The sequence below is a fragment of the Microchirus variegatus genome (assembly GCF_963457635.1).
Source record: "Microchirus variegatus genome assembly, chromosome: 3".
In the NCBI taxonomy this organism is placed as follows: Eukaryota; Metazoa; Chordata; class Actinopteri; order Pleuronectiformes; family Soleidae; genus Microchirus; species Microchirus variegatus.
Window position 1 is genome coordinate 25,521,890 of NC_139804.1, and position 144,179 is coordinate 25,666,068.

The 144,179-nt window shown below is 40.1% G+C and overlaps 2 protein-coding genes across 2 annotated transcripts; both read right to left on the reverse strand.

Annotated features, from left to right (window-relative positions):
• Positions 1-34,917: 34,917 nt before the first annotated feature.
• si (sucrase-isomaltase) lies at positions 34,918-94,111 on the reverse strand. Its single transcript, XM_083887236.1, has 44 exons — positions 94,012-94,111; positions 93,615-93,766; positions 90,951-91,122; positions 90,231-90,330; positions 89,006-89,118; positions 88,780-88,905; positions 86,509-86,640; positions 85,639-85,758; positions 83,222-83,335; positions 82,712-82,796; positions 81,603-81,720; positions 79,395-79,566; positions 78,383-78,499; positions 76,236-76,390; positions 72,913-72,997; positions 66,058-66,114; positions 63,888-64,012; positions 63,680-63,768; positions 63,322-63,371; positions 62,375-62,548; positions 60,459-60,608; positions 60,158-60,364; positions 59,813-59,967; positions 59,299-59,467; positions 56,938-57,034; positions 55,933-56,045; positions 55,514-55,639; positions 54,133-54,261; positions 53,284-53,397; positions 53,110-53,172; positions 52,833-52,949; positions 52,646-52,736; positions 52,410-52,548; positions 51,625-51,758; positions 51,404-51,438; positions 50,721-50,837; positions 45,809-45,957; positions 44,901-44,985; positions 44,699-44,755; positions 44,032-44,156; positions 43,002-43,090; positions 41,633-41,682; positions 38,126-38,296; positions 34,918-35,621 (listed from the first exon to the last, which is right to left on the reverse strand). Exons 1-44 carry the CDS (start codon positions 94,096-94,098, stop codon positions 35,547-35,549), a joined length of 5,100 nt encoding a protein of 1,699 aa, XP_083743362.1. The 5' UTR covers positions 94,099-94,111; the 3' UTR covers positions 34,918-35,546.
• A 28,433-nt stretch (positions 94,112-122,544) lies between these two features.
• On the reverse strand, positions 122,545-125,310 carry slitrk3a (SLIT and NTRK-like family, member 3a; the record flags this gene model as incomplete). The annotated part of the gene is made up of 1 exon (XM_083887186.1): positions 122,545-125,310. Exon 1 carries the CDS (start codon positions 125,254-125,256, stop codon positions 122,545-122,547), a length of 2,712 nt encoding a protein of 903 aa, XP_083743312.1. The 5' UTR covers positions 125,257-125,310.
• Between the last annotated feature and the right edge of the window lie 18,869 nt (positions 125,311-144,179).

Sequence of the window (144,179 nt, forward strand, 5' to 3'; positions counted from 1 at the left end):
GAAATATACAGTATGCACACTACACAGACACACACATCCCAAAAACACACACATACACACCACCTGTCCTTGTGTTTGGGGAACTGTTTAAGCAAGTTGAGCAACAAGCTGCCTCACTCATCTCCAGCGTAAACAAGAGCAGTTGCTGACGGTTACAGGTCTGTTGGCATAGAGCTCTGTAGGCTTTGTGTGTGATCAGTTGTTGCATGTGTGTGTATACCTGTATTTATTGCCTCTTTAGGACCTTGTTGTGGCCTCGAAAACCTGGTCCCAATGAGACAGAAGCTGATTTTTGAAGTTCAGGTTCAGGTTAGGGTTCGGCATTACCTGGATATGGTTAAGGTTAGGGATAACGCTTTGTTTAGGCTGTTCAGATGAATGGACGTCTGTGTGTGTGTGTATGTGTGTGTGTGTGTGTGTGTGTGTGTCAGGGCAGACAATAAGGGCTGGAGAAAGAAGGAGCCACTCATGACAGGTGGCTAATGAGACCAAGGCTTTGCATACATGCCCGCAAGCACGCGCACGCACACACACACACACACACACACACACACACACACACACACAAAGATATATCTAGCACCTATGAGTGAGAAATATCTGGGTTTCTGTTATATATCAAATATGGATTTGCAAAGTCTTCACACAGACATTTCATCCACAGACACACAAATCAATCCCTCTTATTCATACAGAAATCAATCCTCTGGGTCAGTTACTTTCTATTTCTCCCTTTTCCTTTCTCTGATACTCTTACTTGTAAAGAAACTGAAAAACAATTGCACGTACAGTACATGCTCAAGTCCCAAAAAGAATGGTACGATAAGCCATGAAGCCAAACCAGAGCCAAGCATTAACAGACAGGTTTCCCAAACAAACGTGTATGCTGCTGGTAAGCATTTACACATTGATTAGTTTATTTTTTTACACCTATTGATTCAACTCTGATCCTCAAATGTGATTTATTTAACATTGAGCAACAACTCCTGTGTGTGCAAATGAGGATGATGAAGAAGCAAACTTAAACCCAATGGATTGTAATCCATAGTATATTGTCTTATTGATGTTTTATCATATCTCTCTGACACAAGTCGACAGTGATTGAGTATAATAGAAAATAGGCCACGCATCAGAATTGGTTTATTGCGCCTCTAAATACACGCATTCTTCGAGGCAAAATACCAAATCCAACAGATCAAATTCAAGTATACCACATTTCAGACACACAACATGAAGTGGTGAAGAAGCACTCACTGACTAAACAAAGAAGATGAATATAGAGGAGAGAGCAATGGACTTGCAGAAGTATTCTTCACATTGATCACTGTGCCTGAGGCAACACGCTCTCTGATTCCAGTCCCACTTTAATTCCCCTGTATCCCTTTAGTCATCTTCCTTCATTTAGTATTGTCTACTTATTCGTTTATCTACAACCTAACCTCCTATTCATCTACAATGTAAAACACATCCCCACCCACCAGAGAGAGAAGGAGAGAGAGAGAGAGATTACATCCAAATCCCTATTAGAGGGGCGTATGCATTAGTTTTACCTAAATAAATGAGAGGGGAATGATGGGAGGTTAAAGTGATTGACGCTTTAAGTGTCACATTTATTGGCATAATGATCGTAGAACCACCGCAGCAAACAATTTACGGTCATATTGACCTCTGCTGTGCTAAGGGTGAGGATGTAAAGTCTTTCCTCAATATGAAACATGTCTCGAAGATGACAAGCTTCACTGTTAAGCGAGCATGTATGCTATCCACGCCAAGACATTAAGGTCATTTTGAAGAAAGTCCAATAACCTATGTTTTAGCCTCAGAAAATGCATGTAACTTGTTTGAAAGTCACGCTAAATATCATTGTGCAGATGCTGCCAGTCAATGTATGAGATTTTCTCTGCGTAGAGCAGCTCAGGTCATATTTGTCTATCAAAGCCCAACCGTGCCTGATAGTGTGCTTAGCACACAACCATGCTCGCACACATGCACACATACAAACATCTACCGAGCCATCTACAAGCATGGACTTCATGTCAGAAACTGACCCGAGCAATTTGAGTAAGCACTGCTTAAGTTCATGTTGTTCTGGCCCTGGAGTTTTTTATTCCTCTCCACTGTTGCCAAGTGTTTGCTCATTGAGATCCTATGTGGTCGGCAAAGTGGGCAGTTGCCTGTGGCCCTGAGCTCAGTGGGAGCCCCAGGAGTGGCTGATTACAATAGCCCACATAATTATAATGTTCAAAAGTGTATGAACTTGTATTATTTTGTCATAATTTCAAAACAAGATATGTGGTGTATTATTATTTTTTTTGGTTCATTCTCAGATTAGTGGTAACAACAAGAAGCCTCTAGTTTGGAGGGCGGATTGTTCTGGTTTTATATCGGACTAATCCCCATTTCTTGGGGCCCTCAAAGACTCGTTGGATGCCTCTTGCCATGAAATGCAATTGTTACCATTGTTACCTCTTTCTTTTCCTGTTTACAGATATTACTTGAATATAACTTGACCAGAATATACGTCAAAAATCTATCTTGGAAAGCGATGTGGGAGAGACAATTCTAATCTTCAGCCATCTTTTAGTTTAACTACTCACTCCCTAGATGCCAAAGTGCCAGGCATATGGACCTAATACTAATATCTCGAGGCTTAAAACTATATATATCAGACCTGGCATGCTGCTCGACAGAATCTGCGAGGATGCCTCACTGTTCAGCTGTCAGGCATTGTCTCAGTTCTCCTTGGATCTGAGCTGTCGACAATAAAACTTCAACTTGGCTCCCTCACTGACTCCAGAGGTTCCATCATAGGTCATCTCACCTGATAATCGACAATCTCTGTAACAATCTTCACACAAAGCAAAGCAAAGACCTTCAGGGATGAGGGGATGAAGGAAGTAGGGAGGTTTTTAAAAGGGACGGGAGAAAGCAGGGGCAGGAAAGTAGGTCTGGAACAAATTTTCTTAACATGGTAATTTTTTTTAACAGCAACCACTATCATTTTATAAGCCAATCGCTTTATCCTGGGGCTGCCAATCCCAGCCGACAAAAGCAGGGTACACCGTGGATACACTCACACCTACAGTCAATAGCTGTATTTAGATGAGTCGCAATTGTAATATATCTAAAATGTCATCTGTATACATCTGTATATCTGTATCTAGATATCTGTAACTTATTTACAAGTCAACTTTAAGAGTTCAGTTCAATTAAGGCAGGCATTCAACATACAGTATGTACATCAGTTATGATGTGTAATTCCAAGTCAGCCTAGGTGCACGAGTCATTTGTCAAATTGTAATGGTAGGTATGATAAAATCAATATGCTAATAAGAAGTACATGGAAAGGTATATCAGCACCATTAAAAAAAAAAATCCTTTTGTTTGGGTCACTTTCTACAGTGTGATAAGTGTTTGTGAGATTGCAGTCGTGCTGTGTTCTAAATACGTATAGTGTTTAGTATATTATTACTTAATCCACACACGGGGATCATAACAAAAAAACATCTCTGCTCAAATGCAGCACACTTATTTAAAACGGCATTGTTGAATCATTTGAGATATGATATTACTTAAAGGGGGAATTATTATTCAATTGAATATTATATTTTCTCTTGTTTACTCTTAGAGCAGATGCCTCAACATACTGTAACAGAACAAACCACAGGATACTTGATCATTTATTGCACTGTATTCTCACTTCTTTTCTTTTTTTTGATGGTTTGACATTGACAAAACCTGTCCCTGTCACATCAATATAACACCCTATGATGTGCATGTACATTGCATGGCCAGCAAAACAAACCCAGTAGCACATAAATATATGTATTGGATTCTGATTTAACAAGGGCAGCCACAAGGTTTTCACCTATGAATGTGGTATCAACAACACCCACACAGACAGGCATCATAATAAATCTCCATTTAAGGTCGTAAACACACATGCACGCATACCGATATTTTCAGAACTGGCTTTTAAAGTGACCACCATGGCCAGAACTCTTAAGTATCCATCACACACACGCACACACACATGCACATATGTGGCTCCCCAACCAGCACTGACCCCGACTAAACGGCTACACACCGAGTCTGCTATTAACAGACCACAGACCAGTGGCTTTGTTCTGTGCTACTGCTTTAATCTTTAATGTGTTCTGGTTGCAAGTGGCTGCTGATGTTTGGACCTTTAGATTGCCTCAGACTCCACTGTTGTCACACTACAGAGGTCAGCCCAATACCTTAACTCTCCAGGGCAGAAAGAACACAAACCATGTCAGGCCAATTACACACATTGACACACATACACATAGACACTGATATACACACACATGGACACAGGCACAATACATAGACGCTCCCAGAGTTGCACTTACCCAGAAATACCCTCTCTCTCTCTCTCCCAGTGACAAACACACACACACACATGCACATCGTTTTCCCTCACACATATTCTCCATTCAGTTTAGTGTCTCTAATGTACTCTCTTTTCACTTCACATCAATTAGCAATGCTTTGTGCAAGTGTTTACCCTGACCTTTCATGGTGGAATTGAACGTTGGGAAGAAAACTCTGTGTGGCACGTCAGTGTGCCCCGTCTTACAGCTTTAGTGTGGCATAATGTGACATTTTTAAGTTTCCAGCTATAGCTTCGTGTTCTTAAACAAAATACCAACCAATATTGAGGCTTGGTATCTTTATGTTATATATCATACACATAGGCCACTCAGATGTATCTACAGAATGCAATAAAATGCAGTCACGACAGCTTTCTGCAGTTTGTGGAGATTGCTGGTAAAGGGTCCATCACTGTTTGGCCTGTCTTTATATACTAACCACTCTACAGTTAAGTTATTTATACATCAAACAACAATATTTTCCATTATTCAGCATTGCCACCTAATTTTACTAAAGAAAACTGCTTAAAGAATGGGTTGTGTAAACTCTGTGTAGGACTGTGCTGCACTGTGGAGCCAAGAATAGAACTTTTCGCAGACTTTGCGGAGCTCCGCAAGACAACAATTCCAGGAATTTAGCGCATTGTCACGTCCCAATGAGTGCGGGAGTCAACATCGTGTATTTTATCTCCTGTACTTAGACTGAGTAGGACCACAAAAATTAGTGAGTCATCTTTTTTTCACACTTTGGCAACTGGTAGGACCTCCAGACTCCCAAATATAAGGGTTAAAATAATTAAAAAGTTGATTTTGCATAATATAAGACCTTTAAGGACAAAATTCACATCTATACTTTATTTTATGTGTACTGAATGTCTAGCAACTTTTACTCCACTACATTTCCTAAATAAGTTGTGTACTTTTACTCCACTACATTTCCTCTAACTTCCGTCGTTACTCCCAAATACATTCAGAAGGAGAAGAGTTGGTAATGGTCTGTATTTATATAAAGCTTTTCTAGTCTTGATGAGCTTTACACTATAGTTTTGCCATTCATCCATTCATCTTGGGGTTAAGTGTCTTGCTCAAGGACAGACTAGCAGGGCCAGGAATTCAACTCACAACCTTCCAGTTGAAAGACTATGTACCCTAATCTCTACTCCTCACATTTTTAATACTTTTAAAACATAAGAATATTTTATATCCAAAATTTACTTTTGATACTTAGGTATGTGTCATGGACTTCAAGACTTTTACTGAAGCAATATAATAAAAAGTGACTTCAACATCTCACAAAATCATTTTCTGGTAAGACACTTGTACTTTTACTTAAGTATCCCTTTCATGTAAATTATACAAGACTGCTTGATCGCCATTTCAAGTTCACGCGCATTAAAATGTGGTGTGCAACAGTCTGTCAAAGACACGGCAATGAGCAGCATTCAAGTAAAACAAACATCCGAACTCTCGGTGCATTCATTATCACACTCATAAAAGCTGCAGTCAGATTATGATCAAAGGTGTTGCTCAGAGAGCAGTAGCTCAAGTGGTGTGTCTATGCACCACCAAGTTACCGTACAAACACCTGGGTTCAGCAGACAGAACGAATACATTTCACACAGCAAAAAGACCATTAAAGGGCTCATCTACATCCCACATCCCATAACATAGTGTGATTCTGTATCGGTGCTCATCTGCTAAGACAGCATCTCTTATCAGGTCTCTTATCCTATCATCTGTTAGATCACAGGGGGGGCAATTATGGAGAGACACAAAACAAGTGATAGAAGGATAGAAAAGACAACCCAATTAACCAAAACATCCCCAACCTAATTAATAGTAATTCCACCTATCAGGGTAACTAATGGCTAAATAGCCGCTTAATATAATGAAGATTTGCCTACAGGTCTTTACACTTTTCAAGTTGTTGGACAATCCTAAGCAATGCGCCTAGTAATTGAACAAATTAATACTTGCAACTACACTCCTGCACAACTGCCACTCCTATGAATAATTCAGATGCAACATGGAAGGCGCGTAAAGACCATTTCAATACCCATTTTCCAGAAATACTGAGATTCTTTTTGTGGCCAAAGTCATTTAAACCAATATGAATTTATTTTATGTAACGATCATCTGTTAAAGGGAAACTACTTACACATTTTCTCTGGGCCATTCAGTAAGCGGAAGCAGCCTCGCAAACACAACATTGCTCATTATTGGAAAATGTCTGAAGAATATGTAAAATAAATACATAAAACATTCAACACACTCAACAAGCATCCAATCAATTCTTTATTTGTAATGTCTCCTACAAAAAATGGCACACAATATCTGCAACATCATAATCAATGTCTTGATATTTCAGTTTCACATATTCTCAGTTCTCCTAACCACTGATTTCAAAGTGAATTATTTTGAATGCGTTCAACTCAGCATTAACCCATGGCCTTTAACCTACAGTTTAGAACTGATTGCTGCAGTTGTACAGTGTCTTCAAAATATCTTTACGGTTTCAAAGAAGTCCTTGAACACACAAGTGCAAATATTACTGTTAATATAAAGGTGTGCCTTATTTGAAAATAAGTTATTTGACAAAGCATGTTAATTTATTGTCGGGATCTATTCTCAACAATGTCTTATCATTGCAGATGATATATCACCCTAATTATCTTTCAAATATTGCAGTTGGCATTGCAGTCCCAGTTGTTATGTGTCCAACCCGATCATGTGTATAAGAAATTGTGGAGTAACGAAGACCCCGTTCCAATACCTCCCCAAACCCTAAATGTTTGCCCTAACCCTAAATTCTGTGCGTTCTCATGTAGAGGGGAGCAAGGGGAGTACGATTTTTCCCGATAATCAACCCTCAAAATGTAGTGAGCTCTGATGCGGGCTTAAAACGAAGTGGAAAATGAAATTGCCCATGATGCTTTGCAAAATGTGTTGGGTTTTTTTTCAACAAAGATGGCGGAGGAACAATTTCGTTGTGAGTATATTTTTGCAAATAAGCATGTTACAGTGTCGAAATGTGTTGGAATATGTTGGTTTGATAGACATCCAGTGGACGGTTGAGCTCTCAACACTAATGTCAGAAAATGTATGATAGCAGCTAGCTAACTAGCTAGCTTGCGGCTATTTGCAGAGTGCTTCGAGAGAGTAGTAGCACGCTCCACCGGTGGAATTGTTAACATGTGACGGAGGTTAGCACATTCACTACGCTAATTTGCATATAGTGGTGTCCCAATTCCATAGGGAAGCCCCGGTTGAGGGCACGCCGAACCAAGTGGAAATTTTAAGGGGGGGGGGGAAATGGGACGGGGCCTAAGCCACTAAAGCAAATATTAATCAGCATGTAAGGAGTAGCCATACTCACGAGACACTGAAAACTTAACTACATAAGAACATGTTGCTGTAAATGTCTCGGCATCCCTGTGCTATGTCAACAGAAATATATAAGGAGAAAAAAAAATGAAGTTGAGGAGTGCTGCAGAAGCCAGTGTAATCCTGAAAACACACTGACAACACAGTCCGGAGAACAAGATCACAACAGCTTAGTTTATTTGTAGCCCTTTTCCTCTGATTTCATGCCCTGTCAACTTCTAGCGGGGTTGCCCAAAGACATAACAAAATCTGTATTTTGTTTACACTTGGCCTATTTCCTACTTAGTGGCACAGAGCCAGTTTACATAAACCCTGAACATGAGGGTGTTTTACCTGCAATGTATCTCACATCTTTGCCAAATTACATGTTGTAATATATTACCACACTTAGACACATCCCATTGGCCCATACTAACGGTATACTGAAGGACACAGAGAACAAACCCTGACTTGGTTTGCAAAATCAGCAGACAGCCTTTTGATCTTAAAACCCTCTTTATCATTTTGTTTAAGGGTGACTTTGGCATTAAAACTTCAACTGATTTGTGCCAAAAGCCCCTTTATTCAACAGATGCCTGTTAAAATCTGCAGTAGCAGTTACACAGGAGTCATACGAAGCAATGGTTAAAATTAATTATTAGACCTAACTGGTCTAGGATTAAATGTCCTAACTGATTTAAAAAAGGCTGTGGCAGCAGATCGCTCCAAACAAACGGAACTGACACACAGAGAATGCAAATCGACTTAACAGTCAAATTCAGCTGACGCATCGTCAATACATTAACATTCTCCAAATGTATGTTACTTGGCACAGGCTTAATATCTGTCTCCCTTGATTTTCCCTTGATCTGCTGCTCGGTTATTCATTATATCAAACGTCTGCTCTGTATGTATGCAGCAAGTATATCATGGTGTTCTTTGGTTCCTTTGTTTATTGCACAGAAGAGGGAGTAAAAGGTAAGAAAAAGTTAAGTAAGTGTTAAGAATTTTTTTTCTTTAATTGTTCAAAATGTATGTGAGGTTTTTGTTGCACATCAGCTGTAAGTGATGTGTGAAGACGTTTTTCCCAGGACTAAAATGAATTCAAAACTTCTTCATAAACACTCATTTTCAACATTTTGCTAGTTCCAGGCTAGACACTCATTGACCCCCAGGTCATTTGAGTTTGACACCCCTGAATTGTAGACGAATGCAGCGTGCAGAAGAAGTTTAACACTTTAATAGTTAATTTCAGCTGTGTAAAAATAAAGCCATAATTCACCTGAAGCACAGAACTGTGTGTACATCCTGAAGCTAACAGGGAAGGCAGACACACAACAGCTGCATCCACATTAAGTTTCAGAGGTTGATATTACTGCTAGAAAAATTCTGCACATTCAGAATTTTTTTTTTACAGGATAAATGCTTATTCCACTGAAAAGTGAAAGTAATACGGGATCATCTCGACACTTGTCATGTGAAGGCACTACCAATTTCCTCGTATTTTTCCGAGAACAGTTGTTCCACACTGGAGCTTTAAAGAGCTGCATATCGAAAGATGTCATGTAGAATCCTAATAAAATTAGTAACAATCTGACTGTTACCCGAGAGTTAACATACTCTATTATTTCTATTTTTTGTCTTAGCAGTAGATACTGACTATCCTGTTACGTGAGAATTATCTGAAAACACTGGCTCATGTCGTCACAATATGGATTTTCAAACTCAAGGTTGTGACTTCATTAATTGAGGTGACATTAATAAAGAGCGGAGGTTTTCTCTCCTCCACAAAACTTTATTCTATACTCCAGAAGAAATCACCTCGACGAGGAATTTCCATCTGTTTGATGTGCAAGCTTCTCGCCGTCTTATTGTAACTCATTTCCATATAAGTGAGTGAGAGGGACTCCTTTCAGTCTACCTATATGTACTATGTGAGCAACTCCTGAGGGAAAGCAAGGTGCTTCAACCACCTTGCGCTTTCTAAGTTAAAAATAGTGCTCTTCAGGAAACGAAAAAGGTTATCCAATTAAAAGTAATGAGAAGAAAGTAATGCCTGGAGAGGAGGAGTGGATGCACTGTTTTTTCCCCCAAGAAAATAAATAAATAAATAAATAATGACAGGAAGTAGCCCATGGCATCCATTATTGAATTATTCAGCGTGCTGTCCCCTTAATCTACATCCCCCCCGGTGCTCCCCCCCAGCTCGCTTTTATCATATCTTAGCATAAAAATTGACACTTCAAAGATTCTTAACTTAACTAATTTCAAGAAAGGTGTGGTAATATACACAGGAATTAAGCAGCGACTGCCAGACTCTCCTGGAGAAACTGTATTGAAAAAAGCTTCCGTTTGCAGATGGAGAATGAAACAAATCCAACCACATTTTTTACGTTTTTAATTTGCAAACATACACGGTTACATCTATAATGCAATCCAAATATTAAGTTGTGGTCCCTTGATATAAGCAATGTGGTGCTAAACTGAAATTATACAAAATCTATATGACGAATGTTTTGCTGACATCCATAACAACTGCAGGGCCTGGGTTACACTAATAAATACCAATTAATGTGTAGTCAAATCTGCAAACTAGACTGTTGCTTGCAAGCTCTCTCCCCCTGGCATTATTCCTGACGTTAGCATTGGAAACCATATCGTTTTCAAGAGGAAAGGAAATTATGATGAATGGCAAATTGTCTGTACTTCTATTGCACTTTTCTAATTTTGATTATCACTCAAAGTGCTTTACATTGCTACTTTGCCATTCACCCATTCACATTCAGTGTTAGTTTTTTTCTCACACATACATCAAACCCACTCAGACACTGCAGGGACAGCTTGCTAACAGCTAATATATATCATAAACTTTCAGTCAGTCCCTTTCAAAATGCCAAAGATCACACAATTTGTCAAACATTAAAGGGGACATATTATGCAAAATCAACTTTTTCATCATTAAAATCCTTATATTTGGGACTCTGGAAACGTCTGCAAAGTGTGAAAAAAGATGACTCACACATGTTTTTGTGGTCCTCCTCGGTCTAAGTACAGGAGATGAAACACAATGTTGACTTCCGCACTCACTGGGACGTCACAATGCGCTAAATTCCTGGAATTGTTGTGGAGCTCCGTTTTGTCCGTAAAACACGTGGGAGTGCTGGTGAGGGCAATGGTATCCGAAAACCACAAAGTCCGCAAACGGTTCTATTCTTGGCTCCACAGTGCAGCACAGAGTCCTACACAAACTTCCAGCCTCAGATGATTTATCTGTCCAGTGGATACACGTTATATATGACGGCAATGTGCCTGCTAGAGCCTGCAAATGATCACTTTTCCAAATGCTAACTGCTGTTAGCTCCCAGTAACCTCTGTGGCTGATGTCATTTCCTGTCCCTTAAGTTTCATTTACTTTTTTTAAGGTGGACCTAAAGAGGTACTACTAAACAGAGCGTTCTGAACAGGGGCTGTTTTGGCAGAGTGATTGAACTGCTGTGGTGCTTCATCCTTATGGTATTTTGACCAAAGCATGTCACAGACATGTTCATTAAGACACCAGGGAACTAGTTTACCTTGGAGAAATAGGGTATAATATGACCCCTTTAAATCATAATTTTGTTTCCTTGAGGTATACAACAAAAAATAGATGTGACTTTGAGACTTTTGCACTGTACCTCTACAACTACAGAAACTACATACTGTGGATACAACATTTGCAGCCAAAACATGTGATGGTAGCTTGCCCTGGTAGCAACATTTGGAGCCAGATACTGCGCAGATTGTTAAGTAGAGCAGAGATATCTCACTTTGACCGATACATGCACTCCCATCTGCAAACATAGAGGAGGCGGGGTTTATGACCTACACTGCAGCCAACAACCAAGGGCTGATTGCTCTGTTTTTGCTTCACATTTGGGGAGCTGCCCTGTCTCCCATTGTTGTATGCAGTCTATGCTCAGAGCAATTTCATTGGTGATCTTTTTTTTTTTTTTTTACATTTGCTGAGACACAGTCTCTGGTGCTCTGGTTCATTTGAAGAACTTCATCCACTGAATGTTGTGCAGTTTGTGTCTGGACCACCACAGGGCAGTGATATTATATTGCACTGTAATTGACAGGCCTTCGCAACCATTTGCACTTGTTTTCAGTTTTCATATTTAACATTGTCTATACGGCAGTGCGTTTGCTGTTTTATTCTGCTATAGCCTCTGAAATCTGACGTACAGGTCAAAGAAAACGACAGAAAACAATATGACGGCTCTGAGATAGGCACACAGAGTTAATCAAAACAGTGATTATATGGTCTGTATATATGTATTAAAGATCTGTGAGGTAAATCACTACTGTGCAGCTGCCAGAGACGGATACAGATGGAGTCCATGTGATTCCAAAAAAACTTAAAAATCCACAGAAAAGAGAGGTTTTGAAATGAATTAGATTGATCAGCCACAAGCAGCTGAAAAACCAGGACACACCAGGAATGACACTTAGCTGCAATGTGAAAATATATTTGCTGAGAGGAGGAGGGGAAGTGAATTGTTGGATGTCTTGCTGCCAAAAGTGGAGCAGAGTTGTTGCCTCCTACATTCTCTGTTTTCACCTCTGTCACCCTCTTTTACTTCCTCTAATAGTCTTGCTTTCTCCTCTGTGCCCTTATTTCTCCCATTTATCTTGTTTCTTTACACACCATTTTTTAACTCTGCAATCCCACCTTTTCTCTTATCTGCCAAATATCTCCCATGCCTCTTCGACTTTCCGTTCAATCTTTGTTTCCATCCTCTTTGCTTTCTCTGTTTTTGGCTTTCTGTTTTTCACCAACTTTGTCTCTGCTGCCCTCAAACTCTTTTTCAACTGCCTTACTTTGAGTTTACTGTCGACCAAGTCCATGCAGATTATTTTGCTCTCCACTTCCTGTAGCCTGTTGTGTTTAGATGAGCATCTTTAATTTCTTTTACTGTCCTGACCATTTTGTTATTTCTATACGATAGAATATGAAATAAACCGAGTCCCTTTATTGTATCCTGATTTCTTTTTTTCCATACAAGGCACATGCATCTCAGCTAAACAGATCATCACACCTCCTTTCTCACCAAAAAACAGTAAAAGGTTATAGTTTGCTCCACATAGACCTTTTTTGTGTTTTGATCACTGTGTGAAGAGTTGTGGCAGTCTGACTTTAGTTTTGACCAAAATCCTCACACACACACAAACAGGTCTCCTTGCCACTTCTGTACCATGGCCTCGGTGATGCAGCCAATGCCAGGAGAGGGGCTTAACTCTCAGAACCTTGGACAGCACTCACACAAAAGCTTAGAGGGTACGTCCATGCCTGTGAATGTGTATGTGTGAGAGAAAGAGAGAGAGCATTTTGACTTCCAGCTGCTGTGACTGTACTAGAAGCAAAGCTGGATTTAACAGTCAATGCTGTGATTACATTGTCCGTCTATAAAGCTGCTCCTACCTGACGTGAAATGGATGGGCTCATTTTAAGTTCAGTGTTTTGTTTTCACAAAATGAAATCCCACATTTCACATAGTTACAGTTTGAATTGTCTAAATGATCCAGTAGTGGTGGCGTTTGCCTTCACAAATGAGGGGATTCACACAAAGGCAAGATGAGTGCATGCATGTAAAAGAGTACAACTTCATTGACACCAACTTGTTAATTGTAAAGCAGTTTTGCAGCAAACTCAGCCTATGGGCCATACCTTAGATCTGGTGCAAAGCGGTGCAAACTGCTATCTGTTGCTGTCTCTCTATATGTCACCAATATAATGTTTGCAGACACGTTTATTATACACCCATACTTTCCACAGTCTGGCTATTATCTTTAATGGATCTTTAAATGGAGTGAGGCACAGTACTTTGCCACACTGAAAGGGGCACATGCAAGCCCAACTGGTGCTCGGTGCTGTTGTTCTTGGAGGGTGCAGAGCAAATGTGTTCTCTTTGCTCTCTTTCACAAGGCTATAAATGCAACATTTGGTCTAAAAATGAGGTGTGGTGAGGTACAAGGTTCGCAGATTGCTATCTTGAGGCAGCAGAAAGCTACTGCGCCGTTGACCAACAAAAACCTAATCTAAAGTTAATGCTGTAGTATTTTTATGTGCATTGAAGTGACAAGTTTACACTCCACTTGTACCTCCTCCTCTTCCTCATCAGTAAAATTTTCTTTATCCTGTAGCCTAATGGAGTTACTGATGTGACAGAGGGTCAGTAGATGTTGGAGGCAGAGGATCCACCAGCCAAGGACCACATACTCATAGTGCAGGGGTTTGCTGGCTGCTGGAACTGTACTGCACTTCTTTCTTTTCCTCCTCTCGATGAATAAACTGTTACCTCTGATTCTAAATACACAAACAAAATGACTCACACATGAGCGCTGACACTGTGTCGCCTTAAATGTAAAACAACAGTTATTTGTATCGCAGCTGCACGTCATGTGAGACTGTGTTCTCTTGTCTCTTATCAACCCCTGGCTTTTGTTCTTAAAGGGGAAATATTATGCAAAATCAACTTTTTAATCATTTAAATCCTTATATTTGGGACTCTGGAGGTCCTATCAGTCAGCAAAGTGTGAAACAAGATGACTCACTCATGTTTTTGTGGTCCTCCTCAGTCTAAGTACAGGAGATTAAACACCATGTTGACTTCCGCACTCACTGGGACGTCACAATGTGCTAAATACCTGGATTAGTTGTCTGTAAAACATGAGTGCTGATGAGGGCAACAGTATCCGAAAACCGGAAGTCTGCAAAGGTTCAATTCTTGGCTCCATGGTACATCACAAACTTCCAGCCTCAGAGGATTTATCTGTCAAGTGGATACATGTTTATATGACAGCAATGTGCCTGCTAGAGCCTGCAAATGATCACTTTTCCAAATGCTAACTGCTGTTAGCTCCCAGTAGCCTCTGTGGCTGATGTCATTTCCTGTCCCTTAAGTTTTGTTTTACTTTTTTTTAAGGTGGAACTTTAAGGTGGACCTAAAGAGATACTACTAAACAGAGCGTTCTGAACAGGGCTGTTTTGGCAGGGTGATTGAACTGCTGTGGTGCTTCATCCTTATGGTATTTTGACCAAAGCATGTCACAGACATGTTCATTAGGACAACAGGGAACTAGGTTAACTTAGGGTATAATGAAAATTATATTATTTTGCAATAATCTATCTCCTCAGCAGAGAATCGTTCACAGGTTACCTGCATTTACCATTTAAATAGCAATGTGTAATTCAGACACTAAATACAAGCCCTTGGCTCCTTCTGCCTCACTTTGCGCTCAGATTTTGCGACATGTAAATAGCAAATTTGGAGTTGGACATGCTCCGCTCACTTTAGACCATGCACTTTAGATTGTCTAAATAGGGCCCTGAGTAATTTGTAAGCACTCAACTGGCACAACAACTGGAGCAGAGAAAATGCAAAAGGACATTTTTATTGTAAAAAATGTCATTTTCAGTTTATTGTGGGGTTTTTTTTGTTTAGTTTTTTTTTAAGTTTTTTTTTTTAACTAACGGGGGAGGACTGATGACCTGTCCAGGGTTTACCCTGCTTTTTCGCCCCTAAATCAGCTGGGATTGGCACCAGTGCCCCCCCCCCCCCACGACCCTAATGTGGAAGATAAAGTGATAGAAGATGAATGAACGAGCAAGTGAACAGGGGATGAGGAAGCAGTCACAGTGAGCTGATGAAGATTCTCGGTTGGCACGTCGCAAACATTCAACTCCTTAACAAAGAGGACTGAGTCGCGCTACAAGCGACTCACGCTGTGCGCAGCTGTGTGAGATCAGAGTGTGGTTGCAATTATTTCTTCTTCTACTTCTCTATTAACAAGGTGAGCTCGGATGTACTGTGAACATACTGCTGGTTACAACCGGTTCGCTGTTCTTTTTTCTGACTCAAACCGCGTCTGTTGCTGTGTTCAATCACACACGCTGTTAGAATATAACCGCGGGGGCGAGCCATTTAACTATGACTGAAAGCTTGGATTATATCTTTAATGTTGTTTCCGTCTACAATCACCATTTGCTGATAAAAAAAAACAAAACATATGAGCACAACAAGGTCAGTCAGTTAATTGACGCAGATAGATTAATTCAGCCAAAACTATCCACCCAGTATATGCAAATTAACATTTTATTAATGCATGCACAGTGTACAGTGATATTTACTAACATGCACATTAGCTGGCACGTTATAAAAAGGAACATGGCGTGAATAATGTTAATTAAAAAATGATTATAAGATGATTTCTTAAAGTGCATCCACATGATCTAGTTCTCATTCTGTGTTGTATTATTTCCTTCCAGTGCAGCATTTGGTTCTGTCTAAAAATCTAAAACTAACTATCACGTTGCATTAGCGTTAATGCACAACCCTTTGCCACTAGTTTCTATCTATCTATCTATCTATCTATCTATCTATCTATCTATCTATCTATCTATCTATCTATCTATCTATCTATCTATCTATCTATCTATCTATCTATCTATCTATCTATCTATCTATCTATCTATCTATCTATCTATCTATCTATCTATCTATCTATCTATCTCCAACCACACAGGGTCTCTCTGATATAGTGAATATTATTTTTACTTGGAGCATAAGGAGAAATCAAAAGAGAGCAAGTCAAACGTATCATTTAATGGCCTTTTAATTTGAAAATAATTAGTCAAGACCTGTAACAATAAACCCACACATTTCTTATTGACATTGCTTTGCTTTAATGTTTACAGTTTTTTCTCAGTCGCTTTGGTGCTTTTCTCAGATCAGAATGAACGTTCTCAACATCCACAACATTTAGTCATTTGTGCACATCATAGTAACGATTTCTCCTTCCTCTGAACAAATTGCAATTGCTTTCGGACATTTGGGTATTAGTTGCTTTCATACAATTCTCTGCTGTTTTATAACATTATCATTTGTTTCCGTCATGTCAGTCAAAATGAACTATACTTATGGATGCTGAATAGTCGTTCTCAATAAAAATAATAGTCTTCATTTCATTGCTTGAGTCATTACATACACAATTGTTGAACTAGTTATCAAATTCTGTCAAGCAAATTTCATACCTTTCTTTATCATTTTTTTTCCTGGAAATGTCTCCTAAATTGAACAATTGCTCTCAGGTCAACTTCAGATTGTATTAGTATTAGAAGTATTAGTTGTAACCAATGACAAGCCACTTGTTCACAGTCACTCAGGGATGAATCCCATGAACCCTCACTTGGCAAGCATGAACCGAGCAGGACATAATGTGTACCATTTCTACAATTCTGTGACACAGAAAAATGGTAGGTCAGCGTCGTTGAAGAGGGGTGAGGATGCGGGGAGGAAGGGTCAGGGGACAAAACAGGGGAACAGAGAGACGAGACAAAATACATAGGCAGATTCCTAATGAAATTAGGGCTACAGTTGTGGACCAATCAATCATTCAAACATTTCGTAGGGAGAACAGGTATGTATGGTATTGGACAGTAATCCAACATCTCAAAATATCTCACTTACTCCCCCAACTACAGCAATGTGTAACTTCACTGCCGTTTTAAAGGGCTCTACAGGTAGTGTATAGTGCTGTCTTGAGCATTTTCAGGTAGTGTCACCGAGTTCTGGTGTTTTTTTTGCATTGGAAAACACTGAGAGAATAAACTGTCATAATGAAAACATGACAAAGCCATTTGACTATCTTGTTCATAAACGATGGTGTCAAGACTTCTCATTTTGATGACACTGGCAGTTTCATTGACATGAATAAAAACATGAATGCGCAAGTGACATGCTTTTGATGTGAGAAAAGTACCAAAGCGACTGAGAAAAACTGTAATGTGGGGTGTTAATTCTTGTCCATATACTGTATATCATATCAGTGCACCTTGTGGTATTTCTTTTTTTTTAATCCAACACACTTAATTACTCTCTATTTAACATTGTAAACTTATTGTCACGTAATCTGTCTCTCGTTGCCATCCTCTCTCTTTCTCTCTCTGCCTAACTGTCTCCAGCATTATGCTAACACATTTTAAGGCAGACTCCTGTTGTGCAGAGTAATCCTTCAGCAGATCTGCACTACTCTAATGCATCTCTGGTGCCCGTGGTACCTCCCAGACCGATCAATCTCTGGGATGACATCAGGCCCAAGGTTAAACCGGGATGTCACACACGCTCAACACAGTCTACATTTACATGCAGGAGCATGACGTTGTTTTTCTGTGACAATCATCTGCAGCAAACAAGCTGTGCGACTTGTATCACCCATGGAGTTCAAAAACATATTAAACCTGATCGATGCACATGAAGATAATGTGTTTAATTGTACTACCAGTGACACGCGCACACAAAACATACAAACGCTGCCATATGCCATTTGCCGAACAAGCCATGCATGAAATGAAATACACGTGCATTAGCTTGCAGCTGTTCATGAACATAAAAGCATTTCATCTGTCATAAAGTGAAACTCTTAACAAACAAAGAAAAATATAGTCCCTTGTTCAAGGTCAGCAACCAAACAAAAATAAAAGTCAACTTGCCAAATGTGTGACCTCTTGGACAACTTTCACAAAGTTGGTGCTGTAAATCCACTGCAAGAACTTCGACTATACTGTCCCGTGATGTCGCGGCTGCATTCAGGAGAGATTTGGCCGTCATCCCCCATCTAGTTACCACGGTCTCTACGTTGATCTACTCTGAGACAGAGAAGGTTTATGTGTTGAGAAAGTTCTCAGACTGCCTGTTGGAAGGAACAGAGTTAAAGGACAGCAGTTCCTACACAGCAGACTTGGCCCATCCCATTTACCTCAGGAAAAAAAACCCAATCACCACTCATCAACTGGTCAAACAATTACCTTTAGGATGATCATGTTAGATAATGGACTGTAACGACTTTATACGTGTTAAATATCCACCAGCAAAGTGTATGTGAAAGTGGTAGAGAGAAAGTATTATGTAAACTTACCTGAAGCTTCCTATTTTGCTTCCCCATCTGGGTAAAAGTAGCCTATTCACACCAGCATGTCTGTCGTCAGCGTCCGCTTTGCTGTCAGCTGTTTATATTTTAAGGCATCTCCACTGCGGACACCTCGTTTTTCTTCTCCTCTGGTTGAGACATTTTGAGAGGCGTCTTGCGGCTTGTTAGGTTTGATGTTATTCTTGAGTTGCTCTCTGCTCACTTTGGTCGCATCCCGTGTGTTCAAGTACCAGCTCGGTTATTGGATGGAACGCAGTTTGCAGCCTGCAAATGAGAACGTATTCTGCGAATTATACCATCGTTATCAGTGAAGCCAGTGTTTCAGTTTGACATTTTCAGATTCCTCTATCTCTGATGACACATCATAGTCATTTTAGGTCTGAATATAATACATTTCTTACATAAAGCACCTGTAACATATAACATATGAAATGTGCATAGTGCTACTAAGTGTGTGTGATTCACCTCCCTTTGTATCCAATGTGAAAACTGCAATCAAAGCTAAGCAGGTGTCATTCCGGCTACAGACAAATGGGAGACCTCATGCTGAAACTAGAATCCTGTTCTCTCATCAGCTTCTCTCTCGGATCTCTTTCTATTTTTCCATCTCTCCATTTTTATCCTTGCTACCTTCAAATTGGCTGTGCCTTTATACTGTGCAATTATGTATGCATTGAAACACCTAAAAAAAACTTTATATTGTGTGATTTTTTTATTTATTTTTTTTAAACCAGAACTCTTGAAGTACTGGGGCATTTCTGTGTGCTTTACGTGCATGAGTCATTGTAACATTGTTACTTTTTAGTATTGCAACATGAGAAGAGGACATGTATCACCCCTCAGTGGATTAGTAAGCAATAATGTTTTGCAAGTGTTGGGATATAGTGTAAGTTGTTTCACACCAAAATATTTTACTTTACCTGAAGATAGGCATCAACAAAGCTGGTTTAATAGCCATTATCTTATAATATATTTACATCTGCGCCACTAAATGTTAATTCAATACTATTCAGTGTATTAGAAAATTGGGATAATGTACACTAATGAACATTAACATGTAAATATGTCAGACTGTGGCTATAGTCTTTGTTCCAGGTTGATGTGACATGATTAACAACTAAAGAGACATAACAATAATAAGTGCCTGTGATATACTGTACAGTAAACTGCCACTGAGAATTAAATATTTCCCTGTATAATGCGGTGTAGATTTAATATTTTATTATTGCTAATTGTCCTTTCATATTGCACGTCGTCCATTTACTTTGCGCATGTTTAATTTCACTGTAAACGCCAAGCCTTCTTCATCCCAAAATACTAACTGTGTGACAACTGTGTGTCTGTTTGGTGGACTTATCAGAGCTGACTAAAAACAGCTGCCTGTTGTAGCGGAAAACATGAATGATAAACGCAGTATTGAGCCATTAAACCAAAACATTGAGCTGAATAATGGTAAAGAGAGTGTGGTCATCATATTTCATTTACCCCAGGTTCCAATTGTTTCAATAAATATACTAGTACAAAGAAGTGCGGCAAAAGTAGAAATAGATCTTAATTTTGCATTGGTATTTAGAGTATTTCTGAATGACGTAATGTAGCTTTTATTTCTTTATTTTTTTCTTCTTGTCATTCACTTTGTTGTTAGCTTGCATTTTCTCATGATACATCTACCTCCCCTACTGTTTCTTTCACCACATCTAGTTTGTCTTTTGTATTTCTCTCTACTTATCATTTTTCTTTTGTTGATCTCTCTCTCTCGCTCACTCCTACGGAGCACAATGTCTCCTCTCTCCCTGATGAGGCCAGCCCCTCCATGGTGATGAGACAGACAGAGGGTGATTAAAGTGGAGTCTCATCTGGTGGGAAAACTGACCTCAATCAGAACTATTCTACCAAGATGGGGTCCCCCCCTTTCTGATTCCCTCCATCCATCCCTCCTGCTCAGTGTATCCCTGACTCTCAGTCACCATCCTTTATTCTCTCTGACCCACTGAGTCACCATGTCAGTGCTCCTCATCTCTCATTTTCCCTTCCCTGCTTTCTACGTCATTTCTCATCTTCCTCTATCCACTTTTACTGATCACACTCAGTTTGTCATCACTGACTGTATTGTTCTGTGATGCTAATCTGTCTCTCTCTCTTTTGAGAAACTCCCGAGTCTGCTATCATCAGCTGTGGGCAAAAAAAACTGTAATTTTATAGAAAAGGCTGCAGTTCAGCGTTCTGGATTGTCCTGAATGTGTTTGAAGTTTTAAGTATATAACACAAAGGCTCACAACAGATCATGTTATGTTCTGATTATATCATTGCTAAGTGGCGTTGTTCAGCCTGACATGGAGTTGAAGTGTCATGACATGCTCGGTAAAGAAAACATATTAAATTGAATGATGTTATTAGCATTTGTTTGACATTTTCATAAAGCATTGGTTTGCAAAGAAATATTATGTCCTGTCTTGGGGACTTAACTCAGGCTGCTGCTGCCCTGCTCTGCCTCAGCGAACAGCACTGCCTTGGTTCAGCACCACGGACAACACCAAGCCACTGGTACACACTTGGGTGGCTTGGTGCTGTCTGTGGTGCTGAAATGTAAAAGTATCTTTCCTCTCTGACTTTTCTGTTATCTGCAGTAACTAAAACATCCTAAAACATCCTACATATTATTTATTTATTTTAGCACAATGGTCAAACCACATATCTATGTATCATTAATGACCTGAGGAACAAAAATTAATTGTCATGTAACGAGTCAGGCTTGGGTGCTCTGTGCAAGCACTACAACTCCCGCAGTTAATACACAGAAATATTAGGAGACACTGGTGCACAGAGGAATAAGAACAGCAACATGAGAAAGTTGAGGTTTTTTTGGACTAATGAGGAGACCAATTGTGTGCTCTGTCATCTTAAACAATTTGGACATTATTATGTTAATGTATGATAGGAAGACTTGGAGCTGCGTGTTGAACTACAAACCACCAAATACTAAAAAGCTGAGCTTAAGTGGACACCTAAGCTCCTCTAACATGTCGACTCCCCACAGTGCTTGTACACTGAGACAAGGACAATAGTCAAACTATACATTGTTTAGTTGTATTTGAGCTACATGTGTTGATTGACTTAACTGTGCATGGACAAAGACTGACTGTTTTTTTTGGATGTGATTTTGATCTATCTTGAAAAAAGATGTGGGTGAGTGAGTTATTGTGTAAAACACAAAATAAACAGACATTATTTCACTGCCCTTTCTGTTTATATAATCACTTATATTCATTGACCTTCTCTCTTTCTGCTGTCTGTATTTTATGAGACCATCGCTACAGAGAGCATCTTTCATAAATGCTCTCTTGAATTCAGATGAAGTTAATTTGGTTGCAAAATGATTACAGAGAATCGAAGGGTCTCAAGTTTGACCCATTTGTGGTGATCATGCATGCCGGGTGAGTTGTGGTATAATAAATACTATTTGTAGTATTGAATTACATCGCCACCACAGGCATTTGACTAGCTCTGCTGAACCGGAAGTGATGCAATCACACTGGCCCCATTTCCAGTGATATTTAAATCCGTTTCTGCATGAACGCTCCGGCCAATTGGCAAATCACTCTTCCTTCTCATGTGCCCGTCTTGATTTGATTTGTATGGAATGTTTGTGTAAATGTGTGGGTGTGCTGTTTGATGTGATTTGTGAAGATGCGTGCGTGTGGTTATCCTTTGGTGCTAATCTGCCCTTTGCCAGAAAGACTTGTTATTGCTTTCTGAAGCCCCCCTCCCCCCCACCCCCCTCCCCCCCACCCCCCCCCCTCCACTGATTCATAATTCGCTCTGCAGTTTTACCCTCATTTACTGTAAGATCTTCCAGGAAAGATCATGTGGTCCATTCGATTCCACCTGAAGCATACAGTGACACTTTGAGTTGAACTGGTTTACAAAATAAGTTCAAAGCAAACAAAAAACATGTCCAACAATGAGTTACAAGCTGAGCACTGTGTGTAAATTGGCTGCCACAGCATGGTTTTTTTTTCTTTTAAACCCTTAAAAGCTAAAAAAGATGATCTAATACTTGATGTGCAGATTTTTCTCAACATAATAAAAATAATAATAATACTGCTGTGATCACAAGACGTTTTTCTTTTTTCCTTGACTGGTTTTTTGTGACTCATTTGAGGAAAGGTTTAGAATGATGACAAGGGTGATTATGGTGATGATTTTGATTGTCACAGTAATGATTGCCATGCCACCTGAAGGGATAGCATGGGTGCTGACAGATGTGTTTTAACGGCATTCATTAATCATAATCATTCACTTTTAAATAAAAACGGCTCTCCGGTGCAGATTAATGTTCCTTTTTTTTTGCTCGTGACCTTTGCAAGTGATCTAAAGGATAACACACCTTTGCAACTCCCTTTAATGTTATAGGTCTCCTCAGACAGTTCACTGTCATGCTTTTAATTAATGTGATAGACTGTACATTTATTTTTCTTGGTTCTTTTTTTTAATATCACTTGATTCCATCCTGCACGTGGTCAATTTGGTGCCTGCTTGTTCATGTCAATACATGATGTACATTGATCAGCACTAAAACCACCTCTCTTATATCGCATAGGTCCTATGTCCTACCATAAAGGGTTCGATCTGTCAATACATGGGCTATACATTGTTAAAAGTAGATCCTTACGGCGGGTCCTCAATGAATCCAACTTGTTTTTCTTGATTGGACTGAGATCTATTGAATTTGAAGACACACTGGGTACATGGCTTGTGCTTCGATGCCGTGTAGCTTGTGTCACTTGTTTGTGTGTATTCACATCAGCTGCTGTGCTTTTCTGTGTGTGAGAGAGAGAAAGATAGAAAAAGATGATTTGCCCTTCACCTGACATAATTAAAAGCCACACAAGGATGTTCCTGCAGTTATAGTCTCTGCTTTCTATACATATAGCTGATAAAATAGTTGTAAAATAATATAGTAGCCTATTTATGATTTTATATATGTTCATATTTAGATAAGACATTGAATCCGCTGTGAAAGTTGTCAGTTTATATAATATTGCTGGTAGAATCATGATCATCAGATGTCTATTTTTGCTGGGTACCACCCATATAGACGGAATGCCGAAACTCAAAAATAGACACGACACTCTAATCTGTTAACATGGACAGCAAAGTTAAAAACAAACACATGTCGCATGTCCTGTGTGAAACAGGTCTCATGAAACTTTTTGTCATGTTCCTCACAGCACATTCTTCAAATGTGCCATGAAGAGCTGCAACAATATAGGTCTCCAAGTCAGAGCCACTCAAATGTCCTGCTTAAAGAATCACACCGGTGTCCTCTTTTTTCCCTCCAAGATGCACATAAGTCCATTTATAGGATACAAACAATCACGGGTATTCTGACTAATCTGTGGCTCTGCATCCCGATAAGCAGGAAGCTGCTTTGCTTTATGTGCTCCCACAGTTTTCTTAAAGGTTTTTCACTATTTTTGTCACGTTTGGCAATCATGGATAGGGAGTCATAACCCACTATTTACCCCACACGGGACCTGCTGTTTTGAACATGAACTGTCCAAGCCATTTAGTCATCACAATTTGGTCCTCGTCAGATCTCAGTGGTGTACCATTTTTCCTGCTTCCAACAAGTCAATTTCAAGAACGTACTGTTCACTTTCGCCAAATATCCCACCACTTGACAGGTGCCATTGTTATGGCAAGACCAGACTTCATATTTCTTTGAAAATATATATTTTTTTCCCCTTCTGTTGCATCTTGTCAGTGGAGAAAATATATATTTTTTTTTTTTTTCAAGCCTGTTATCATTTCGAGACCTTCATATATAGCCGCTTTTCCTGGCGTCACCTTACAGACACACAGAGTACACTTCCACATCTGAAAGAGGTGCACCAAGTGGTGCATTTAGACCTTCAGGGAGAAGCTGCTCTGAGTGTTCAACCGCACACTTCTTGTGAGCATCAAGCCAGTACCAAGCAGTCATTGGCAAGGTAAATAATATACAGCATATGCCATATTCCATCCATCCATCTTTATCCTCCACAAGGTACACCCTGGGCAGGTCGCCAGTCCATCACAGGGCCACATAGAGACAGAAAAAACAACTATCCACTCACACCTACGGTCAATTTAGGGTGTCCAATTTGTCCTCCAAATCTGCATGTTTTAAACCATATTCTGTATTATTTATAATTATTTATACACATTGAATATCCACAGAGCCTAACGGTGACGGGCAAAATAGCACTCGCAACCCATTTAGCGTTCTTGCCTTAATGCATATGCAATATGGGCCGTTTACACACATTTTTTCCGTGTGATGGGAGGAGAAAATGGAAATATATTATTTTTGCGTTAGCACGTGCAAAGTGATTTATCAAACCTGAATCTGATTCCGGTGTTTATTTTTGCATCTATATTTAGCACGTTTGAAAGGCAGGTCTTAACTGGCACAGCGGTGCACGCACATGGCTGCGGTTACCCATATATCCTCTGAGAAATCCATAAACAAAAATACTTTTTGTAAATCAGGAAATTACACTTTTCCAGCGCATTTTCAGCTACGCGTTCACAGATGACGCATATTAATTTCTTATTTGGTATATCTGAATAAATTAAATATAGTTATCCAGAGGAGAAATGTGTGTTTGTACTGGTATGGGCTTACCTTGGTCTGCAGTTTGTGGTTCAAGGAGGGGTCGTACCTATGTTCCCCGGTTAAGACCGTAAATAATCACAACAATCACTATTTAACTATCTGTAACTATCTGAATCAGCTATGTTTTCTTTTGCTGTGTCATTTAACGATTTGTGAGAACATGTGGGCAAGGTTTTCGTTCTCAGGTTCTCATGCTGGGTCAGGGACCACTCCTTTAATACAGCACAGATACACTAATTAACAATAGCAGGCTCTTAGTGGGAGTATGAATCACTGCTGTGCTCAACTGCTTTAGGTGAATTAGTTATTCATGGTGTGCGTGCCTTTCAGGTGGTTGTGCGAGTGTGGGTGTGTGCATGTCATTCGATGAAAGACGGTGGCTACAGTGTGAGAATCATGTTAGGGAAAATCCTTTGCATTCAGTAGCTACACAAACAGAGAAAAGTGAGACCTGGAAAAGGCTATTACACAGGATTCATATGTACAGTACATGTCACATTAGCACTTGACCCGGGCCAGTTTTGTCGCTTGGATGACGGAGATGAGCAGAGCAGTTGCTGTCATGGCGAGTAATGTTGCTAAAGAGATGGTTATGTGACGTCCATCATGTCCGCTGTTGTTGGGCAGACTTTGTCCATCAAAAAATATTAGTAACAAGCAGAACAACCTAGTCTCAGGGCTCCAGTATATGGGCTGATTATTAGTGCTTGGGCTAAAATATGAACTTGATTTGATTAGCCTGTGTTGGTAATTGGAAAGTTGACCCACAGTGCAGTTCGGCTTGACATACGTGATATCAAATTCATAATATTAATGATTTTTTTTCCCCCCGTTTTATGGTGGAAGGGTGCAATCTGTACTTTCTAATAAGGTCTAGTATGCTCTAATAACTAAGTTCTGAAAAAAGTTTCATAAGTTTTGATATAAAACAATTGAGTCACACAATTTATTCAGCTCATATATATATACATATAGATATATATATATGTATATATATATATATACACACACACTGTAGGTATATACGTACACACACATCCACGGACAAACAATCTTCATCAAATGCACGCTTGATCAATATTTGTAAACCAGAGTGACTGATTTTACTTATTAATACACACAGAAATGTATCAGCAGTGTACACATGCACAGGCAGGGTGCATGCACACGTACATACACACACACACACACACACACACACACACACACACACACACACACACACACACACACACACACACACACACACACACACACACACACACACACACTGCATCTGACAGACTTTGATGTTGTCAAAGTGTTTTCCTTCTCCCGTGTTGTTTTATCTCTTTGTTTCCCCCCTTCATCTACGACATACTTGCATCTGTCAGTCACCCAATAACAAAAAAAACCACATTGTGATTGCAACTCATTTAAAAGCATGCTGTCTGGTATACGGCTCTCTCTTTCAGAGAGTCAGACAAAGAACACATTGATCTGTGGACAATAAGATAGAGATATGTGTGTGTGAGGAGTGCTGGGCCAGATTACTTTGCTGTCTGGAAAAGAAGTGAATATCCTTTGTATGACATAAAGAAATCAGACTATTTGGTCCACGTGTGTACCAACACAAGTAGACCTGTTGGCACTAGTGTGTGACAAAAAAAAAAATCTTTATGCCAACATATCTACAGTATAACAGGAGCTGAGATGAATGATCCATACATGTACCCAGACCCACGTGGACACACATGCAGGAACGTATACACGAGTCCAGGGGTGTGAAACTCATTGTAAGTCAGGGGCCACATACAGAGCAGTGGGTATATATAATATAATAATGGACCTCCAATGTTTTCCCTTTGCTTTACATTTAATGCATCTTTTCACAAGACATATTATGAAAAACTTAAAAATGTTATGCTTAAGTATACCATTTGCACATTTACACTTACAGATTACACAGGTACAAAACATTTAGCCTCAGGAATATGGAACAAAAGGTGTTGTATTTCACATAGAACACATCAAGATCTAGAAATTATTTTATTACGCATATATGTAGTATTTGTTACGGAAATTTTGTATTGATATCGTATAAATGTAAAAGTATGAACTGTAGTGACCTAAGATCAAGGGACCATTTGCTATTTTGTTTTACACACAGGGGTTTGAGTCGTAAACACCCTATCTTCCTCTCTCCCTATGGGGGGTCTACCTGATTCCCTCTCTTCCCGTGGGAGGGAGGAAACCTTTTGTTCTGCTCTGTCTGTGTGGGGGGGGTCACACCCACACAGACAGGTTAACTAGAGAGGTTTTCCATTGATTCAGCAGTCTTCGCGGGGTGACTTAATCTGCAAGTTGCTTCGTGATTGCTCTTTCTGTACAGAAATAAACTCTTGTTTGATTCCTGAGCTGGCTCCAACATCCATCTTTTACCAAATTATCCTGACATTTTGGCGCTCCAACGTGGGACCCCGATACCTGTCCCTCTCTTCACAACGGTGGACCTGAAGACCTTGCAAGGCGGAGAAAAGAAACATTTCTCCAGAAAAGACCTCCACCTCGGGGCTCTTAAAGCTCCGTTTGGTCAGGGAGGCCAGGTCCCCTGAAGAGTGGGACAGTGACGGTGACCAACCAGAGAGGGGTGACGGACCAGCCAGGGAGTCAAACAATCAAAAAGGTAAGACACGTGTCGTGTATGTATTGTGAGGAGCCAAATCGTTTGGAAATTTAATTTTGGATTGGGTGAAACAGATACTGGTTCATTTGGCTTCGAGATCAAACATAGTGAGGGCCAGATCATTGGAGAATTAGTCTTAGGGGGGTTTGAAAAAAAACCCTCGTCTGGTACCAAGATTTAGAAATATCTCATGAGGACCAAATCATTGGAAACTTAATTTCAGGGGGGTTTGAAAAAAAACCCTTGTTTGGCACCAAGATTGAATGTATACGTGAAGAGCCAAATCATTGGAAACTTAATTTGTGGGGGTTGAAAAAAACTCTCGTTTGGCTTCAAGAACGGGTGGTCTGTTATTTGGAAGGACAGCATAGTCAAACTAATCCCGAAGTCTCGACTGCGTCAAAATAAAAAGAGAAGGAAAGAGTCAGGGACTCTATACAATGGATGAGGTTAAGAAGATAGAAGAAGATAAAACTTTGTGGTAACGAGAATAAAACTTTGTGGTGACTTATTCAGTGTCTTAAATATCCTCTGTGGATATTACAAGGGTGCGTTGCTCGGAACGAATGTGTCGTACAAACCACCTGGCTGAAAAGATTATCCAAAGTTAGTGTAAACAGGTTGAGTGTGTGAGAATAAGAAAAAACAAAGTTAAGAAAAAGAAGTTGAAAACCGAAGAAGATAGCCCATTGTAAGTGATATCACGCCCATTCGATGAATGGTAGGTAAAACCGGTAAAATAAAAAAAGCAGGTTAAAAAAAAATTAAATAAAAATAAAAAAGTATAAAAATGGGAAACTGTAACAGTTACAAATGTTGTGAACCTGACGAGGTTCAATTTAAAGGAGATGTGAAATGGATGAGCCAGAAAGCGTTAGACAATGTGAAATATGTGAAAAAATGGGAAAAGAAGTATGGTTTTAGAGGAAAACTACTGGTAGAAGAATGCAAAGAATTGGTAGAAAAGATTGAGGCTAAGTCTAAGGGAATTGAGAAAAGACAGGAAGAAGAGATGCAGGATGTTATAAATTTAATTCTGTTTTTAACTCCAACTGAGATAAACAGGAGAAATACGCCTCTGGGTCTCCATCCCCCGTGCATCAGCACTCAACAACCACCACCTCCAGCTCAGGCCTCTGCTCCAATCTCTCCCCCTCCTTCTCACTCTGCACCTCCTCTCTCTGTTCCTGCACATACCGGAAGTGTCACAGGAAGTCCGAAAGCGACAAGGTCAGATAAGTGGTATGAAAAGTTGAAAAGTATGCTAATGCGTTTTCTGATGTGTATTTCTGAGACAACATCAATCGTGGAGGCAGGAGAGGAGGAGGAAGAGGAGGAGGACGAGGAGGATGGAGAATTGATGGAGATGAGAGCTGCTACAATTGTGGCAAATTTGGACATTGGGCTCGACAATGTAAGGCTCAAAAAGGCAGAGGTCAAGGAGGCTGGAGGGGGGAAGGAGAAAGGAAACCCAGATGAGTTGAGGATTCATCAGAATGACTTGACAATAAACAGGTTATGCACCTACACACACACGTACACACCAGAACCTAGAAGATGAGGACGTTTTTTAGTGTTTTATTGTGCATGGTAATCATGTGCTTTTGGAGGTTTTTGGATGTTGAATAGACTGTTATAAAATGATGAAGTTGTTTGAGAAGCAAGGAAGAGTAAGTTGATTGGGACATACTGTGGAAAGTAGTGAGAGTGAAAAGAATAAGTTAAAGTTGAAGTTGAGATATGATTAGAATGTTGAATAAAATACATACAAATAAAAAAAAGTAAAAACAACAGTAACAATAAATTAACACATTAATTATATATTTCTTGTCACTATGGAGGTGATGATGTGTGGCTGGGGCTGAGTTAGCTCAGCTTAATTTGTTCCTGTGTTTTATATGATGCATGAGATGGTTAATGAGAGGAAGATTGTCTAGGATGGAGTGTCCCTGATCAAGACAGTCCTTAACGGCTCTTGATAAGTGTGGTTTATGTAGAGTACGTGTGAATTTAAGGAAAACAACAAATGGTCCAATTGCGGCTGAAGAATCACCCGTGCTTTAAAGTCTTTTTCTGAGGTTGCATTTGCATTTTTAGTTATATTTATTCTGTCGTACAGTTACATCTGGCCCTATGAGGGCAACCAGTATGCTGATGTGGCCTATAGTGGAAATAAGTTTGACACCTCTGATGTAGAGCATGAATGTGAATGAATGGGAGAATTCAAGCTGTGCAAGAGTGCTTTGAAAGGCCCAGTGGACAAATGGAAATATTTTTAAGTTGAAGGTGTGACAAGATTTTGTTTGATTTGCAAATGGCTTTGTCTCATTGTAGACAAGAGATGTGTGTTGGTGGATGTTGTTGATGTGATGTGAAAATGACTTGTGGTAACCAACTAACATCTGAAATATACAATACAGTCACAATAGGGTTTAAATAATAATTGATTAAGAATAAAAATGAATAATAAGTAAAGTAATCTACAATTAGGCTAGGAGATAATAAAGGTCATGAGGAACGACATAGGACGCTATGTTGTTTCTAATGAATCGCCAAGAGAGGAGAAATCGGGGACGCTCTTTTTCTTCTCAAAGCCTTGGGTGAACTCAAATTGACCAAATAAATATCTTTTGATAATTTTGGATATTATAAAGAACAATTAGATACATTTGATATAGGTATATTGGATGACTACCTAATTCAATCCGTGAATCCACTAACAGATCTGACTGACTTATAGGAAACTGACTCTGCAGAAATAACTTTGAGTGTATGTGTCTCTGTAGATAATGTGAGGAGTGTATTGGAGAGTTTAAGGTTGTCTGAAGTATGTTGACATTTAAACTTAGTACAAGGTCAAATGTGCTAATTTGGAAATGGTTTTCTGCTTCAAGGTGGTGACATATTGGTTTGATTGACTCTGATTAGTTTAAAATCAAAGAAAAGATTAACGGTATTTCAATTGTTGGAGATGTAAGTTTTTGTAAATGTTATTCTAGTGATGTATAATGATGTAAGTGGCAATTGGGAAATCAATGTGCAGTGAGAATGGTTGTTTTTGTTGTGATATGGAGCAGTGTACTTTTGACTGGCTTAGTGAGAAATGAAACTTGAAGACTCTCTGTGAAGTAGGAGTGGTTATCCATATGTTACTCTATTATCATGTTTCTCTGACATTTGCTCACTCCCCCTGAGTCTTAAAAAAAAACTTTGAAAAGAAGAAAGAACAAGATTTAAAGTCACTGTAAGTAAGCTACACATACAATTCAAATGTGGAGATTTACTAAAAAGATTTGGATATAGAAATGTAAAAATTTTCAGCAGATTTAAGATGTATGCAAATAGATGGAAATATATATATATTCTGATGTCTTAGTTTGTAACTGTGTATTGTATTTTAGCTGTTAAATTGAAATAAGAACTAATGCCTGGTTTGAACAAAATTAGGTATTTCATTTAAACGTTTAAAGAAATAAATCTTAAGAATTTTTTTTTTTTAGGTCTTTAAGGAACATGCTGACTTCATGAAGGACCTCATAAAGATTACAAAGCGCAGGATACAAGTAAAGGTAAAATAACGAAAGTAAGGGGACTTAGAATTTGTAATAATGTGCACAGAGTAAATCTGTGCAAGGGGGGAGAACAATAATGGAAATACATATTGAAATAATATAATTCAAATTTAAAATTTTTGGAAAGATGAAATAAATGTAATGGAAGATTTGATAAATTATACATTTGTAATCTTTGGTGGTAGTTTAATACTCCACTGAGAATTCCATTACCAGATCGAGAGTTGAAATATTTAGTTATGAATCGTGTAGTCATTAGTAAAAATAAAGTAATAACTGATAGTCTGTCATTGGATTGTAATAGCACCATTGGATAAACTAGAGAGAGAGAGCAGTTGGTAAAACAAATTGAGAAAGATGTTTTTGGAATTTGAAAAGAGTGGAAGTTTAAACTCCTAGCCAGGGAATTATGTATATTGAATGTTGGAAATTGAGGTGTGAATATGGAAGTGAGTGGTTGGTTGTCATTACCGTTGATAATTTTAAAGTTAAGGTTTGGTTGATATAATTAATGCAACAGTGATTTAATAACAAAATTTTATGAAAAGTGTACTACCACAACACTAAAATTATTATGTTTGGATAACTGCATGTTTAAATCACAGTACTAACACTGCATGGAATGCTAACAGGTGAACTTATGCTAACACAGCTGCAGAAAGGACTCACTGTTTTAAAGATTGCAATGTACTGAATATTAAATAACCCACATTAGATGACTGCCCTTCATAGGCTAGTCCATAGGTTTGCTTTACTTTCAGAAAAGATGGTGGAAGCTCAGCTTGAGACAAGGAAGTTGAGTGGCTGCGGCTGCTGTGAACCAGTGTACCCAAGGGGGGTGCAAAGGAAGTGGAAGAGCCAATGAGAGGAGGAGCTTGAACTGTGATGATAACAACATCATCAGCAGTTTAGTCTGAAGGAGCATGGCATTGTGTCAACTGAGCAAGTACAAGGAAGTGTACGACAAGATCAAGAGCAGAATTTGGTCTGAAAGTGATGCAAAAATATAGGGAAAACGTTGACTGTATGAAAGCAACAGCTCATACAGCAGAAAATGGACTGTGGGCCCTGAACGTCAGTAACAGGAAAACTGATTCAACATAGTCTGGACATTTCAGGAGACAACACGACTGAAGTTTTAACATTCAAATTTACCGGATGACGTGTGAATGTTTGTAATTTTGTGTTTATGTTCAAAGGGATTGTTAGATTAAGAAAGGATGTTTTATGTTCTGTTTTGACGGAAACAATGTTTGATTTTGTGTATGATTACTGTTTCTTGTAACATGGAGTACCTGTGTGTGGTTGCCGGGGCAGCGGAACCGTGAGAGAGTTTCCCTTTCTGAAAGGATAATGGATAAATAGAATGTTTTGAACTGCTCGAAAGGGTTTTCGCTCTCACACTCTACAAAATGTATGTTATAATTATGCTTAAAATCAGCATAAACAGGAGGGATATGTTACGGAAATTTTGTATTGATATCGTATAAATGTAAAAGTATGAACTGTAGTGACCTAAGATCAAGGGACCATTTGCTATTTTGTTTTACACACAGGGGTTTGAGTCGTAAACACCCTATCTTCCTCTCTCCCTATGGGGGGTCTACCTGATTCCCTCTCTTCCCGTGGGAGGGAGGAAACCTTTTGTTCTGCTCTGTCTGTGTGGGGGGGGTCACACCCACACAGACAGGTTAACTAGAGAGGTTTTCCATTGATTCAGCAGTCTTCGCGGGGTGACTTAATCTGCAAGTTGCTTCGTGATTGCTCTTTCTGTACAGAAATAAACTCTTGTTTGATTCCTGAGCTGGCTCCAACATCCATCTTTTACCAAATTATCCTGACAGTATTCCTAAAATGTATGTGGTCGCTAATAAAAATGCGACACCAGGAGACAAATGAGGAATTACTGCATGTATAACTACAGGGCTGGAGCTGTGGGTGGTCCAAGTTAAAGGGGACATATTATGCATAATCAACTTTGATTGGACTTGACTGGAGGTCCTATCAGTCAGCAAAGTGTGAAAAAAGATGACTCACTCATGTTTTTGTGGTCCTCCTCAGTCTAAGTACAGGAGATGAAACACACGATGTTGACTTCCGCGCTCACTGGGACGTCACAAGACGCTAAATTCCTGGAATTGTTGTCTCGCGGAGCTCCGCTTTGTCTGTAAAACACGCGAGAGTGCTGGCGAGGGCAACGGTATTGGAAGTCCGAGAAAAGTTCTATTCTTGGCTCCACAGTGCAGCACAGAGCCCTTAAAGGGGCCCCGCAGCATTTTCACAACAGTAGTTTACGCAAATTCATCTGACGGGCCGGATTGGACCTCCTGGTGGGCCGGTTCTAGCCCACAGGCCGTACGTTTGACATCCTTGCACGAGTCAGGAGCGACTCTCCCTGTAGTTTCCTTTCAGTAAAGTGGTAATAAGGGTTGAACTCAGTTTTAGTTGCCGGTGGCTAAATTGATATCATTCCATTTACTGCAGGCTGAATAATGGATGACTGTATCACTGTATGGGGAACTAATGGGATGAGACAAAGCAAAGGTAGACAGCTTGCCGCAGGTGCGATTTATTATTAGCATCTATTTCCTGTCACACCCACGCGAGGCCATACATGTAGAGACGCGTCTGTGTTTATGCAGCCGCCGTGGAAGCAAGCGCCAAAAAACGTCTGTCTGACAACGGAATTAATGAAGCTACAAAAAAAACCAAACTGCACTTAATATTTCCACTTTAGCCGTTGTCACTTTGTTGGTAACCGCTGTGCCCGATCACAGCTTTGAGCGATTCTTGAATCAAAGGATTACCATTTGTCAAAGGCAGAGGTGTTTGTTTCCACTTATCATCAGATGTGACAGCATTTTTGTAAACGCTATTATAAACACCTGCTGGCTGTTTGTTGCCCACTGATGAGTCTGTGATGAAGGAAAGGCCCGAACAATTTTAGGAAACTACTCTCTCTGCAGGAAAGTGTTGTTGACATGTATTAGGTAATTTGGGGGTTGTTTTTGGACTACATGGTTATGTACATTATGTGAGCATAATGGATGTGTAATAATGAATAATGAAGTTGTGAATTCTGAGATTTGCTGCCAAAAACCTGTGAACTAAAAATAATAGCGACAGAAGTCGTCTAAGTTTAACATATTCTAGATCCCCATAAGGAAATTGCATATATATGTGTAGTAAATATCCAAGTTATTTTCAATCTCATTAAAGACAGACAAAATATTGTTTTCAGTACCAAGCACTTTAATTCATTTGAAATGATCCAGTAATGGTATTATACATTTATAATGTATTTTGACTTGATGTCATGAATCCACTGCCATGGCATGTCATTTTTAAAAGCACAGTATTATTTCAAATAAATGTTTCAAGCTAAAAACTGAGCATTTACACACAAGTTGTCATTCAGTTTGATTATTAAGAGCATGTGAAGATCGCATTTGCTTACATTCAATGTTTTAAGTAGAAAAAAATAAGTGGTAATCCCCTTATCTGCTGGTCGGGTGATAAATTAAAAATTTGAAAATTGTTTTATTGAACTAATGAAGCGAGATCCATTCTTCTTCACGTGACGTCCTTTCCTGCAGACTCGACTTGCGAGACCTCCTCTCAGGAGTGCGCTGCGTACCAGTGCACACTGGGTAATGTAGTATAGCCATAGGAGTATGAGTATCAAAAATCGCAAAGAGAGAAATAGAACAGGACAGGGTACTATGAGCTCATGACAAGTCCCAGTATGCCAGAGGCTAAAATTGAGAAGTGCAGGTACTCCCTACCGGTGCATACCAGCCCACTTAAAGCACTGCTTATATTACAATTGATGACAAAAAACAAACAAAAAAAAAACACTATACATGGATATATTATTTTTTGTCAGTGAAACAGAGAGAAAGAAACAAATGGGCTGCTGATCAGTTGCTTCTCCATGTTATGGTGGAAAGCTGGTCCACACGAACAGACTTTGAAGTCGCATCTATAATCAGCTCCTATAAACACAAGAGAGATGAAAGAGGGAACTGTTAGAAAACGAAACACTGTTAGACTGTGTTATTATACTGTGTGTCATGTAGGAAGAATTCAAAGTAAGTTTTTGTCTTCTCCGTCATGTTGATGTTACTTATAACGTGTCACTCAGATGGGAGAAGAGGTGTCAGTCCTCGTGCACCTGGAGATGAATTTCCTTGTGCTCCAAACAAAACACTTATTACAGCAGAGAAACAGTGCCATCCTCATTCCTCCTCATTCCCTCTCTACCCATCTTTCATTCTCCCTGTTTATCCGTTTCACCTGTCTTTTTCCCTCCTTTTTTCCCTTCCCCTTTTCGTGAAATATTCTCTCTCCCTCCTTCTGCTGCATTCGCCCCCTTCCCTCCTTTCCAGTCTTTTTATTATTCTCGGCTCATCCATGCATCCCCAACACACACGCACAAACTCAAAATCCCTCTGTCATTCTGACTTTCCTCATCTGCAATTCTTGCCCCCATCTTCCTGACTTTCTCTGTCTGTCTTCTCCGAGAGTATAAATCTAAAGTCTTCCGGGCTTTTTCACCTGTGGTTATTTATGGAGCTGCTGCAGCTATCATTTTCATGCTCTTGATAAGTGCACTGAGTACAGTGCACAACCTTGACAAGAATATTTTATCAAGGGCCAAACGAGAAGTGGAAACACATGCTATCCTTTTAAAATTGCTGTTGTTTTTCCTCTTTTAGCCTTTCTTCTACTTAATGCTCTCATTGTGTAAATCCTCCACGTCAGCAGTCCTTCAGTGGACGTCATTGTTAAATTGTGATACACACTGTTTCCTTCTGTGATCTCATATCTTCTTACAAACCCTTATGTGTTTTTTGTTGTTGTTTTTTTTGTTTTTTTACATCCCAGGTTTTTTTTGCTGTAACAAATCTCATGGCAACGTTGACTAATGATTAGAAAAGCTCTTGTAAGCCAGATGAGTGGAGCTCAAGCCCTATCATGGTTTAAAAAATAAAAAAATAAAAAAATCCACCCCACTCTGAAGTCTGAACTCCAGCAGGACCTTGCAGTTGACAGGGGTTTCCCTGCAGAGAACTAATGAGGGAATATGGACACATATGCGATCGGAAACTCATTTGATGTAAAGAACTGCACAGTTTTCGATCAAAATGAAAGCAACTCCGATGCGGCAAAGACACTTTAGACACATGAATCGTCTCGGAGAAAGTAATATAACAAGGAATGTGTCTTTGTGCCCCTTGTCAAGATTTTCTTCTGTCACATTCTCTCCTTTTTTGATCGAGCATTGGACCAGATGATTCGGTGAGCAAGACGGAAAAGGCGAATCATTTTACATGAGCGGCTTTAAAATCACCATTCCTTCCGTTTCTGTGTTCACAAAAAAATAAATAAAAAAACAGTGTCAGGAGGAATGCAAAGTTGATTACAGCTATTAGATGACAAAAGAGTGTCACAGCAGGGGTTGGGATGTCAACCTGAGTGGGATTTAATTAATTATTATTGTTTTTTGTGTGTGTGTGACATTTTTCTACTGGCAGGATAATGCTCATTCAACTTGAACGCTGGGCGTTCATGTTTATGAAAGAGATTGCATGCACTGATGAAAGAGGCTCGCTGAGCGACTGCTATCACTGCACAAATCCACTATTAAATGCAATGACACTGATTGTCCACATGTCAGACAATAATTGAACAGTTATTCAAGCAGGAATTCGATTATGGAATGTGTACATGTATATGCACATACTGTTGCAACAGTTGATGTTGTTCTATTGCTATGATTTACCTGCGACTGCTGCAGGACAGTAGCTAGGTTAAATGTAAACATGTATTTTGTCAGTATTTCGTTGCATAATGCTAAATTGAATATGGCCAAAGTCTCTACCGCACTTAAGCGTTTAACACCTAAGCCCCAAAATGTCCGTCTGCACTTTTTGTGTGCTTAATTTACCCGTAAAAGGACCAGAAAATGTCCTGTGAGTAAGTGCTTTTGCCATTTTTACAATTGACTGCATGTTAAAATGCAGTTTTAATGAAGAATAACAAAAAGGTTTACTGAGAAAAACACTGCAGTTGTACATGAACAACTGATTGTGCGTGTTAAATTAGAGCTCTAAACAGTATAAAACATATTTAAAGTAACAACTTTTTGTAACAAATGTATGAGTTTTTGTCTCAATGTCCAAAAAATAGGGAAACTATGTACAGTACATGCGTACACATGTTTCCAACTCTCTCTTCTCTGGGGACAAAGATACTGATTTGCAGGCTTCCTGCAACAGTGTGAGTGAAATAACCACAATAACCACGTTTGACGTGCAACTTCTCAGCTTTCAGAAACAGTTGGAATTTCCCGTGTCATTACGGTAATGCAAACGTGTCGTCGTACGCTCGATGTTAAAGGTTTATGTTTATCTTAGAGAAGCTAGTGCACGATAGCTTTATGATTATGAACACTTCTGAGATGGTAACTAAAAGATAAACATTTAACAATTCTGACCTGATTGTCCACGTTGTGCTGTGGTGTCAGTGGATGTTCCTTTCCAGCGCTGTCTCTTAAGGTCACTGATGTGATTTTAACACTGCCTACACCCCAAACCTTCACCACGCCGAGAATCAACTGGTCAGCAGGGTCCAAGTTGTTGTGAGTGACCTGGCAGGTCAAGGTGCTCTGGAAGATAAAGTGTGGGAGAATAAATCAAAGAGATGAAGAGAATTATTGGAAATGGAATAAATAAAATACACTTTTCTTCTAGACTTGCCTTATTATTTCATATATATGGACATACAATATTTTCTGTACAGTTTGCTTAAAAATGTGGTGTAGTGAGCTGAGCCATAAGCTTCCGCCACCCTCTATAATATTCATTACTTTTACGCCTTGCTTCATCTCTTTACTTAGATTGAGAATTTGAGTATCTTTCCTCCGTATCATTAGTTTTATACCCAGTGTATTATTTTTTGTTCTCTGCCTTTTTTAGTAGATAATCATCTGCATGTAGATGTTGATTGTCTTCAGAGCTTTAAATCTCTCTCAACCACATGCACAGGGGTTTGTGTAGCTATTCTGACGACAATGTATTGGCTTTCATTCACTTGGGCAGCCTATAAAAAGTATTATCCCTAACATTAACCCTTAGAACACAAAGCATTTTGGCTGCTTTTTTCCATTACTATGTTTTCAACGTACTTTATATACAGGCTATAAGAATGTGCGATATAGAGTGTCCTATATGATTTTTTCAGAACAAATTAGGCAATCTGATGAGGAAAAACATTAATTTTCACCAACCATATAAACACACCTGAGCAAAAAGTACTCAAAATGTTTAAAATTGGATTTAATTTGTGAAAATTTCACAAATTACATCCAATTTTAAACATTTTTATGAACAAAAAAGAAAAGAAAACTTTTTGTGACTTCTGCACAATTATTGCTACTTTATTTCACTACTAAAAATTTATCATAAAATGAATTATAACTCTGACTCAACAACACATAAGAAGACGAAAAAAAAACATTATTTTAAAAGCCTGAATGTGACCTATAAACACACCTGCGGCACAAATGTGCTGCGTAAACACTAAACCCTAACCCTTCCGCACACAACACGGGGGCCCCAACACACATGACACGCTTTGCGCCATCAATGCGGGTGTGTGAACTGAATGCCTGCCCCATCCTCAACCTGGCGACCCCTGACCCGCATACCAGGGATATGCAACGCACACTTCGGCGCATCATTTAATGATGAAAAAGTTTATTTTGCATAATATAATATAATATATGCATAACAATTCAAGTCCTAAACTCAACCAGTTCCTCAGAGATAAGGTTTATTATTATGACCAGGTTTATTTCTCCATTAGGACAAATAATCCTGACAAGTTCAATGTTGAGTCAATGGAAAAAGTCCTAAAGAGGTAGCAAATACAAGTACACACACACACACACAGCTCAGATAGCCATCCAAAATGACGTACGATCTGCTAATCTGCCAGGCAGCACTGGCCTCATTGCCCAACTTATCCTCATCTTCCCACATCTGCCTATTCACACATGCACTCACATTCGCACACACACATGCACAAAATGCACTCACAACACACACACTGGCACATTCAAATACAATAATCACACACACTTATGCTTTCTCTCTCTCACACACTCTCTCGCTCTCTCTCTCTCTCTCTCTCTCTCCCCCTTTGGCTGTCAGACAGTGTGCCTGTTTTATCGCTGCGTGAAATTGCTTTGGAATGAGCCTGATGGTAAGCAGAGGACAGCCACAGATGCTTGGCTATGGTAGCACTATATGTGTACGTGTATACTCTAGATGTGTGCATATAATGTATCTGTGGGTGTGTGTGTGTGATTAAACCCATGCCCGTTAATGTGTGTCTGTGTGTGATTGTGTGCCCTTGCCTGGCTGTGAAGTAAATGGAACCAGGTTAGTCACATTAGTCTTAGTGATTAGTGAGTGCCTGTCATTCTTCGGTCAAAATGTGATCAAGCTGTGGCCTGGTAAACATGTAAAACGTTCCAGCACCAGTTGTCGAGCTCTGTGTGTTTGTGCGTGCCGTGCGTCCCAGTTGTGCATATAATTTTGCACGGATAATTGCTTGTTTTTGTTCTGTTTTTTTTTTGTCTTCTACCAATTGATATAAGTCATGGTTTCAGTGGGGTTAAGCCGATGTTGTATTGCCCAGGGTGCACTATGCTATATCAACCCCATATCGTTAGCCTTATAGCATAATTGCCCAAGTCATTTTTTTTTGGTAATTGTGATATCTGTCTAAATCTACCAATGTGCTTGCTAAAAAAATGTTTCTTGTTTTCTGAAAAAGTTCAAATATGACTTAGGCAACTATACTATTAGGCTAACGATATGTACCTTTTATGTAATGACTGTCCGTCTCTGTGTGTGTAATTCGCATATCCGATTGATTTCAAACTTGACAAGTGCAGTGCTACTCCTCACTCCTCCTCTTACTCACACAGCACTGTGGACTACCTGAGAGGATAAGCGTGTTGCACGGCGTCGAAGGCGACTGAACTATCACTGAACTTTTGCTGTGCAATAGTGACAATGAGCACTCAAACACACCAGACCGACAATTACTAAAAACGCACACAAAAACAGAATTCGCCCGGGCACTGCACTAGTGCTTGTAAATACAGGATGATGCGGTTCCAGGCATTCATTCTGCTCTGAACATAGGGAAACGTCTATAAAATGCATGATTTGTCAGAATCATTTAATCTCAACAAAAAGATGAAAAGACTGGTGTTTCGATATTCATTAAACCTCATGACGCAGGTGCAACAAACACACAAAAAAGAAGAATTGCAAGCCACACAATGTTGTTTTTGTGAGTACTCAGTAAAGTAAGATTTTGAGCCAAAACAAGTACCAGAAATACACAGTGATCTGTATTAACACAACCACAGCTGCTCTGCTCCAGACATCTATGTGGCAGTTTGTTAGATGTGAGCCACAGAAAAATTAGGCAGGTGCATTTTGTGAACAACAAAAGCCTTGCACCTGATAAGGAGGCCTTTGTTGCATCATTAGATGTGCCGGCACAGTGATGGAAAGGGTTTATACTCTAAGAGCATCTGGTTGTCATCTACCCTACAGTATCTGTTGTCTTTTCAGCTCATAAAATTGTTCAAATGTCACCGCGACATGCACAGGACTGCTGAACGGTACACCTAAAGAGAGGACAAGAACAAGTGGATACGTTGCAACAGCTTTTGCAATTTGTGTGTGTGTGTGTGTGTGTGTGTGTGTACATAACTCTTCTTCAACATCTATAAATGTATCAGTGTTGATATTAAGTGTCATTTGAACCTGCTCCAATTTCCAACAGTTCACATCTGACATTCTCCTATAGCACAGCCCTGTTGTGTAGTGAAGAATGGATATATCCTCCAGTCTTGCCGTGTTAATAGCAACAATGACATGAAGGGGGATTGATGTGACATGCAGTGTCCCCATGAACTCACCGACTCTGCTGCAAAGGAGGTCAGCAGATACCTTCCTCTCTGAACGGTGTCTGAGGAGAGAAGTGAGAGTGAGTTACATACAGAGCATGAAATGGGAGGCCAGAGACAATAGGTGTGACTACCTGAATTAATGATAGTTTAGATGTATATATAGACACATAGAAAGATAGAGAGAGGGAGAGAGTAGTTTTAAACTCCCATGCAGTGACTCATCTCACAGTTTTACATCGACTTATTACTGGTTAATTAAATAAGAGTGGTAATTAGGGTAGTGAGTAAGGTAAATAATTCATCGGCTACACTTCTTAACTGCATAAAAGACTGGGTAATTAGGTGGTTGGATGAATGAGGTAATGGATGATGAATGAGTGACCAAAAAAAAAAAAAACGCATATACAAGTCGGTGTGATTGACAGCAGAGGGACAAGCTAACCTTCTGAAGTAAAAGTCAAAATTGCAGAACTTTGAAAAAGCGGAGAAGCAGATGGTGCAGGTAAGCAGGCGAGAGGCAGAGCAAACAAGAAAGATGGGGGTGGGGGGTGGGGGGGGCTCCGCAGCAGACAGACAGCAAGTGGCAGACGAGAGGAGCGAGGGAGCAGATGAAAGAGGACTGATGGAGAGCATATCCCTGGGCACACAGAATTACTGTAATAGTTTCTGTCACTCCCCTTCTCTGTCATCCCTTGTCCTTTGTCTGTCTCTGTTTTCTTTCGTCCCAACACAAGCACACTTTTCATAGAGGACTGCATTTGCTCACACAAGCAATTGGAGGCAGATTCTGTTTCTATATTAGTGTGTGTATTGTGTATTAGTAGTGTATTGTGTATGTGTGCATCTGTGATGAATTATGTTTGTGCTGCCGTGTATTGCTCTTCAGTATGCAAATACATCACACACAGAGAGTGAGTACCAACGACCCTACTTTGTAGTTGTCTGTGTCAGTCTGAGAAGATCAGTGGACGCATTCATATTCGCTAAAAAACAGCGTTTGTAGGACAAACAAAAATCCGTTGTTGTTTACAAATTTGCTTCCATAGATAAATAAATGCAAATTCCAACTGATGCCACGTAAATATTTAAACTCAGTAAAATAAAAAGATGTTTATACTAAAATATTTACTTTTGGTTAAGACTAAGAAACATAAAGAACCCCCCCCCCCCCACCCCACACACACACACACACACACACACATACACATACACTGTCCGACTTGCATCAACAATGGTATTGAGTCCTTTGAGTCCTGACACCACAGTCCTATACATTTGAAAACAATTCTGGGGCCTTTTATTTTGAAATGAATTGAACATGAACATTGTTGGTGCAACATGGACGAGAGAGCGAGCGAGAGAGAGACCTTTGACTTACCTATTCCCTCTCCATCATCCCAGAAGAACGATCCTTGAGCAGTTCCATTGTCGTTCAAGGCAACAATCAGCCCTAAAGGATTCTTCCGACTAAAACAAAACAAGGTTGTATCAGATGATGACGTATAGGGATAGGCATGTGACTGACAGGTAGGGTTGGAGATTGTGGAAAAAAAAATGTTAGAAGAGGCTATATTTTGATTTCAGAAGTCCAAACCCTTTGCTTCAGACTGACTTACCTGCAAAGCTATGCCTCTGGATCACAGGAACATGCAACAAACATGGATTCACAAGAACTGCGCAGCATCTGTAACTTTCTGTACTTTTCGGTGATGCTAACGTTTTTGGATAAAAAACAAAAATTATCTTGGAATGACTTGAAATTTTCTACAATAATGGTCAGCATCGCCCTGAATAAGGACCTGTTGAAAATATTTGCAAACCTCTTAAGGAATAATTTTAATGAAGTTTTGAAATTCAGGAAATGACCCTTTTGCCCTGAGAGCTGACCTTTTTCAAAAAAACAAAAAGTATCTTGGAATGACTTGAAATTTTCTACAATAATAGTCAGCATTACCCTGAACAAGGATCTGTTGAAAGTATTTGCAAACCTCTTAACAGAGCTGTTTTGTTTAAGTGTAATGGTAGATCACACTAAATACTTGACACCTGTAGAGGGTGTTTTTTTTCTTCTGAAATTTATTATTTTTTTTTTTTGTATTATTATTTTTTAAACATCAAACAACTGCATATTTATTTCTGGATGTGTTCCGGTAAAATGAAAAAGAAAGAATTATCTATTGTCGTTATATCATTGCTAAAACAACAGATCTAATGGTGGCCTAAGACTTCTGCACAGTACTGTAGGCAACACTCATTTTGATGAGAATCCTTCTATACAGTCTCACATACAGCAGCAACGTATGAATATAACTTGACTTGAGCCTATTAGCACTCTACCTCTCTGCACAAGCAGGGAGAGACAAAAAAAAGTGTCAATAATGTGTCAGCCATGATATGTGAGCACCTACCTGTAAAATGTATTACTCTCTGCTTTCTGCCAGGGAATGATATAGCCTCCTCTGATATGAAGGTTAATATGGTCCAAGGGTGTGGGCATAATTATCATCTGACCACGCAATCCAACATCTTTGGCCTAATAAAATGACACACAATGAAACTGCTTAGATGCAATTTTAAGATAATTACACTTTGATTATTTTTCTTCTTCATCCATACACATGTGAACTATTTATGTGATCTTCTGTAGAAAGTGAGCGTTTTCACTCAGCAGACCAACAATCTGCTCCCATAAGGGAATCAGAAGCTGCTCTGCTCCGGCATCTCATGCCCCCATTCTAATATATCATTCCATGAGTTTTGTTATATTTTGAGTTGCTGTCTAACAGATGGGGGAGTCCCCGAGCTATAAAAATACAGAGTGAAGGGATGTTTGCTTTTGTCATATTTGTGCCTCCTGTGGTTGTTAAGTGGCACATCCTTATTATTTTGTCATTTGAGCTTTTGTTGTAGTTGTGGATATTGTCTTCTTATTTTCATATTGGCCTGCCTCAATTTTTGTTTGATCATTTTTTTTAGAGGTACAAAGATGGTCTTTGAACCATTGACGAACGGTATGTAGTGACTGAAGGTGTTGTCATTGTAATTGTTTACTGACTGTAACTGAAATAGACTCACCGTATAGTAGTCATACCAGCGGGCATCAGGAACATAGCCATTCACAAGGGTGACTCCCTGTCAATCACAGTCAGTTCATCAAAGAGAGGAATAGAGAGTGGGTAAAAGAGACTGACAGCTATTCCTGGAATTATTGAAAAGATATATTGCTGAAATGATGGAGGGAAGAAAAAGCCAAAACATGTTGTATGCGTGTTTATACCTTGTCAAGGGCAGGGGTGATGAGTAGAGCAGGTCCCCAGAGGAACTGTTTGTGGATGTCCCATGTAGCTTTTTCATTCACAAACCTGTGAAACACAAACAGAGCAGCCATTACGACATAAATTGAAATACAAAAAAAGTACCTCTAATGATTTCTTCTGTCTCCCCAGGCCACACGACTGTTGAAGTACTCCCTCAGAATTCAGTGATTTGATGATGCAAGCTAAACAACTCTGCCAGTCATACCCTGCCAGCTCCTTAAATGCCATCTGTACTCTCTTGCTCTCACTTCTACAAGACTCTCTTAAAATGAATGAATATGGTGTGGGTTTTTTTAAAAGTTTCACACAGTTACATCTAGGTGCTTTTTTTTAGCATCTCCACATAACAGGATTTGAAGTGCCTTGCTCAAGGGCTTCTTAATAGCACAGTTTTAAAACCTTATTAAGGTATTCAAATGAACAAATGTTACAAATCAGCTTTTCTAACCTCACTGAAAAGGATAAAGATGTATAAATGGAAGGCGATTTGCCCCTGTATTTAATTTAACATCTGCAGCTAAAACGGGAGGCTTTGATGGTAACATACTGTCTTCTAACTAGCTGAAAATGAGTTGGCCGTTAATAGAAAGTGGTGCCGAAAACACGGCGAAGCACTAAAATGAAAGCTTTACTCAAATTGATTTTAGTCCAGCCTCTACCACATGTATCATTCTGCATACTAATGAGAAATAATGTAGTGTAGGATCAGGTTTTCTTGCCAGCAATCAAGATAAAAGATCCATGCTGTTAATAACTAAATTACTTGATTAAGTCATTACTTGCAATGCAGGGGCCATGACGTAAGCAGGGAATATAAAACCAGTGTGTGTGTGTGTGTGTGTGTGTGTGTGTGTGTGGCTTTGCTTACTCATGCAACAGAGGTCTGACGACTGTACTTCCTTTAGTATGAGCCTCAAACATCAGTGTATAGAGGTAAGGCAGGAGGGTGTAACGGATGTTCAGGACGTCCCGGGACACCTCAGCAAATTTGGAATCCCAAGCAACAGGGTCTTGTCTCTGGCAGAAATATATTAAAAGAAACACAACATTAGTAATTGTGGACAGATTAAGCAGATTAAAAGAGACTGCAGACGAGCAACTCTTGCGAGTTTGCGGAATGATCAAATGGCCTGTGTGCTCTTCCAGATGATTTCCCCGCCACACACACTGCGATGACAAATCCCCCTTATTTTAAATTGCAACTAAAATCTAACAAGGACAGAAATAGAGAACACGGCATTCTGTCATTTTGGAAATTATGTTCAGCTCATTTTCTGACTCTGTGGGACAATATTCAGTCTGAGGGGATGAGACACAAACACACACACACACACGCACGCACAAGCACACGTACCCACCTAGAGACTATCATGAAAATGTCCACAAGCGTGTCATCTCCATATGCTCCTCCCTGTGATAATCTATGTGTATGTGCTGTCAGATTTGATAATGATCATTAACCATAGCCTGGTGGTTACTAAGTACAGGCCTAACAGCACATGATTGAATTTAGAATGTTTCTATTATCTTATGACCTCAGAAGTTTGCCAGATTATCGCGTAATTTTCTGAATATATTCACGATATTGTAATTATCTGGACACTCAGGAGTTCTTCCCACCTGCCTTCCTTTTCATTCACACTCATTATCACACTAAGATGTGTGTGCATAGTACAGAGATAAAGATGTTCAAATGAATTAAAATGAGTGAGTATGACTCTTCCACACATGACAACTTCCACAGAAAGCTCAGGAGGATAAGGATAAGCGATATTGGTGTCTTTTTTTTGGCACAACTATACTGTATAAAAAAGTTTTCTTTTTAAAAACTACTCATGACATGACAGATTAACGTCTGGTTGCTCACTGATGCATTTTGATAATGCCTTTTACAATATTGCGGCACCAAAAATGAAGAAACACTACTGAAAACACACGCAGAGAATGACAGCTGGCGCCTTTGCTGAAGATGAAGTTGCATGTTTAACTGATCAAAACTCAGATATTGTTGCTGATCGTGCACCCTGCTGCTGCCGCCGCCTCGACTTCACACACATCACATGTCTGTGCAGCAAGTCTGCGCTGCGCCCCAGACACACTGACACTTACAAGCATAACAGACAGACACTATATTCTCCACCAAGGTCTATCTAGATTACGTGGAAAGCTGGACAATAATGGGATTACATAAGCCTCGTTTCCACCAAGTGTTACAGTGCCTTGGCACAATCTTGAACAGTACACCTGCATCATCTATGAAAATTTCATGACGTCTTTCCAGTGTCACACAATGTAGCTCGCCAATAACTTTCACAAAGACGAAGTAAACAGTACACAAAGAGCAACAATAGACGACATCTGGCATTCTGCGTTATTTCCTCTTGGTGTGTGGCTGTTCATAACAAGAAGATAAACTTTGTTTGATAGAAGGCAGCAGGCTGCATTGAAAGACATGGAACACTGCTTGGTATGCAGACAGAAGGGTCATCAAAACTGGGACACTATGGACTGGTTATATTGGTCCCCTCTTTGCTTTAAAGGTCCCATATTATACCCTATTTGTCCAAATTAAACTAGTTCACTGGTGTCCTAATGAACATGTCTGACATGCTTTTGGTCAAGTAAAACGAAACTTAAGGTACAGGAAATTACATCAGCCACAGAGGCTACTGGGAGCTAACAGCAGTTAGCATTTGGAAAAATTATAATTTGCGGGCTCTAGCAGGCACTTTGCCGTCATATATAACATGTATCCACTGGACAGATAAATCCTCTGAGGCTGAAAGTTTGTGTAGGACTCTGTGCTGCACTGTGGAGCTAAGAATAGAACTTTTTGCGGACTTACGGTTTTCGGATACCGCTTCCCTCTGCAGCCCTCACGTGTTTTACGAACAAAGCAGAGCACCACGAGACAACAATTCTAGGAATTTAGCGCATTGTGACGTCCCAGTGAGTGCGGTAGTCAACATCGCATGTGCTCAGACTGAGGAGGACCACAAAAACATGAGTGAGTCATCTTTTTTCAAACTTTGTCGACTGATAGGACCTCCAGAGTCCCAAATATAAAGATTTAAATGATTAAAAAGTTGATTCTGCATAATATGGGCCTGTAGGTTCAACTCAAAGTAAGGTTAGGTTTTTTAAGTATTTGTTCAAACAAGACAAGCAATGAAGCTACGACCTTGAGCTTTGGGGAATTGAAAACAATATTTGTTCAACTTTTTTCTAAATTCTATTAGATTAATCAGATTTTAAATGATGCTGTCATTACATCAGAGTTCAGCTCACCAACAAGAAAATATCTCCCCGAAAAATAGATTTTCACTTTTTTTTACCGTCAGTCTGACAAATCTTGCATTGCTTGACAGTTGTTTCTGTCTGGTGGGTAAACTCTTCATCTGTGGGAAAACCAGTAGGGGAATTGATAAAGTGATGTGAGCAGGGCGTGCTGAAGAGAAAGCAGGGACAGAGAATCTATTTCATGAATTTCCCTAATTTATGGCCACATTTATACATTTATAGTGGAAAAGGCCTTGTGACACACACACACACAGATTGTAGACCGATATTAATGCACGTGCATGTGCTTACACACATACACACACACACACACACACAGCCAAAAGAAGAAAAAAAGAGGTTATCTGGCTGTGTCAGACCCTCTCATCCATTTTTTCTTCTTTCTCTTCATTTATCTGTCTGCATATCTACTCCCCTGGCTCATCTCATAAACCTTCGAGTTTCTGTTCTGCATTGCAGAGCTCACATCAGAATTAGAAAGTATATTTAGACCAACAGTGATATGTCCCTTTGGGTGAATAATAATATACATGACTCGAATCTGACTATGCTGCTGAAACAGGCTCAGTGGAGAATATATCTTGTTTAATTAATTCTGCGCCGGTCAGATGTGACTGTGGACACCAGTATATTGCTGTTGCAGTGAAATTATCTCGAGGTCAACACTGAAAGTTGTCTGAGGGCAAAGAGACACTCGGCGTGATGGAGCTCTGGGAATGACTCTGCAGAAGCTCCCTTCTGTTTCTCTCGCCACTGTCACTGACCTTGTGTACCCTCCAGTCTGCTTTGTGCTGTTAATACTTTGTTGTCAAATGCCTTGTTAAGCAGACTGGAGAATGCAGTCTTTAACTGTGTGATGATTGGGGATTTTATATGGCTTAATATTTTTTCTTTTTTTCTTTTTCTACAGTACCATAAACAAAAATATATTCCCTTTCCTAATGTCTCTTATATCTGTCATGAATATTTTTTTACTGCTTTCAACAAACAGCCTCATCTCAAACGTTCTGTCTTTGACTTGACTTTGACTGATCAAAGAAATTGGTTTGATTTGCTTTGATTTACTTTAGTCTCTGTCACAACCACTTGACACAACAGTCCTAATTTCCTTTGTCACTTTTCTGAATTCAGTTTTCTTCCCATCTGCTCTTCTCCTCCTCTCCGATATGATTTCCTCAATTTCTCTCGATCCTTTTAACTTCGCTCCTTCCTCTCATGTCATTTTTGCGCGGTCTTCTCCTCATGTGTGCACTTTTTAAATTTTCAATTTGCACAATGTTTAAACGCCCATTTGCAAGCTGCTGTTAAATGGTTGGAATCCTGGGGTGTATATGTGTGTTGAGCTCAGGTTAGGTGGTGTGCAATGGTGCCCAGATCACCTTGAGAATTCAATTATATCCCTACTCAGCCAACACACATACGCACACACTGTGTGTCCTGTCTCATATTGCAAACTCAAGTGCAGAGAAATTTCGCCCGGTGGGATCGATCTCTGGACGGGCGTTATTGGATTTCTCAGATGTGTTCCAACACTCTTAAAGGTCACTGCGAGAATGAATGCCACCGACACTACACCACCAAACAGGTCTATCTTTTTGTGTGTTCCCACGTGTGTGTGTGTGTGTGTGTGTGTGTGTGTGTGTAACAATGTGTCAGGCACAGATAAAGAGAGAGACATGTGGAGAAAGCTACTTGGTGTGCATGTCTTGCAAATAATACTGTAGGAGTGTTGGTAAATGTTTTTTTACTCCTGTAACACTTTAGTTTAGTAAAAAGAGTCAACAACGAGTCACTGGTGACAGAACTAAAGTGGCATTTGTTTCTTCTGTTGTGCTAGAGCTATAGCAACAGGCCTTCCTGTCATTTAACCCTATTATGACCATCAAGATAATGAGGCTGTCTGGATTTATATTGATTTTATGGCTGTAGAACTGTGAAAAAAAAAAGAATACCATCCAACCATAATGACAAGTATATGGATGCAAAGCTCTATTTCTCTGCTTTCTGGTATCCATCTATCGGTCTTCTAGCGGTTTATCCTCCACATGAGGGTCACATGGTGCGCTGTGCCAATCTCGTCTGACATAGTGTGAAAGGCGGGATCAGACCCTGGACAGATCGCCAGCCCATAGTTTTTGAATTTTCTAGATATCAGATACCTGTCTAGTGAAATCATTCAGTTTTTTTGAGTTAAGCGAACCTCTCTTACCAGTTTTAACTAATAAATAAAAGATACATTTAAAAAGAAATAAGCCTGGAATTGTGGCTAGTTATTGGATAAATATATATATATAGTGTTAACTGTTAAATTGTATGATTATTTGATATGATATGGTAGTGAATACCCATTACAGTTTATGTAAATTTCTAGTTAAGGTTTCATCCAGATAATCAACCAGGCATAAGTCTTAAACTGGATTTGAATTGATTCACATCTTGGAACATCTCTATCTGTAAGTGTTTTCCTTTTGTTAACTCACTGGATTTCCTTTGCCATTGTGATTGCGCGAGTATGGATAGAAGGCACCCAGTTGCATCCAGCGAAGACACATTTCATACTCAGCCTTGTTGAAGAAGCCACATATGTCTGCCCCAGTCTGAAAGAGAGAGAGAGAGAGAGAGAGAGAGAGAGAGAGAGAGTTAGGAGTGAATCGTGGTTGATATGCAAACAATTTTTTTGTTACAGGCGCAAAGCTCTTAAGTGTCCTTGAGCAGGACACAACCAGAGTGAGGGGATGGTGCTGTGTCTCCAACCCTGTGGCCATTTTTGTGAGCATGTACATGGTGTTCCATATAGGGGATTGATAAAGTGTCAGATTATAGTTATTCTTAACAGACACACTGAGGAAATCGAAAAGGACAGCCAGACAAAGAGACAGAAATAATGACAAAGAAGAGACCGAGACAACCAAAACAACACATAAGAAATAATAATAATAATAATACTAAAAACTGCTGTTCATGGCAGACAAACACAAGGCTCCTTGGTTAGGATGGGTTTTGTAAAACATGCTTCGAAAAAGCATTTGAAGATGCCCTATGATCAAAGCGTCTGAAGAAACAAAATAACATCATTGTGGCAGCTGTAATCTACTTAGAGAGGACAAGGTCGCATCAATAAGATTATGCCTTGTCAAATTCAAGATCAGATTATGATACTTACATAAGGAATGCCAAAGAGACTGAACTCCATCATGCCTGTAGAACAAAGCAACATTGGGAGTTATGGCAATTTTAAACTATTCCCTTCACTATTTTCTGTTTTGTGTTACAAAGCATCCAAGCAGCATGTTGTCATAATTATGCAATAATACCACATACCCTGTTTTAAACTATAAGTATTATATATGTAATATTTGTATATACATTTCTTATACAGTATACCTATAATGGATTTGTAAAGCTGGTCCCAGCTGGCAGCGTTGTCTCCCAGCCAATGTCCAGACCATTTTCCACTAGAGGGGTATGTGGATCTCGTCACCACTATGCCTCTCTTTCCGGTCACATTCAGCAGAGCACTGCAGAGAGAGAGATTTGTGTCACACATGGGCATATTCACACTAGCCACGGCTCGAGTAATAATAATTTCAAATAAAGCACATTTGTTTTAGGAGCAAATTAACCAGTTAATTGTGATTGTTAAATTCATCACGGTGCTGTGAATGAAATAATTCCTAAGCTAAACTACCTTCTCTATAGGGCCACTGGTGCCAAGCCGTCTAAGGCTCCTCTGTAACTAACTCTGCAATCTAGTCTCCCTGTGGTGAGAGTATAATTTCACCACAAGGACCAATGAAGTTTCACATTTGTTATAATTTCCATAAAGATTTGATGAGACCATATTTCGGTGGATAGCTGGGAGATATCACTTCCATGTCTCTGATGGCAGCTTCTAAATGCGTTTGCAATGAAAAGCCCCGTTCACCCTGTTTTCAACTGCATTTAATCTGTAATCAGATTATTCATGAGTGTGATATTACGATTCCTCTTAAGGTAGTCTGAGCAACACACACACACACACACACACACCCTGGTGCTGCATTTAAAATACAACATTATTCATTAGAACGTGACCGTCTGTCAGTTGGTTAATATAAACATATTATATTTGTTTCAACAACACTGTGTGGTAAATAAATGAGGAACAGAACGATAACGAAAACACATACTCGTAGGTCGGTTTGGTGTGGGACCAGCCATAAAGGTTGTGAACATCAAAGTGTTTGACTCTCTTTCCATCGCTGAGTATCTGCTCACTGTTCATGCACAGAGTCTTGTGGTTTAAGCCGCGATGTTTGGACTCGAAGGCTGTAGACACACACGCAAAGTTACGCTGTTAACATATATGCCATCACTTTAAAACCATCAGAAAAAATATATATAGCATTGTGTGTGTGTGCCTTACGTGGCATGTATGGAGGGTTCTCGAGAAGCGGATTACCCAGACACTTCTCCCCAACTGTACCATGGACAAAACTAGCAGGTTCATTCATGTCCTACAGATTTTTGACAGATTGTAAGGCATGGGCATCAGAATAAAACCAGGCTCAATGAAAATGGAACTGTATTTTTTCCCCCCTCGTGTCACTTACAATCCAGAGTCCATCGAACTTCATGACATTATGATAGAAATCCTTGATTTCTTGAAGCCACCATTTTGCCGTCGACTCACGGAAAAAGTCGGGGAAAGCAGCGTAGGCCCTGTAGAGCTAGAAGCGGGACAGTCATATTATGAGCAAATCAAATGCTCAAAACCAATCTGATTGATCTTCTATTTGTCTAATTGCAATATTCAGTAAATGATGGCATATGTTCAGACATACAATATTTCCAATATAATCAGTCAGCGAAGTGAAAATCCAAGTGTACCTTTACTTGTGAGTCCCAGTCCAGAGATTCATTCACTATGACATTAGGGAAATCTGGCCAAACCTGCATGAGGGATCAACTCATTACACAATAACTACCAAAGTCACAATCATGTCTGGTAGTTTCAGTCTCTTTTAATTGAAAAATACTAATTGTTTTTCTATTTCCTCTTACCTTGCCCCACACTATGTCATTGCTGAGCTCTTTGGGCCATTTGATGAAGACGTCCGCCGCTTCACCTCTCTCAAAGGCAGGGTAATCTGTCTCGTTGCCTGAAATGGCCGGATCCTTGAGACAAATAAACACAAAGCATGTGCATTTAGCAGAAGAAGGTGGTCACTTAAGGGTCCCATATTATAGCCTATTTCTCCAAGTTAATCTAGTTCCCTGGTGTCCTAATGAACATGTCTGTGACATGCTTTAGTCAATATACCCTAAGGATGAAGCACCACAGCAGTTCAATCACCCTGCCAAGACAGCCCTGTTCAGAACTCTCTGTTTAGTAGTATCTCTTTAAAAAAAAAAGAAAAAGTAAAACGAAACTTAAGGGACAGGAAATTACATCAGCCACAGAGGCTACTGGGAGCTAACAGCAGTTAGCATTTGGAAAAGTGATCATTTGCAGGCCCTAGCAGGCACATTGCCGTCATATATCCTGGACAGATAAATCCTCTGAGGCTGGAAGTTTGTGTAGGACTCTGTGCTGCACTGTGGAGCGAAGAATAGAGACAACAATTCCAGGAATTTAGCGCATTGTGTTTTATCTCCTGTACTTAGACTGAGGAGGACCACAAAAACATGAGTGAGTCATCTTTTTTCACACTTTGGCGACTGATAGGGCCTCCAGAGTCCCAATTATAAGGATTTAAATTATTCCAAAGTTGATTTTGCATAATATGGGACCTTTAAGGTGATATCCTCGACATATCTTGTATCTTAATAATTTACAACAGTTCCTTGATTGCTGATCCTTCAGTGCCCAGTTTTATAGTTCAGTATCAGTAGTTGATATAAGTTCATTACCAGGATGAAGATGAACTTCATGCCCTCTCCTCTCATGCGGTCGACCAAGGCTGGCAGGTTTTTAAACTCTGGGTCCAAGACAAAATCCAGCTGACGATCCATATAATCAATGTCTCCGTACTGCACATCCTGTGGAAGAAGTCAAATGAAGCTGTAGTTCAAATTATTGTGTTTTATGATCAATTTCAGTATGAGAGGGCCATTAAAAACAATTCATGTAGTGCTAAGTTAAAGGTGAATATCTGCACTGATCCTGTGAAACCTAGTTGCTCCTAGGTGCTCGTCACGTTAGAATGTTTCATATGTGGATGTAATTAATCTCTGAAATTAAAAATCACTAGTTTTTTGTTCACTCCATTTTCCTTCAAAGATGTGAAACCTGTGCTAATAAATATGGATATCTGGGAAGTTTGCTTGCTACTCATGAGATACAATATAAGAGGAGTGAGACTTTTGATTTGCTTTTGGCTCTCATCTGTTCCATAGAGAACAAATCTTCATCTGCTTTGAATGCCTGGTGTGTCTGTGGCAGTTTAAGGTTGATTAGTCTGTAAAGCTAGCTGATGTGAAGCTTTTGTATGGAGCTGCATATTCTACTTCTTTCACTCCGGTTAATGATGCAGGCTTCTTTATGGCTGATGTCAGCTCAGTGCAGGTTAGGGCTGTGTGGAATCATATTCTTGGGATCATTTGATTATCAATGGGAACTCTCATATTCTCTTCTGCGGGGACATGATCAGATTCTGGCCTGTTGCCACAGGAGACATTGGGTACACACAGTGCTCTCGCAGATAAATATCACTGGATACTTATATGGTACTAAAATTCAAAAGCAAAGTCCATCTTTTGCTGTCAGAAAAACTTACCGTTTGTGGTACAAATTCAAAGCATTTAGAGGCTGAGACTCCCACAATGGAATGGATTTCATATGAAATTAGAAGTCATATTCCATTAGGTCAAAAATATGTATCCAGGGAAATCCATGAAGTCAGTGCCTCCATTTTGCTTCATTTCAATACATTTTTATTTAATTTAGGGTTATGTCGTTATTGTCCACATACAGTTAACCATATTGTAAAAAAAAATAAATTAGATTTAGGTCAAATCTGTGTTGGATTTAACTCTATAGTCTTATTTCACTGAGTGCATGTACAAGAGGAAGCTCTCCGATCTAATAGCATGACAGTATGTCCCTTAAATAACCCATAGTAGTAGACATGACAGCGAGATTTGTGACTCATTACAGTGATTGTTATTAAGCGGACACTGCATTCGTCTGTGCTTTTTGGTTTACTGAAACCTGATGGGTCATTTTTGCTTCTTGACTCCTCTTTTGCTGTTCTTATTCTTGAGAAAAAAAAGTCTCGGTCTGTGCACTTACATAGGGTATCCCCGCTTTCCTCATGTCGCTGTATAGATCTTCTATTTCCGTGTCATTGGAGTAGCCATAGCGACAGAGCTGGAACCCAAGAGACCAATAGGCAGGTAGCACAGGACGTCCAATCAGCTGTTAAGGAGAAAGACAAACAAGGAAGTTCAGCACAGGGAAAAAAAAAAAGTTGTTTTGCAGGAAAACGGGACAGTGTCCATAAAGTGTTGAATTGTGTGTGGGTGTGTGTTTGGATTGGCTAAATGAGAGAGCGCAATGAAGCGAGGAACTCCCAGCTGCTGTAGTCCATCAACAGCAGCCCAGGGCCAGACACAACACACACACACACACACACACACACACACACACACACACACACACACACACACACACACACACACAGTTACGCACAAACAAACCGGAAGACTTACTGCAGTGTACTCCTGCACCACCATCTCAGGTGTGGGTCCCATGACCATAAAGAAATCCAGGATGCCTCCCAGAGTTCTATAGGTTAAAGCTGGAAGAGGCTGGAGTGTCACATCTGGGGAGAGGAAATATGACATTATGAAAATGACATGGTCTGTCAATGCACATGTTTGTGTTCATTGTCTACATACATGCTGCACAACTTTATTTTGATGAGAATTTCGGGACTTTTCATATCTCAAATAGTGAGTACTGTCATTCTATCTATTATTGGTAAAGACTCATTTTTTCACAGAAGAGTATTAGGGCCATGTGTAAAAACAGCATGAATTCTGAGACCCTAAATTTCTTTAATTTCAGAATTCTGACTTTCTCTAATTTCAGAATTCTGACTTTCTCTAATTTCAGAATTCTGACTGTAATCTCAAAATTCTGGCTTTATTGTCAAAATTCAGATTTTTTCTTTAATCTCAGAATTCTGACTGTAATCTTAATATTCTGTCTTTAATCTCAAAATCCAGACTTTTTCTTTAATCTCAGAATTCTGACTTTAATCTCAAAATTTTTGACTTTAATCTTGGAATTATGATTTTTATTCTCAGAATTATGATTTTTATTCTCAGAATTGATTTTTTTTCTTATAATTCTGACTTTAATCTCAATAATTCTGACTTTAATGCTGTTTTATTTTTTCTTTACATTTTTTTTTTTTACATGTGGCCCTAATACTCTTCCGTATTTTTTTGTAACTGCTGTGGTTCCATTATTTTATTTTATTTATTTTCTATCATTTTTAAAGCTCTACTGTCTACTAGACAGTAGAATTAAACCTTGTATACAATAGGATACACAACATTGTTATTCTGATGATGAAATAGATAGAGCGAAGTTCTTATACAACAGGACATGTACTCAAAAACATGGAGAAATCCTGTGCTGAAAATGTGTGTAGATGCACAGGCATGTAATTGTGAGCAAGTGTGTGTGTTGTGTGTCTCCTCTCTCACCCATGGCGTTGCTGTTCAGCAGCAGCACACCATGAGCATCACCGTTGTCCTCTAAGCCCATGTAGAAGGGATGCACCCCATAGCAATTCATCTTGTACTGTAGCAGTGAGACAGAGAGCGACAATCAAAGGGAAAGAAATGAGGATGTCGGTTAAATAAGAGGTTTATAGTTTGTGAGCCACTGTGATTACATGTGAGCATTTTCTTTACATCTCTTTGTATTTATGACTATGGCCTTGGACTCCTGCAATAAACACTCAACAGTTTTCCCAGAGTTAGCAAAGAAAAATCGATCTCTACATCTATACTGTATGTTTACTAATGAACACTGAGCATTTTTTCTTGTCAGAACAGACCTCCTGAGTACCCACAACTCTAAAGTGGAAATAAAAAATCTAGACAGGCCTGAGTTTTAAGACATCAACAGATATAGCTAAGTAGTTATTTGGCGAAATCAGAAAGTCGAAAATGCAGCATATATAGCATTAAAATTAATGACGGAACTGTTGCTTAGTGGTTACTATACGCAACATGGCAACTTATTGACAGGGGAAAGCTCATGATGTTTTATCAAAGGTTTAATGCGTTGCACCATTTTTTTAATCAATTAGATTTATTATTTATTAGTTCCCCCGCTTCTATATCTGACAGTATACGATTGAATGAATTTGTCTTTTGCATTTGCTTGGAATTATTATATTATTGTGCCTTAGTAATTACACATATAACATGTGTGTAAAATGTTATAATGTATGTCATAGGTCTGGTAGGAGTGAGTCCAGTGTGTAGACTTGGCTTCATGAGGGTTTCTTTTCTAACTACTGAGAGGCTCTTACTTTTGTCTTTAGGTTAAGTTGAGGATGGGAATAGTCAGAAAAGAGGAAAATGTGTCGAGGGACCGGAAATCTGACACTTTCAGATGTCATTGTTCTGTGAGGGGAACTCACAGGCACGTCAGACTCCATTAGCCGTCCACACCCTCCTGCACCCTTGGTGCATAAGATGCTGGCAAACTGTGATATAATTGCTCTGAGGATCAGCTCTATTTCTGTTTAACATAACAATTTTTGGTTGTGATGTGTCCTTGCACGACAGTCTGAGGAAGGAGAATGAGCTCCAGTTCCTTTTTTTCTTCTTTTCTTGCAAGATTCTTGTTAACTTTGATTAAGGTTAAGGTAACTTTTTTAAATCCGGTGGGTAAATTTGTCTTCTGCATTCAATCTATTCCTTACTAGGAACCTTCCTAGGACTAGGAGTAGTGGGCAGCCACTGAGCAGTGCCCAGGGACGAACTGAATATCAGTGCCATGGTCAGGGGTACTGGCAGGAGCATTACTCTGACACGTTTGGTCACATCAGTGCAGCATCACATGTTCAATAAAAACTCAGAGTATCATTTATAACTATCATTTTTTTACCAGGCAGCAACCCTTAAACACCAAGTGCATCGCAGAGGACACGTTTGCGCAAGCACACTCATGTGGTTATTCCAGTAATAATACAACATGTGGTTATTCCAGTAATTTCACTTCCGCTGTTGCAGGAAGCCGGTGAATCTGCGTCTTTGTCAACAGAAAGGACATGTACATAGTTTCCATTTTTTGGCCGGTTTGTGGACATTGAGACAAGGACTCAAACACGTCATCCTAATCATGTTTTACACTTTTCAAATCTGTTCAAAATCTGGTGTTTGTGTACAACTACAGTGTTTTTTTCTATTTGATGTCCAAAAGCACTTAGTTTCAGGACATTTCCTGGCTTTTTTTCTGGTTAAAATAATCAAAAAAGTCCAGATGAACATTTTGAAGCTTCGGTGTTAAAGGGTTAAAAGTCTTCATTGACAGATATGACTGTGGCTCAGAGACAATTGACCTTTTTCTGCCTATGAGATTAAAGAAGTTTGTGTTGATGCAGCAAGGACAAGAGTGGCAGATAGATTAGAAATAATGTAACTATAATTACTCCAAATAAGACTGAATTTACACCCAACTAATACAATTCTTCACTGGTTAAACAGCAAAGTATAGTGTGTACAGAGTCTGTCATCCTTTCTTCTCTGTATTTTTGTCTTTTTTTACACCGATGCTTTTTATTCTTTGCTCTACAGCAGCATCATAACATTTGCCTGAACATCATGGAGCTCATTTATAGTGGAAGGAGAAACATTATGACACTTTACATCTGATGTTAATACAAACAACACCTCATCAAATGTTACAAGCTGTTTATAACTTTGTTGATGCCATAACAAGCACATCGTTTGGCGATAAATATAACCTTACTCCAGTATTGGGAGTTTTTAAATTTTCTTTAATGTATGGATTTGTATGAATTTCACGATGCGCTTCGGTGTGATACTTACACCAGGAGGCTGGTCCTTGGAGAACATTCCCCAGGTGTGGTAGTTGAGGTTGTGCTTATAGGTAGGATGCTCCGTCTCTCCGAAGCCGTAGACAAACTCTGATGACAGCTGAGTTGACACTTGAATGAACATGTCTGAGAAAGTAAAACCTGGCATAGAGGAGTCCCAACTGAGAGAAGTGACAGAGGATTAAATCAGTGAGAGCGGGAGAGAGAGAGGGGGGATTACAGTCAAATGGAGTTATTCATGAAATGTTTGACATAAATAAGCATAATGACCAGTAGGAACTGCGGGGATCCCTTCACACACTATACGTTTTAATTAGTGAAATTTTAACTGACACCGCTGGAAGAAAAAAACACTTCCCTACAAATAATGTCTCCCTGGCTTATTTTTTTTGTACATATTCTCAGATGCTGAACAACACAACAGTACATTAGATGCTGATACATGGGGTAACTTTACGGAGCACAATCTGGAGAATGCATGCAGGCAGCTACAGTAAATCCCTTACATCTTTGTCCCTGTGCTTTTCCTTATGACCTGGATGCCGAATGGGTGATTGGTTATTTGGACCTTGTACAGCCTTTTGTTCGCATCGGTTTCAGGAGCAGTAGGGACTGACAGCGGCACAGGAACCTCATAACGCTCTGTCGCAGGGTCCCAGATCTGGAGAAGGAAGGCGATGTTAGTGTGTGCATGAGTTTGTGTTCATGAAGAGCTGGCAAAAAAATATGGATTCACTGAAGGTTAAGAAAACTACTGGTTAAAAAAAGAGATAGACAAGAAAGAGATAGACACTGACATTGGTATGGAAGAGAGAACGCACCACAACTGGCACAAACATACAAACACAAACCTTGAATTGGAACATGTCACCGCTGTGGTAACGGATTTCAACACGGAGTGTGTCTATGTCCGGTGACCCTTGGCGACCACTGCTCCTGTACTTCTTGTTACGAGTGATCCCTACTGTCATGCCCGAGTTGGTTTCCGTCATTTGTGTAATAGCGTAACCATGGTCTTTTGGATAGATGCACCATGGAGCTCCTTCAAGGGTGCTTGGCTAATCAAAGAAAAAAAAAGAGTAAAGAATGGACATTTTCTATAACATGGTGTACACAGTGTATTTAATGCGTGTCCTCAGAATCACTTCTCACCGCCCAGATGCATCCTCTGGCCTTGCACTTGTTCTCGTTTGAATTTTCCTCTGGATAGCAGTCAAAACGGGTATCAACCGTTGCTGGCAGTTCCCACTGCACCACATGGGTCTCCCCGAGGGCCAGGGTGAGTCCAGTCAGGAATAGAACCTTCATGTGTGATGAGACGTACATAATGGAAGGGTAAGTGACCGTGGTAGCACTTTCCCCCAAATTGTCTCACATTGAGAGTGAATAACTTCCTTATTCACTTCCTGAAAGACTCGTACTGAAAGCTATAAAAAAGTAATGTTTTTCGTATGCTTACGCACGTAATGTAAAATCCGTAAATACGCCACGGAGTCCTGGTCATGTGACCGCCGAGCCGTGGTCACGTGACGGCGCGTTACGTCCCCCTAAACCTGTCCCTTTGCCTAACCCTACACGTCACCGTAACCATAACAGTAACCGTAACGCTAGGTAGAGACCGGAAAAATCTCCGTAATAACCGAGAAACGGGAGATAATAAATTCGCCGAACGCATGCGCACTCGCGCTTCACTCGCACTTTTTTTTTTTTCCCCACTGAAGCGCGAGTGCGCATGCGTCGCACAAAAACGGGGTACACATTACTTGTTCGTACGAACCCTTCACACGAGAATACGTTGCAGCCAGCCAGCACAGACGTGATGCCCGCTTGAGAATGTATGTTTCTGTGCGCTCAATTAAGACACAGTTGTTAATTTCCCTTGCTGTTTCAACAGCCCCCGCCGGGACTTATGAGTCACTCTCATAACGTAGCTCAGAGAGCCCTTTTGCTGGCATACAAGCACCAGACACTACAGGCAACATCTGATGTATCCTCAGCAGGTGAGAGGAGATCCAGCTTATCTCTTTCTTTCATGTCATGGCTCCTTTTTATTGTGGAATAATTGCTACGGTAATTGCATTGTATAAAATACATTATGCAGGGGCACATAAACATTCGAAAAAGTCATACTACTAAAGATAAAAAGAGACTACAGAGGGAGAATGGGTAGGGGAGTAAACAGAAAACCCCCATGTACTGTTCACAGATATGTTATCACGTCAAAAAGCACCCAATGTGATCCACGAATTGTAAAATCTAGTTTTAGATTAGAGTTCATCATGTTTTGTGTCTGTTAGCGACACTCAAAACCCAACGCAACAAGGAATACAGTTTACAGACTGATACATGTGTAGGTTGAACAGCACATTAAGTCACTTTCACACACTTGCACTAATGTAAATTGATATACTTTCTTATACTGGTTTATCTCCTGGTCCGACTGAACTGAATGCCTATTGTTTTCAAAGGTTGCCACTGCATAATACACACAATGTGCACCTGTCCAGCAAGGTTTTCCTTCCAAAATAGATATTTTTTTCTCATAATATGTATGAGTAATATAAGTCTACCACTCAATGTTGGTCTAGCTCTGGCCTCAATCAAGTCCTGGGGGAAATTTTATCTTACGTTCCTTGCAGCTAAATGCCCATCTACATTTATTGGTTAGTTCTTGCTGTTGCCTCTCTGTTGTTTGGCGCTGGTCATGAGCGTATGGTAGATTTATCAGAGCATTTATTCTGGGAAAGAAAGCTGCCTGCTGCCACGTGAAACAAAGCTCTAACAGATCGAGCAAATGAGCTCAAAGATGCAAAAAATGCTTTGTATCGCTGAGAGGGAACAGCAGAACCAAATCATACGTAATTACAGGCTCTTCACTACAAGTGAACCCTTCACATAACAAAACAATTACACAGTAATTCAAGCCATTGTTAACGTACAAATAATAATTAGTGCTTAGTTGAACTTGTCATATGCCTTCATGAATCCCAGAAACCCTTTTGCATGAAAAAGAGAATATTTTCTACTTTGCATATTATGTGCATGTCTGTTAGCATTATTGAGTTTACCTGTTTGATGCTATCATACTGTATATTAGTGTTTGGCAGCACGGAGGAGGAGTTTCCAGTTCTGATCCTGACAGATAGAGGTTGTCTCGCAAACCCAAGGATGGTAATAGTATCAAACTTAAGGTTGTTTGGATCCTTGTAGCCAGCATGGGTTGCCTGCATTGTCAGTACTTCCTGTAAGATAGAGGACACACCATTATGTTCCAAAACTGCATTGATTTATTAATAAACTATGTCGCAGTCACAGCTTATATATCTTTCCTTAAATCAAGTACATTATATGATATAATAAATTAGCCTCTGGGGCAACAGGCGGTATTTTGTGGTTTCCAGTGCAGACTGCAGATATACAGGCCAATATACAAAAATGAAAATAAAAAACTATACTATGCAATATACTACAATATACTTCTTACAGTCCGACAAACTAAATGACACATTAGAATAAAGTTGTAGTTAAGCGACAACCAAATTTGTTTCTCAAAGTGTTCTTGGTGAATCTCTTGACAACAATCTGCATATAAATGCTAATAAATTCAAAAACTGACAGCTGATTAAGTCTGGTGAGTGTGGGACACCACTGGCCCCCAAATCTTTCACAAATTCACATGCAAAAATAGGTTTAAAGGAAGTAAAACAACCTGCTTTTCAGCTACTAAAAATGATGAGTGTCATCAGTCACATGTGATCCTGTCTGTAAAGCCCAAACCCAGTGTAATGCTAACATACACGATACACATCGTCGACATGAATTAAACATGCAAGAACAGGAAAATCCTCAGTGCAGGAACTTCTTGATCCAACAAAGCTCCGGCAGTATAGCATTGATCAGCCATGCTCAGTGTTCTCGACTGGGAATGTTGGAAGTCTCTGGTGGTTTTGAACTTTGAACTTTGAAGGAAAACGTGAGCTGGATTTGAAAAGTGATGCATGTGAGGAGAACTTACATTGACAACAGAGAACGTGTAGTGGATGTTGTTCCCGCTTTTAACAGTATCTGTAAAAAAAAAAAACCGACACAAATCAAGGTCAGGTGTTATTTTTGTTTGCACCTGACACCTGAAAAAGTCACACAGTCGTGGATCTGTCTTTCACACCCGAAAGAGTATATTATAAGCTGACTGATTGTTTGAAAAAGTCACAGTGACTCATTTGATGCTTCATTTTTGACAAGATAAGTGCTTCCGTTTGATGCTCGTAAAAGGACACCTGTAATGAGTAGTAATGACAGGATGCAAATGATCTTGTCTCGCGCACAAAGACATTTGCACACTAACAGGCACAAAACGAGCAAAGCAAACATACCGCGGGAATCTCCATCATCCCAGAATAGCTCCCCAGCTGCCTTGCCGTTGTCATCAAGAGCAATGATCAAGCCCATGGGGTTACGCCGACTACAATTTAATGATCAAGTGGATATGAAACACAGCTTTGCACGTGTAGAAACATCTTGAAGTTTATCAAGGCAATAAGTTGTATGTGTGTGTGTGTGTGTGTATGCATGTGTGTATACCTGTATGTTGTGGTGACATCAGGTTTCTGAGTAGGGAGGATCGCACCACCTCTGATGTGTAACCCAAGCTTGTCGGCTGGTAGAGACATTTTGACGTGCTTTTTACGCTCAGCAATCCGTACCATCTGATTGGAAGAGTATCAGGATCTTAGTCATTTACAATTTTCACATTCATTTCACAAGTTGTTAAATGTTCTAGTTTCCTTTGCATAAGCTTATAAAATAATTAGGATGTAATGAAAAACGTGGCATTTCACGAGTACCAAATTAACTGGTACAAGACATATATTATCACATAATCAGTACTTGACAATATGCAGATGAAGTTCACACAACTGCCCACAGCTCAGTCAGATTTATTCCAGATTCCATTTTTTTAACTTTGTATATAAAGGCTTGTTTTGGGTTTGTTGTAAATGAGAGATTTGCTCTGAAGCAGTAATCCCTGTCTAAATGAGCTCTATGATTATGCTTCCACAACTATTTTTTGACAAAAATGTAATTATATTTTATTTTTTATATTATTGCGATGTAATGGATGGCAGAGAACATGCACATTCCTCCATTTTTCTTTCTTTCTCTGACTTTCTCTGAGTCCCTAACACTCATTTCTGTGAGGCTCTGGATAGAGGAGAGTTAATGTCTGGTCCCATGAGGACTGAATCTTCAGACCAGCCTAAAATAATTTCAAACTCTATCCATCCCCTCTCCATCTACCTACTTCCCTCTTTACTATTGTAATTCTCTCTTGTGGTGCTCCAATTTACTTTTTTTTTTTATCCCTCCATTTCTTTCATTCCCATTTAGTGTGTCTGTGCGCACAGTACATGCTGTACAGTGGAATATGTGTGTGTCTGTGTGTGTGGGTTGGAGTTAGCAAAGCGTATAAGCAATTTCAGATCTTATCACCCCCTCATTGTCTGCGTAAAGGAGGTCTCTTCTTGCCTTGTCTTCTATTCCCCTTATTCCTTCTGGCTAAACCACCCATGTTCCCACTCCTCTATATACAGTAATTCTCATCTTGCTTTTCATTCTTTTCTCTTATGTACAACCCTATGTATGTCTCCTCTTTACCCCCTCACCCCTTCATTTTCCATCTTTTTTTGGCTCAGTAGCTTGTTTTTCATGGTCATTTTCACTACATCAATACTCCTCCCAACCCTTCCATCCTCCTACCCAGATAATCGCAGGGGACCAACCAGGACAAGGGGCCAGTGGCAAGACAACCAATCTAATCGTTCATCTGATCAGCGGGCGCTTTACATCGCCACTGTGACGCCCAAATAAAGTCCCAGAGGAACTCAACACCTCTTTTATCTCTCTGTGAGAGCGATAGACTCTCTTCTCTGTCCCCTCTTTCACTCTATCTTTGTCCTTTCTCCCGCTCTGTCTTATCGCTCTCATCTCTCAGTCTCAAACAAAGAACTTGAGGCAAAGACTTTCATGTGATACATGTTTTTTATGTGTGCGTTATGTAGGACAATACTGATAAGCCACTTCAGTACTGATGAAGTGTAATCCACTGTGTTGGTTGCTGAACATTTACTGTTAATTTAGGTATAATCTGACACAAATCCTCTGTTTAACCTATGACCATCTGTTCCTTGACATTGTAACAGAGACATTTTGATTGAACTAACTTTCTTGCTTTTGTATGCCATGATTTTAAAGCAGATTTGGCTATGTCAGTTGAGATCGGCACAGCGCCCCCCACGACCCTCATGTGGAGGATAAAGAAGATGGATGTATGGATGATTATGTTAAAAAGTATTTTCTTTCTGCCTGCCGTCTCTAAATAGGGTAATGAAAACATAATAAACCCTCCCTTTTCGCTTTATAATAATATTTTCTTACATTGGCTTTTAAACACTTTGACATAAAAAAAACAAAACAATATGCTGTGTGCATTTCACTTGGAGAACCCTAATTGTCTCTCAAGTTTCTTTTTATCAACATGATGAAATATTTCAACAGCCCTTTAACGTAAATGAGGTGAAGTCTCTGCTGTTAGTGTGAATATTATGCAACAATGGTAATTTTAGCAGAAACAGTGACTTAAAATAACCACACTATTGAGTAATTCTCTGGTGAATTATGTAAGGGGGCATGGATGTGATTTCTGTTTACTTATCCACACCGACTAAACAAAAAAAGCAGGGAATCTACTCACCGTCTCGTACTCATACCACAAAGCATCTGGAACATATGCATCCACACTGGTCACGCCCTGCAGAAAACAAGAATGAAAAGCAAATGTAATATTTGTTTGTAACAGTGTCAGCTTTGTGGGGTGTTTTTGTGTGTAAATGCATGCTTGTGTTTGATGTATACTTGCTCTCAGTGGCACCTGTTGTAGCCCACAGTACCAGTGCTGACACTCAAATCTTGAAAGGCCAAAGATTTGCGACCAAATTATTTAAGAATCCGTCCAAGAAAATACATTTTAGACTGCCTATCGCCTGATATAAAGTTTCCACAAAGCCCCTTTGACATTTCCGTCTACAGTGCGTTGATGCAACAAATGATAGCGAAGACAGCAGCAAGTTGATGACTGATAGGTGACAGGCTTTGATAGCTTAAGGTGGCAGAGAGACAGGAGCAATCAATAGGAGATCGCCAACCCTTTGATAGCGCTGGCACTTTCCTGCTCTTTCTGACAGGGGCAGGACAGAAGGAGATAGATAAACAGAGAGAACACAGTGATAGAAAAAAAAAAAAAAACTAGATCCTTTGCAGAATAAAAAAGGAAATAATTGCAAAAATATACTAAGGCCTTCTGTCAAAAGCACCTGTAGCCGTCATTTCACTTCTAACCTGTCTCTCTAGTTGCATGTTCTATTTTTGGCCCTCTGATACCTGATACCAGTGATAATGTTATGGTGGTCACGTCATTGTTTTGTATTTGTAGTCTCTTTAAATCAATTGGTAAGATGATCTGATGAAAGAAATGCATTTGAATGCTGACCCACGTAAGTATCACTACATACCTTGTTAATGTCGATGCCTCCCACCCCCCAATTATATTCCAGTGCTTAGTTGGGGATCTGTTTAGTGAATTATACTCTATCTCAGTCCATTTTATATGTATATATATATATATATATATATGTAAAGACGTCTCTGTTGTATTAGTCACTGCCTAGGGTTACTGTTTACACGCCTCCTGGCACTTTCATCATGTGCCTGTTAGGTAGTAAATTTATGTTGCTGTTTTATTGTATAGGTTTTTTTTTTTTTGAAAGGGAGAGTTGTAGCTCAAACCATTTGTCTACTCTTGATCTTGTGATGGTCTTTTCCCCATGAGAGGGCTATTATTCTTTTTACCAATAAAATGCCTAAATCTACACATTTTTGTTGATTCTTTGTAATCTTAAAAGTGATCTGGGTATAAACCTCATATGAACAGCTGTGGGACTATGGGTACTTAACACCTCTCAGGCTCACACCCCCCACCCCTCCCACACCTCAACCACCACCTCAAGGACCCTCACCACCACCTCCCCCACCTCTGCTGCCCTCCTCTCCTCCCTTCACGACCACAGTGGATCAGGTGAGAGCACAGCTGAGAAAGACAAAAGCCAGGAAAGCTACGGGTCCTGATGGCATCAGCCCCAGACTCCTCAGGGACTGTGCAGACCAGCTCTGCCAGGTGGTTTGTTACATCTTCAACCTGAGTTTGAGCTTGGAGAGAGTACCCACCCTGTGGAAGACTTCTTGTGTGGTCCCTGTCCCCAAGACATCATGCCCCAAGGAACCCAACCACTTCAGACCCGTGGCCCTTACATCACATCTCATGAAGACACTGGAGAGGATAATCCTCAAACACCTCCGCCCCCTGGTGAGCCCAAACATGGACCCTCTGCAGTTCGCGTACCAGCCTGGCATCGGGGTGGATGATGCCATCATCTACCTGCTGCAGAGGTCCCTGTCTCATCTGGAGGGCACTGGAAACAGCGTGAGGATTACCTTTTTTGACTTCTCCAGTGCCTTTAACACCATACAACCATCGCTGCTTAGGGTGAAGCTGGAGAGAGCAGGTGTCAGCGACCGGCTGGCTGCATGGACCACCAACTACCTCACAGACAGACCCCAGTTTGTGAGGCTGCAGGACTGTGTGTCAGACACGTTAGTCTGCAGCACGGGAGCCCCCCAAGGCACTGTGCTCTCACCCTTCCTCTTCACCCTATATACATCGGACTTCAGGTATTCCACAGACAGCTGCCATCTCCAAAAGTTCTCTGATGACACTGCCATTGTGGGGTGTGTGTCAGGAGATGGCGACCAGGAATACAGGAGGACTATCATGGACTTTGTCAGCTGGTGTGAGAAGAATCACCTTCTTGTCAACGCCAGCAAGACGAGAGAAATGGTGGTAACCTTCAGTAAAAAGAAGCAAATCACTGCACCGGTGAACATCCAGGGACTGGACATCGAGAGGGTGACAACATACAAGTACCTGGGTGTTCACCTAAATAATAAACTGGACTGGACTGACAACACTGACTCGCTCTACAAGAAGGGTCAGAGTCGCCTTTATCTTTTGCGGAGACTGCACTCTTTTGGGGTGAGCAGGACACTGCTGAGGACTTTCTACGACACTGTGGTTGCGTCAGTGGTCCTGTTTGCTGTGGTGTGCTGGGGAGGGGGCTGTTCTGTGCGGGACAAAAACAGACTAGATCGGATAATTAAAAAAGCCGGCTCGGTCTGTGGCTGTCCCCTGGACTCCATCGAGGTCATCCAAGAGAGGAGGGTACTGGCCAAACTATCGGCCATCATGGACAACACCTCTCACCCACTGCACGAGACTGTTGGGGCCTTGAGAAGCTCCTTCAGTCAGAGACTGATGCACCCTAAGTGCAGGACGGAGCGGCTCCGCAGGTCGTTCATCCCTACTGCTGTCCGTCTGTACAACAGTGTGCAAACCAAATAACTATGTTTGTGTCACTGCTGTATTAGTCTGTTATTGTTTACAGTTTTGTTCCTCGTTTTTAGCTGGTCTGTTATGTTATTGTTTACAGTTTTTTGTTTTTCGTTTTTAACTGGTCTGTTAAGCTATTGTTTACAGTTTTGTTGTTTTTGTTTTGAACTGGTCTGTTAAGTTATTGTTACAGTTTTTGTTTTTTTGTTGTTTAACTGGTCTGTTATGTTTATTGTTTACAGTTCAGTTTCTTGTTTTAACTGGTCTGTTAAGTTACTGTTTACAGTTTTTGTTTTTTTACTGGTCTGTTAAGTTATTGTTTACAGTTTTTGTTCCTTGTCTTTAGCTGGTCTGTTTAGTTATTGTTTACAGTTGTTGTCCTGTTTGTCTTGTTTGCCTAGATTTGTCTTATTTTTACCTGAACCAAATACGCACCTTATTTACATTCACTCTTATCTTATTTCTTTCTTTGTACAGTTTTTATAACATTGTGTAATTGTTAATCTGTATACGGAGCTGCTGAAACCCTGTTCTCTCCCCACTGTGGGATAAATAAAGCTATCTTATCTTATCTTATCATCTTGACTCTGTCAAATGTTCTGGATGCATTGTTTTACTTCTTGCCAGATTTTTTTTTTTTTTGTATTTCAGTACACTGCCAAATACAGTGGAAAAGGTAAGGCGATGCTATCTGATGGAAGATGAATGTGTATCATAGCATTTCACCACTAGTGAAAGCAAAATAGAGCAGACGAAGAAGCAATTATGACCTGTTTTACAGGTTGCCATTCAGCCCTGAAGCTGTTAAAAATGCCACGATTGTAGAAACCTGTTTAAACCCTGGGATTAAATTGGTTTTTGAGCAGTGGGAACAGGGGAAGACAAAGGGGGACAAATGACAATTAAACAAAATGTGTTTAATTGTCATTTGTCCCCTTTTAATGTGAGCAAAGCATATGTGAAATACTTAAATGTACATAAATGTGATAACGACGTGTAGCTGTTATATCCTGCTATTTAAATGACATGATTTAATGTCCTCTTCGGGGCCTACATTTACAATTTGAGGCAGATCACCTGTCACAACTCCTGCACAGCCTTCGGAATGACAGCCTGGGAAAATGGATGCTGCCCCCATACCTCGTTTTCTGGTGTCTGATTTGCTTGTGGCGCCTATCATTCACCCTGCTGACTAATGGGAAGGGATTCCTGGGCTTAGCATGGCTGCTAACTGTGATTGAGAGGGACAAGGCATGTGGCCTGTATCCTCATTTAGAGTAGTGGAGCTCAGTTAGCCCAAAGATAAGATTGGATCAGGTGGACCAAAGATCCATACTGGCGGAATGATCAGATGGTAGCTGAGACAAATGAAAGAAGCTGAAAGAGAGAGGCACAGAGACAGAGAGTGGGTGAAAATGATGGAATGAAATTAAATGCGATCAAAAGGATGATTTGACAGCAGCTGATTAAGGGAATGCAGATGAGATAAGGGAGCCAAAGTCTGATGAAAGGGTAAGGTAAAAAGGAAAGGGAGTTATGGGCAAGAGGGCGAAGAGTGGAGACGTGGATGAAGACCAGAGAGGATGACATAAAGAGAGAACGCGTGCCAGAGCTCTTCACAGTTCAACGCAGAGATCAAGGTGAAAGTCCCAACTGATCTGAATGATAGAGCGAGAGCATCATTAGAGAAAGGGGAAAAGTAAAGCAGACAGAACGATAAAGAGTGAAAGACACAGACAGAGATGAGAATAATGAAAAAGGAAAGCTGGGATGTGAGGAGATGTTAAAGCTCAGCCTGTGACCCCACACAAGCAGCTGACACTATCTCTTCATGTGGCCCTTCACAGCCTGTTGCATCTGTAACAGATAGCAGGCACTCTGTTCTCAGCGTGCATGGCCTCTCCTTGGCTTAACCCACCAGAGCTCAGCTGCACACTGCTACCACCAAAGATCAATATCCAGCTTCACCAGATCACTTATTAGGGAAAGATTCTTTTCCATGTCAGTGATCCCACTCTGGGCCTCAATTATCTGTCATATACTGCAGCAGATGAAGGTGTCCAAAAATAACACATGTTATTTTTTATACAATATCTCATATATAACCATAGCCCTTGTGGTAGAGATAGAATTATTAGTTACAGCTTGAAATATTCATGTTTTCCTTTTGTTAACCCCTCACATTGCATAGATGAAGGCCACAGTAACACCTGTACATGTTCAAGTAAACTGAATGGAACCAACCAATTTGACACAGGTGGCACACAGTACAGTTGTAACTGTAGTGACTTTATTATATGATTAAAATTGGATATTATTATTATATTGCTCGAGTACCTATTTGATAATGGTCTGCCTGCCATCAACTTCATAAAGGGTTCTGTCAGTATTTATTGTCAAAAATCTGGACCTGACAGTTGTGGATAAGCTGATTTTACGTTTTAGCTCTTTAAATCACAATCACATTTTTTTTTTTACTGGTACATGCAATTGTGTCATGGAGGTGCACTGATTGATTCAGAAAGAATTGCAGGGCTGAATGCATCCGTGTCACCCAAACAGCTGATCTAATTCCCAGGAAAGTTTTTAATAGCAGTTCTGCACCATCACAAGCAAGGTCATAATTCTCCTCCAAGATGATGCACTTCTACTGCAAACGCTTCAGTAACTGAGTTACTGGCAAAATTGCTTTTAAAGAGAACTGGACTGAGTGATTTCAGCTGTAAACACAGCCACAAAGAATGATCTGACTCTTGCTCCTTGACAGGCCATTTTTGACTGCCATTTGCATCTTGTTTCTCACTGTGATGGAAAAATATCAATCCACACAATCATCTTTTGGCCATTTCTCTTCTTTACCCTCAGGACATCGCAAACCCTCAGGCAAATACCAGCACAGCACGCCGACGTCTTGCTTTAGAAACTTTCCACGATCACACTAACTGAAGTTACTTTATCCCCTGCCCTTCTATCAATCCAATTCACATTTGACTATTCTGTAATTCACAAGAGGCCACACTAAATTGCTTATTAATAAGGCCACTTTGACTTGACCGCAATCGCTGCACACGCACACACACACACACATACACACACACGTGCACGTACAGGGAAGCTCATTCTCGCGTACACACAGGAGAAAAAAACATGCACAAACACACGCATACACACTTCTATCTACACTTCTAATCTGGTAGTAATGAGGTCAGTGCTCTCATTAGAGCTGAGAGAAAAGGGGGAGGATATGAAAGAGAGAGGAAAGAGGGATGAGGGGAGGGCAACAAAGAAAATCTCATGTCATGTTCTCCCAGTGGAGGTCACAGTGTGTGTGTGTGTGTGTGAGAGACTGAAAGAGTGTGTGTAACTTTAGTGCATCATCTTCTTATATCACACTTACATTATTGTTTGTTTATGTACCGTATTGTTATGCAAGAGCCTTTGTTTCTTATCTGCATGTAGTTTAATGTTTGAGTGTGTGTACTTTAACGATCCTAGTATCTTAGAATGTGTTGTGTGGGTGTTTACTTGTATTCGTGACCTTTTCTGGTATGAACACAGACCTTGAAAACCAAAAGCTGGTCCTAAAGAGGCAGAACCTAATTTCTGAGGAACTAAGGGCTAAGATTTGAATTGTGGTTAGGTTAGGCATCAACTGGTATTGGTCAAGGTTCAGTTAAAGTCTTGTTAGTCTTGTCTGGTTAGACTGACGACCAATGACGACCAATGACGACCAATGATGGAACCTCTGGAGTCATGATGATGAATTAAGTTGGAAGATTTTTATTGAAGACAGCTCAGATCTGAGGAGAACTGAGACAATACCTGGCATCTGAACAGTAAGGCATCATCACAGATTATCGTGAGCAGCGTGCCAGGTCTGATATACTGTATATAGTTGGTAAGACTTTAAATAATGTATCCGGCCCAGATGCCTGCCTAGTTTATGTCTACACCAGGTCTGGTGGTAAGAACATGTGCGTAATTAAACTTAAAGTTGGCTGAATATTAGAATTTTCTCTCACAGAAGTCACTGCAAAGATGAAAGCTGTGTGAACGTGTGTGTGTGTGTGCGTGTATGTTTGTGTGCTTGTGTGTGTGTTGGCTGACCGGATCCAGTACAGGTGTGATGAGCAGGTGTTTTCCCCAGAGGAACTGGCGGTCCACTGACCAGGTGACGCTGTCAGAGTAGAACCTTGGGAATAACAATAGTTGTGTTTGTGATTTGTGATCTTTTTTAAACAACAAATAAAACACCACCCTGCCATATTCTTTGATCCATCAGTGTCTGTCTCCTCCTCTTAGACAGCCTGTTGACAACCCTCATCCTTCATGAGTTATCCTGAATTTGTGTTTGGTTCCACACAGAATGAAACGGATGTGGCCCATATAAGTTTCCAATAAAGCTTACATGCTATAATTATGATTACAACCTTGATTTCCATTTTCTGTGCAGGTATGCAGGTAAATAACTATAATTTGACATCTTTATCAAGAAATAATAATACTAATTTGTAAGAATAATTAGATTTTAACATGAAAATTAAAATGTTGTTTCAAGAGCTTCTACACACTGGCGTATTAACCATTAGAGAAACATAAAACAAATAAAATATGTTGATAATTACCAATGCTGTAAATTTAGGGCAGCGTTGGGTGGTGATCTCATAAATGCGTTAAGCACTGCATATAATGACATTAATGAATAATATCAATGAATATTCATTAATGATAAATGCAGCGGAGCTGTCATTGGCTGATTGGTATCAGCTGTTTGCACCAAGCTTCACAGTGATTGGCTTATTCTGCGGCTCCGTGACCAGCGTTGACCAATCACACACGTGCAGGTAATCACTGCGGGAAGTTTGACCTGTCATTGGAAATGACCCGAAACAAACACTCGTCACGTCGTCGGTTTTTTTTCAGGAGCAGCGCGCGCTGGCGTGGGAACACTGGATGAAACTAATGAAGGGTGAAGTAAAACTAATGAAGGACGAAGTAAAACTGATCCACGAGTCTTCAGCTGGTTGTCACCTGTCAGGAGTGAGTAAAGTTGGAGCTGGAGTTTTCCTGTGTTTGCTGTCGGGACCGCGACCACGAGGACTCCTCACGCCAGGATCTGAGCTAAGTGTCTGTGCTGCTTTGTTGTTGTTGACATTCATCGCTGCTTACAACACTCTAAGTTGTGTTCGCTTGGCTTTTTTAATGACGGCTGCTGCTGCTACTGTGCTATTTCTCTTCAACAATAACTGAGCTTGAGTTATTAGAGTGTTTATGTTTGCTGGTCGGTTGCTGCATGTACTTGTGAGTGTATTTGTTGGACTTGAAGTCTCAGTGTTTGTTTGTCATTCACATAGTGTGTGATTATTGATTAGTTAGGCTTGTTGCCAGTGTACACAGTTTTTAGTTGGGTTAGTTGGGTGGTCAAATAATGCACAAGCATTGTATTTATTTATTTCTTTTTACACAAGCCTGGCTCATTTAATGTGATTTATACTTAGCAAAGTCCTGCAGGACCAGCTTTAATACCGCATCTTTCTCTGCGTATCAGAAAGACGTTTGAGGTGTGCTGTTTTTAGCCACTTTACAGATAATGGAGTTTCTGCAAAGTTAAAGGATACATCCAATATTAGTGCTGCTCATACACCAGGTGCAGTTAAAGGTACCATATGTAAGAATGTGGCCAAAAACGGTTACTCCATTCAAATTCAAAATACAGTAACTGGCAACCCGTGGTTGCTCGGCAGCGGAGACTATACTGACTGCAATGATTGGTAGACGGCGGTAGGTGGCGTCACATGCCAACACATGATTTCAAAACAAAAACATGATTTGCAGTCTGCAAAATATTTTTTTTAATGCAAATATTTTGGCTGTACTGTTGTTGTTGGTGAGTTCAGTTTGTTATATGAACATTATTCCTGACTCTCTGTGACATATTATGAGGATTTTATGGCCATTTGCTTTAGATTTATTACATAATGCACCTTTAAGTGCAGTTAAGGCTATTTCTCTTGTATCATGATTAGGACTGAACAATGAATCAATGAATCGTTCAGCCCTAATCATGACGCTGTTGCCTTGTTCAAAACTCTGACAGGAAGTCAGAGTTTTGTTGTCTGAGCTGATTCAAGGGCCTTTACCTTGGTTACCACGGGTAATTTGAAGTCTCTAGTATTCTTTGTGCTGATTGGGTTTTAGGCATAATTTCAGTTTTTTGTTACCTTACTACTTCCTGGATGAAATTAATAATTCATTTAACCAAACTTGGGTGCATACATTGTAATGTCATTTATAACTCCTGCTCATTGTCATTCCAAGTTGTGAGAAGGCCCCGTCACATGCATGTGACATGTGTTTCTCTGCATTGTCTAAAAAGCTGTAAACCACTTTCCTTGTCAGGAGAACGCCAGATGTGATGGTTACTTTGCACTCATTACTGCAAGTGCTTTGCGTCTGACTTTGACGTGAATGTAATTGTCCTCTTAAAATGGCACACGTGTGCACTTTGATACCTTTTTGATACCTTCACATGCGTCAACAATAGAAAATGTCATATTTGTTGCACCGTTCGATATTGAAGAACGAGATGAAAGACGACGTGTTAAATTTGTGCGTAAGGTTTCCCTCAAGAGGACGTCGCTGTGTTTGCCAGTGCAGATGCAAAAAAATAAGACCTGGGTCACATCAAAGAAAAAAAAACAAAAATCCTTGAATATAAATAACTTCAGCCTGGTAATCTAAATGTAGTATTGATGTCTTCAGGTAAACTGTATGTAGTCAAATGACTCATTTAGCATTAGTACTTAAGTTCCCTTGAATCTGGATATGTAGATGTTTTGAAGCCAGGATACCGTCAAAGCTTCTCTCTGATGAAAAGGATTTTGCCATTATTTGGGGGGAATTTGCAACATGCTTGATGCACTCCATGGGGGAAAACACGTATTAAGCTGGGAGCAATACTGTTTACCTGCTTTGGAGGATTATCTTTCTCTCTATGCAGAATCTTTATTTTACTACTTGGATCCATCGGCAGCTTCCTCAGACAACAGAGACTTTTCCTCCAGCTCCATATTTGCTGTAATAGTCAATTCTGTGTCTAGGTTTTCTGTGATTAAAGTAAAACACTTTAGGCAGAGCATCAAGTGTGCTCATTGTATTAGCTGATTGGCAGCACCTGTTTACAATATGCTACGGTGGCTGACTCATTCACTGAGCTGCTGCTAATGAACATTCATATTCATGCAGGTGCATGTTATAATGCGTCGCTTTTAACTTTATGTTCATGCCAACGCTGTCTGCACCGCCACGACCTTCTTCGTGACCTTTTGCACAGTTGGTTGAATGAAGATTGATCGTGCATGCATGCATTTTTAAACATAGGCATTGTTGGCAACGTGCACATTTCTCCGACAAAACACCATTTGACTTACTCGTGCATGACCGGACGCACAACGGTCTCTCCTGCGGTGTGTGCTTTGTAGAAGAGTGTGTAGAGGTAAGGCAGGAGTGTGTAACGGATCGTCAGGTAATGTTTGGAGCTCTTCACCAGCAGTGAGTCGGCGCCGTACACAGCTGGATCCTGGGGCTGGAGACAGAAAGATGGATTGAGGAGATGTCATTGAAAACCGAAAGAGAGGCAAAAATAAATAAATAAATAACGATTTGTCTTTTATTCACAAGAGAAATGTTCCCGTGGAGGTTAGAGGACAGAGCTCATTCAAATGAGTGAAAGAAGAAGTCGAAGGTTGTTTTTTTTAGGATCACAGTTTTATTGATAAATTGCACATTTTTAGAACTTCTTTGAAGGTCGCATTTTTCTTCAACAAAAGAAAGAAAAGAAAAGGGAATGTGTTTTAAAGAGTTAAAGGGGGAAAAGTGTCTGAGAAAGGAACAGACGTATGATTTTAATTTCTATGATACTGGAGAGTGAAAGGGTGATTAGCTGCTAACAGGCCATGTTCCTCTCATCTGGCTAATTATTTATGCCCTCAGCACCTCAGAGAGTGTGAGGAGATGTGTGTGTTTGTGTGTGTGTGTGTGTGTGTTTTGGATTGGCCTGCGTGGCTGTGTGATGAGAGCCATGATTAGGGCAAAGCAAAGGTCACACATTAGCTGTCTCGTTTAGCAGAAATCGTACTTCTAATTCATCATCATCATGCTCCTGTCCTCCAGCAACCACCAATCCCTCACGCACGCTCCACCTCTTTCGACACACACACACACGCACCATATCCCTACCTTAACGCTGTGCTACGCAGCAGTGATGAGCAAATGAAAAAGCATCGCAAAATATATTGTGAGAGGAATTTGCCATAATGGGCTTGTCCTTACATGAACTGCAGGGCTAGGAATGTGTTTTGTCTACTGTGAATGTGTTCTTAGAGCTGAAACGATTAATCGATGAATCGATTATTAATCGGCAAAGAACATCGTCATTTCCAGGTTTGACGAGCACTGATGAACATTTTTTAACATATTCTGACATTTTATGGAAGAACCGATTCATCGATTAACCGAGAAAATAATCTACAGATTAAGCGATTACGAAAATAATCGTTAGTTGCAGCTCTACTGGTTATACCTTCACAAGTAATACGATATGTGATAAATGGTCAACAATACCAATAATGTCACCATACAATGATTCTGTGATGATCAATATATTGCAAGACAATCATGTAGTGATGCATCATAATATCTGTCCCGCTGTGAACTCCCTCATTCTTTTGAGCAGCGCCACCGCAAGGAGACGCAAAGTAGCAACGCCGAGTGAAACTGGCAGGGCCTGTTTACTTCAGAGCATCTTAATTTGTTAATTAAAACATCGATCTTTTCCTGGCCATATTGATAATCATATTGCATGAGGAAGGACGGCGATATATCACCAAATCCATATGTTGACCCACCCCTAACAAATAATGCACCATTGTTTCCTGTAACAAGTGCATTTCAACCTATTCTGTGTTCTTTCCGAACTACTGTATACTGTATGTAATTCTTTTCTGCATACAGTACTTCTCTGAGTAAGAGCTTAGGTCAGTGCAAGTGGATCTGTCCTGCTCTATTGGATTTGAGAAAGTTTACACTCCAGCAATTCCACTTCTGAAGGAATTTATTACAACTAGTATCCGATACTGCCAATGCCCAGTGTCGTTGGCAGTGTTTATGTTGGAATTAAGTTTGCCTCAGTTTTTGATATTGTTAAAATCAATATTAATTCATAGTCTTGTAAATAGTCGAATGCCACATGGCACATTAATGGCACATTTTTCTTCAGGCTGCAATGGTCCAATACCCACAGCACCAACTGTTTCAGCAGCTTACATTCCCAGTAATGAACCCAAAATCAGATGTCCCACTGCAGCCGTTTTGTCACAACACAGTTGTGCTGGTGTGACAATCTCCATGGATACTTAAAGTAGTTTCTATTTTTAACCACGTTGGGTTGTAGCAACTACAGTGTTGAAACGAAGAGTTTACCCGGCAGCACTTTAGACCAAACAATGACTATGTGACACATACATCTAAAGCTGACAGTCTAATATAAGAATGATAGACCAAAATGTCTTTACAGTACCTTAAAGCCCTGAGCGTTGTGGTTGCGACTGAAGGGGTAGAAAGCTCCCACCTGCATCCAGCGTCGACACAACTCTTCGGGGGAGTCGTCAAAGAATCCACAGATGTCCGCTCCGATCTGAAACACATTAGGGAACAATAGCTTGACATTTAGCCAGAACTTGCAGTATATATTTGCCACTGTCCTAAATGTTATTTCCACTGTACTGGAATCATACCCATGATGTGTCATTTTACATCCCTGTAGAAAAGGGCATGCTACAAATGTCAAGTAGTAGTAAGAAAGGGTGGTATTGATACAAAACCTGGGGACATATTTGTCTCTTTATAGTGTCTTTCTTTATGTCTTATTGCTTTGGTCACAGCAGCAATTTGACGTGGGCAGTGATCTTTATTTACATTAATTGCACAGTGGGATCCAAAAAAAGTGACTTAAGTCAAAGGCCAGTCCATGGTGACTGCTTGCTTTCTATTGTTTACGACTGGCTTCATTTTCAACAGACTCCATGGGAGGGAATCGATCCAAATCCCATTTGTCCTGCTTTCTCTCTTTCTTGCTTTCTTTGTGTGTTTGTCTACTGAAGAGCTTAAAGTCAGCCTGACACAGTCTCACCAGGATGTACACGACAATCTATGAGACCGCCCGAAATGCACAGCTGGAGATGTGCTCATGCGTATGCTTCTTAGCACCGTTTGTGCTCTCTGCTCCGTAGATATGTACAGTAGAGAACACACTTGGGAACTGAAAAGCATTTACATGGATGTGTGTCTTCAACATATGTACTGTAATTCCACCTCTTTTCCTCGTCCGTCCTCTGTCTGTATACTTTTATGTTAAATAATAATTTAAAAAACAATTATTACCACTGGATTATTGTTGAGCCTTAAGCCGAGATGAGACTAGAAATAATAATGCGCTGCAGCCCTAAGTCATGTCACCCAGGTTGAAAATGTCAAACTCTTTGTATTTAAGCATTACACGAGTGATATTTGTCCCTCTGAAGGTTACTCACATAGGGAACCCCAAAAAGACCAAACTCCAGCATGCCAGGAATGGCCCATTTTATGTCGTTCCAGTTGGCGGCGTTGTCCCCTAGCCAGTGACCCGAATATTTTCCCACACCTGGGAAAGAGGAGCGAGTCAGCATCAGGGTACGATTTCCTCCAAATGCACGCTGCAGAGCTCTGTGGGATGGAGAGAGAATGTTATTGAGATGAAAAAGGATGTGGGGAGGGAAACCAAGAGATTGAAACGACATGATGGAGAATTGTTTATCAATCACACAAGGACAAATATCCTCAGTGGTGTAAAGATTAATGGCAAAACTGTGACAAAGTTTGAGAAAGTAATACTTTGCCTTTATTGTGCACCATTATTTTTGATGAAGGTAAATTGATGGAGCATTGCTTTCCACAACGATACACAATGCTGATAATGTTTACAGATGTGTCTCCTACCAATAATAATACGTTTTAATTTGTGGACGGGATGTGCGGGACCCAGACTTTCTTTTATAATTCCAAAGGAATGAGTCAGCAGATCCACTTAAGGTGGCTTGTGTTACATGGTCTCCAGCATGTGTGATTGTGACAGATAATGTGTTCACACGACTATTGTGCTTTCCTATATGCACCGTGCATAGAGTTCCTCTGAGGAAGTGCCATCAGTGTGACAGTCAGACAGATATTCACTGCACCTTGGCAACCATCATACATGTTAGTGGTAGCAAGAGAAAACAGTGTAAGATCTGAAAAATACAACTTGCACCGTTTTTATCTTTTTTTTTTTTATCAGCATCTTCATTTTCTGCATGTGCCTCCTTGTTTATTGATGGGATGGGTGAGAGCAAAAATACCATTACAATCATGCCACTTTAGTATAACATGTATTTAAAAAAACAGGGAGAACAAGGTTAGAATATTGTTGTGAAATGTTAGTCCTTATATTTAAATGCAATGCTCTTCATGAATCAGCATAAAATAGCGTCAGTGCACACTATGATGATCACCGTTTATAACATGCGATATATGACCTGTTGGTATAGTTGAATGGTATCAATTCTTAGACAATGAATTAGTCTTATACAGGTCCCACTTTTTAGTGCAGGTGTGCACTGCTTTCTTATTGGTAGGGATGGGAATCTGTATCGGTTTGATACTGGTAAAAATCACTGGATCGGATATTGGACAGATGAAAATGTAAAAGTCCCAAAAATCGCATGTTTCACTATAAACAGACTCAGGTTTGGACTGTTTCTTTCTTCTTTTTGGGAGAACAATTGTGTCTTTGACTATGACTGTGTGTTAACAGCTTCATAATTCATAAATGGCCGAACATGACTGTATCAGACTAATATTGGTATTGCTAGATACTCAAATTTCTGATATTAGTGTCATATCGGACACAAAAACGTGTCTAATTGGGACAGTTTTTTATGCCCTCTCCATTAATGTGTCATCCAGTTGTAGCTGGTGTTAACCATATTCTTTTGTTAGCTCATTACCTCTAAACGACATAAATGCAGTAAATCTGACAAGATATTTAAGATTATGTTCAGATTGTCAGTTGTGACAATGGTTTTGTGTGTCCAGACATAATCAGTAGACATGTGTGAGTTGCTTGATGTGGCTTTCAAACACAAATGCAGGAAAAATTTACTTGCATCATTGTGGTTTCCAAAGTCAGGTCGTGGTGGAGAGCTTGCTGAGATTTTTTTTTGTGACCTAGGTGACTGGTACATATTGCAGTGTTTCTAGTCATGGCGGATTTTGCTGTGCTGAAGTGCTTTGTCATCATTTTGTCTTGCATTGGACGTGACATGAAGGACGATGTCAAATGCAATTTAAGCAGCCACAGCATCCAGACGGAGAAATATCACTAGAGATCTGATTTGAATCACATTATGGACGGAATCAAATTAGGGACAATCTGATTTTATTTTATTTTTCATTTTTTTTGCTGTCTAGACTTTCAAAAAAAATCTGGATATGCAAAAAACTTAACTTGAATATAGGAAGCACACAAACTGGTGTACCACCTGCTGTGTGTTCCGTGCTTAATCTGCTGTATCACTAAAAGGCAAATATGACTTTTAAGGATTGTGTATTTTCACACAACTTTTTTTTTTGTTTTACCCAAAGTGTGGCAGTAAGTTGGTGTCTATTGTGACGCAAGCTTGCAGAACGACAGTACATCCATCATCAATTGGTAATGCACTCACTTTTCAGTAGCCAGGACCATAGAGTAGCCGTAGAGACTGTGGACATCGTAGTGGTTCCCCCAGGCCTGCTTGGCATCCATACACAGAGTCTTGCTGTACATCACTTCATCCAGAATCCCTGGAGGGAGCGAGGAAAACAAACGGGGTAAGGCGAAAAGAGATAGGAGTGAATACAAAATATAGGAGGCTGTTGAGGACAACAAAATGGCGAGAGGGGGAGAAGTGGACGGAGGACAATAGAAGGTGGTGTACAGTATTTTCTGCAATAAGTGGAAACAATGAGGAAATCAAGGCGACAGATGGCATTGGGTGAAGTGGATGACTTAGGAGGAGGCAATAAAACGGCATCAGGGGAACATGCTTTTTCCAGTTAGGATCATCCTGTCTGAGACACAGTCCGAATAAAAGACACGGCTTTAGAGTCATTTTCAGAATGTTTCACCAGGGACTCATTAGTTTAGATGAACTTTCTGCTGGACCTGAACTTACCTTTTGAGCTCTTGTGGCTACTTTATCAACTTGTGCTCAACATTTAAGCTACACTCTTGGAAATAAAAGTGCTAAGTAGAACCATATAAGGTTCTTCGGCTTGTCCTTATAGGAGAATCCTTTTTGGTCTTGTTGGAACCCTGAGTGTTACCAAGAACCCTTTAAAACCCTTTATTCAGGAAAGGGGTTTTAAAGGGTTCTCTGGATCAAAATGGTTCTTACTGGAACCATTAGTGTTATCAAGAACCCTTTTAGGAAAGGTTTTTTCAGAAGCAAATGGTTCCAGGTAGAACCTCAGCCCTTGTAGAAGAACACTTTTGGAACCCTTATTTTCTAAGAGTGCAAGCTGTGTATGACATCCTGTATTGTTTGTAATGCTGTAAACGTAGTATACAGGGTTTTAAAAGTTGTAAACTAATAAATAGTTACTATTAGTTATATAACTATAACCTCTACTAATGATAACATTAATGCTTTTTTATTGATGAAGTGCTTTTGAAGATTCTCAAAGACCTCTAGTAATGACAAAGTATTAAGACTCGCCCATGTCACAAAAGAGAAGATATTTATAACCGGTTCTAAAACTGTGTGAGCACATACGAAGTATGATTCTGACTTACTTGGAGTGTAGGGAGGGTAGTTGAGATTGTTATCGGCGCATCCTTTTGTCGAACCTTTCTTGAAATTGGCCACCTCGTTCATGTCCTGCAAGTAGTGTGTTAGTGACATATTCACACTATTAGTAAAATGCTTATTTGAACTAATTATCTTAATAATTACAATCACTGACAATATGCAACTGTTGCGTATCAATATTCTTTCACCAAATCGCACAAAAAAAGGATTTATTCACATTCATTATTTAATTCACGTTATTTAACCGTTGTAAAATAACTTGGGCTGAACTAGGTTTCTGAAGTGAGATGGGGAATTGTGCTGATTGCGGTAAATACCCCAAGAAATGAGGGAACCTTAATGCATATCTATCTAGTATGAACTGAATTCAAGCTTACTGGCCCTGTTTGCGTGCAAATGACCTCAGAATGAAGTCTGCCTCAGAGGTTTCTGTTGGTGAACAGCTAATTAGTGAATGCACATCATCACTTAATGTGTCTAAAAAAATGACTTACAATCCAGAGGGCATCATGTTTGATCTCCCTGGTGAATCGCTCATACTCATCAACCCACCAGTCTATGCAGCTTTGGCTAGTGTAGTCTGGAAACACCGTCTCTCCTGGCCACACCTGAAGATGAGAGAACATAATATGCTCTAAGTATGTTTTATTATTTTTTTTTTTTTTCATAGTTGCGTAGTAAAATTCTAAATGCAACCACCATTTGTCCTTATGCAGATGAGCAGCTCGTTTACTTAATACTGTGCATGTAAACAATCTGATGAAGCATGATCAGCTGGTGTAGGTGTACGGAGCTCCATGGTAGCAAAAAACTAGGCCTATGAAATGTCAGAAAAAGCTTAGACGTGTGGAAATGAAAAGAGAACAGAATGGATGGAGGGGGTGGGATTGATGTGTGTGAGAGAGGGAGACATTTGAGAGGACAAGGAGAGAGAGAAATGGACAAGTTGTGGAAGAGAATGGAGGAGAAATCCATAATGCAATAGAAATCGTTAGACGTGACTGTGTGTTAAAATTTGTCCTTAATGACTTGTATTGAGAAAAAAATGATTTATGCAGAGGAAAGCAGAGGTTTTGTGCATAGGCGTGTGTGCCTGCATGCTTTTTTGCGCGTGAATCATTAGAGCATTGTAGATATTAAATCTCAAGGTTGCCACAGTGTGGCTATCTTTTTTACCCGTTACCACTGCCAATATCTTTACAACTCAGTTTATAGCAAAGACATAAATCAGGCTCATGTGTGCTCATGTGTCCACACATGCGTTCACACATGGATTTATAGGAAGATGCTTTTGGTAAGTGGTCAAAACTCCCAAGGTCAGAGCTGATTTCACATTTTCCACCTGTCCTCGTCTTTTTTGACTCTAGATTTTATCCCTTTGACATCTCAGCGGTTTGTGGATACCGACACCCTAGTAAACACTTTAAATAAATCTTCTTCATTGGATTACCGCTCCCTCTTTTGTTTTTACTTGTTTTTTTTTTGCCTCTTGTCTCTCTTTATAGCTGGATTCATGCATGCTACCGTGTCACTCTCGTCCATTCAGTTCAAATAGCCAGCCTGTCTCCTTTTTCTCAGCCTACATTTCCATATTGTCATTTCACCTTTAAATCTACACACACACTGCTTTCTTGTAGCCTAGAAATGTAGACGCACCCTAGCGGTAGCACAATTAATTTGCAGCCAGGCTTCTGCCTAGAATGTCTAGAAGTTCCATGATGACTTCTCACACAGAGAAACATTTTGGGCCAACAGACAAAAGCTTTCTGTAAAGCAGAATAAATAGCAGCTTATCACGTCCTCTTCTTTATCAGTGACACATTTTCGTCAAAGTTCACCCTCGTGTTCTACTGGGACACATACATTCATACAAAGTTGTGTGGTGGTGGACTGGAATTAATTACAAAGGAGTAACTTCTCGTTTGGAGGAAATGGAAATGCTTCGACACACAGTGAAACAGACTCGTACACATAGACGTGCACACACGCACACGCACACAGACAGACTCTGACATGTGTTGAAGCAGAACGTTTTAAGATTAAACACTAATGTGGAATCAATGCATATGTTTGACCTGCTATAAACAGCATGAAAAAGGGATTAACAGTGAGACTGGGCCTAATCGAGTATGTAATCGAAAGTAACACCATGAAAGCATTGGGGCACCAAACTTTAACTCCCTATGTCCACATTTTTTTTGTTACTTATTCTTTGTGTTTAAATTTGATTAGTTAGTATAAAGTGTTGATGGAAACTGTAATGAACCAGTCACACACATTATATATTCATTTGTTATATGCTTGTGTTGCACGGCAGATTGTATTATGGCTAAAACACTGACAGGCAGACCTTCAACAGTTTGATCAGTAGAAGCCTTCAATAGATCTACAGTCTTTATCTCACTAGCATTATGTGAAGGTGACCTGTTGTTCTTGGCATTATTGAAAAAATCTGATCTTGATAGACTTTTTTCTAATCTCATTTCATTCAATATTGATGATCACAATGTAAATCGAATCAATATTTCTGTATATCATATATTCCATTATGATATGATATGTCAGCTGGGATTGGCACCAGCACCTCCCGTGACCCTCATTTGGAGGATAAAGCGATTAATGATGAATATTGAGTATATTTCCTATATGTTTTCAATATAATAAATATGAGTATTAGGGTGTTACACCCTTTAAAACTAGGAAAAGTCATCACAAATGCCTTATCGCAATATGACAATATCCAAAATCTAAGACGATATCTTGTCTTATGTCACAATATAGATATAATATCGATATATTGCCCAGCCGTACTTGTCCCATGTCCCATTTAGAACCTAATGTAGGGCACAAAAGTGGATTCACTTCAAACGTCTCGTTTTTTTTATTTTTCTTGCACCCAAATTCAACTCACCTCTCCCAACAAAGGAGTTTTCCCATCTGAGTCAAAGACCCAGGCATTTTTCTCAGTCCCACGGTCATAAGACTCATATGAAGCATTTCCTGTTCGCTTACTGGTGGCCACTGCAGGGTCCTGGGGACAAATTAATATGCATATTATTACAGTATACAGTAACAGATATTCTATTTCAAATGTACTTTTGATGAACAGTAATTTATTGCAGGGTTAGGGTGTTAAGGTTTTTCCTGGACCACAAGGTGCAATGACTGGGTTGTAGATTCAATTTCAGTGCTTATGAATAGTCATACAGATAATATTATTCTGTTCGCTTCATCATGCACTGGGATGGTTTGCAGCTAATTATGAAACAGCTGGGATGAAAGTCAGCACCTCCAACTCTGAGGCCGTAGTTTAATTTGGATGTGACAGTGAGCATTTAGCTAATAATTGCTCCTCTTAAGTTGATTCAGGCATCTCTGATTAGGATATTTACTTGAGTGCCTTTCATGTGAGTTCTTCTTGTGCATCTTACTGCATTCCAGAGTAGACCCAGAATACACTGAGACTATACAGTATCCCATCTGACCTGGTAATGGTCTTTCAAGTGGAAATGGAAAAATGTTGCAGAGGAGAGGGACATCAGGATTACCTTGCTTGACCTGCTGCCAGCACAGCTACAGTAAATTGGCACCAGATGTGTTGCAGAAGCCGGATGTGTGGAGGGATGACTATATAACCCTCCATCACACCGACATTTGGCTTGTAATGTGAGAAGATGACCAAACCCCAAAATATATATTACATTACCAGAAGCTGTTTTGTAGCAGAGTTTACAATTGGTCAAATTCTTAAACCGCTGCATAAAAATTATATATTTCTTACCAGAATGAGGATGTATCTTTGACCCTTCTCGTGGAGGTAGTCGGCAAACTGAGGCAGCTCCTTGAACTTGACCTTGTCATAGGTGAAATCTTTCTTATCCTCCATGTAGTCTATGTCAGTGTACTGGATGTCCTGCATAGGGTAAAAAAATGTACTGTTGAACTGGGTAACTTGTGTTCTAGTTATACAGTTGAATGTATATCAGGAAAAAAGAAATATAAAATGTACATATCTCGTACACAATCTCACTTTAAGGTTATCTTCTGATATATATGGAATGTTAAATTTACAGCACAAGTTATTAAACTTTACTTTTAGATGTCATTAGATATTCAAAACTTAATTGCAGATGCTCAAACACTGTCATTACTTCCATGCATTAAAATCGCATTTGCATCTTGCTTGAGGGTAATAAATTCAAAATTGCCGCTAATACCTCTTAAATGTATACACTCATGCTTCTTCTTCTGCCCTCATCTTTGACACAACCACTCAGACTTAAGCATCTGTGGTATGGCTTGAATGTATAGTACACCTGCTAATGTGCTGCTAAACCTTAGGAGTATACGGCAAACACTAACAAAGATTTCCATTTTATTTGCCAGGATGCGACTTCATGCTTGTACTTTTGCTGTCATTCTGCCAAAATCTTCGACATGTCGACAGAGCAGATGGTTCCAAAGGCCCTGCCAGATTCTTCCTCTAATGGTAATCAGTTCCAGACATATTAGAGGAAATGTGATAATGCCCTCTGTGGTCTATCTAATGGTTATCAAATATGTCCCTGAGTATAGCAGGAGGGGGAGCGGCTGCACGCTAATGTCTTTGAAAGTGAAACAGAGATTGAAGATTATATATTGAAATATTATCATGGAAATTTGTTTGTATTTGATTTTCAGATAAGACAGAGTTCAAACTGAGTCTTTTATTGGTGCATTGCTGAACTGTGATACAGTTCATTTGTTTTATGAATCTGTAAAGATTAGGACTTTACCTCAGTAATTACCGTTAAAAAAAAGTCCATCAAACATTAGTTGTGTGTGTGAAAGGGAGCGTAACCATCAGTAAACCCAGATTAGATTATGTATAGTTATGTGTTCTACATTGTTTTCCGTCGCCTTAGTGGGACGAATATCACGTTCGCATGTCGCGTCGCATATCGCAGACCCTGGTGTACTCTCTCGTCGGGGTCTTGTAGTATCTGAGTTCACCATGGGGTGGCGGTACAAGTCTGGACCCAGGGAATAGGATGCAATTCTATCAAAGAGTACAAGAGAACGATACTACAGCTCCCTTGGAAATGTCTGGTTCGAGCAGCTCATCAGCTGAAAGGTCCGTCGGGCAGGGGAGTCGGGGTGTCAGCCAATCTGGGTTGCTGCAAATCGCGCACAATGGGCGCTAGGTCCGTGTGTGCTGAGTGCGGAAGTACACCAGGTCCATTCCCAAATAAATATCCAACCGTTCAACAGATCAACTGTTATTTATGAAGTTTTGTAATATATATATTTTTTAATACATTCAGACCAAGATGAATGAGATAACGAAAGGAACTCAGCCGATTGATCTTGATCAGCACTAACATTCAGCGACGCTTGAAAAATAGTGGTTGTGGGATTGAACCTATGGAGCCCAGCACACTTTCCATTATTTGACAGAAAGCTAGATTACCCCGTCTAAGAGAAAGGCCATCGCTATCACTCTGAATGTCTGTTGAACCCCTGCTTCAACTTTCATATCACGTCTTCACAGGTAGTCTCGTGTTTAAAGCTCTTGCCTCTGGAAACGCACGGTCATCTGTGATTGGTTCACATTCTAACAAGGCTTGCATATAGTGAGGTATCGATTTCTTCTCTACTGGTCTCCCTTTTTTTTTTTTAACCCAATACACATTTGCATGCCAACAAAAAACAATTATTGGCATAATTTACAAGGTTGTGTCAAGCAAATCCTGTTGTTGTTTTATTTCGCAGATACGATTATTTGATAATGATCTCCTGCTGCTGATACTTGGGATTGGTTTTGTCACACAGTCTCTCTAGCACTGGCAGGATTGTATACCTGCTTTGCAACAAGTAAAGGAATGGGAATAAAAATACATACTCAAAATTGACAATTGGAGACTGGCAATTTACAAGTGTAAAGAAAACCATAGGTGATGATCCTGATATCAGTTTAAGACAGGCTGGAAGAGTCATTTCAGACATGCTTCCTGCAACAAACAGCCCAAAAATAAACCGTGGGATAAAGAGAAGGATGAAGAATGTCGCTTACATATGGGAGGCTCACGGCACGGTTCCTCTCCACTGTTTTCTTGACCTCATTCAAGCTTCCATAGTCCCACCGAGAAATCTGGAATCCCAGTGACCAGTAGGGAGGAATGACAGGTCTGCCAATGAGCTAGAACAATTTGAACCGATTGTTAATGACTGAGCTGTTCCAAAATATCCACACAAAGAATTTCCCCCTGCATATTTTTTCCCTTAAAGACATTCGTTACCTCAAGAAACTCCTGCACCACTTGTTCTGGTGTGTCCCCAAAGAGAATGTAGAAATCAAGGATTCCTCCGATTGTCCTGAAGGTCACAGCTGGAGCAGGCTGCAGGATCACCTCTGCACAAACATACAAAAAGGTATATATATATATATATATATATAAAAAAAAGAAAAAGGCCCAACATTTCCTCTCAGACAATCGTAAACCTGCAGAAACTTGTATTATGAATATCACTTTTATTCTTGTGATGACTTTTTTCCACATGTAAACCAACAAACCATCAATATACCAGTCAAAACAATTCACGAGAGGCAAAAGAAGCCTTTGTGCGAGAAGACCGTAAACATGAGCAGGTGAAACATGTCAGTGAGCATTCCCAAAGCTTTCAGTTATTTTCTTTATAGAATAGAATGGCCATGCAATATTCTCTTTGATTGGTCAGTAAGTCCGTTTGTGTATAAGAATGACAATGCCTGAAAACCGTTGTACAATTTTGAAATATTTTTCTTTTCTTGATATTCCGTGGCCCTGTTGACATAATGTGCATTAAAGATCCCATATTATACCCTATTTCTCCAATGAGGTGTCCTAATGAACATGTCTGTGACATGCTTTGGTCAAAATACCATAAGGATGAAGCACCACAGCAGTTCAATCACCCTGCCAAAACAGCCCTGTTCAGAACGCTCTGGTTAGTAGTATCTCTTAGCATTTGGAAAAGTGATCATTTGCAGGCTCTAGCAGGCACATCGCTGTCATATATAACATGTATCCACTGGACAGATAAATCCTCTAAGGATGGACGTTTGTGTAGAACTCTGTGCTGCACTGTGGAGCTAAGAATAGAACTTCTCGCGGACTTCCGGTTTTCGGATGCCGTTGCCCTCGTCAGCACTCTCTGTCCCACATATAAGTTGTCCCTGAGACAACAACTCCAGGAATTTTGTGCATTGTGACGTCCCAGTGAGCGAGGAAGTCAACAACGCATTTTCCTCTCCTGTACTTAGACTGAGGAGGACCACAAAACATGAGACATCTTTTTTCACACTTTGGCGACTGGTAGGGCCTCCAGAGTCCCAAATATAAGTATTAAAATGATTAAAAAGTTGATTTTATGCTATATATGCACCTTTAAGCTACATGCTTTATGTTGAGTCTCCATAATTGTGCTTGCACACACGTATTAGTACATTTCTGTCGACTGGCATGTGTTTGTGTTCATATTTACCCATAGCATTGCTGTTCATGAGGAAGACTCCGAATGACTTTCCACTCTCATCTTCCAGACAAAGGAAGAAGGGATAGTGTCCATAGAGGTTATGTGTTCCCTACAGGGAAGGTGGAGAGATGTTGAGCGATGGATAGAGGAAAGTGAGAGGAGAAAAGTAGTAGATATTGAATCTGAGGGGGTGACTTCACAGCCTAATCAGCTTACAAGACATTTAATCATAAATCCTTTGGGGGGAAAGATAATACACATGTATGGACCTCTTGTAGACATGCCACATACACAACATGTTTGCCACACACCTACACCTACACACACACAAGCTTTACACAATTTGTCAGGTTTAACAATGAAGAAGAAACTGAAACTATAGACAGTGCATTGATTTATCCCAAAACTGGGAAATGATTGTTACAGCAGGACAGTATCAGGCACTTAACAAACTATTAATATAAGAAATAGAGGTTATTACATGTAACAGCCAGAACGAAACACGTAACCGGTCATTCTTAAAAGGAGTAAATTCTTAACAATATGTCATTTTATTCATAATCCTATTTTGAACATTGAATAATTCTGCATGACTTCATAGCTTGACCAAGTAAAAAAAAAAATGCACTGATCGGCCACAACGGTTGACTGTTTTTACTGTAATCAGCTGATCGCTGAATATCCGTGCCAACAGCAAGTATTTTGTCGCTAGTGTGATGTACTCCTCACCCCATTCGGGAAAGCGTCTCTGGTGAAGATGGGCCAAGTTTTCCAGTCTGTCTTGTGGCGATAGTTTTGGTGCACATGCTCTCCAAGTCCATAAATATTATGGGAAGGAAGCCGAGCAGAAATTTGCAGGTACTGGTCTGCAAACACCAGAGGAGCCATCGTAGTGTCAAACCTGAATGCATTGTAAAAAACAACAAACAAACAGGTCACTACCATTGGGGAGTGAAAATGCAGGCTGATGTGAGAGACACAACAAAGATATGTGCAAAAGTAAAGGATAGCGAGAGAACAGGCAAATGTGACAGACATATTGAGGAAGGAGAGATGGTGAGAGCGACACGCAGGGAGAAAAGAGTGTGGGAGTGGGAATGAGATGGACTTGTGGAGAAATGCAGTTGAAATGTAGAAAGTAAAAAAGAAGAAAACTGGGGAGAAGACAGACCATGGCATCAGCTTCTAATGAAGCTGCGCTGGGTAACATATATTAAAAAATAAGACATATACTAATTGAAATACTGAGCCTCGCTGATTCAGCTGCCATGACAAAGAGAGAAAATATTCAAATGAAGGCTGCAAATGGAGTAAATATACTGGACTTTCTTTTTTCAATTGACATGATGCACAGAAAACATGATTTAAATACAACTGTTGGAGTCGCAAGGAAAAGCTAAAATGTGTTCAGTCACCATAGTTTACAAGTGCATGAAGATAACACCTAGAGACCAGCAGGTTGTTGTTTAACCTGACAGGTTAAAGAACAGAATCATTATGATCACTCTTATCGTTATATAAACGTTTGATGTCCGTCAAATTGACACATAAATGCTGCCGCGTGTACCTGGTGCAATTTTTATAATATGATCGGTAAATTAAAACCTTGTTTGCTGATGTTTTTATGGACCTTGCATTATTTTACCACTGCTGTATATTTTACCGCTATAAAAACATAGTAACTGTGACACTAAAACATCTGTAGGTGTTTACGTACAGCACAGATTTAGCATCACATTAACGTAGTACCAAATTCCTGAATTTCTGTCCAAACCTGACCCGAACCCCAGATATTATTTAGTGAAGATGAACCCAAACCTAATAGACATTCTGTTTTTCTCTGTCCAATTGTGACCCGAACCTGGTGCTGTTAATGTAAGCTGAACCGAGTTGTGTTCTACCCTAAATGCAGGTGCTACCATGGTTACTGCTTTCCTTCCCTTGTTAACAGATGCATGCAGTGGAAAGTCATCAGTCAATGAGCGCATAAATATGAAATGTGTTTGGCACCACACACTTACTTAGCATGGCACTGTTAATATTACTGAACTCCACCTGAATCCAAGTACAATTTCAAAATGTTTGTCCATGATCTATTAAATGCTAATGCCCAATCAATGTCAAATGTCTTTAGACGTAGTTTCTGTTCTGTTGTGTTAAATTAGAGAAGAATGGTAAAATGAGTCTGTATTCACCTGTCACTGCTTAGTAATTATTGTACCTGTAATGGCTTACTTTGATACCATTATTATTTCTGCAAATATAATTTTTATAAAATGTAGGTCACAAAAAGTTCACCTTGGGATCAATACAGGAGGCAAATAATTACAAAAAAGGAACTCCGTCTGACCCATGACCTGCATATGCCACAAAACGCATGAACCGTGTCATTCACATGACCAGTAAATAAATGTTGTGACAATGGCAATGTCGTGCAAGCAGGAGGAAGTTGAATTTTTTCTTGATAACTAATCGGTCATTAATCTTTGACAGCTAATCTTCAGAGCAATCTCACTGCTCGATGGTTGAAGGTCGTGCGGTGTTGAGAAAGACGACTGACCTACTTCAGACACCTGTAAAGGTCAGTTAGCGAGGCATGTCAAAGGTTTTCCATGCTCTGTAACAATGTTATGTACGTGTGTTATGCTCTCGCTTTACTGTCAAATAAAATATATATACCGCACAGAAATGCACAGACTTATAATACGTGGTAATGTACATGTTGGGTCGACGCAATGAGCTGTGGCAACAGCTCTAATGGTACACCTATGGTATTTATAGCTGTTTATTGCATTCAAGTAGTTTATAAGTACCATATTTTAATGGCTGCTTTAAGTGTGTGTGTGGTGGGGGGGGGGGGGGGGGAGGTACTTGATCTCTTCAATGTCATCCAGGGATCACTAAGTTGGCCTTGGATTGATGTGGACATAATTGTTGCCATTTAAAGTCAGAAGGGAAAATGCATGACAATACAGGGATATGGGGGAGACCACCTACTCTGTCACAGCTACATAACATGGGATACAAAGAATCAATTAGAATTTATTGATGACAATGGTGGCACTTACTTTGTCAGCGGTATGACATACACGCAAACTGTGGCCCACACCGACTGCAGTGTCTGCTTTTTACTATTCGTAAGAACCTTGTGGTAAAATACCCTGATGACCTCTCCGTTTCAACTATAGTATGCACCCTATATTAGCAGCATATGAAGTATATCACAATAGATACTAAACATGTTCTGCCTGAATAATAGGAATATAATTTCTTTTGAATGTACACAGTTTTTAGTCTGTTGTCTTGTCTTGACGTTCACATGGTGGGATAAAACAGCCCCCATCTCCATTTCAGACGAGCAAAATATGTGGAACATGCACAGTAAGCACTTACAGGACTTTGTTGTTCTCCTTCCTGCGCACAGTAAGTCCAAAGGGCTTGTGTGAGATCTCCAGAGTGTTGCTGATGGGGCTGGACGGGTCACTCTTGAGGCGGCTGACGTGCTCATGGGGGACCTCATACCTCTGACTGTGGGCATCAGAGATCTGCGGGAAAGGAAGCGATCACAGGCAGTGTGTGAGTGTGGCTCACGTTCCTACTTTGTTGTGCATATCGCTATTTTTGTCCCGTTTTTGTCCTGTGCAGTAGTTTGGTTCAACATGCTGTGGTTTAAAGAAGAATCTGTTTTTGACTCATACTTTCCTCTGTCGGATTGTGTGTGTGTGTGTGTGTGTGTGTGTGTGGGAGAGAGGGAAAGGGAGACTGAGAGATGGTGTCTGTCGGTGTGTACCTTAAATCTGAGTCGATTGCTTGACTGCATTTCTGCGTGAAATGACAGCTCCTGTATATCAGCCCCAAATAAAGAAGGAGAGGCCATTCTCTTCAGCTGGGCTTTCATCACTGCAAGTCAAACACATGATGAGAGACGGCTAAAGGTTATCCTTCACATTTAACTACTCAACTACCAAATATGACACAAAATAGCACTGCAGTGCTTCTGTAGCACTGCATTATAGCTGATCATTTTGTAGTTATTCTTCTGTTTCAGTCAATTTATCACCGTTTCGTCTAGATTTCTGTTTAGCAGCTTAATTAAAAATGTGCGAGCTGCTCAAGGCACGAGTTTAGTCGGGTTTCGGGGTTTCAGAGATTTTTATTCTGTCAAGTTCTTAGGCTTGATGAGACCAGTGCCATTCAAACGTTTGCAAGTCTGTGTCCGTCTAAATGAAATAGAATCTGCCAACCAATTTCCAGTAAGTTATGTGGTGTGCTTTCTTCTATTAAACCTTATTGGAAAAAAAGAGGAGGACATGTTGTGATTTTTCGGAGGGTTTCAGATTGTGCTTATTATTCTTTTTTAAGACTGAGCACAGTACCATTATTATTATTATCGTTTCCTAGCAGCCTCACGTTGATAGCATGACTCTGCAAAAGTGACTTTTATATTCACACGCACACCTGTTGGGCTAATCTAACAATTTTTCTGTACTCGTATTAAACAGAAGGATGGTTTTGTTTTTGTATTATCCCATTGTTTCCTACTGATATCCAAGCTGGGTGAGCCCTGCACCCACAGCACTAATTATTCTGTCAACATGAGCAGACGTATTAAAAGATAAAACACTTTATCATAATATGACAAATATTTATTCTCTATGAGTGAATTGCAACAATAAAAACGGCAACTCTCAGCCTGAGGACTCCATAAATTCACCAGCATGGGAACTCATTCAAACACGTTTGTATTTTCACGTGATCCATTCACCAGTATGATCAAAGGAAGAAATATGCTTTCACAGCTCAATTGCTTCGAGGTAAATGTTGGCAATTTACATCTTACCCTTGAGCAATGCCATGGCAGAAATTTGGTTTTATATGTGACAATTAAACTTGTATTAGAGGAGCCCTTGTTGGAAAAAACCAACAATGTTCCAGTCAGTCGAAGCATTTGGCACTTTTACAGTTCCTCCACTATATTTTTATAATGTTTTTTTTTTTTTTAAATAGCTTTCATGCTATTCCAATAATGTGGCTGGAAATCATGTAGTTCACACTCGATGTAAAATGTTCAATGTCTCTTCGTGCTTTTACACTCTAACTTGAGTTCACATAAGGGAGTGAAATCAAGCAGAAAATGGAAAACCCTGCATGGTGCAAAGTCAATCATGTTTTCTGATATGCCATCCATGTCATAGTTCATAGAAAACTGTGCCTGAGGCAAAGTGAGTGAAGAGGGAAATGTGATGTGAAGAAGACGGACACACTGAAGGAATGTGGAGCGGTTGGAATTAGAAAATAAGCTTAATAGAAAGCGACCAATTTCCGCTGGTCAGTGAGCACATGAGTGAGCAAACGGGGATTTACCGTGAGGACTTCGCTGTTCAACTGATTCTGCCGTGTACCCATGGTTGGTCGGGAGGAAACACCAGGGAACATTCCTCTCTTCCAGCGGGTTCCAGCAACATCCACGCTGTTCACATTTTAACTGTTGAAGTGAATGGTTGTTGTTGTTGTTATTCGCATCACCGTCCACATCACTTATTGTTATCCCTGCTTCTACAAAGCATTTCCTGTATAATTATCTAGACATCTTCACCTCATGAACTTTGTCTTTGTCCACAAACGTAACATTGCACCTTTGGAACCAATAGTCATTTATACCTTTGAGGCTCCACTATCAGGGAAACAGTCTACTCTTTCAGCCATGGGGATGTTGGGGCACTCTGCAACAAATGGTTTTTGAGGTTCTGACAAAAAAGACAAAAAATAAACATATTAAATATATTAAACTTTTACATCGCAGTATTTAGTGAACAAATGCAGATGAGTGTAACCTAGACCAATTACTTTAAAAAATAACAATGGAAGTTGAGTGTGTTGTCAGGGCCCGTAACTGTTCCAAATGAGAAACGAATCCAATTCATCGGGTATCAAAATTTAAAAGTGCTACGTATTAGTTTCTAAATTATGTCTCTTTATTATCACTCACAAAGATGCAATGACCTGTCTGACCTGACATGAGTACATGACACATCAAATCATAAGCATTTTTTATTTTTTTTTTATGGCAAAGAAGGGGCAGAAGAGAATTAGGAAATAAGGAACTGCAGAGGGAAGAGTGATTGCAGCGTAGACGCTGAAGACGGTCTTTGATATTATCTTTTGTTGTTAATGTATCATGCGTCTGAAAATGATCCTTCACTGAAGCTGTTCACCCTCCCATCTTTGTTTAAACCTTTTATTACTTGTACTGCTGCAAATTATGGTTTGTGATGAAAATATCACCTCACTCTAAAGAGAGTTAATTGAATATTGAGGCAATTTATTACTTGCAGTCCATTAGCCTCTGTCCCCCAACACGCATAATGGCAATACCACACAGGCCTTTACATTTGCAAGATTGATTCTTTTTTTCCTATTGGATTCTTGGATTGTTTAAAATTTTTAACATATCGCGAGCAATTTTTTTTTTTTCCAGTGGAATGGAATTGACATTGCATAATTGGAATCAGATGTAAATGATTAAATATGTTAAATAACTTTTCTCATTAGAGAGCAAAATCTATATAGGTGTTTTCCCTCATGACACAGAAATGATGAAATTATGTTATGGGTTCACCTACCTTCATCTTTAATGACCCCAGGGTGTCCAGTGGCAAACAGAACTACAAATGCAGTGGCTACAATAAACATCAGGGTGAACAGGACCATCAGGGTCACCTCCAACCCTGAGAACTTCCTTCTCCCCATCTAACAAAAACAACAACAACAAAAAATACTGATTATGAAGACCAACATTAACTCTCATTAAAGACGCCAAGTTTACTAAAGGTGAGGTCTTTTAGATCGCTCAAAAAACCCACCTGCTTAATGAGGCCCATTTTTAGGGGATACCGAAAATATAAGATGTGACGAATACACGGATATTTTCCTTCTAATGACCTTGAATTCTGTTGAACTTGAGCGAATAACGCTTAACACAGCAAACTAATTCATGGGACAAAATGTGGGAAAAACGCAATAAAGCACGAGCCAGATGTAGTATTTACAGAGAAACCCATTATGTCATTCGAGCAATTAGGCTTCACACCAATGTACAAAAAAAACAATGTGAGTGAGTGAGCGTGTCAATTTGGGTGAATGAGAGGCTTATAGCCATCCTGTTTAATGTGCTGTGAAGAGCAGGCGAGGGCAAAAAGAGGTACATTGAGCCAAACTTGTGCATGCCCTGTGTTTTCCCAACCCACTGCACATTTTTTTTAGAAATAAAAGACACTGCAAAGCACTTGCAAACATGCTTTATAACACAGAAAAGCATCTACGTTAACACTGGACAAACCTTTAAGTCTCTGTCCTCTCCGATTTAGTTGTGCCTCAAAATAGCTTCCACTCATGCCGCCGTGTCATTTTACATTTCCCAACACACAGACAGTCTGAGGCATACACACACACGCACGCACGCACGCACGCACGCACGCACGCACACACACACACACACACACACACACACACACACACACACACACACACACACACACACACACACACACACACACACACACACACACACACACACACACACACGTTGGCATCACCACCGTTTGGGGACCCTTTATGACGGCACTGATAAAGTTCCCATGAGGACAGGCAGTTTATAATATTATCTGGTATTTCATTTGATCTTTCACTTGATACCTTTTAGTTATCTGGTTGCTTTGAGACATATCCTTAAAAGTTAAAGTGGCAGTTTATCACCTGTAATGTTTAGGACTGACCTGAAATGTATGAACAAAAAAAATATATATATATAAAAATATGAATCAAAGCTTTATGTGGAGAATTGCAATTTACAGATCTTGAATGACGTACTCCCACTGTACATGAATACTCATTATTATTGTGAGAAATATGAAAGTGCATCATTCAAATGTAAAATCTACAGTGGTTGAAAACACAATTTGATAAAATGCATAGAAATGCAAATCTCTCTTTGTAATTCAAAATAATTTTGAATATCAAAATGAGTCATTAAATGATCCAGTTATTGAGTGTCATCAAAAAAAATTATAATCCGTTTCCTCATTGTTCAGTGTAAGTAAAATAAAAAAATAAATAAATGTTTCAATCAAATAAAGACAACTTGTTTCTGGGTTGAAAAGCTTGTAACTCAAGTCTTACCTTGGCTCTGTCCTATCACCAAGTCAAAGTTCTTCTGAATCAAGTGAGGCAGGATCTTGTAATATAATGGATGTGTTGTGGCCATAGGGATAACCACTCCTTTACTGCTTAAGTTGTGTTGGAGTGTGTTTTACGGTCTCTGCATGAGGCCCCCAAAGCCATAAAAAGTCAGATAAGCGTGAACTGTGTTAGAAATGTAGCCCAAATATCAGCTTAACAAGCAATCCTGCTATCAGGTTTTGCATCACACTACTTATGACAATGCTGTGTGTGCGCACGTGTGTGCACGTGCGTGTGTGGAGGGCGTGTTTTAATGTTTCCGTAGAGTTGACTGTTATTATTGTTTTATATTAGCTGTGACTCGGCAACGGTAATCTTTGTGGCACTGTGGCCACGTCAGCACTTTTGACTCATTGAAACGTGCATGCAAGCTCGCATGCACTCATGGAAGTGTTTACTTCATCATAATTAAAAACAACAGTCGACTATTGAAATAGTCCTAAATTTCATACACGTTTATGTTAGAATATGTGATACTGGAGTCATCTTTTTGTCAAAAAAAATTTTTTTCATTCATATCACCTTCTCAAATGCATTCTGTGTGTTTCATGAGGTACTGTATTTGTATGAAGCCACAAACCCTTGGGGATCATCTTACTAATTAGCAACTTAACTTAGCTTAAACTACTTGGTTATATTAGCCATAACTTGGGAGGTTGAGGTGAAGTAGTGTATTGAGCCTCAATCCTTAGAACAAGTATTATCCTGATTGATATCCTCTAATTTCACTTCGTCCATTGGTGCCAAATCTGTTGAAAATGTTGTTACTGGCGACTGCATGCTTGCATCAGTGCAGCAGATGATTGGCTTCTGGGAGCAAGGGGTTGGATATGTGTCATACTCCACCATCCTTGGTATAATGGAGGTTTTAATTCAATGCAAGCTATCTGTCTCTTCTCTAAAAGGTCTCTCGTGCAGCGGGTCATCCACTAATGTGAAAGTCAGCGGTTTGATCGGCAGCTCCAACAGTCCACATGCCAAAGTGCCCTGATGGCTGTGCTGGTGTGAATAATGTATGATAATAAAAGCATATGGATGGGCTTTATGAATGAGTATGTGTGTGTGAACGGATAAATGTGAAAACTGTAGTGATAAAGACTGACTTTGCAAAATTCAGGAAATTTCAGGATACAAATAAGTATGTAGTAGAGTCCTGAGGTCTTCAGCAGAGGATGACACACTCCTTCTGTGTCTTGCAAGTAGGGCTTGCTCATGCATTCATTCATTCATTAATTTTCTACCACTTTATCTGTAGCTGATCCAGCGGGATCACAGGGGAAAAGGCCAGTACACGCGGCATATGTCACGGGGCCAACACACAGTGACATACAACCATGAATTATCATTCACTACGGTTAATTAACATCCAAATGTTCTTTTTTTGCACTGTGGGAGGAAACCGGAGTACCAGGAGAAAACCCATGCATACAAGTGGAGAACATTGAAACTTCATACAGAAAATTGCGGGTCGCAAATCCAAGTCTTTTTGCTGTAAGGCTACAGTGCGAGCCACTAACCTATGGCATTACATTTGTGCCACTATCCCGAGCGAGCAACGGATGACTTTGAGCATGAAAATATACATTTTGTGTGCACAGAAATACTAATATGAAACTCCATGAATTCAAAATATAGAATATAAATATCTATACATGCCTGTGTTCATCTGGAGGTGTCCTCTGAACAGTTTTACAGAAGTTTCTGGTACGATTGTGGTCAGCGGGAAAAATGCTTTTTCGGCCGCATAAGTATTTTTTGTTGCAGTACTGTGAGTGGCCACTGGAAACCAAACAGCCAATCATAATGTACCTTTCATCGAGTATTTGTTTCTGCTAAAATAACTAAAATAAATAAAATCAGGCCAATAGAAAATAGACAATACAGTGTTTTTATTGTTGCCAACTCAATGCTCATTTAACTAGTGCTGTAAGATATTAATATTCCAACATTTGTCCAGGTGAATTGGCAACTGCTACTTTTAGCTTTAGTTTGTTTTCCACCTTTCTTTCAATTAATGATTTTTATGACCACCAAAAAAGTCCAACCCCCAGCCACACATAAATACTTTCTTTCTTTTTATAGGATTCCTTTTTTTTGTGAATTAAAAACACATTTTGTGGTAATCACTGAAGTATACTTGGGAGGCTATTGTCTGTGGTTGAAATCATGTCGGCTATTGTTTCATCCGCCACTGCCAATGCGCCCTTTAGTCTGGTGATGGCTTCAGTCCATGTCATTGCATTAAACAGAATGGAGAGGATCAAATGAATTAGCAACTCACTGGAGATGCAATCATTTCTTTTTCCAGCAGAGAGCTTGATAGCCATGGACTTTACGATCGAAGAAGCAGAAATGAGCTCTGGGTAAATGCATGTTGGAGAGATTGTTAAAAAACAAAGAAGGGAAGGAATTGACATGACTGTCTCCATAATTCAGATAAAATACAGTTTCAAAGATATGGTAACATTGAAGCTGGTGTATTTGTTAATAGACTATTTCTTTTCTTTTTTTTCTGCTTACTCTTGAGTTTTTCCTGTCCTCTCAAATCCAATTCCACTGCCAGTTTCAGGTGTTGTCCCTCTAGAATGCAGAGCTGTCCAATTTCAATAGAAAAAAACTGAAATTGGCAATTCCCTCCCCTGTATTGATCCAGTCACTTTAAACCCAGACACTCTACATTGAGAGGTTACCAAATGTGTGTGAGTTTGTTGTGTGTGCGCGAGCACATGACTCGGGGTCCTCACCAGCATCTATTTTTCACAATTGACATTCAATTTTATTCTGATTTGAGAATACTACCAAGGTTTTACCATTAACTTCTGAAAAAAGGCTTCTCTACTATTTATTTTTTCAACTTTATCACTTTTGCAATGCTTTGTCATTTTTATAACCGCTTCCTGGAAGCACAACAAAACCTTATCAAGGTCTCAATAATCAGTTTTCATATCAATTTAATCTCACCATCTGCCTTTTTCTACTTACTTATCTAGTTATAAAAGCCAATTATATTAATAATTGACCATAACTGCCTACTTGGAAATATTACTGATATCATCCTCACTCTCAATCGAACGACTGAATGACGATTTGCCTCTTGTTAAAATGAATGTTTGTGTTGGACATCCACAAATCTAGTTCAAGTGACAAAAGTTTACAGCTTTTAAAGTTTCACGAATAGGTCATTGTTGATTCCATGGAACAAAGCAGCAGTGTGTTGGGTCCACAGTCGGCCTGCTCAGCAAAAAGCTAATGGATACATATAGTGCAGTAATTACTATATTTATGCTATGTTGCATTCACATTGCTTTCTGAACGAACCCTCAGATTAGCATGTTGTTTCCTTTTAAATGTAACTATGTCCTCTTAACAAGCCTCGACTGTATGTTTTGTTGTCAGCTTTGTGAAGGAATCTAATTACAGTTCATGCAAACATTCTACTTAACACTCAGTACACCACCACCACCACCACCACCACCACTAATTAGCCTGATGTCCTGGGCTTTTGCACGAGTAAATCACAGCCTGTTGCTTAAGGCTGGGAAGAGTGGATAACATCCAACGGAAATCATTCAAAACACTATCTCCATTTGCCAATTTTTTTCTACGTTAAACACAAGATATGTATCACTCTTGAATGAACAATTCTCTGTATTTAAACAGTCTTGTTGCAGTTTTTCAGTGTAGTGAGTCAAAAGAAAAATAATCCCCAGTGACGGAGCAAACCAAAACTCAAGGACACCATGAATTCCCACCATAAAGTGGCATTTTTTAATCTTGTACACACAAGAGGTAGAGAAACACACACAAGTGTACTTTGCATTACCGTAATTACGCAAAGGCTTGTACTATCGGGAAAAATTCCAACGGTTTCTGAAAGCTGAGAAGTGCCACATGTGGTTATCATGGTAATTTCACTTGCACTGTTTCAGGAAGCCGGCGAATCAGAGTCTTCGTCACCAGAGAAGAAGAGTTGGAAATCATTTTTTTGAGGCATTTTGTGGCTTACTGTAGAGTAGGTGTTCAAGGGTTAAATGTTTGATTTTGGACCTGTTTAAATTAGTTCAACACACATATGCATATATACACACTATACAGCGTGAGTCAGAGCTAGAGGTAAATATAGAATTTGTGATTGTGATGACTATGATGATGATGATAATGCTACTTTTGTACCAGTTGCTATTGATTCTTCAATGATGTCGTAATTCCACAGTTTCATAAGTGATGGCTTGAGTATCAGTGTCTCAAACAGACCGAAGCGAATAGAAAATGAAGGTGTAATACACTTTTGGTCAATGAGAACAACACTGGCTGGATCCATGGTGGCAAAGTTCCAGCCCATCCAGTGATGGCATACTGTTTAATTACAAAACTCTCATTGAATGTGAAATAAAAAATGAGACACTGATCTATATAGTGTTACTTTTACAACAATAAATTGTGTAATTCAGGGTGTTAATTTCTGCTACTATTGGCATTTTATCATGGTGGGTCTCCAAATGTGCCCACACTTACGATATATTATGGCTTGGCATGGCAAATGCACGGTTCCCAGCACAGTTTTAAGTTTAGTGGTAAATAAATTATTGACCAACATGAGGTATATGTTTTTGCCATATGATTTGGAGTTTTTTAGTTTGTTTGTTTGTTTGTCTGTCTGTCTGTTAGAAACATATCTTGAAAAGTCGTGGACAGACTTGGAAATGTCCCCAATGGGTCCAGAAACAAGTGATCAAATTTTGGACGTGATCCGTAGATATCACTATTTTATCGCTATTTTGTGGGGGGCTGAGTTGCCTTGGCGGAGGTCTGCACACTCCGAGTGCTTTTCTAATTACCTTTGTTTTCTGCCTACCAGAAGGCAGCCTTAAAAATAACAATTGGGGTTGCAACAATTGATGCAAGTCGATGTAATTGGGGAAAAAAATGTTTATTGGTAGGTTCATGTGTGTTGGGGTTACCCTGAAGTTTTCCACCACTTGAGCCCTGGAGTGGTTTGGAAGTATCCTCTGTGCTCCTCCGTTATGCTCTTTGAGATAAAAGAATGAAAGCATGTCTCCTTCTCTCCACATATATATAATTTAATATTGGAAAAATTCCATCATGGCAGAGATGTCTCTGATGAGTTACTCGTTGGTGGACTCCTAGTAAAGGCTCTGGTGTAATTCTGCGCGTGGACCCAGCGCGTATTGTGCAAATAACACGATTTGCATCAATAACGAGCAGCGTGCAGGCTTTGGAAACGCACGTTGGGTCCGCGCGTAGAGTGCATGCATAACTGAATTGCCGACCCACCGATGGTGGAGTATTAAGCACCGCTCACCAAGCAGAAAAAACATTTTGACAACAGAAAAAGTAGTCGCCAGTGATAGTCATTCTAACCTTGACCTGGCGAAGCATCGTTCTCTTCTTCTTTGGTAGGAATGCGTCCTATTCCCTGCGTCCAGACTTGTACCACCACCCGATGGCCAAGTCAGATACTACAGGACCCTGACGCGCAAGTATACCAGGATCCGTGATATGCAATGCGATGTGCGTGGCATGTGTGTGAAAATATACCAGGGCCTTTACAGTTGACAACACTTAAAGTCTTAATAATCTGTTAAACACACAGTCATGTTTGATAATGTGTCAAGAGCAATAAATTAGAGGAGAAGTTGTCTTTGTTCCCATATTATGCAAAATTAACTTTTTAATCATTTAAAACCTTATATTTGGGACTCTGGAGGCCCTATCAGTCAGCAAAGTGTGAAAAAAAATGACTTACTCATGTTTTTGTGGTCCTCCTCAGTCTAAGTACAGGAGATAAAACACACGATGTTGACTTCAACGCTCACTGGGACATCACAATGCGCGTAATTCCTGAAATTTTTGTCTCGCAGAGCTCAGCTTTGTCCGTAAAACGTGAAAGAGTGTTGGCGAGGCAACAGTATCCGAAAAACCGGAAGTCCACTAAGTCCTTGAAAAGTTCCATTCTTGGCTCCAAAGTGCAGCACAGAGTCTTAACATATTTCCAGCCTCAGAGGATTTATCTGTCCAGTGGATACATGTTATATGACGGCAATGTGCCTGCTAGAGCCTGCAAATGATCACTTTTCCAAATGCTTACTGCTGATAGCTCCCAGTAGCTTCTGATGCTGTCCCTTAAGTTTTTGTTTTTTTAAAGAGAGACTACTAAACAAAGTGTTCTGAACAGGGCTGTTTTGGCAGGGTGATTGAACTGCTGTGGTCCTTCATTCTTATGGTATTTTGACCAAAGCATGTCACAGACATGTTCATTAGGACACCAGAGATCTAGTTTAACTTGGAGAAATAGGATATAATATGAGTCCTTTAATAACATTACTAGCGTTTATTCTCATCTACTACCAAAATAATCATTAGTTGCAGCCCTAAAGCCAACATAAAGATCCTTGCCGATACAGTAATTCAGCTTACATGTCATCAAGTAATTATACAGCAGTGTTGCACTTTGTGATTGTGTCGTGCGTCTGTCTGGGGCTGTTGTCTTTTCCAATGGCTGCACAAGCCATAATATGCAGGTGGTCTACCTTAAGTTTTCCCATTGTGCAGTTTTTGCCAAAAGCATGGCACAGATGTTAGGATCCTACAGGGGAAAAACAGGCTGAATGAAGAGGGAAAATGCACATACACAACTTTACTATGCACACATGCACTCACTGAGCTTCTGCTGTGTCATTCCTGAGGGAAATCTCTTACTGTGCATGTTCTGCCAGGAAAAGAAAAACACTGCCACATTTTCATGCACACACATAGACTTTAATAATGTGATAACGAGTCTCTGTTTTATGTTTTCGATAGCTGACTTAAATAGATATGGTTCAGTGAGTTTGCGTCCGTGTTTGTTTTGTCACTCGTGCTTGGTGCAAAGCTCACCTGTTTTTTTATTATCTATCAAAAGAACGTCAGAGCTGGGCTGGGCTGAGATGGGTCTAATGACAGTAAATCACTTATTTGAAGGTCGCAACCATCAGATTTGTTTCTCAGCTACAATCCCCATATGGCATTACTTCTGAACACTTATTCAGGTATTTTCAAATGCGTCATTATTGGGTTTCACATAAAGAATGTGATCGAATTAAACGGCCTCCAAGCAATTTTAAACAGTACTGGATCGATGTGCTTTGGAGAAAATAATATCATGTCTATATAAAGCAATTTGTAGGGATTTGACGGACAACACAATTGGATATTAAAAAAAAAGAAAAAAATGCAACTGGAGGCCAACATCATAAATATAGAGAGCTTGGATATACTGTCATAAAGTTTTGAGTTGCCCAACTTGGGAGCAATTAATTAAAATTGTTTTTATGATACCATTAGTATTATCCAGATATGACAGTAATTCGAATTCACTTTGTTGGAGAAGATGTGAGTAAATTTCTCCCAGATTTTTTGGGATTGTTTTGGATGATTTACAAACTTAAACGGTAAAAAGAAATAGTTAAAATTCTTAACTGGACAGACCCTTTGAAATAAATCAAGCTATCCTTGCTAATATGCCCCCGAGCGAGCAGGGAAAGGACAAAATGTGATTTGCGATATCGGAGGGAGTCATTATTTAAAAAAAACAAGTATTCTCATTTTCAATTGAATAACATATTTAAAATGATTGCTGTGTGATATTTGTGCAGATCTGTGAGAAACAAAGATTGTTTTCTCCAGTCTATAGAATATGATTTGTAAAGGTCAGGACAATATTTGATCTAGAATGGTAATTTCACTCACATGTTGGCTTTATGAAATATTGCACCTCCTGCTATTGGAAAATTGTAGTGGGCCGTATTGTGATTTTGTTAAAATTTCGATTTATTGTTGAGCCAGTCGTAGTTTTTTTTTTTTTCCTTTATGCCATGTCTTTCATCCTTGAATAATATGGACACGGACATCATGCTTGTGTAGGTACATTTGTGGATGTATATGCATGCACATGTGTTTACATATATACAATTACATATGTATTCAGAGTCATACAGTTATAATGAAGAAAAATAAACTTTTTGCTCTCTTGTTCACATTTGAGTGAACTACTGCTGAGCTTCACAGTTTATGGAGTATCAAAATCTTATTATTTCACATCTATGTGTGAGGAAGTAAAGCAGCATTTGTGGACGTGCCTCTCTGTGTGTGCTTGTTTGCCTACAGAAAATGAAATGTTCCTGGGCTGCCACCCCAGGACTTTCTCTCCAAACTGCATGGGGAGATTTAAAAGCCAATATCATCTGACAGCTAATTATCTAAAATTGAATGTGCTAACGACAGCAAAAAAAAAAAAAAAACTATACTATGCTATAAAAGAATAAATACTGCACAGACAAAACTCAAAGTCACCCATAGATAATTATTGCATAATTTTTACATTCACTTTTTTCCCCTTTTTTATCTCCCAGTAAAACACGCCATTAGTCATTCGGACAGATGTGTCTTAATGAACTTAATTCATTAATTAATTGAGATGCACTGAGATTTGGAATCTGGAATGGTAAGTTAAGTTTTGTTGGCAGAAGAAAACATTACCCATAAGTAAAACCCATTAGCCAAGTAAAAAGATTATTTTTCAGGATAGAGCCAAAAAGATGAGCGGTTATCTCAGGGTACTTTTCATAGATTTAGACTGAAAAGACCACACTTGAAATCAAGCTATGCATAGACCTAGGGCTACACGATAAATCGTTAAAAAAAATCGATTCACAACTACACGTGATCCCATCCCAACATTTTGCCTTTTATTCAATGAGCTGCATCGCAAATAAACAATCCTATTTTCCTATCAGAGTCTCTCACCCCAAACGCAGCCTTGTCGCTGCCTTCTCGCTCAACATATGAAGCGCTTTTACATCACGTGATTCAGGCGGAAGCCCGTCTGCGGTTGAGAGTTTACAAGCAGCGGCACAGATAATAGAAGAAAGTGTGATGAACAGATGGTGATGAAAAAGGTTTGCATTCGGCTCAAGCTTGTGGGCTTTCAGCAGTGCTGTCGCTAAATACACCAGTCTACTGTTAAATGATGAGATTTTCGACCTTGCTAAATTGCGAAGATTAATCCATGTTTTCAGGAGGAGTCGAGCTAGGAAACTCGCCATATGTAACTTAAGCCACTGCAGTAATAATAACAACAATAATAACACAATAAGCCCATTATGTAGGGCCGAAAGAAATCACACTGTTTGGCACTGTTGTTGAATGTTTCAAATCTTTTCTTCACGAGTGCAATAAACATTTCGATTTGTGAAAAAAAATCTATTTGAATTCATTCGAATTGATTCACATTTTTTTTTCCAGTATCGTGCAGCCCTACATAGACCCATTCTTCTCCCATGGGCAAGCACAACGTGGGAGCGACAGTAACTCCAGCGGTCGGGCAAGTCATTTTTCAACTGGAAAGGTTGTGGCTTCGATTCCTGGCTCCACTGGTCTACATGCGACGTGTCCTTGGGCGCGGAGACTTAATCCTGTGTTGTTGCAGACAGCTGTGCCGGGCAGCATGTGAATGGGTATGAACAATGTGTGAATGAATGGCAAAACTGTCATCAACACGATACACGCAGAGCATTTACCATTCACTCACAGCACTGGCAAAGGCAGGAGTGAAAGGGTGCACGGTGGCACTCACTCTGGAAAGACCTGAATTTAACAGATGTCCTGGCAAACATCTGTCCGGCTCCATCCATGGGTGCTGTTGTGCAGCTGATCCTGCTCGCTTCATCCTGCTCGCTTATTATTTTTTAGCCTGTGAAACAGAGCGTCGTGTGTTTTTATTTTTATTTTTTCCTACGTTGGGGTTTATGCACAGTTCATTTCAATTGTGCAGCCTCATCATTACTGATCATCTCTGCCTGTCAAGGAAACTACAAAAGAAAGACAGCAAAATAAATAAATAAAAATGAAACTACACCGATCGCCCACATTATTCTCCACACGAGAGACTAGAGCAGGGGTCACCAACCTTTTTGAGACAGAGAGCTACCTTAAGGGTAAAAAATAATATGGAGGGCTACCACATTAACATTTTTTTTTTTTCTTTACCATTTAAATGATTAATATTATGCATTTAACTGCATACACATTCATTCCAGTGCTTACTCCTAACGATTACCAGTTTTTATAAACAATATCAAAGATATTTTACTGAGCGATCATACAGATACATGCAAGTGAGGTGAAGTGAAGTGAGCCCGCGGGCACCGTATTGGCTGCCTGCGGGCTACCAGGTGCCCGCGGGCACCACGTTGGTGACCCCTGGACTAGAGACTCTTTCTGACGTAGAAGATGTGTGAATGCCATTATCTTTAATCACTTTAATTATCTTAACTGTAGTACAAAAAGGCCAAACTCAATATTTTTTTTTAAAAGAAAACATTTAACCAGGTTCAATGAAAAGGTGTGGATACATTTTCTGTCATTATTCCACTTACTAAATGGTTACTTACTAAATAATTGCCCATACATGAAACGTATCAACAATCTGCTCCATAGAAAAGCAGAGCAAATAATATCATAACTGACTAATTGAGTCCATTTTTGACCGAGCCATGTTATGTCGCAAATTATACAATTGACATTATACATGACACAATCTAATTTACAGTTGCAGTCTGGCTGTTCAGGTTGTATGTCATCTGATTAATAACAATGTCATTATTATTATAAAACAATATTAGATGCTTAATATAGTGTCAAAAATGTGAATTAAAGTCATTATTGGGTGCTTGTGGATTACAATGGTGTTGACCTATGATTGCCCTGCTTCACAGCGGAGACTGATAATGACATACATACACACACAACGTGCCGCTTGTGTTTGATGTTGTAAAAATAACATTAATTAATTCTTTTTTTAATTAAAACAAATGTAATATTTGATTTCCGTGCAATGAAATTCCAATTTTCTCCGTTTTTCTAAAAATTAAATTGACATCCTTATTTTAAAATCAATTAGCTGCTTTATCTCTTTATCCCCGCAGTCTTTTCTCTCTCTCTCTTCCTTCATCAGGTCGGAAGTCGGGCTGTATGGGTAGCAACAACGAATATCCTCGTTGCCATGGCAACTCTGAGAGGGTGAACTTTTGTCAGGTGCCAAGAGCTTGCTGCAATTGAACAGTGTTGGTTATTCGTGTGTGTGTGTGTTAGTTTGTGCATGTGTGAGCACACACATGGTGCCACTGTGACTGTGAGGTTTTGCAGGAGAGAAAGAAAGAAAGAAAGCACTGTGCTTATCTTGCGAAGGGCTGAAAATCCCCCTTCGGTCTGTAACTCCTGCAGCAAGTGTCTTTCTTCCTCAGCTCCTCTGGTATCTTCTATTATCTTTCTTTCAGCAATGTCCTTGTTTGCCCTCGACCAAACTCATATTGGATATCCAAGATCCTGGATGACAGAAATTTCAGACGCCCTCGTTGCACGCTTCTTCATCTCACAGAAAATTAATTAAAGACATTCCTCGTCGGTGTCATCGCCCTCTCGTCTCTTGTCTAGCTCTTCACCAGGAAAAAAAATATTGAGAAATTCAATGCAGTTCTTTTTTTGTTTTTTTTCCACACCTCCACTCCTCCCTCGCCCTGTGCATCATGTTATGCAGATTCTCATATCTTAAAAGTACAGTGCAGACTGTATTGATCTTTTTTTTCTTCCTCCCTTTCACTCTGTCTGTGTTCCTTCCATCCATTATCCTCTCTTCGTTAGACGCTTATCCTCTTTTCTCCATCCATCCTTAATGACCTCTCTGCTGATTCATAGGCCATGAAGAGTTATGGCATATCTCTGTTTCTATATGCGTGTAATGATAATTAGAAAAACCTATTAGTCTCCAGTGAAAGTCAAACTGAATATACAGTACAGCACTTCCAGCTAAAGACACTTTGGTTTTTGCGGTGCAGTATCTAGATCTAAAGTTATCAAAGAGTTTTTAGTGTAGTGAGTGTGTGTGTGTGTGTGTGTCCTAAATTAGGTGAATGACTTTTTGTTGCTCTGTGGCTCTGCCTGCCAACACAGAGGCTCTCTCTCTTCGACTCCACTCGATCAGTATGCAGCCCCGTTCCCACATCACTGTCCTTGTGTTATAAATACATAGACGCACAAACACACGCCTCATTTTAATTCTCATCTTGACTTCATCACTGTCCTTGTGGCGCAAATACTATTTATAAATTCCAGACTCTCGACTTTACACGTGTGCGGACACGCACAAATTCACACCAAAATGTCTCTTCGTTCACGACAGGACGAATACTATCACGCGTACACTCTTGTGAAACATTTACATACACAGACACTTTAGTATACATGATGCAGTGCAGATTGGGCAGTAGCCCCTTGCCCTGCCATGTCTAGTTCAATCCAGAGGAGCGGTTTAGTATTGTGTGCGCTTATAAGCAGACTTTTAGATTTTTTTTTTTACCCCCATTTCTTTAGGTGAGCCAAGTCTCATTAAATTAAAATCAAACATCCACTTAATGTTAATGATGTCACTGCAATGCCATTGAAACACTGACAAAGTAAAACTGCCTGTGTGAAAGTTCTATTTATTTGACAGGACATGGATAAGTGAGGTGAGATGTGAAACTTGAGAGAATGGGATGGGGGAAAAGTGTTGGATGTAAATTGGAAACTTGCAATGAACGATGTATGCTCTCTCATTGAAACTAAAATCAAATATAAAGCCAAGCATTTTCTACACTGAAAACACGTGTGGGAACTATTAAACTGTTACATAAGTCACACGCAGACTTTCGCCCTCTGTCCGGATCCCAAATTGGGTATTTGCTGAAGCCTGAGGAACAGTCATGTACATTTCATGACTGACTTCAGACTTCAGGCCATGCCTTTTTTTTTTTTTTTTTTTTTTAACTACAGATTTGAACATCGGTTCATTCATCCAGGTCCGGTTACATTTAAAAACCTCCATGTGAAACTATTCTGATGTTTTATATGTATTAATAGTGTAAATGACAATAAAGCACATTACTGTTGCTGAAAGAAGTATGATAATTCACCATACAATATATAAATAAATGTCCCTTTTTCTCCATTCCCTCTTTCTTCCAAAGATCTGCTTTTCTTGCCGCAATCTCCATATCATTCACCTCCATCCTCCTAAATGCCTCAGCTTTGTTGCACTTGTGCATTCTCGAGCATGTAGTCATCTAGTATAAGGTTCAGAACATGAGGAAATGCAGGATATTTGTTTACATGTGTGTTTGTCCAGTGTGTAACTGTGATCGTGTGCCTTCAGATATGATGGGTAAAGCTGAAGCTGAAATCTTTCATGTCGATGTCGGAGCTGTTCTGTGAAAGTAAAGGGGCTATTTTATCTTTCCTGCATTAAAAACATAGGTTAAACCATCCCTGGAGGTAATTGGTAATTTTCCACTCTGGGTTTGACTCACCTAAAATCACCGCTGCATAAATGCACCCAAGAATCACATGTGAAATTGTGCACCGGTGAGACCTCAGTGCTTACAGCTCATGCATGAAAATACGTGTCAAGGGGTTAATTGTGTAAAGTGAGGAGCTTTAGGATTAAATGAAAGCTGAAAGATGCATCCCTTTTAAAGACGGCTATAATGAGATTATATAACTAGCCTTTAAATGAATCTAGAGGGGTATCGGATAGGTTATAGTGGAAAAAAGGACACAGTATTGTAAATGGGGGTTGAATAGTTAATATAAAGGTAAATGGGAATTGCCTCCTTACAAGACAGTGGAAACATTTATTTTTGGCAATGTACTGAAAACCGGTTTGATTAAATATTATCAATCTGCAGTTGATTAAATATATTTATTGTTTCACAATACAGTAAAAAAAAAGGGGGTGAAGAGAGCATGAAGGAACTAAATACCACCACGCACACACACACACACACACACACACACACACACACACACACACACACACACACACTGATATGTCTTTCTCTCTCTCTTTGTCTTACATTAACCTGCTTGTCAACCCTGCCGACCTGAACGATCCATCAGCCTGCTGCTGCTCTATGAGATGAACGGAGGATAAGGATTTGGGATGAGGGAGAGAAAGAAGAGAGTTACTGAGAGAGTCAGAAAGGTCAGGAAGGGACACCGGCCTTTGGAGACGCTTCCAAGATACAACAAGTAAACGGCACAGCTAAGGGAAAAGTAGGATTTTAAATGCATCTATTTATTTTGCCTCTAGGGGAAGTGAAAGAGACTCCATCCATCGCCACTCCTTCTCCACCCTTTCCCACAACATCTTTCCTGCCTTCATTTCCCTCCACACTCAAGAACTGATGCAACATGGAAAGTACTCCAATTCAACAAAGGTCCAGTCTCACTGTGCGAATCCTCTGTGACACATTAAAAATTATTTTTAATAATAATAAAAAAATCCCAACATAAAATAATTTGGTGTAATGACCAGAGAAAATGATGATAAATCACCTTGCGTTTCGCCTAGAGTGCCAGTCCAAATTACACTGCCTGAGACTGCACTGATAAAAACAGTATTACAGCTTTACATTTTACAGTTCTCCACCCGCCTGTCCATCATCTGCTCCGCTTTTCCCTTCACTGCTCAGTCATTCTCCAAACCAAATTATTCACAGGACTTGGAAAATTACTCGAAGCCATTAAGTACGTCAAATGTATAAATAGTTTCCACCTTTTACCTCGCAGTCTCCCCTTCTCCACCCAGTCACTCTTCAATGTGAATTTTTCCTTGTCTGCAGCATCTAGTTTATCTATATCGCATATATCCCTTCTCTTCTTCTCCATTCCATCTCTTCCCCCTCTTCTCCCTCAGGTTCTTATCACATCCTGCCCTCCCCTCCTCTCCTCTTCAGGTAAGATGGATAGAAGGAGAGAAAAAAAAGAAGAGGAGGCCAGGTTGGAAGTGGAGATAGTCGAGGGAGGAGTGACAGCAGCTTACGGGAAGAGGGTTGGGGCTTTTTTTTTTTTTTTTTACTCTTCTCTACCTCGCTCTCCAACTCACTTTCTTGTGGTTTTTCTCGCTCTCTCTCTCACTCAATGACGTGTGTGTGTGCGTGTGCGTGCGTGCGCACATGGATACAGTCCTATGCGTAGATCTGTTTCCCTAAAGGGTTTTCCAGCTTCACACTCTCCGCACACACACTTGCATGGATAGATACCTTTGCTTGCCTGTCTTGATACAAACACTTGCATAAACCTGCAGGAAAACAACAGGAATATACACCGGCTGAATATATATTAATGCAATATTTGCTTGTGAGCAAAGCAGGTGTGTTTCCCACAAAGGTTAATGTGCATAAACGCATCCACACAGCCGTGCAGTGCACTAAAGCAAACACCCTGCATGGTCCTGCTTGTGACCGTATAGCGTTCTTCCTGAATCACAGGGCCACATAATATACTTTCCTTTCATTCTACAAGCTCTCTAGACATTGTTTTGAGAAAGAAACACGTATACAACAACAGCTATGCAAAAAAAAACAAAAAAACAAGTGCCTAGCACAGTTTCCCCCTGATGTGGCTCAGAAATGTGAAATGACAAAATTGCATTTTCATGAAGAGAAAAAATGTTCAAACTTGCTGGCAGTGCTTTTGTATTCCAAACATAATAATAATAATAATAATTTCCTTAGCACATTTTCCTTTTTGCTTCTAAATCGGTGCTTGGTCTAATTTGATGTCAATTGTGTTGTGTTTCACCTTTGGAGGATAAGACATAAATGAGATAAATTATGAACATTCAAATGGAGCCATTAGGTTTAGGTAGAAGGTCAGAAAGGATAATCAAAGTAATGCTGCATGAAACCCATGTCCACGATTTATACACACACACACACAGTCAAACAACATTGGGTCAACTAGCAGTCACATGACTTAAGTATAAGTTTGTTCTCTCCTCCATTCACTTAAATGCAAAAGAAAGGCAGTCAATGCACTCCAGTATGTCCTTCATTTATGCATGGATTTGTCTCAACAGTCTTCACAAATGATGTAGTTGTTTCTTTATTTGACTGCCACTTGCACTTTATGGACTCTCCTTAAGATTGAAAATGCCCTCGTTATTGTGACGTTTAAGTAGAGTTCTCCTATTTGCTGTGTGCAGATGTTTGGCAATTTTATCATCCGCTCATTTCACCGTATTTTTGTCTGGGAAAATCTCTTCAATTTCGACTCTGTGCAAAAAGATTAAATATTTTTTATATTTTTAATACAATTTCCTATCGCTGTACAGTGAAACCTGCCACTGGCGTCATGATGTTCAGAAGACCTGGGGTTTAGTGGAATGGAAAAAATAGGAAGCAGAGAAGTTAGGCGCGAGGAAAAAAATCTATCTGTGCTTTTAATGTGTTGAGGTCTCGAATGTACCGCGGCTGCTCTGTGGGTAAGTGCTGATCCTCTAAAAGCAGTCGAGCCATAATTAAGCTAGCGTAACTGTTCTCGCGCTTGCGTTAACTACGCGAGTGATCCGTGCTCATTAGGCAAAGATCTCCACAAATCTCTCCCCCTGTGCTGCAGTGGTGGTTACTGAGCACTCTCACTAGCACAACAACAGATCCACATCATTACACACTCTCTCCGTGCACATGTAGACACACAGTCACTGCCAGAGTATATGCAGAGACATATCATGCATCATTACAGTTACTAACCAGGCAGAAATGTTTGGCAAACATTCGGTCAGTGGGTGAGAACAACCCAGTGGTTTGTCTGGGGGGCGGGGCAGCAGCTCCCCAAACGCATGCATGCATGTTCACACTGCGATTCTTTTAAGGACATGTCTTCCATTTATTTGGCATCACTAACCTTATCTATAACCAGTTAATGCCTAACCTTAATCTCTCCAAAAATACAATCTGTTTTAACTCTGCTTTATTCTGGGCTGGGTATTTGTCTCCATCAGAAAAGTGTTTATGCCAGAAAAGGTCACAAAGAGTTAACAAATGCACACACACGCAGTAGAATCCAGCATGTCGACGTGGCTAACGGCAGCGCATTAAAAAACAAATCTGTAATCAGCTGTTTTTTAAAGCACCTTCTTAAACGCATTGCAGTGGGCGATAAATGTATTAGTAGCAGTAAAACACTTGATATATAGCCTGGTGTTGTTGAAGGCTTGTTTAAGACACTTGCAGAACCACCTGATTACAGCCGCTGTACTTTGCAATACGTCTTGAATCACTTCACCACAGTTTCCTCTTTGTGCCATTACTGTAGCTTATGGCAATGACAAGCCTGATCAAAAAGCCACTGTGTGTCTAAGCCAGGGCTACAGTCTGCATTACCTGCATTACAATTCGGGTTTTATCATAATACATTTAACACTTTTTAACACGTACATTTCATTTTCAAACCAGCATCCAGCTCTTGCTTTTACTAAGTACTACTCTTTGAATAGCAGACATTCCTAAATATGCAACGGCAATGAACTCCGGGAAGGTTGCTTTAACCTGAGAAGCAGTGTACACTTAAAACAACCAGACACATCGGCTTTATCAGCCACCAGCAGGTGGTCTTGGCTCACTAAACCATTCAAAATCAGAGTAGAGCAGCTGAACGTTAAATCACTGCACTAAATAGATAGTAGCCCTTTTTATATTCCTCAAAATAAAATCTCAAAGAAGCTATTCTCATTGTTGTCTTCACACATCATCAATTTGTCACACTTCATATTAGTCCAAATAAAACAAAGAAATTAAAATGTGTTAGAAATTTCTAAATGAAGCCTTAACAGTCAGTATTGCTGGTCTTCAGTGTAATATTCTGCAAACCACTGAGCTGCACTCTTATTTTCCATTAACAAAACAAATGCCTTTGAAGCAATGTCAGTAGATGCTGAACAGATTATGTACAAATTATACTGTAAATTGGCTTATTCTCTCCTCGGTTATCAGACTCTTGTTTCAACCGGTGTGACCCATTTTCTTGCATGTTTTTTTTAAAAAAGCAATGCACCTGGCACACACACACAAACTCCAAAAGCAGTTGAAGTACATCAGCTAAAGCAAGCCACAGAACACGTGACTGAACATAAGCTCAGCAGGTAAACTGTTGTAAAAAGATACAGTAGATGATGGATGGTGGTAAGGGATAACAACAAGTAGAAGAGAGGGAGGGTAAAAAATAATGATTGCAAAAAGGCATACTTTTTGTGCTATGTTGCCTCATATAAATTGCTTACATGAAAAATTAAGTGGCCAAGCTCATTGTGTGCAGAACTCCTGAGAAAGAATTCTGAGGAAATATCGTACAGGCCATTGTTAAGCAAAAAGTGTAAGGCCCACACTGCAGAACAAAGACTAGAGATAGACTATTCAGAACACCAGCCAGGAACACTGTGCTCCATATTTTATTTTATGAAATTATACCTCCCATTCTCCCCTCCCCCTGCTCGCAAACCAGTGATAATGACACAGATTGCTAATCTTACTTATACGCAGCGGAGCTAAGGCTGTAGCACACTGCTGAGCAGCACAAATGACTGCAACTTTTTCCCAAAGTCGCAGTATTTTCAGACGAGAGAAAGGGGCACATTCTCATGGGAGCTGAAATTCACTAAGCAAACAATACCAATGCAGAGCTTTGCAGCGCAGACGGCAGCAGAAGTAGGAGAAGGTTGAGAATCACTCTCTCTCTCTCTCTTTCACACCCACCCTCACAAGCGCTTTCTGCAACATACTGGGTCAGTTGAGCTCCTGCACTGCAGCACAGTTGAGTGATGTGTTTAAAGGTTGTCCCCCCCCTTCCACACGCACAAATTCAGCATGATGGAAACTGACTGTGGACTCTTTTTTTTACACTTTTATCTTTTCTTGATGAAACTCCTTTCTTATTCTCTCCCCTTGGAATGTTTGTCACATAACAAAGAATTGGATATGTTGTATGTGAATTAATCAAAGGAAATCCTCTGCCGAGGATCCCTGTCAATATGGTTCAGGGTGACAAAATGGTGCAGTGTGCAGTACGGCACCACAATTAAGGAGATAGTAGAAAAACTGCACTCTCCCTTGATCCAAGTACAGCTATTGCCAGCTATTGTCTTTGCAGTTAAATATATGCAGCACTTTGCAACACTGCAGACAACCACAAGTTAGTTGGACCATCAGGATAATCACAGACAATTCAAATGCACTCCCAAACAAACACCGACAAACACACACTCTCACACAAATGCACTAAAGTGAGCCTTTCCCCGCATCTCTGCCTGGACACACACAAACACGTGCATGCAGAAAAAGTAGAACGCAGCTACCTCGTATGCAGCACCTGCAGTATACTGCAACTTCAGCACCACAGTCAGAGGCAAATTGGCTTTTTCAGCAATCTACGTATAGATGATTCCCTCTTTTCCCACACTGAGAAAGCACATCACAAACCACATAAGGGATACAGATAAAGCAAAATGTACGGGGTCACAACCATCTGTCTTTCGTTTCGAAACGTGCTGTCTCTGCATTTGGTTAATGTGACAATTACAGCTTCTTTCTTGGACAAGAAAAGCAAAAACAATCCCTACTTTTCTCTTACTGATGCATCCGTCACAATCGTGTAGTGATTACTCTGTTTGTGGAGTTTGTGCTCTCCCTCCCCATCACTACTGCTCTCAAACTGATCCCTCTGCCCATTCTTATTCCTCGTGCTATCCATTCTCTGTCACCATTCCAAATCATGTCTGGGCTAATTAAGAAATACCCCATAACAAATTCTGAATGAGCACAGAAAAAACATTGAAAATACGTGGCCACTACACTGACTGTCTGTTGCATTATGCAAACAACAAGTATGAACATGCACATGCAGACATAGGTGGATTGGCAACCGACAACCTTATCCCATTATGCAGTGCAGGCACAAACCATCACAGCAACAAAAACAGTACAGATGGACATTTTGAAAAACACAACACAGGAAGCCACATCTCCAAGGACGACCTAAAAAAGTGTACCTTCACATGCATTAACTGACAGCAAATGGCTACTGTGAATGTTGAACTAGTGTCGGCACAAAATGGAGCTTTTCTAAAAGCTTCATGGGACAGCATATCTTTTTAAAAGAGCCAATTTGAAACACAGTTTACGTACCATTATGCATCATTATGCCTTTGGGCTAATAAGCGTGCATTAGGTTTCAATGCAAGACCTTGAGACGAATGCCTGAAGTATACAGTGTGTCAAGGGTACTTTCAGTTGCACTCAACTATGAAGAGAGCAGAACCAAGTTCAGAAAAAACCTTGTTTTTGGGAATTTATTGCTTGAACGTTACTGTCGCTGTTTAATTGCAGTTTGCGTCATTCGATCAGTGTGACTGTGCCAGTAACCCCATCAAAGCCATCAACCGCCGTAAATGGAACACATGATAGATCTTAGTACTGTATGTCTTAATATGGTATGGATGATGCATGGAATTGGTGGACTTTTTGTTTCCATAGAAGGAAAAAATGCAGTCTAATGGTTTGAAAATGGAGAGCTCGATATTTGCAGACAGCCAACAGCTACAAGGGACTTGCCCTTGACACACTTGTCTTTAAATTGTCTTAAGTGCACAGTGATGAACAGACCAATATATATGGGACGATGCAACACCAGTCGAAGCACAGTGCCTAGACTAGAGTATCATATCAATATATATCATGAAATAAAAACAATAATCTATAAACTCTGCATTATACCAGAGAGGACATACTACACGTAGACAACAGATAAAAAAAAAGAAAATCATAAAATAAAACAAATCAAATAAAGTGATTTTGACAGAGACAAACAAGGAGAGAGAGAAAGATGCACGCTGAAATCACCATGCAGAATTCTTGCCAGTGCACAAACCTCAAGAGAGATTTTGAAGAAAAGGGCAACTCCACTGTGAAATTCAAATATCACTGGCATAATAGAGACATATTCAAACAAGCAGTGCATGTTTACATGTCACGTAGAAAAGAAACATTTAGCCAATCCCGTTATGTGCTGTTCGCTAACATTTCACCAAAGTAGGAAATCACTTAGAGATATTAGTGCAGGATAACAAGAGGATTTATTGGGATAAAACCAATCAGCATGATATAATGGGACAAAGCCCAGCACTCATTTGTGATATATTATGGTGGGTGGGTGACGTAGGGTAGAAGATAAAAGGTTGCCAAGATGTAGGATTATAGCAAAATCATCAGTGATCCCAAAACTTTATTTATTTATTCATTTGGAGAGCTTGGGGTGATGATGAGGGTTGGGGTTAACAGAGCAATGCATTATGTTTTTAATCAAACTGAGTGCATACAGAAAATGCTGACCATATAGTCTAACCTCTCGGTTGAGGAAAGGACAGCTTTATGTGGAACCATGTGTGTACGCGTGTCTTTGTGTGTGTGTGTGTGTGTGTGTGTGTGTGTATAAGTGGTAAAAAAGTGGAGCAGGCAAAAGAGGTGCAGGACAGAACACGGGGGTACAGCATTTTGAAACTTCCTGCCAGTAAAAAACAGCCTTGGCATAACGCTACCATGTTTACAAAGGATTTATATGAAAGTGCACTCCACTCATTTAAGCATCAGTAATTGTCAAAGAATAAACCAGTAAATACAACACAAGGTAAAATGTTTCATATTGCAAACTTATATACCGGATCACTGATGATATGTACTGGAGATGGTTGTTTTCCACTAAGCTAAGGGTCTTCCCTTTTAACAGGAAAGTATGCGGTTTGCTACATATCTTCCACACAGGGAAAGTTTACACAACATCCCATTTCAAATAAGGATCACCACTGCTAGTAGACCTAGTGAATTAAAAGCAAATTGCATATCATGCCCATTTTAAAACAAAACAGAAATGTACCCTCCTTTTAATAGTTAATCTCACATTAATAGACATCAAGATTGCATCATATTGTTTTGTTTGGAAAGCGAACAAAAGTCACTATGATGACAATGCACTGCAATACCAATGTTTCCACCATAGCCGCTTCAACCATTTTTTTTTCCTCTGCTTATTTTTGGTCCCAAAATAGAATCAGAGTAGGGAAGGGTCACGGCAAAAAGAATAGCAAACGATCGTTGCTGTGGAAGAGACCAATGAGGAATAATTACCAGGAATTCCAAATGCACAAAGTGCCAGTAATCGGCAATCATGAAAAATAAGAAATATCAATTTGTGAAAGCACTGTGTGTTGATATTGTTTACTTTTGTGAATAGCGTTAAAATGACCTGCTGTATTCAGCTTTTTAAAAATGGTGAGGGTAAATATGAAACAGAATTTATATAACCACCTTATGCCATGTGTACGATTCATGTATAGATATTTTGACAATAATTAATTATGAACATGAGACTCGATGACTTCTAAGAGACAATTAGTGTAAAACATTGTACTTGCATCCATTCTCCTAAATCCTCAATGAACCTGAATGCCTTTTTATCACCCCCCAGTGGAAAGAACCCACACTGCTACTTTTAGAGGGAGTCAAAAATTAGATGCGCAAATTCTAAGAGCTACTTCCAATCACGTTTCACTCACCCTCTCAATTACTGTTTAGTAGCCTAAATCAGTAGTACCCGTTTAGATAATGAAAATTGCAGCATGCTTCACTGATTTGGTATCCTCTCTTCTCATCCACTTCAACACCAGCAGCGTTCACTTGACATGTTCTGGCGTTGCATTTTATATATTTTGTGCCTGTACATTGCATCCATTTAGGACCGACAGTGTAGTGGCAGATAAAAATTGCACATTATAAATGATATCCAGAAGGTAGAGATGGGATAGAGAACTATGAATAAACATCTCTTTCTGAAAAAATATTTCCTCCGCCCCTCTGTCGTTTATTTCCCCTGTTTAATTTCACACTAATCTGAAAATAATGAGGAGCAGGTTAAATGACATCGCCCTCTAGTACATTCCTATCTCTCTTGACTGGCTCAATAGCTACCCCACCACCCCCCTAAGTATAGCTCATGATGGTTAGCCAACGTTCCAATATGCCATTTTAACAAAAAACCAAATAGACAACCTGTCAATAGTGCTCCACACACAAGTTACCATGGCATCAACCTTTTCATCATTTAATTGAAGAGTTTGTTTTTTATTAAGAAGGCTATACCAGACGCATAATCACTATACATTGATTTAACATTACCTTTACAATTAAACTCTTCACTGAAATTACAGAATAAATATATGCACATTTTTTTTCTTCAAATCTTTGTGAGAGAGAAAACATTAAAAGTGCCTCCTACAAAGCCGTTAGTGGGTGATAATGGGGAATCCAGAAGCAATGGGGGGGGGTTCTTAACAAAGTGCATGGAAATATCCAGAAAAACCTTGAGCATTGTCTGATAATAATATTCACAAATGTTTTACCATCCGTGCGTCAGTGCGTCCATACGAGAAGCACCCTGATATAGACAGAAGTCCTCATTAATAGTAATAACATTAATAAGATATAAAAATTAAATAGAACACTGAACGGTTTATGTGTTGCAGTATCTCTGTTCATAATGTGATTTGACAGTTCTGAATAAATTCCCTCGCTTCCTGCACTGAAGCGAGTGCATGCAGCAAACTGCAGTTCATTTTAATATATGTATTTTTTTTTTTTTTTTCTCTTTCAATAATTTTCTGCAAACTTTATGTGCATGGCCTCCGGGTATTTGTACATCCTAGTCAGGGGTAAAGGAGACTCTCAAGTCAGGGAGACGTCCAGCTCCCGTGTGTCTTGAATCATCATCATCAATCAAGGTAACTCCATAAAAAGGGGTTTTAGTAACGGATGTATTTTAGGATGTCTGTATGTTTTATTCCCCGGTGCCCCTCTTGTTCCTCTTTTGCTTTCTGTTGGGCATATAGAGATATTTATATATTATAAAAATAACGGCTGTTGACACTGCTGGCTACTCTGAAAAAAGGCACTTCATTGAAATATCTGAGAATGGCCTCTCCTCCAAAGTGGTTTTGGGGGAAATGTTGTAAGTGTAATATAATATTTTATTTAATATCATGCTGCTTTTAGGATTTATTTTTCAGTATTTGTTTTAGGTGATTTTGTTGTGAGGGTGTCAAAGTGAATGTATTGATTTTATGCTTTTGTTTTTTTTTTTTTTTTTTTTCCATGGGCTAGAGATGTTAAAACCGGTATGATTTTTCCAAGACTTCGAGGTAATCCGGCTTGGTTTGAAGTTTGGCCCTTAACTCGAGGTAATCGCTTTGGGACGGGTCGGGGTAGCAGCCTTTCCCCGCCGTGAAAAGCAATGTCTCCTTCAGCCGTGCATCCTGCTGCAAATCAGGGTACTGCATGCCTGGTGGATGTGCATGTGCCACATGCATGTCCTTTAGTTTTGGTACTGTCCCATACAAGCAGTTTACAAAGCCCACTGTTGGTGTGGGCCTCTGACTGTCAATCATTGTAGGGCAGAGCCCTCCATTCTCATGAAATCCTGCCATGTCAGCCGTGGCGTGGTTGACTGTGACAATGGTGTTGAGTTGAGAGTTGGAGACGGCCATTGTCCACTCTCTCTCTTTCTCTAATAAGGTTCTGTAGTTACTGTTGCTACTGCTGCCATTGTCTTTCTTCTCGGAAAACTGTGCTCGGTCTTCCTCTATCTCCCCCTCTCTAGGCTTATAGATGGGGTTGTTGCACATCTGAGTCACAGGGTGGGGGATGTAATCATAAACATGACCATGGGCATGTGTGTGACTACTGTGAGTATGGGTATGCATACTGGGTGTTGGTTTTTCCGGTGTGTCAGCGTCGCCAGCACTACACTGTCTTGGCGGGTCCTCAAAAATCCTGCACTGCATCTGGATGCCTGTCAGATCAACCTCAGAACGTTTTCGGAAGGGCAGCTTCTTTCTGCGGCGGAGAACAAAAGCAAAAAGCCCCGCAGCCACAAACACAGCAGATATGATGAGAATAAGTAGGCTGAGGATAAGAACAGACAGTGGAACAGCTCCTCTCCCACCTGCTTCTCCCATTTCAGAGCTGCCTGTGGTGAGGTCATCTCCACCAGGCTGGGCTGGCGAAGGGCCTGAAGAATACTTAAGCTCAGGACAGATGACCTCAACCTCCAGTGAGCGCAGGTCCTTTCCAAATGCAAACTCGGGCGTCTTACATATGACCTCTCCAACCACAATGACAGAGGAGAGTTTTTCCACCCACTGTTTGAGGGGGATGATATCACAAGAGCAGTCCCATGGGTTCTGGTGGAGATCAATTTGGACAAGAGAGGTCAAATGCTCCAAAACGCCACGCACTGGTAGGGAAAGGAAATAGTTGTTGCGAAGGTTGAGGCGTGCAAGGTTGGTGCCAGCGAAGGCATCAGTGGGGAGGGAGCGTAACAGATTGTCATTGAGGAAAACCAGCTGGAGATTTGGTATAAGGGAGAAGGAGTTAGGCTGTATCTCACGTATGACATTATACTCCAAATAAAGATAGCTCAACATCTGTAGCCCTCGGAACATCCCAGGGGTGAGCCTCTCAATGTCATTTCCATTCAGATATAAACTTTTTAGGTTTGGCAGGTTGATAAAGGCGCCCTCTTGGACATAGGATATGCGATTATTCCCTAAATGCAGTAAATCCAAACTTGAGAAATTCCAGAAGTCAGAACGGTAGATTTTCTGTATTAGGTTTCCACTGAGATACAATTTCTTAGCGTTGAGGGGCCGAGGAAGGAGCTCGGAGATGTTGTGGAAGCCTTTTTCTTTACAGTTCACTGTTAGCCCCAGATCATTAATATGGAGGTTGCAAATACATCCAGCTGGACAAATTATGGGGATGGGAGGCCTTGTTTGATAACCAGCAACAGGGGGTTGGTTGATGCCTGGGTAGATGCTATGAGGGGTTGGAGGGTTCTTTGTTGGCCGAGGTCGTTTGGTAGGCTTGACAACTCTTTCCTTGTATTCCACAGAAGATGCTGTGTTGTGAAAGGAGGAGAGCATAGAGGATGGTTTAGTAGGCCATGTGTTCTCAGTGCTAAATGGGATTCGTGGAATTCCCAGCTTGGCCTCGATCTCAGCATCGGATAGCAGTGGACAGAGCTCACTGCGCTTGATTTCCCGTAAGTCTTTCCCGTGTAAGTGGAATGGATACTCGCACGTGATTTCGCCCACCAAAGCTGTATAGGGGATTCTCTCCAGCCATGTTTTTAACTGTACAATCTCACACACACAGTTCCAGGGGTTCTCCTCCAGCTGAATCTCCATCAAGCTCCTCCCAACATACTCCAATGTGCCCTTATACGGCAGTGTCTTTAGTCTGTTTCCTCTTAGGTCCAGATGTGTAAGGGAGACGGACCGGAAAAGATAATTTGGGAGCATGGGGATGAGGTTGTCATTCAGTATCAGCACTCTCAATTTGTGAAGGTGCCTGAATGCACCACTTTCAATCCTTTTAATAACATTGTAGTCCGCCTGAAGGTACTCTAAACTCTCCAACCCCATAAAGGTGTCATTCCGGAAAACTTCTAGTTTGTTTTCATGTAGAAACAGCCGTTTGAGTATTCCTAAACCATTGAATGCTCCTGCATGGATATCTTGCAAAGCGTTATTACCCAGGTTAATGGATATGGCATTGTTGAGATGGAGGAAGCTGTTAAAGTAAAGCTTCCTCATGGAGTTTCTCTGCAGATTGAGCTTGAAGGGCCGGCTCCATATCTGTGATATTTGGCTGACATTTGTAAATCCTTTACTGTCACAGTGGACGTGGAAGATGCCCTCTTTGACCTCGCAGTAGCAGGGCTCGAAGCAGGGCTCGTCGATCTCCTCCGAGTCCTCTAGTAGTGGGATTGGGGTGGTCCATCCTAAGGCTATGGTGCTCAGCAAGGTAACCCACAGCATCCTCGCTGACACCAAGGGGATGAAGTCTCGGCTCCAGGGACAGAGCCACTTCACAGCACTGCAACAGAGGAGCGAGGGAGAGAGAATGAAAAGGCAGCAGGGAATGGGATTAGTAGTTATACACAGGTACACACACTCACACCGAGTGTGTGTTGAGAGAGACGCAGGCAGAAAAGAGAAACAGAAAGGAGACTAAGGATAGTTAAGTTTAAGTCAAATGAAGGAACACCTTTTTAAATGATTACCAATGAATGACATGACAACGGATACTGCTTTGATTTTGCAATAGATCACTGGATGGGTGATGCGATACCCAGGAATAGAAACCAACTGTACTTTAGTAATTTATTGTCACTTGATGGCTGTACAAGCAGAGATGCATTTTATTATGAAGTAAATATGTTGGTAATGGGCCATACGTCGCATGAATAACCAGCAGGTGGGAGAGGTTACCGGTGAGGTAAACGTCTGATGAATTTATCACGCATCGGGGGAACTCGATTTGTCTTTCGGCAAATGAGAGTCCAGAGATGTGTGGTGGAAATTAGAGTGGGTACATCGATGGTCTAAGGCAATACGAGGATGGGAGCAGAAAAGGTGTCAGCTTGGTGACTATTAGTGTGACGAGATGAGGACAGTTAAGGGACTTTCTGAACATCTATCTCGTTAAAATGAATCTCAACATATTCCTGGTCTGTAACGCATGGAATCTGTTAGAACAATGCAATATTATGTCATCGGAGCCAAGGAGCCAACCGCGTGAAGCAAGGTCTTAATTAAGCTGTATAAAAAATGTATGAAGCAAATATTTCCAATGATTGTCGTATTTATAACATTCAGCAGTGCTTGGCTCATTTGAATTTAATGTTAAATCATTTGCATTTTCTTGGGTTAAATAGCCTTATTTTTTTTTATCCAACATATATATGGGAAACTGTTGGCTTCCTCAATTTCATTTTAAACTACAATTTACCATAAACAGTATGATTACATCCCAGCCAGTGATACAACCTGAGCATTTTAGCAACGAAGGTGCAGAGGTGTTCGATGTTTGAGAAGATCAATACATGATATCATACAGTAGATGTATAAAGGGCAAATGACTCAAAGTTAAAATGGAGAAGGTCTTTAAAAAGTTGTTTGCGTAGGCGGATCGAACATTTAGATCAACACATACACACACAAATGTGTTTTCTGATTGCTCTGACTTCTCTCTCTCTCTCACACACACACGCACACACGGGGATCCGGGGATACGGTGGAACCACCACAGCCGCTGTCCATGGTGCTGAAATAAAAAAAATAGCCCGATGACAAGGGTGGATAATCTGGAATGTATTGTAATCCCAAAAATAGATGCAACGATAAAACACAGCACAGGGAATAAAGATCCTTGAACACAGTCCGCTCGATGTAAAAAAAAAAAAAAAAAAAAAAAAAAAGCGTAATCCTCCAGGATTTATGTATTCCGCTTCAAGGTTAGAGATCAAAAATCGCAGATGCGTTGTCAGAAAAAAGTAATAACATTTTAAGCAAGTAAAATGAATGTGTGCCATATAATATTGCGTTGCATTGCGATCAGAGCAGGTGGCATACGTACTTAGTTTAGAGGGATTCCAACTTCACATCTCCTCCCGCGGTGTGTCCTCTTGTTGCCCGGTGCGACCGCTCACCGTCCAAAGCCGGGCTGAAAGAGCGAGAAGAAGAAGAGGAAGAAATCGGGGTGACTGAGCCGTCATAGAGAGAAGAACAGGAGAGGGGGGGACGGAGAGAGATAGATGGAAAGAGAGATGCAGAGCACCGAGGAGGGAGTGAGGAAGAGATGCGCATGTGAATGAGCCACGGATTCAAAGACGAAACGGGGCGATTCTGCAAAAGCCCCTGTATACTCTGCAAACATGAGGAAAAGTGCTGCTCCGTCGCCCGTGGCATTTTCAAGTTATCATGACATGTAACACGCTCCAGTATCTCGTCATCATGTACTCAAATGTACCCTTAAAAAAATTACCTCGCTGCCGATACAGCGGAGAGAGCGGTTATTGAAATACACGCCAAGCATAATGCAGCAGCAGCAGCAGCCGTTCGTCGTCGTGACTTTGGCAGCAGGGAAAACTGTGAATAATAAATAATACATAATCAAACAAACTGACCATAGATCAGGCGACTAGATCCTTATATCCGATCCATTGCCGTCGGTACATCGGGGTGGTCCTTTTTTTTTAAGTCCATGGCAATGCAGACACCAATAAACACACACGCACGCACACAAACACACTTCTGCGCCCATCTGCAGGAGATTTCCCTATAGATGCACTCAATCAGCCAAAAATCCACTCACCTTAGTTTATTTCTGCAATTGGAAAACATCGGGGGAAAGACCACTAGTTTGAATCTTGTTAGATCTCTCTCTCCCTCCCTCCCTCTCTCTCGCAGTGGCTGAAGCAACAAAAAAAAAGAGGAGAGAGAGGAAATGAAGACGTGATAGGAATGCGGGCTCCCACTCTCGGATGCCTCTGATTCTCTCCCCTTCTTCCTCTTCGTCTCTCCCTTTTTTTTTTCTAAGCAGTTTTGTTTAAAATGCAAGTCCACCACTTATGCCCGTCCGCGTCCTCTACCTCCTCTCTCCCCCTCTCTCCCTTCTCCTCCTCCTCCTCCTCCTCCTCCCGGGCGAGCGCTCAACCACAGTGCACCCTGGAGAGAGTGTTCTCCTCTCGGCTTCAGGACCGTGTCTCTGTCCGGTGCAGCATTAGCAGAAGTCTGCGGACCATATCTGCGGCTGGATTCAGATGCTGTTACTCTTCTTTTTTTTTTTTCTCTCCCTCCTTCTTCCTGCCTTTGAGTCCGTTTCCCTGTCGTGCGTCAGAAGAGTGAGGGAGTGAGCTCTGCTGGAGAGAGTGAGATAGAGTGAGAGAGAGAGAGAGGGGGGGGACGGCTGGGGTTGGGGAGGGCGAAAGGGTGAGAGACGCAGATAAGAGAGATCTGACAGTAAGTGAGTGAGAGAGAGAGAGAGAGAGAAGAAGAAGAAGAAGGGAGGAGGAGAAAGAGTGATAGGGACGGTTGCGCTATAGTTGTGGATGCTGTCGAGAGGAGGAGAGGAAACGAAGTGAAGAGAGGAGAGTGTGAAGAGCGATCTGGCTACGGGGGAGGGAGGGAGGGATGGAGGGGATGGGGGTGGGGGGGGCGCATCAAGGGAAACAAATAAATAAATAACTGAATTAATAAAATAAATGAAATGGAGTGAGAGCGGAAGCGCGCGCCGCGCACAGGTCACTTCCAGCAGACCTGTGGATGACTCTCTCTTTCTCTCTCGTTTTTTGTCTTTAGACTTCATCCAGGTTTAATAATTATCACCGCGGTCCATGTCAGTCTCCCTGATGTTGGTAATTTACGCGGTTATACGTGAGATTGTAAAACGTGTCGTTAGAGACGAAAAGGGTGGCCGCGACTATCCAAAAAAGAAAAAAGCAAGCGGGGGACAGACGGAGGGGGGGGGGTTTCATCATAGAGAGCGCTTTCATCCTTTCCTTCCCTTCTTCCCCTTCTGCGTGCTTTCCCCTGCCTCGCCTCCAGCGGGCAACACAAGCCCGTGTTGTGAGCAGCGAGTCAAACCGGAGCTTTCAAGCAAAGGAGAAACCATCACGATGTTCACGGAGGGGGCTGATTGCGGTGGAATGTTGAAACCTCCCCACGGTGTCTCTGATTACACACAACGTGAAATGAGCTATTTTATAAAGCCACGATACCAGGCGACTGGGATATTTTTTCTTTTTGGTACAGGTACCATATTTACAGTCAGAGTAACTTTGTACGTAAGAATGTGACTCGTGGAAAGGAGCTGTTGTCTTGCAAGCCTTTTTTTTTACAGGCTTGGATTCACATTTCTCAAGAGAGCCTTCAACAGTTAAGCACAAGGGAGGAGATAAAATTGATGAAATGTGTGGCATAAAACTGCTACCTTAGATTTATAGGTTACACATGGATTGCCTCTGCAATGTGGTAACTTAGTGGTAAATAAGTCAGTACAGAAATTAGTTTAAGGCCTCATGGTGACACTTTAACCTCACAATCAGAATACAGTGGTGTTCTAAAATGTTCCTGCTGTAGCTCTAGATATGGAAATATCTAGGACAGGGGTGTCAAACTCACTTCAGTTCAGGGGCCACATACAGTGTGATTTGATCTCAAGATGAAATAATAGCATAATAACCTATAAACAACAAGAACTCCAAAATGTTCCCTTTGTTTTACATTTAATGGAGTATCTTTTTTTTCACAGAACATTATGAACAACCTGACATTTCTTGAGAAAAACAAGTGCAATTTGAATCATATTATGCCTAAGTTGACTATTTACACATGTGCGTTACAATTTACAGATCTCAGTGGATCTCCTAAGCCTAGGCCACATTATACTTCTCCGACTGCGTAATGCGTTATCCGACTGCGTAACCACGGAAACACCTCGAGCCTTTATACTTCTGCGTCGTGGTGACGGATACGCACTGCAATTTCCCTCCCGGTCAGTAGGGGTCGCTGCGCAAGGTTGTTGTGCTTTTGGCTACAGTGAGCAATGGCGTCCGAGAGAGAAATAGAGAGAAAGACTGTTGTTGTTGAAACAGTGGCCGTTTCTCACTTTTCTGTGACACGGAACGCAGTTTTAAGATAATTTGAGGCGAGAAATTGGCCATTTAGAGTCTAAACATGACTCTAAGATATGACGTATTTATAGTTTGGCAGCGACGTTGTCGGCGGTGATCAGCTCAGCCTCTGTGGACACTCGGTGTGCACTGTGAACCGGCACAGAGCAGCATTAGCTCGGCCTGTCCTGAGGACCAATCCCAGCTCTTGCCGTCTCCGTTGTCCCTTGGAGTGACGGACACTTAAAAAAATATTTTGTGCAGTCGGAGACGATGCAGAAACTCTCTGACAGGCTCTGCGTCGATGCAGAGGGCTTTGCGTAGCCTACGCAGAGCACTTTACGCAGGAGTATAAATTGCGCTTAAGGCATGAAACATTTCGCCACAGGTATCTGGAACTGAAAAATATAAGATTACATTTTCACAAATTCATCCTGCGGGCCGAATTGGACCCTCTGGTGGGCCCTGGGTTCACATGTTTGACAATACCATTAATTAACAAAAATGAATAGCTGCATATCATAATTAGAAATAAACAATGTAAAATACACATTCATGTACGCAAGTATTTTGCACATAGCCACAGTCACGCACACTCACACAAGCTGCAAAAGTATAGTGATAGAGAAGAGTGTTTGAGAGCAGAGCTCGGTCTGTAAAGCTGCCATTCTCCTTCATGAAAAACCATCATTCACCCCTGTGGCCTGTCAGCTACGGCAGACAGATTGACACATGGTCACTACAAACCTTTCCGTCAACTCATTGGACATGGATTGGTTGGAGTTTGTCACGGTGAAGCATTAAGGAACCCAAAGATTATCATTCGCAGCTAACGGGATCGGTGGACTCTCCGTCTTTCATTGACAGTGATGTGTGAGAGAGAAAAAAAATCTGTTTTGGATTTGACAATGATCGTTCCATCATAAAGCTGAAATGAGACATTAGCGTATATTTGGAGAGAATTTGACTGCATGGCTGCTAGTTTGTTTCAAATGACCTTGAAGCACCATCATTCAGGAGTTCAGATATACTGTACTACTCGCTTCATTTAAGTTGAAGTTTTCAGCTTAAGCAAGTCCACCTAACTATAACTTAACTAAATAAAATGATCACGTTTATGTCTATGTATGTTGAGACCCCTGGTTACCATCTACATACAAGAGCATGTCATGTTATACCACCACGTCTTTGCAGTTGAAAACTGCGTGATCTGCATCTTCACCTCTCCACATTCCAAAATAATTGTGTAAAATTGTGAATAATTTAAAAAACATGCACTTTAAAGTATGTCCCCATCTATCAATAGACACGTTCAGCTGTGCAAACCAATCTTCTTGTAACCACAACAAAGATTTAAAGTGTTTGTTATCTGAACACTTGAAGAGATAGCTATTCGGAAAAAAAAAGAGGCTACTGTATATGAATATGTTTTTGTAATTGAATTCAATCAGTCACACTGGAAAGGACTTAAAAGACGATTGCAGATCACCGTCCTAGGTCGTATGGGTTAATTCAAAAAGTAATTACTGTACAAACAATTCACGGTTTCCAATTTAGACTGAAGCACTGTTAGGGAAACAACATCTGCTAAATTAAAGAGACGCTCAATCAGAGGGAGAGAAACTTCAAACACAAACATTCATAAATAAAGAAATAAAAACAACACAAATATTAGAAAAGGCTTCTGAGTGAACACACACTTGGAGAACACATAGAGAAAGACAAGGAGTAGCAAGGAAAGCACGATCAAAATGTTTGACTGAGATGTCTCGACGTGGACATGGCAACAGGCATTAACCATCAGCTCAGTCATCTGTGACATTTTAAGGTCACCGCCGCTTGATGAAGAGACATCGGTGACGACTCTGTCAGCGTGGACGGCAATGAATATCACAGCCTACGTGGGAGTAAATGGCTGTCAATACAGCTCACAACCACAGCTACACACTTACACTACGACAGCATGCAAAGCAAACGGGTGCCGGTTGAATAACTCGTAACAACTAGAATTGCACAATTCTTCGCAGAGGTCAATGTGCAGAGTAACACTGTCCTCCCGTAAAAATAATAATAACAAAACCAAATCCATAGGTCGCTTAAACAAGAGGTTCATTACGACCCATAATTATCTTTTATTGTTGGGTGACCTTTGTTGTTGGCCACGCTAATTATGACTTAACAATACTGAACAGAAGTGACTAGAATAGAGGAAGATCATTCTGATTAAGGCCCAATCTATGATGATGTGAATGACATGTAGGGTTTATAGTCACTTATTGTTTGAGGTCAATTTGTTAATGAAAATTAAGAGTTGTAAGTTAGAGGGTAAAAAAAAAACAAAAAAAAGTTTTGTTGCCAATGATAAAAAACAAAACAATAACTTATTTGTGGGTTTTTTTTTAGCTGTCACCTTTTCAAACTTTCCATTACCTCTTCACTGCTGGTCAATAGGACTTTCGGTAACATGTCATGCCACCTGCCTAAGTCTTTTGTTGATTACGAGGGATGGTGGAAGGCACAGTCAAATAATTCCCCGTCTATCTGTCTGTCTACTTATCTGTCTATCTATCTGTTTCTTTGCCTGTCAGTCTTCCTGACTGCCTGGGCGTCAGGATGTCTGAATGCTGGTGTGCCTTCCTCGCTGTCCACTTACATCCGTGCCTGCCAACTGGACCACTTGTCTTAAGTCCCTCTACCTGATGGCCTGCCTATTTCGGCTGACTGGTTTTCCTCCTCTCACGTTTGTCTGTGCGCTTTTCAGTGTGACTGCCTCTCTGACAGATTTCCTTTATGCGAGCGACCACAGCAATTTGACTTGGATATTAGTGTTTCATATTCCACACAGGCATTCAAATACACAGCAGATAATTCTGGATTATCCGGATTTAATAATTGGTTTGACATTTAGCAGAAATCAGCATGAGGACAACTGATTTCACTGATATCAGTGTGTTTTCAAAGTGATAATATAGCCTCTGGCAAATGGCAAAAGAAGAACTGCAACAGTATTTGTTTTTATTCAACATGCATGCACATGCACAAGTGAGTGTGCATAGCAATAACAGCTATGCACACTCACTTGGGTGAGTGTGCATAGCTTTCAAAAAAACAATGCAAATCGGAGGTTGTAATTTGGCCAGGTGATCTTTTCTCTCTTTTTGTCTCCTCCTCTCTCCCCTCTGTCATATAGTATGTCCCACTGTACCATCCACTATGTCTCTTTGCTTGCCATAGCATCGTACTATTGGATCAAAAATACCTGCAACATATCTCCAGCGAGACCTAACTCTCACACTGCTCCGTCTCCTACTCTCTCGAGAGCCAGGGAAAGGAGGGTGTAGAACAAAGTAGCTGCCTAAATCTTGTCTCAATTCTTGGGGTATACATTACAATGGCAAAATGAGAAAAGGGATGATGGAGTGAGGTCGACGTGAAGAGAGGGTGAAAAAATGTGCATACACAACAGGAGGAAGAGACTTTTGATTCACAATTTAGGATTGTAAGCATAGATGCATAGAGACTATTTTGACTAATCTCTCTCTTGTCTTCCTTGGTTCATTCATTCTCATTAGCCTTGGATGCATTTCCCTTGAGTTCTGCATCTGACAGAAGGCAACGCAGTGCAAAACAGGTAATACTGACAGCATGCCAGACTAGATGTTTCAAGACTACTGCACAGTTACTTCAGTTACAATCACAGTCTTGAGTGGGTAGTCATTGCTTGCAAAGTCTGTGACATAACCCAAAGTTGACACTGTTGATGCGCTGGCAATGTTTTCTTCAACAACTGTGAGAAGACGATGTATGTCAAAAGGCTTTAGTCAGTTTTTACCTCAGGACATCAAGTAAAACAGCATTACGTACAACATTTGATGCTCACAGGAAAAGGGATAGTGAGGGTAGTGAGACAGACTCTAAGATGGAGTTTGTAAGTACTTGTATATGGATTAAACTGCCCTAAACCTGGATTAATCAGAGCTCAGGCCAGCGTTTTTGGGAGCATCATGATATCAGAGAGTGAGATGGTAATTCTTTTTTAAAAAATTACTCTTTATTTGGTGACACGGAGTAATTAGATTGTTTGTGGCACTGTCATTGCTCAATATTTTTCCCTCTGACATCTTACTCCTTGCATCACAATTTTTGAACACAGAGGTACGGAGAACTGCGTCACCTGTCTCATATCTCTGTGACAAGATTAGGTTTATTCATCGAGGTTTTGTCCAATTTTTATCAGTTTGAATGAGCTAGAGGGGCACTTACAGATAAGTAAGCTGTGATGGCTTTTACCATAAACTAAATAAGTGTCTCGGATACACATGAAACAAGCGACTACTTCAGAGTTCTTATTAGATACACTGTGCCACAGCACGATAGTTCACAAAGTGCCTCACACCAAGGAGGTTCTCCCACACTTTCTCCTTGTGCAGTTCTCACTTTGTTTTAATAGATTTGTCTTTGTTAAAGATGCTCCAGTAGTCCAAAGGTAGAGAGAGGCAGGTGAGGTAAATTGTAGGTAAAAATATGAGCACAAATGGTTGTTTATCTCTGTACGTTGATGGATTGCTGACTAGTCTAAGATGAACACTGCCTCTCACCTAATGTCAGCTGGGATTTCCTCCACATCCCCCCCAAGACCCTCAGAGGTTAAGCTGTATAACTGCCATTATTAAGTTGACAAGATTATTAAATGAGTCCTACATTGCTTTTAGCCCATTATTCATATAGCACAATATAGAGAAAAATCTGAATAATTAATTTATTCTGAAGAGTTCATACACATGATTGAAATAGGACCATATTAGATGTGTTGAATAAAACATTTGAGTTTCTGACTTATTTCAGCCACCATGTATTTATTAATCTAAAAAGTCTGTCTTAGTCATTACGAGTGCCCACAGTTTCCTTTGGTTTCAGATGAAGATGTGAGGTCATGGCATTGTTTTCTCTCGCTGGTTCGTGTCTGACAAGTTTTCTCCTGCATCCCAGCTTCTGACGGGGGGAATAAATACAGATTCAGGAAGAACTAGTGCAACTCTGTGACCTCTTTGTGGCAATAGCAGCTCTGGGAGTTGGCCAATTTTTTCACCATTTTACAGGGATAAAGGGGGATATGCCAAAACGGGGCCATGGAAATTGGTGCTGTGTCTACCAGCAGCACTTACCGTGACGGTTGAACTAGATGCAAACTAGATTTTGTTTTCTTAATGGTGTCCTGGAGTGGTATTTAAATTATATATGGATTTGTTTTTTTGAAGAAATGCATGAATAAATGTGAGTGATAAGAGCTACTAAATATGACACAAAGGTTCTCATTCCTTCAAGATCTGCCTTTTGTGTCACCCTTCAATTTGTACTTCTGATACATAAATATCACATAAAGCGGAGTGCATAAAGCTTCAATGTGCGAGCTCTTGAAGTCAAGCTAGTTCAAGTAACTAATATTGACCTGAAGGCTCATAGTTGACCACGGGTGCATTTACAATTATCAGGTGCGACTTTCATCTTTTTTGACTGGTTTGAAGGGAGATATTCGCTTGAAACCTTGAGAAGTGAATACGGCTGAACTTCTTTTATTGGGTCTGAGTCACAGTTTCCTCTCCCTCACCATATTAAAAATGTTTTAGAGCATATTGTATTTCTACTCGAGCTTTGAGTCAGTTGTGTTACTGCAATCAAAAAGAATGCCCAGCAATGTCACTTACATTTTAGATTTAGAAACGTTCACAGAACTTAACAGGGAAATGATATACTACATAAATTGTAAAGCAGAATCTGAGTTTGTAGGGCCGTTGCAGCCTCTTAATTATTTTCTTGAAACTATTGTGGGACAGAACATGAGGCTATAATGTGGATATAGCAGGGCATGTGCATTGTCCATCTATACTATGAAAAATAGCAACTCCATGACACCTCATAATATACGGCCATGGTATCATGCCAATAACCAGTTGGTGCCATTGAAGATTCGGTGGCACTTTGTGCGAAGGCCTCTAGCTACGGAGCCACTCGGACCACAGAAAAGTATCCACTGACGGATATGTGTTTGTCATTCGGTCTGTTGAAGGATGGCTTATGAGCAGATGCACATTAACTGTGGCTCTCTCTCAACTCACCTTCAATGGAACAGATGAGATAGGCTAGCAAGAAAACAAGTCTACTTATCTGTATCAGAATAGTGAGATTTGTGTGCTACCAAGATGACTGTCTACAGACTTCATTCAGTATTCAGGAACTATATAATACAGTGAGTTTACCCCACTGATACCAAATGGGTCAACTGTAACTGTGAGTTAGAAAAGCAAACCATTTGTTTGGGGTGATAGCAGGTCACATAGAATTTCCACATGTGTTTGAATTTGAAATCACAGGTTGTACATTTAAGGTTAGAGAAGGGCACGGTATCAATCATTTTCCTTTAAATAAATGTAAAAGGTCAAGCGCAAAGAATCATTGTGATGTCTACACTGTCACTCTGTTGTGACGTATTTAATTTTTGAATGTCTGCCTTTCAGCGTTGAAGAGATTAAGCACTTGAAGTTACACAAATGTGTCAGTATTGATACAGTAAAAGTCCTGTGTGTTGTTTTTTGCACCATGACACGCAAACAGTGTTCATTTCTACGAAGGATTAGCTTCTTTGTTTGCGTGTGCACCAGAGTTCCTGTAATGTACAATGACATCACATACAATAAGAAACATTACATTACAGTAGTGAATAAACTTGGACTGGAGCTTGTATGAGAGGACACTTTGCTCCGATCGTGCATTTGTTATTTCAGAAGTAGTGCATGTTGAGGAAATATGTTTGTAACCATTATACTGTAAGTTCAAAAGGGGGCTCTCAAAATGGTGCTAATGGTTTACCAATACATGGTTGATCATTTTCTACAGATTAGCCTTCTGTACATAAAAATGCAGTCAATAGTGGTCAGACAGACACGCATTATGAAATGCATTATGCAGATGTGGCTGCTGGAATTGCAAAGTAGTTTCATTTATTTATTTTTTAGCAAGCATAGTGGTTTGAGGGCCTTAATTTTTTAATCAATATTTGCAACAATTGGATTTTACATCCACACCATTAATGTGCATTAATGCTTTAGGGTGATGCATTGTCAGATGTCTTTGATAGTTCCCACTTTGCTTTTTCCTTTGCATCCAAAAACTTTGCTATCTCATTCTTTCTTATCTTTGTCTTATTGTTCCCTGACACAATGACAGGAAGTACATTTTTGCATTCCAGTTGGATATCAGAGCACTGACCCCAGGACCTATCCTTTGTCAAGTCCTCTCTCTTTCCACTCCTCTGTCTCTCTCCTACTTTATATGTATATCAAACATCTTCTCTCATGTCACTGCTTTATTTTTTTCTGTAAATGTCTATGCTGCTCTACGCCGATGTCTAATTGTATGCGAAAAAAATAAAAAGAATGCATAATGAATGCAAAAACATGCATACTGTAGGTATAGGCATTTCAAGCAAAAAAAAAATGCTTGTCCACAGTTGCTGGGTATTGTCCAGGGATTATTTGTAGCTACCCAACCCCCCCCTACATACATAAAACATACAGAAGGGGATAATCTCATAATGGATAAAAAGTGCTGTGCATTTCTCCTGCTGAAACACTGAGTGACGCTGCTAAAATTCCACACAATCATTTATAAAAACAGGCTCAGTGTTTCATTTTGAGCGACTTTTCTTTCATTTATGTTCATTGTGTGCTTGGACCGCATTTCTCTGACCTTTTTCTCCTCTTTTCTGCTGAATGTAAGGACACACACGCACACGCACACACACACACTCACACACACAGATGACATCATGGAGAGAGCGTTACTTGGTCTAAATGGTGTGTTAAATGTTTCTCAAAGCAGACTAACCTTAACATGAAAATCAGGCAGAACTATCAAGTGTTTGTAAATACTCTCCCACACGATGAATCATAATTAATACATTAGATAAATATGACTTGATCTTAGAATAGTTTAATTACGATTCGTCATTTGAAGCCACAATCAGCTGTTGTGAGTTAGAAGTACCAGATGGTCCTATCTAACAAGAGAGCAAGAAACACATCCACAAACGAGAGCTATACCATACTACTGTCCCTTGTCATAACCTTTATACGCTGGAGAATTTTGTGGATGTTGTTCCCGGTTGAAAGTGTTGTCCACAATCACTCGTTATAAAGTGCACCTGAATCTTTGAGAGCAGATGTCTGTTTAAATATGTTGCCTGTGGGAAGATGGTGAAGATAAATGATCAGTGATCAGTGCCTTAAACTATTTGGTCTGAGGAAGATATATGGTCACTTTTTTTTCCCACAGTTTGTATTTTACTTTCTACAGTCATGAGAGCTGGTAATTGCTTTTCCATGCCAAACACTCTTTCAGCCCTTGTGGTCTTGGACACCAGGCTAAAAACCCAATCTCCGGGGACTATGAAAGTAAATGGCAATTTGAGCCCCACTACTTTGCCAGTAGATGGTGTAGATTATAGTGTTCTTTCTGCTTTGTTACAGATGTGTATGGACCAAAGTTACAGACAAGTTGACTGACAGACTAGATGAAACATTTTGTTGATTTTTAAAAAAAAAAGGAAAGACAAGTTCTCTGGTTTCTTGTTTCCAGGTTTTTTATGTTGCATTACTTGTGGACTAGTGTTGCATTCTTGTCCTATACTTGAAGTTGGCTGTAATTGTTCCCAGTCAAGTGGGGGAATGCATCTGCAAACCACTCTAATTGCATCTTTGAAGACAGTGACTTGCAAAACACATTAGCAAAAGGAAAAGATTTGAAACAAGACGATACATCACATAGACGGGGTAAATAGTCCACTTACTTCCAACAGAAATGGCTCTGTTCAATGGAATTACTGGATACTCGAGGACCGATAAAGTTTACAATGACAACAACGTAAAGAGGTGAAGAAATTTGACATCATGTACATGCTGAAGTACATGCTGTCTCTCCAACAGCAATTCGATGAGTATTTTCAGCCATCTGCTTTTCATACACGCATACACCACCACCACCACCACAACCCTCCCCACACACAAAAAATGGATGAGTGTGAAAATCAAGGACACATATTTTTGGATCTAAACCATGAAAACATCAGCACTTTTACAGTAATTGCCCCAATTGAGTCAATGTATTGTCTTTTTTCATGGACAATTTACATAGCACTTTTCCAACTCAACCACTCCCACTACACTTATAATACTCTTTTTGTGCATTTCTATCTATTTCCTCTCACACAAATATTTTCTTTACGATCATCATTTTTTCAACACATTTTTCAAAAAAGTCATATTTCCCAAATCCAGGTCAATTATGAAGAACAATGTACATAAACGCTTTCATTTGCAGTTAGTACATCACATTACAGCTCTGAAAAGGTTTCAAATAAAAGACTTGGGTGCATCTCTGAGGGTGAGTGCCAGTAAATATGCAGAAGATGCGACTGGGTACAGTGATTTTATTTGACAATATGGGACAACATTCATGCAGTACTTGTAGAAGCCTACTTTGCCATTTTCATTCAAACATATGGTTCCTAAAATATTTAGCACCTTGCCTTCCTCTGCTCTGCAGGAGAATAGCAAATGCATTGTTTCCTCCTGTATCTTTGTAACAATGTTTTTGCATGCATGCAATATCCCACTGAATTTACACTACTCGCTTCTAACTGTTTGTGTTTAACTGCTGGTTATATTGCTGTGGTGTGTTGATGTCACAGTTGTGAGTCAGTGGATTATTGGCTATATTCTGGGTTATTTTTTTGTCGATGTTCTATAAATGCACTGGTACTGACGTGCTACTGGATGTGTGATACTTTACTGGCACCTGAAATCATGGGCATCACTGTTTGTGCAATCTAGTCTAATCTATAAGTGAGATGCTTTCTAAGAAAAGCAGGAGTGAGTAGGAGCAAAACACACACACACACACACACACACACACACACACACACTCTACTGAGACTGAAACAGTGAGGGCGACATGACTCATGCAGTAATATAAGAATCATGGACTGTGGGTGTCATCCTATATTAGCAGAAAGAGCTAGCATAATCTCCCTAGACATAATTGCACCAAACACACTAATGAATATAACTATTTAGATTTAATGTTGACACGGGGGAGCAATGTATAATACTTTACATGAGTAGTGCATTCTTTTTTAATAAGTAACTACTTCTCTTTTTTGTTTCATGTCAAAAAAACATGTTTGGACAGCATCCCTCTATCTGATTTCCCTTGCGAACAGTTCGACTGCATGTCTCTGGTTACTGATCTGTCATAAAAAAGCCTTATGAGATGTACTTATGTATATGTTCAACCAGCCAGCCTGAGCATAAGGACTCGCACACAACAGGGTAGAACGAGAGCGTGAGGGAAAAGGATGGTATAAAAAGAAATTGGCTGCGTGGCAGGTCACAACTCATTTAACAGCACAGTGGTCTGTCATGTCTGCAATCAAGTTATATTCAGTGAAGGTCATGACAAAAATAACAAACCGTTTTTTGCCATAAAAATGGGTCCATGAACATATAAAAACGAGTAAGACTTTGTCTCTGCATGAGTTCAGTAATATATATATGTGGCAGAGAAGCATTTGCCCTGTGTGCCAGGGAGATGTTTGTGTGAATGAATGCACAATCTACACACTAACTCAAAAACAGTGTAGTCACTTATATCCGGGCCAGTATAGAGTTGACTCATTAGGGGTCCTGTGATCCTCATCCAAAGGGATGTGACTCAAAATGAAAAGTATAAGAATCATTTGCATGATTATCTTCCCGTTAGCAGAAGCAATAACAAGGAAAAGAGACAAGAGGGAGGCAGAAGATCAGTGAGATCAGTGATTGAGGTCAATGTTGAAAAGTGCTACAGTAAGAGAAATTAAACAAATAAATGTGACTCATGCCGCTCTGCTCTGTCTACAAGCACTAGTCTGAGAACTGTATTCAATATCTTAAGCCTTAAAAATATATATTTTATGCAAGGCGTTTCCTGCTAAACCAAAGGTAGAAAAAAATGTTTGTGTCCAAATGCCCAACACACAGAATGTTCCTATACTGTTAATCTAAGAACACTTAAGCCTCAAAATGTCCGTCTGGACTTTTTTTGTTGTTGTTGCTTATTTAAGGCTCAATACTTTTCAGTATCTGGCAGTTATATACAATTTACTGCATTCTAAAATAGTGGTTAAACAGTTAAAAGTGAAGTATACACTGCAGTACAAAAAAAACGATTTAGCATGTTAAGTTTGAAAAAGTTTAAAACATATTTACAATAAAATAAATTTGACTCTTTGTCTCAATGAGCAAAAACTGGACAACTCAAATGGAAACTATGCATAGTTTACTTGCATAAGAGTTGCTTTATCTCAACTCTCTCTTTTCTGGCGAAAAAGACGCTGATTCTTCGTCTTCCTGCTTTGACGAGCAACTTCTCCGCTTTCGGAAACGGTTGGAATGTTTCCGATTGTAGAAACTGTCGAGTATACGTACTGCAATGCAAAGCGCACTTGCGCAAACATTTCGTCAGCGATGCGCTCAATGTGTCTCCCTTCATTCTTCCCTTCCAAGCAAGTAAGAGAATCTGTGCTATACAGTTATTATTAAAACTCGGTTGTCAATTACACCATGGTGGCCTCCATGAAGACCGGCTCCAGATGTCTGTGAAGGATCTCAGGTCATATTCTTACCTGTAGGCGACTGGACTTAGTTAAGTTGAAGACGTTTCATCTCTCATTCGAGAGGCTTCTTCTCGTCTGACTAAAGCCCAGTTTATACTCCTGCGTAAAGTGCTCTGCGTTGTCTCCGACTGCACAAAATAGTTTTTAAGTGTCCGTCACTCCGTCCAGGGACAACGGAGACGGCAAGAGCTGCGATTGGTCCTCAGGACAGGCCGAGCGAAGCTGCTCTGTGCTGGCTCACAGTGCGCACACCGAGCGTCCACAGAGGCGGAGCTGATCACTGCCGACAACGTTGCTGCCAAACTATAAATACATCATATATCTTAATACACAAACCACATGTTTAGACTCTGAATGGCCAATTTCTCGCCTCAAATTATCTTAAAACTGCGCTCCGTGACACAGAAAAGCGAGAAACTGCCACTGTTTCAACAACAACACTCTTTCTCTCTTGGACCCATTGCTCACTGTAGCCAAAAGCACAACAACCTTGCGCAGCGACCTCTACTGATCGGGCTGGAAATTACAGCGCGTATCCATCCACGACGCAGAAGTATGAAGGCTTGAGGGGTCTCCGTGGTTACGCAGTCGGAGAAGTATAATGTGGCCTTAACAGGAGGCAAAACCACTAATTTAACCTCTGAGGCTGAAACCTGCCTCGAGATTGTTCACACCTCCCAGTTTCAGGTTGTTTGTTTTCACCTGAGACAAAGTGTGAACGAGGGTCGTTGGGGTCACCTGAGAGACAGAGTCTGCTGCTGTGTGTGTGGGTGTTGGACTTCACTAATGTTGTTCTGGCCAAAATGCTAACGTCGCTGTGTGCAATTATTTTAAAATGCCATTTCTGCCAAATGGAAATAATTTCCCCTAAATCTTACACAATGGACCCAAAAAGAGTGTTGTCATTAATCTCTGTATGGAATATTGCTGCATGGAGCATAAAGGGCATGCGGCTATTGTACAGCTGATCCTCCATACAACCATGGCAGAAAATCCATATTGTTTTCACTTTTACTTACTGCTTTTATAACTTCTAAGAATTGACTATGAGGAAAATCACCCCTGCATCTGTGTGAGTGTATGCGAGTCCAGTTTGGAGACTCTCTGAGTCTCAGCCAGAGCTATTTTTTGACTTTACTCTAAACAGTGCTGCTCAGCTGCAGGGCTTCACATGAATATACATGAGCAGAGTGATGGCAACCCAGGGGAAGGAGTGTGAAAATTGATGTGTGTCCAGAGAGTTGGACTTTGTCTGGTTGGAAACTGAAGTTCACAACTGATGTTTCAGTAAGCTTGTGACCAGATATGTGGAAATGATGCAAGCAAAAGAAAGACACTGCGAAAGCAAATGCTCATGATGTGAAATCATTCTGCTGGAGATTAAAATTTGCGAATGTGTGTACAACAAAAATATGAGTGCGAGCGTGCGTAGGTATGAGAAATGTGTGACAAGATTAATCTGAGTCGCTACGAGCTCTGTGTGTGTATCTTTGTCTTTGTGGATCTGGGTGAAGAAAATCTCCTGAACATAGCTGCTATAACAAAGCTTTGTAACAAAAGCCGCATTTCTGCTACTCACCTCTACACGGTTTGGTTGTGTTTCCATTACAATATAGTACCTCACGAACATGGGCAGAGTCATCACTGCATGGCTGCATGAAACTCCCTTGAATTTGTTAGCAGGTACAGAAAAAAGTACCAGGTACCAACTAATTTTGAGCTTACATGGAATCGCTAAATTGCTGTGTCGTGCCGGAGCCGAGGCGAGGTGTTGCCATGCTACACTCTTAGAATTAAGGGTTCCAAAAGTGTTCTTCTACAGGGGCTGAGGTTCTATTTGTTTTTCAAGGGTTATTGGTAAACTCATGTTTCCAGTAAGAACCATTTTGATCCAGAGAATCCTTTAAAATCCCTTACCTGAAAAAAGGGTTTTAAAAGGGTTCTTAGTAACACTAAGGGTTCCAGGTGGAATCTTTATAAAAGGTTCCACCTGGAAAAACATGCACTGCTGTAGTCGTGGTGTTAAAGCAACAAGGATCTGCAGTGACTGACCCAACTGATAATAATGTTCATTCTGATCCACACACACACACAAACCTCTCTCTGCCAACCAAGTAGTTTCCAGCCCCAGTTGTACTTTGATCCTCTATTCAGGCCTCTGTGAAAAAGCAGATGGATATGCACCCACATCCGCAGTAAGAATTCGGGCCAATTCTGCAAAATCATAGATGAAACGTGCTCAAACGTGGCTTTCTCCTTTCACTTAACCCCCGTGGTTGGGTTTGGGTGGGGCTGCCTGGGGCACTTCTACAAGGCAACTCCCCCAGGATAAGGTGGGATAGCTTTCTCACTTTATGAGAGCATCTAGCCCTCTTCATCCATTAGTTGATCAATCTCACCGGGTGAAGTAAATAAAGTTAAGGACTCATAGTCACAGTTTCACATCACTGAGCTAACGGTGAATAAAAAAGATGTTTCTCTTTTTCTGAGAGCTTGTTGATTGAAACATTTTTGAGATAGTTCATTACAGCCAAGGGAGTCGCTGTATTCTTTCTTACCATCCAGTAAAATATTTA

What these genes read in the sequence shown, in the direction of transcription:
- si (XM_083887236.1), bottom strand. Translation starts at nt 94,098, where the DNA reads ATGGCCTCTCCTTCTTTATTTGGGGCTGATATACAGGAGCTGTCATTT. An exon ending in TGGTGCAGGAGTTTCTTGAG is followed by an intron (nt 88,906 to 89,005) that starts GTAACGAATGTC and finishes AAATTGTTCTAG; the next exon opens with CTCATTGGCAGACCTGTCAT. An exon ending in TGGTGCAGGAGTACACTGCA is followed by an intron (nt 55,640 to 55,932) that starts GTAAGTCTTCCG and finishes TCTCCTTAACAG; the next exon opens with CTGATTGGACGTCCTGTGCT.